Genomic DNA, 102,502 nt, shown 5'->3' with positions numbered 1-102,502 from the left:
AGCAAACTAGAGCATTGTGAACAGTGTTAAAATTCAGTACTGCCACATGGCTTGAGCATTAGAAGGTAGGTTTTCTGAAAAAAAGCAAAACCAGAATGGTCTCCCTTCATTATTTTAAAATAGGACAAAAAGCCAAAAATGCTTTAGAAAACATTGCGCTTTAATAATCTGGGCTCTCATACTCAAAGATGAGCATATTCTTTGCTTCCATCAGTTGGAATGAGGCATGTAAGTATCTAGACCTGGGTTTTTTAGTCCCAGTAAAAGACTTGAGACTTGTGGGAGGCATTGTTTCTTTTTCTTAATTCATTCTTAAAATTTCCACCACACACTCCAGAATTCTATTTACATGCCACTAGGGACTGAAGAAAGTATGCAGCAACTCTCTAGATCCAATCAAAAATCTGTTTGCCATCAAACTTAATGGAAAAATATCTTAGGTGTTTGGATCTGACCCTAGCAGAGACTTGGATAGAAATTCACCGTTATTGTTAATTGAGAATTGATGACTGTGGTATGTTAAGAATGTGCCTGCTGACATAGGAGTGCAGCTGTGCGCTGGATACTTACTCCAGCCCTAAAAGGTATTTACTATGTGGAACAGTTTGAGTGCAACGCATATGTCTTAAGAGCCACAGTTGTCAACAGGAGTGTATGTAGAACCAAGCTCTTCCATTTTTAACCTATATTTTCTATATATGTTTAAATGTTGCAGTTGCGAGTGTAAAGTTTAGTTGTTTGAGGGCAGAGGATATTCTTTAACTTTATATTTTTTAACTGCTAACAGGTAAGGTTCTTCCTGGCGTGGATGCCTTGAGCAATGTGTAGAGAACAGATTATCGCCCCGCTTCCCGGTCCTGTGCACAGCCCCTGAGATTCAACACTTCAATGCTTCTGTATTTCAACTCTGCGACAGGCAGATCACAGAATGTAAACCAAAACTGGACAGGGTTTGAGGAGAAGACAGCAGAGAGATTTTACGACTGCAGTTTACATGATGTGGATTTGTCCACCGATATCCCACTTGAATTAATGTAGTGAGTTTAAACTGTTGTTGTGAACTTAGAGTGTATATATTTATATTTTGCCTTTTCAAAGAGATTAATCCCTGTTAGACATGTCTGTTTCTCAGAAAGGAGTGCACTGTGTAGCTTCAATGTTCTTAGCAAGCGTTTTCATCACTTGACACGGTTCAGAAACAAGAGGGGACTCCAGTTTTTTGGAGGCTGATTGTAATAGCTGCTGAATAAACATATTTAAAGTGCTGCCAGTTTGCATATGGTCCTTCTTTCTGATGTTGGTAAATATCCTTTTATTTTTATCCAGTGGATTTATAAGCACCCAGTCATCATCAGAGTGAAATTTGTTGGTAAGGAAGTAAATTGTTACAGATATGCCTTTACATTAAAACTGCCATGCCATCAAGTATGAAATTTTGAATGTGCCAGTCTAGTAAAAAAAGTGCAAATTTAAAAGTGTTTCTCATCTAGAGAACTTGCTTTGTTGTAGGCAACTAACGTATCTAATCTGAATATAGGGGAAACTTTGAAGATGAGAGGCAGGTAAAAATCTGAGTAATGGGAAACAGAACCGCAGCGCGCCCCTGATCAGGTTTGGGGTCCTAAAAGCACTAAAATTAGCATACTAAAACCACACAGTTGGACAATCAGGCGTGTGTGTGTGGCTTAAGCAAGTTGCAGAACCGCAAGTATTGTCAGTGGAGGACCACCAACACGTTGCAAATGTATAAAGTTGGGATTTCCATTTTGAGTGTCACGCGTTGGCTCCTATGTTTGCTGCAGGACCTGAATGTGAGCACAGGGTGGCTCTAAACCAAACCCAGGACTATGCCAAACTCAGATTGGCTTCTGAGCATCCAAAAGCGTGTTCTGGATTATGTTAGCAGTCACGGCCCTGCTTGTAAGATCCATAAGAAGATGCAGTGCTCTAGCTGAACTGCTTGTGTATCTTCCTGCTGGATCAGAGAAAAGTAAGTGATGTAAAGCAGCGATTGCCTGTTTTTATTCCTTGTGAATTCACAGTGGTATTGTTAGGGTGCTTCCCAGGAGGTTTTGCATGGCCTGAATAGTATAAAGCAGCCAGGACAAACCATGGAGAGAATCGTTGAGGTAAGCAGTAAGCCACAACACAGACTATGCTTTTAAGTTAATTTGTATGTATGTACATAATATTACCAAAACGAAATGAAAGCATGTGTTATAAACAGACACAGCCTATTTGCCAAATTTTACTCAGTCACGGTGGGATGCGAATTAAAACCCAATAATGCTGAAGTGTGTATAAAGCTGTGTATAGAATACATATACTCCTTACATTTTAAAGCTAAAAGTGACTATTGCAAAGAAAAGAAACTAGAAGTAATGCAAATGACTGCAGCACTGTGGTTTTCTCCTGCTCCTCCCCTCCTTTGTAAATCTCCCAAGCATTGTCTGATTACGCATGAATGATGCAGATTTTTGCTAGGATTGCTTGCTCACTGTAGCTCATGTTTTCCAGGCAGGGGTGCAGACCTCCGACAGCTGCAGTAACGAGGCAAAGAAAGGAGCAAGCTTGTCAGCCACAAAAAGACTATGGATTTTGGAAATCCAGTACTACAAAAACAAACATTCCACCATGTTTTATAACAGATTGTTCTTGTCTGGCTCTGTCAAACAAGGCTCTGTGACAGCGTGGCCCATTTTAGTGTCACCCTTACACCCCTGTGTTGCTGGATTCCCATGGAGCAATAACAGGCTCTCCCTCCATAGCTCATTTCTTGGTGTTTACAGTGAAAGGTTGGTGTGTGGCCACTACTTCTGCTGGGGTTTTTCCCCTCTTCATTGAAAGCCACAAAACAATGCCATCTGTAATCAAATATGGCAAGGAATATTAATGCCCCATAGACACAGATGTCTGCACTTCCTAACATTTTCCCACCTGGCTTTAGATGCTTGCTATTCACATCTTTAAAATGTCCTTCTGTTTCCACAGGGCTTGTTTTAATTAATGTAATGTTCAGGTGTGTGTGCTCTCTACGCAGCAAACCTTGTACAGCAAGGCCAGAGAGATATTCAGCTTTACAGGTTGTGCAGAAAAATGGATGAAACATCTCAATGTGAGGTGGCAGGAGCTGGACACTTGATGACCAGCAGCTCATCACTTGAGTGACAGAGTTTCCAGATATTTTCTTAAGCTTTCCCTATTAATATTTTTTAGCACCTGGCTCTTAGAGTGATAAAATACTCTTAAGGCATCTAGAGGTTCCTTCTCTCACTAAATTTGACATCCTCTGGAGTCACACCCATCTTCATAGATTATTTTTCCATGTGTTCTGATGACTTTACTAGAAATGAATCTTGGATGGTTCTGCTTTTACAGTTTTATTGCTTTAGTTGAGAGGGTTTTTTGGGCGAGCAATGTTGCTTGTTAGAAACATTGTGTAAGACACTAGAAGACAAAGCTGTCGCAGAAAGCTCATGGTGTTATGAAGGTAATAGATTTAGCAGGTAAGTGGGCTGATAATAAGAGCCAGGTGAAATAAACAATGAAGAGCTTAAATCCTCATGGCTGAGATTATAAAAAATTTCAACATAAAAGACTTAAAATTGGTTGTCAAGAAAATAAGCTCTTTTTAGGCCAAAATACATGAGCTTTCATACTGGTGTCTCCTTGCATAATTTACAATCTACTATTAACTGTAGAAGGTAGAGAAAGCGTTTCCATGTTGTAAAATGTGGTACTCGAAATGGTACTTGAAAAAGTTAGTTGTAAAAATGGCAGTCACCCTGTAGCACTGGTGACTCAGCCATGTGCAGGGCCATCAGCCCTGATATGGCAGAGGGGGCCCAGGACAGCCTTAATATTCACATCCTTAATATTTGCGTTTCTGGCTGGCATTAAAACACCAAAACTTTTTGCTACAGCTCTGCCTTTCTGAGGAACAGGCCTCCTGTGGGCAGCGGCCATTTTGTGATGGTGGGGAAGGCACCCCCCTCTCTTGGAGGGAAGGATGAGTGTCTCCATCCCCTCTTTTTCTGTGCGTTCCCCTTGACGCCTGCCTCCTTGGTGTGCCTCACAGCCCAGCTGCTGCTTTACAGTGGACTTTTGCGCCTTTAGCCCTCTGCGTGTCCCAGGCCTGCTGGAGCGGAGCTGCCTTCATGGAGCACCTGCCTGGGCCACCACTCCCCCATCGGCCGAGACGTGGGGACCTAAAGGAGCCGACGGAGGCAGCTCCCTCCGGCCCCAGGGCCGCGCAGCGAGGGCTGTGCTCCCGCTCAGCGTCCAGGCGGTGAGGCCCGGCCCGGTGAGGCGGCGGCGGGGCGGGAGGACTACACTTCCCGGCCGCCTTTGCCGGCGCCGGCCCAGCGGGGGATGCCGGGTGCCGTAGTTGCAGCCGCCTGGTGAAAGTTAATAACTGAATCTGGGGTAGGCACTTCCCAGAGCTCCTCGGTGTCTCTCATTGCCATGCCGGCTTTGTCACCTCGGAGGGAAGAGGAGCAAGATGGATGAGCGGGCGGACGCTGGGGCAGGGGCCCGCGGGGTAAGGAGCGGGTGCGGAGGTGGGGAGAGGCTGGGGCCGCCGCTACGGGGCTGGCTGGCTGAGGGGAGCGCGGCTGGCTGCTGCCCCGCCGGCCCTCCGCGACGAGGAGGGGGCTGCGGCCGCCCCGCCCGGCCGGCCGGGATGCTGGGCTCCGGGGGCAGGTGCAGCGGAGAGCGGCGCGGGGCTTCACCCGCCGGAGGGGCTGCTGAGGCGGGGGCGCGCCGCGCCGGCTCTCTCCGAACGGCCGCCGTGGCCCCGGCCCTTCCCTCGGCTCCTGCCTGAGGGAAATGCCGGCCCACCCCCCGCGCTGCCCCCGCCTCGCACCTCCCGGGTGGCGGGGGTCTCCCCTCAGAGCCCGGGGAAGGGGCTCCCGTCTCTCTCCGCCGCCCTCACGGGGACCACCACCTTCCCCGGCGGAGGTGGGCGGGTGTGGGGCAGCTGTGGGGCTCAGCCCTCAAACGCCGGGACCGCGTCCCGTGTTTGGGGGTCGCCGCAGGCACCTTTGGTGGTCTCGGGGAAGCCCCCCATGGGTGAGCGGCGAGGTGAGGTGAAGGCTTCGAGGGCTTGCGATGGAGGCTGTTTGATGGGTGTTGTAGTGGGGACAGAGGGGTCTGTGTGAAGGGTAGAACAGAGCGGTCCCATCCCTTCCCAGGTCCATTTTCAAGTCTAGATAATGAAGGGGGTGTTTTGCTTCCTATAGCCCTGCAGAGGAGGTCCAGGGCCTCTGCCCCTGCTGCAAGAGATGGTGCCTGCTCTGACCTCCTCTTCCCACCATAGTCCTTTTCCCCGCCAGCCCCACAGGATCTCACCCGCCTCTGCCCAAACTCTGAATTAAGCAGAAGTGACTCCAAATCCTCCTGCTTTGATCTGTGTGAGAACAAAATGCCAATCTGTGGGTGATAAACCCCCAAAGGGTTAAAAGCTTTGCATTTTCATCCTTCCCTGGTGGATAGTGGGGATCCCACCAGCCCTTTGAGGCTCTGGGTTTAGCCATCCCTGCTACTGCTTCATGGTCTGCCCTCAGGTCAAAAGATTATGCCTTTCATTAGCAGAATGATTCAGGTAGGCCTGTAGATATTCACCGTGAGATTTACCACATGGTCGAAATAGAAGCACAAATCCCACCTGTCTCAATTCTGGGGTAGTACTTTTTGAAGAAGGTGAGTGCTGGAAGGCCGGATCTTTACTGTGGAGGAGCTGTGGCGGACACCGGAACTTGGGTGACCTTAAACATCCTCTGCTTTTGCTTGATACTGTAAATAGCCAAGAACTGACTGAATTGCCAGCATAAGGTAGGTGAGCTCGGCACTTCTATACTGCAGGCTCCTGGGTGCTGTTCTGACTTCTCACGACATGCTGGTCCTGCCTCTGGCCCTTGGCATCCCCACCTGGAGTCTCCCATTGTGAAATGCATAAAGAAGATCCCCATTCTGTTTTCAGGTTAAAATTTTCACAGTGTCACCTCTGATAAATGATCCTTAGTTCATCCCTAATGAAGTATAAAATAGCAAATTCAATTTTAGTTCACTTTTCGTTTTTATTCCACTTTTTAATGATAATTTTTCATTAAGCATCTAATCCTGTCCTGGCATTTCTCATCAGTAAGGCTCAAGGTGCTTTACAAAAGAGGTAAAAATACGATTATTCCAATTATCCTTATTAAGGCTTAGGTTTTGGGCAGCTTCTGTAGATAATATAGGCCATAAATAATTAAGAGTACAATCTAATTAAAAGAAATCCCCAGTAGTAAACCAAAGTGCCACACTGAAGAAGCTAGCCTTCAAAGGCACGGCCTTGTAACCTAATCTCCCTGATAGAACAGCATCCCATTAACCCGCAAATCTTGCCTCTCCTGACCTGTCTGCCCCAGCAACAGGTACTTCCATGTGCCTGTGCAGGACCCAAGGGAGGGAGAGGGTCAGGGAGTTCCAGTGACCAAAAGCAGTCTGGAGAGTGTTCTCCTATTAAAGTCCATTATCTTGTCATTTGAATAAAGATCTCATGTTCGGAGCCTTACCAAAGTGTACAGCCTGAACTGAGCAAGGTTAGGCATAGAACTAATTTAGCTTTTTAGCAGAAATAGTTATTGGAGTCCAGAAGATACAAAGAAGGTTGTGGCCTGGATCCAGTTTGTACATGACCTAAATAGAATTCTGACCCCGAAACTTGCTCTGAATACCTTGTCAAATTTCATCAAAGTTGGACATGAACTTTCATGTTTGGGAGTTTAGGCTCTAGGTTGCTAGTGCTAAACTCGGTCTGTGTATCCTGACACCTGCATGTCACTGCAGGAAGCTGACTGTCTCGGGACTGCTGTTTATCTACATAATTCAGCAGTAGGGCTACATGGGTGAAATCCTTGTTCTCATTCCAAATACTTACTGTCACATATTACTTATTCTGTGGGAATGTTTTTGCTCCGATTTGTGGTTACACAGTGTTCAGTGATGACCTAATTGCAACATTCTCATTAGGCAGAGAATTTCTGAGTTTGGCTTTATAGTTCACCTTCTCAGTAAGTAAATCGTTGCTCCGTAACACTGACTACCATCAGTACTGTCACTTTAGCCCAATGTTGTATGAGGGATCATAAGGCCCTTTGAAGCATGTATATCTACGACACCTTCTCAGACTTTACCATTGTAATGTCTAACTTAGCTCAGAGCAAGCATAGATCATCTTGTCAATGAAAATGCCCAAATCTGATGACCTATAGCAGCTTTCTTACCACTAAAGAAACTGCACCTGTGTTAGTCTGGTGTTGGGTAATATCCTTGAAAGTTGGCGATATATGAGCAGCTACAAATAAAGCTGAAAAAGGCCAAACTGCCTTTCTGACTGTCTCGTGATGAGGCTTCATCTTGGCCAGAGAATGCTGGTGTAATTTTCAAATGTAACTTAAAGGGATGTTGATTGCAAGTTACATTAATATGAGTCCTTAAGTCCCATAGGGTCTTGTAGAGACCTATATCTTGATGTATCTGTGCCGTAATGTCTTCATTTGTATTGTGTGAAACTGTAATTCAGTCTCATATGCTGGAAGCTTTGACTAGTAAGGCATGACTGGAGCCCTGAGTAATGCTGGTGATATACTGGAAATGTACTACAAACGATAGAGGAGAACCTACAGAAATAAGGAAGCAGGGAGCAGAGATGTTTTGAGCAGCAGAAAGAGGGAGGGTGAGAACAGAAGAAAGCGGGGAGGGACAAAGGAATGAAAAATATGAAAGAAAAAGCAGGAAGAAAACTAAAACACCACTGTTGTAGGTGATGATTGGTGTGGGTGAGGCTTTGCAATTGAACCAAGTTTCCCTAAGAACATTATCATATGCTACTTATGGCAGGGAGAAGAAGGGAAGAGGGTTCCTGGAGAATACCCACACAATGAAGGCTTTGGTTTCTTCCCTTGCACATTTGTAGAGCACTCACATCTTTCCCTTACCCCAGGAGACATTCCCATTTCCTTTCATTTACCAGTGTTTGGAAGGCGGAAGGAGATGAGGCACTGTTGGGTTCCCTTATTAACTTAATCTGTGGGAAGCCCTACATAAATCATTGAATTTCCTAGTCTTGATAGAACGAGATATTTGTACAGCGAAGTCAAACAGAAGATCGAGGTTCCTGCACAGGGAGGCTTTGACGCTGTTCCAGTCCTGTGCCTGTGACTCTTACGCGTGCATTTCTTTGAAGTCTGAAGCTTAGGAGTCTGCATTAATGATCAAGGGACAGAGCTGAATACGGAATTCATATGGTATGAAGGTAAAGGTGTGGGTATGTATGTGGGAAGGGAATATTTAAGAGCAGTCGGGCACATATAGCTAATATATTTAAAAAAAAAAAAGTAATCATGTTAATTTCCTATAGTTAACTCAAGTTCTCAAGGCTTTTAGCATCTTCTCATTCTTTGTAGATCAGTGATCTCTTGCTGAGTCCTGTCATGTCCAAAATACTAGCTTCCTTGAAAAGTAGAGAACTTCAAGTTTGAAACCTTTTGTCTTTTTCTACAGTGGGAAACTTGCTCTGATCCCTTGGGCAGGAATCCCTGTTCCTCATGCAGCATTTTAGAGCTCTGTGCTTGGTATTTGGCTGTCACTCTGTCCCACTCAGCCAAATGTTGGTGATTCCTGAATGCTTAAAAAGTTCATTGGGACTCTCTGCAGATGTGAACCTCTTCTGAAGCTGAGATTTGTCAGGAGCAGAATGCATTAGGACAATTATTTCTGATTTTGACGTATGACTGTTTTTTTTGCCACTGTGTTTGTTCCTTTTCTGGCTCTTAGCTGTTTCTCTAATTCAGGAGCTGTCCTTCCCATTTTTTACTTCATAAAGTGAAATAGTCAAAGTAAAATGCTGTGTATCTTGCTACACTTAATATGCAGATATCTACTGACTGAAACAGTGAAATAGACCCTGTGTGCCAATTTCTGACCCGCTATTTTAACTGTTTTTTCTGGAACTCCATCCTAATTGCTGCTTTTCTTGATTTAGCAGCAAAACAGTTCCCCTCCAAGCCCCCCAGGATTACCAAAATTCAGATTTTTCTGAAGAAGCAAATATCAAATTTTCCCTTATATTTAGGGACCTTATGAAGTAGATCCTGAGGTGGTATTTATGTCCTACCAGATATGGAGCTGCTTTCAAAGAACTGGCCCTAGGCACCAGGGGATTTGCAGTCTTTGCTCTGGATGTCTCCCACGTGGTGGAGGAGTATAGAGCTACCACGGGGCTTTGGGAGCACGTGGCACTTGCTGGTATCACTCACGCTCCCGCATCATTTAATTCAGCAATGGCTGCACACTCCACCCGATACGAAGGTTGACTGCGCTCCTCAAGTGGAAAAACTGGGGACCCCAGGTCTCTCCCTGTGAATGACAGGGAGCCCTTTTTCCAACCTAATGTTGCTGCTGTAAATTGAATCTCTTCAGCATCCCTAACGCTTTCAAGCCACCCTCATTAATAAGTTGCTGAGTGCCTTGTGGGCATTGAAAGGGAGGAATGGCAGGTCCAGCCCCAGCAACGCAGAGTTGAGCTGGGGCAGCAGCTTGGAGCTTGGCAGCCATTCTCCAGTCATGGCTTTACTCGGACTCAAATTGTCTGCATTATGAAGTCTCAGGTATTTTTTTTTTAAACATTGGATTTCTTGATGCATTTACTACATAGTGTAAATTAATATTTATGAAGGTGTCTGAGGTCTTTGGATCAGTTATGTCATATAAAGCTCTGATCCAAAGCCCACTGTAGCCCAGCTGAAAAAACGCATCTCTGACATTGTTCTCCCCTCTTGCCCCCAGGGAATTAAAAAGACAAATTATTTTAAGCAGTTCAACATGTACTGAGCTTTAGTTCATTAGCTAAGAAAGAGTATAATGTCTTTCCAGGACTATGTTCAAAACTAAAGAACAAAAAGCTACCTTGAAAAATGGCCATTGGGAAGCAGACCGGCAAAAGCCAAGAAACTTGAGCCCTTGCTAATGAATACTCTGTCCTTAACTCACATTGTCTCTTTTGTTTCCCACACTTTCACGAGCTGCACATGGATTCAATTTGCCAGTCTTTAACCCTTCTTACTGATGCCTGATCTGTGCATAGTTTAGAAACTGGGACAGCTGTCACTTAGGTACTTTATTTATTTGCTCCTGATCTGTTTGTCTCTGTGCAGTCTCAGTCTTGGATGCAGTAAAGTAATCCATGAGGCATGTGGACAAGGCTTGGGTGCAAGCTGGGGAGAAGGAGTCAAAGCTTTCCCAGCTTCCTGGCAGAGGGTGCAACAGAGGCAGGGCTGGGAGCAGGTTTGCTTTGATTAAAACATAGTAGCGTTTCCACTGTGACTACTGATGGGGAAGGTGTTGGTGTTATACCAGGACTTTTTTTAAGAAGAGCTGTTTTTCTTGGTGTAGCTCTAAAATTGATGGAAAGTCAGGGTGGAGCCAAGGAATTTGGCATCACGGGAATTCTCACACCAGCTTGTCTTTGTGCTACAGCACAGCAGAAGTGCTTTCTGCAGAGAGAAGCATTAAACATCAGATGTTTATTTGCAACAGTGAAATTTATTCCAGTAAATGATGGTTGCCCATAGTAAGCATTACTTCTTAGTAATGATTGTACTGTTTCAAAAAACATAACTAGCTCCTAGAGCTGCTGCTTGCTAAATTGATAAGGATCTAATTAATCATCCATTTAAAACAAAAATGGCATTCCATTTCAAAAACATAATGCGGCTTCATTCCTCGTTTTTCCCCTAGATAACTATTGAACAAAGATCACCAGCAGAGAGTGCTGGTGCTCTTCTAGAATGTGGCAGCAGCTTCTGAAGTGGATTGTAATTCTATTTTTAGTTTTTTATTCCTGTGAAAATGAAATGTTAATCAATTATCTGTAACTTGACATCTTGCTGTCTCTAATTATCAATCATTTTGTAGCTTACCACAGGAGAAAGGTCGTTTTTAGGAGCACAACTATGTGCTCAGAAAAATTATAATTGCCACTTTTTGAATCAATTATTTAACAGAACTTCATATATTTTGTTCTAATACATTTGACCTTTTTTGTACATGATATTATTTCTCTTCTAATTTTTCTTCTTTAATTTCATGTTCAAAATAATCTGTTTACTATTCAGTACATCTTCTATGTAGTGGGGGAAGATGGCCCTGCTCCTACCATTAGTAGAGCTCAAGCGTCTATATGGCACTCATTGTTTCTCCAAGACCATACTTTTAACCTTGCCAGGCAATGGAAGGTTACTTCCAGCCCAAGATTATTTTTAGTTGGGCCTCTTTCATTTCTCAGTTCTGAGTCTGATTCTGACATCAATATTAAAAATAAGTTGCAAAAGCTTTACATCAAAAAGCACCCCCTCTCCCCTGTCCCCATGTTGTTTATCAATACAGTTGTACCATTGTAAGTCATGGAGACTTTGAAGAGGTTAGGCTTTTTGATTTCTAATCAGCTGTGGTTTTCCCCTCTTAATCTTTATGGTCATTGAAATACCGGGATTATCAAATCTGCTTTTTGCGGCAGAACCTTGCTGTACATCTTGCTCTTGTGATTTCATACGTTCTTTAGTCATCGAGAGCAAACAAAGACTGTGTTGAAGTGCAGGGCCTCTGTGCCTTACTCTTACAGTTCACTCTCATCCAAATCCATTGAAAGTTGAGGGAATCTTTTAATTAATTTCAGCAGATTTTGAAGAGACATCTCTTTTTAAAGAGGCATGAGAAGCAAGAGTGCAGAGAAGCAAGGGAGATGGTCAACTTTCGTGTATCAAGGTTGTTACTACAACTTGATACAGTTAAAGGCTTACGGGTCCTTCTTTGGGAGAACAGTGTCTTGTAAGGAAATCCCTTTGTCCAGACTAACCCTGCTGTCCTTATTTTGCCAAAACTACATTTAAGTCTAAGGGACTGGGATGTGAATGTGTTTAGAGCAAAGCTGGAACATTTAATTTATTTTTCCATAGTTGGCAGTTGTTTGTCCCTCTTCTGGTTACACAGCTTTCTTCTGAAATTCTGCATAAAAAGGGGCCAAGGTTCAGCAGTTAGAATAATTCCCTTTACAGGTGGTACCTGATCAATCAATTCATGGGTGACACATCACTGCTGACCTCTAGGTTGCATTTCACTGTGGTAAGCTGTTCCTTTTCTCCCCCTCCCTCTGCAGGCCCTTTCTTCACCCAAGGAACCGTGCCGAACTTGAGTTACACTCCATGAGAGGTACCATCCAGACTGACACACTTTTAAAAAATCACATGCAGTAGCATACAAAACCGTAGATGAGCAGAAGCCATGTTACAGTGTAAATCGCAATATAGACAAGACATGAAGTTGGCTATGCAAAAGTCTCAGTAGCAGTTATTTCCCTCCCAGAAGTTATATGTTCATTTAAGTTTTATTATATAGAATTGGTAGCTTAATAAACTTGTGTAGAAACACAACAGCAGTTACTTAGTGAAGGACAGAGGAATACATACTGCATAATTATTCCTGCTCTTGTGTTTTGAAAAGTAGAATTTTTCAAGAAATTCTGAGCATGTCAAGTTTCATGGTGTTGGTCTATGAATACCTGTCATCACCATCTGTTGGTGAATGATAACTGGTTTTATGTATAATTCATACTTCAGTCTCATGTCCATCAGATTGATTTTGTTTCTCTTCAGAAAGCATAGCTGGTCTCCAGCTGTACCCAGTGGCAGGACCTGAGGGAGCCTTTGAGGGTGTATTATGTCTTGGGGCTGGATATAGCAGCAACATCAAACCCTCTAAATACAACTTAAAAATGGCCGTGACCACCCTGAAGGCCCTGAGTGCTGTCCACTCCGGTGGTAAGATGTCAGCAGAAGCTGCGATGCTGTGCGTCCAGGTTCGCCGTACGTGTGGGCAGCAAGGGAGGTTCTGTGGCTCTCAGAGACTTTACAAGCCTAGACTGAACTCCCAGCATGGCTTTGGACAAACCACTTAACCCTCCTGTGCCTCGTTGCCTTCTCCACAAATTTCTTGTGATTTCTTACGCAGTTTTGAAATCTGATCTTGTTTTGATCTGTATCCCCTAATATATTTGTTCATTTACTTCCTTTTCTGCAATATATGTATCTGTCAAACTATTTGGCTTCTATGGTAAGAAAGATAAAGTAATCTCCCTTGTCAGAATTACCTATTCCTTGCCTCTGCTCACCTAGTAAGCTTAGCGTCATTTCCTCCTCTTAGTCTTTTTGACTGTTGCTTACATTACTGTTTCTTTACTGTAGGGCCATTATTTCACCCAACAGCATATTTAGAGACTAGACAAAGAACCCCCCGCTTTGGTGGTGGGGGGTGTACTGTCTGGTCCCAAGAGCTAAATGGCACTTCTGAGCAGTATTAACAGTTTATTTTTATGTGCAAGAAGAAAAGCTGTGTTAAACTGGCCCGAGATCAGAGATCCACAGAAATTAATTTACACCCTTCTCAGCTGCACTGAATGAACGCAGAACTGAGTGGTGTTTTCTCTCTGTACATGAGGGATAATATCAGCAGCTTCCTGAGCTCCAGCTGCTGCAGACAAAGGACGGCAGAGTTACAAGGATTCCTGGAGGGAGGAACTTTAAGATGGAGGAATTTTAAAGAATGTGAAGGACAACCTCTTAAAAAATTGTAGGTGGAGCAATTCCAGGTCATCCAAACACTTCGTAAGCCCAAGATTTATTTTCCTACTTTGAACTAGTTGCCGTTGTGGCGTTTATCTTTTGTGCTTTTTAACACATCTACTGTGACCTTTGTATGATTGTATAAATTGGCCCAAGTACGCTAGAACAGTTATTAGGAACCCCTTTCTTGTGTTGTTTCCTGAATTCCCACATTGTGGCGTGATGTGTGTATGGAAACTGCTCGCTTCCTCCGCTGGCAGCCGTTCAGATGTGTGCTGGGCTGGGCGGGGAGCCGGGTGAAGGGAGGATACAGAGGGAGAATATTTTAAGGAAGAGAATGTGGATTTCGTACATCTTTGTTCTTTTTCAGTTCCGATAAAGCTGTTATCTCCGGTTGTGTGGGTTAAACATGAATGGTGCTAGTGCTCTGTAGAATAAACAGGGGCAGATGAGTTGAGGTTGTTATGCCTCAGGCAAGGCTAGCTGCTTTTCAGCATCTGCATTAAGCAATATTTTTACTTTCCTGGTGACCTTCTCTCTTTACTCCCTACTATTTTCTTTTAGCATGTGGGAGGGAGACAGGATGTGTGATTGAAGCATAGTTTATGACTCTTTAACGCACTGTACCTATATATTTCCCTTACAACTCCACCCCACAGCATCTAACAAATATGTGCTTCATTAGCTTGTTCCAGTGAATGAATGTCAGTGGGGGGGGGGGGGGGGGGATGTTTATATATGCTGCATTTGGGATTTCTGAAATTTGACTTCCTGAATTTTTTTCCAGATCTTTCTTTTCAATGTTAACAGTTGTGAATGTTGGAAAGGATTTGTTTGCTTAGAGCAATTAAAAGGTAAATGGCTGAATCATGTTATCTGTTCTCACACGAAGAGCCCTAATGAACTCTAGCAGGGCCAAGTTTCACAGTGCAAGGATTTGACATGTGGCCAGTTTTTGCACATTTAGTACTTTTGGAAACTGGTGTCATTTTACAGCCAAACCTTACCAAACTGGGATTATTTGCATGGCCAGGCCTTAGCATATTAAGTCAGCTGTGGACACACTGTAACAGCTTCTCTCATTTTTTGTTTTGCTCTTTGTTGAAATTACAAGTTAGTGTACAGGAGCTGGGAGACAAGCAGAAGCTGTCGCTCGGAGTTCATGGACAGGAGTGAGCTCAGAGCAGGAGGATTCAAGTGCATTGTATGCCAGAGGCAGAGGAGGAGGTAGATTGTGAGAAAGGCAAGGTACCATTGTTTGTACGCAAATAGGTCCCTATTGAAGGACCAGTTTGTTATCTCGGGCCTTGTTTAGGGGGGGGGATTTGCCCTGATTACAGACATCAGGCTAGGAGAAGTTAAAGTTGCTTACCCCATTTCAGAACTCTCTGACACAGAGGTTGGTGCCACTGCAGAAATGACTGCGTTATTGCCATTACTAAGTGCTGCTAGGTCTTCTAAAACAGGGAGCGTGGCTTCAGCCTTTCTTTTTATCAACATTTTGGCATCCTTTGACTGGCCTTCTTTGAAGGGGGAGGCATGCACAAAGGTGATATGTTCATGCTTTTCTTTAAAGGTTGTTACATGTTTAAAGCCCAACTATCTTTTAAGTTGAAGTTCAACAGCGTGATTCCAGGTGCTAAGGCCTTCAAACAAGCAACACCTCTGAATGGAGCTACCATCTTTTATCATGTGTTAAAATGATAAAACACAGCAAAATGGAGCCCCCAATATAAGAAGGATGTGGACCTGCTGGAGTGAGTCCAGAGGACGCCACAAAGATGATCCGAGGGCTGGAACAGCTCTGCTGTGAAGACTGGCTGAGAGAGTTGGGGTTGTTCGGCCTGGAGAAGAGAAGGATCCAGGGAGACCTTATAGTGGCCTTGCAGTACCTAAAGGGGCTACGGGAAAGATGAGGAGGGGCCTTTTACACAGGCATATAGCAATAGGATGAGGGGTAATGGTTTTAAACTGAAAGAGGGGAGATTTAGATTAGGTATCAGGAAGAAATTCTTTACTGTGAGGGTGGTGAGCCCCTGGCCCAGGTTGCCCAGAGAAGCTGTGGCTGCCCCATCCGTGGAGGTGTTCAAGGCCAGGCTGGATGGGGCTTGGAGCAACCTGGTCTAGTGGGAGGTGTCCCTGCCCAGGGCAGGGGGGCTGGATGATCTTTAAGGTCCCTTCCAACTGTCCTATGATTCTATGAAAATTGTGGTTGCATTTGGGGAAAGTACTGAAGTCTTTTCTGTCTCCGCTTTCCACACCAGCCACAAGATCCAGCTGTGTCGGGGCAGTAGAGGTCGGTGGATGTTCACTGTTATGACAGGCTGAGCCTCGGAAGACTCCGTGATGTATATGCTAATTTTAAGCACTACACTGTATACAGGGAACTCCTTTAATATCCTCCCTATATGCAGTGAGGCGCGATCCGTTCTTGCCACGCTTTCAATTATTTTCAGCATTTGGCCAGCAAAAGGCGGGCGAGTCAGATGCTCGGCCGGGGTGGGCTGGTGCGGACCCATTTAACTCCGCGGACTCAGTGGAACGCTCCGGACCCCTTGGGGCTGGCTCCCGCGAACGCTTGTGCTGCTGGCCAAGTGGCTGGCTGTAGGAGGCCCTGCTGGCCCTTCGGGGCGGGGCCGGGCCGGGGGGCGGTCCCCGGGCGGGGGCGGGGCGGGGCGGTGCTTCCTACCCGCCCCGGCGGAGCCCCGTCCCGCGGGGCGCCCGCGCCGCAGAGCCCGGCGGAAGGAGGCGGAGGAGGGAGCGGAGCTGCCCGGCCCGGCCCTGCCCTTCCCGCTGTGAGCCCGCTGCCGCGGGGAGCGTGTGCCCGGGGGACGCCGCTGCCGCCCGTCCGGCCCCGCGGGGCTGCTCCGGCCTCGCCTCGCCCCGCTGCGCACAGGTAACCGCGGAGAAGGAGGCGCGGAGCGGAGCAGCCTCTCCCGGCCGCGATGCTGAGGGCCGCCCTTCCCTGCCGGGGCCGCGGGAGCTGCCGCTGACAGCGGAAGCTGCGCCGGGCCACCTCCACCGGGACGCAGACTTTCCCTTCTTTTTGTTCATTCTGCCATTCTTGAGATACCGCTATCCTTCTTCCAAGGACTGCGGGCAGGTCCTGTCTGACTGTACCGGATTTTTACCCATCTATCCTGATTGCCTGTCTGAAAGTATATTTATTTTTTAATAAAAGAAAAAGTGGAGCCACAAATCCAGTTGATAGCACGTTCCCCTTTCTGTGGAGTCCAGTTTGTTTCTGCAGTTAAAAAAGTTTACCCCCCCGCCCTCCAGTTTTATTGACACTGAGGATGAAGAAGGATTTGCAAGTGAAAGCGCCTTGAAATACAACATCTTTTAGAGAGAGCTCTGCAGTTCGCTTGTTGAGTCTCGAATTCCACCCTTTGCCCCTGCCGAATCCACTGTTCTGCCCTTTACTCTCTGGGGTAAAAAACCAAACAACAACAACAAAAACCCGAGGGGAAAAAAATACCTTTGGCAGCAGGGAAGCTTTGTGTGACTGACCCAACGAGCTACAAGTGTCCAGTTTCTGAAAAGAAGAAAACCCTTTTGTCTTCAGCAGATCAGTAGGTAAGAGACGTGCTCATGGCGCAAGGGACTCGGCGTTCATTCTTGCAGCCTAAACCTGGGAGTTAGGCTGGGTCTCTTCTCTGTCAGCTTTTGCCCATCACTTTTCTCTCCTGTAAAGATTACTCTTCATTTTGCAGAATTCTTGCAAAAAAACACCAACCACTCGTCCACCCGTTTCACCACTGTCAGTAAATAGCTGAAATTAGTAGCAATGTACTTGTGTGTAATTGGATGAAGTAAAATTCCGTGGAAGGCGCTGAAGTGGGTTTGTGTCAGGCTGTGTTTGAAAGCAGCCACGTTTCTTGTGGTGCTCTTTTATTTTCAGAAAATAATCACAGTCATTGTGCTTGTAATCCACGTGTCAAGGTTGTCTTTGCTCATCATGCTTCACAGACAAGCATGTATGTGCGTTTACGTATGCACGTGTGCAAACAGGGCTTCCACAGTAAGTTGAGATTTCTTGTTTCACACTGGAATTTGTTTTACATTAAGTGCTTTACTACTGTGTCACAAGGTGTAAAAGTGCTGAACCCATAATTAACACGCCTTTACAGATTAATGAACATGGCTAGGAACATGCTTGGCACTGTACAGAGTGACTATGAGGTTGTGTTTTCTTTGTTTTGAGTTTTTTTTTTAAAGTAAGGCTGAAAACGCAGCAGGGACATGTGCACGTAATAACTGGATGGAGGCCCAGTCTCTGTGCGGGGAAACATATTTTGTAGCATACTCCTTTCTCTAGGGACGAGTGCTGAATGTGTGCTGTTTTACAAGCGATAATACCACTGGGAATTTCTGATTTTCCTTCTGCTCCAGCTCTCTACCCACATACCCACTTCCCATGGCCAGAGTTTCATTGCTACCAGTCTTTTGTGCAAGGGAAGGTCTTGTGGAAGTCTGTGTGGCTGGTAGTAGGAGTCTTCTTTGCAGGGAGGATTATATTGTTCCTTGTGTAAACACACAGCGTCCCCCAGCAGGAGGATCTGGCTGTTTCTGTGGTGAATCTGGCCTTGACATCATGCTCTTCCCCACTGCATGGGTTTTTCCTGTAGATGATGCAGGAAATGGTAAATATTGGTCTGTGGTGGTCTCTGATCTGCTTTCTCCCCACCCCCACCCACCCCCCCTCCCCGGGGGGGGATTTCTGTGGGGAAAAAAGGTGGAAAAGGTGTCCCATTCCTTCTTTAGAGGGGGGACTTGCATGCAGCAAGTCAGTGTGCTCTGAGCTGATGGACCCTCAGAGAACTGAGGGTGTCTCAGTCTCTGCTGAGGTGTAACAGCCAGTGGGGCAGCTTGCGAGGTGACTGGCCAGGATCCATCATAAGGGAGAGGACATGGCACAGGTTTTGGCTGTAATCTCATTTTTTTTCTGCTACCCTTGACTTTTTCTGGGGACTTGAGCCTTTCTGCCACATCAGGGTGGGAATACAAGAACCATCTTGAGCTTGTCCTACACCCTTATGCTGCTCCTGTGTGAGTGATGGGCAGCATCATGTAGTTTTTTCAGGGCTGATAAAAAAAACAAGGACCCTACCATCAAGACCATGACCCTGTTAAGTCTTTGGGTCAGGCTTTTGCCAGGGTTACCTCAGTGACTGCTCCTCGTAGGAGTAGGGTCATGAGCTGATCCTGGAAAGATTTGTCCCGTAGTTGAAGTTGCAGGTTCATGTGGGGCACTTGGTCTCCTCTTTTTCTCCAGGACGCTTACTTGCAACATAACCCCTGTCCTTAAAACATTCCTGAGAGCCACAAACAACATGGAATGATTTTTTTCTGCTCTAGCATTTTCTTGAGGAAAGAGTAGGACTTCTAGGAGGAGGCAAAGGGCCACCTGGTCTTCCCCCAAGCTCTTTGTCTTTATAATTCTGGAGAAGTTTTGCAGGCAGCACTGCCTGTCCTGGGGAGGAGGCTGGAGGCAGAAGGAAGCTGGGCAGTGTGGAGTAGGCAGAATGGGCCCTACAGTGGGACATGGAATTGCAGTGGTGCTGGCACCTCATAATTGTGGTATTGTTTGGCATGACATGTATTTAAATTGTGATGGCTGGTTAATGTACCGATAGCATGGTTCAGCATTCTACCTATTTGTGGTGATGCATGACATCAGATTGTGCTGTAAACGCGTGAGAATCGAAGTATTGCTCTTTCCTGAAGCATGCTCAAGCAACTTTGGACTAATGTATGCTTTGTAGCACAAATGCCATGGCTGGGCCAGAAGGTTTTTGTATGTCTGTAGTACAAGTGTATAAAAATTGTCTGTAGTCTGTAATACAGCTCAAAGGGTGGCTGATTTAGACGTGCTTGAGTGTTAAGGTCAGGAGATCACATTCCACAGGTTACTAGATGAAAGTGCTTGAAGAGGGTATAGCATAAATATTTGATTCATATAGAAGGGATTGGTGCAAATTCTTTTATCCCTTCCCCAAAGATGTTCTTTAGGTAAAGCACCCTTAGGAGAAAAAAAAACACCAAACAACAGAAAACTTGTAACTTCTTGTGTGCTAAAGGAAGTAGGACGGAAGCATAGTGTATTATTGTTGAATTCCACTAAAATTCTTCTCATGGGATACACCATCTTCAAGAATAGCTAAAAGAACTAATGTTTTTAGATGTAAAATGACTCATAATGCATGGGCTCTTGTAGTTGGGTTTAGTGTTGTATGCAAACATTGCCAGCTGGTGGGGATCTTTATGGATAAATAAGAACTATATTTGTACAAGAAGGCTTGAATGATGTATTTCAGATGCATCCTGATTAGCATAAGCCATTCACTTTGCAAAAGAATAGCAAGAATCCCAGAAGTGTAGATAATTTAATAGTTCTCTTGTTCTCTTTATCCTGTCTTTCGCCAGCAGACAGACCAATCTTTTTGTTTGTTTAGAAATAAGGTTGCATTGCTTCACTGCCATGTTTTCCTAACCGTGACAGTAAAATGGAGAATTTGCAACCCCCAAGTTCTCAAAAGAAACATAAATGCTTCTCGCTCTTCTATCCCTTCCTTTTGTCTCCAGTTGAGTGTAACGTGACTTTTTCTGGGGGGGTGTGGTGGTGGTGGTTTTTTTGATGGAACAACTTACACCATTGAACTCTACTTAGAGCCCAGCACAATCATGTCTTGGTCTGTGGCTAGGGCTCACTGTTACTACAGTAAATGAACAGCTGAAGTAATATTTCAGCTCGTTAAAGGCTTTATTTTCTTAACGTGGAGCAAAATCTGTTGTAGGTTCATGTTGTTGCTGTATTAATGTATATACAGAGATAAGTCTTCAATTTGAGAATTATCAACAGTCCAAGCGCATGTTAATGTATAAATACTTTTAGGTGTGAATGAGTTTAACTGTTCATACCTCTCTTGGGGCAGAACTCCGTTTTGCAGTTCTTGCTTCATTCTTACTGACAGCTTTTAAAGAGCTGCAGAACTGTAACCTGGCGGAAAGACAAAGCCCAGTATAAGAAAGTTCTTGCATGTCAAGAGTTTGTATTAAACTGAAACCTGGCTCCGAACACCTGTAACTTATGAGATTCTCTGTTCAGTGCAGAATGTGGTGTGTGTTAGGTTCAGTTCTGAATTAAAAAGAAAACTATGACCTTGTTCTTGGCAAAATGTTCCTGGACTATTAGGTGTTCCCACTTTGGGGTGAAGTGTAAATGCTTTCAGAATAAAGTAAGTTGCTTGTTTTCCCCCATCTTACTGTTGTTGCACATTCCGATATTTCAAGGTATTTTCAGACACTGACTTTTGAAGAAGTCTTCTCAAAGGTTTCCTAATTGAAACAGCCTTATGGATTATTTTTTTTTTCTCCTTGCTATTGTGGACAATATAGTGGGAGTGGAATGTCCTTGGTTGCCAATGTTTGCTGCTAGGTATCCCCCTTCCATGGATACCAAATGTTTATAATAGTGTGAGAACAGCCATTCTTCGTGATTGGCAATGAGGTTGAAGGCTCTTTTTCTCCTCTTCTATCCATTGAAATACAAGAGAGGACTTGGATCTCTTGGTTCTCCATAGAAGTGTTCCAAATTGCCTATCGCTGGGGTTATAAAGTTTCAGGAAGCACTAGAGGATTTGTCAAAATGATTTAGTCCATTGTGTTGAATCTGGGCCACAACCGATTCCTGTAAGCTCGTTTTCTGCTTTCAGAAATTCTTTGCTTGTCTGTCTTTCTGATGAAAAGTTACTTTTTAGATTAGACTTTCATCTACCTTTTATGCCCGATCTTCTCTGTGTATGTGCCCCATATATGGCATCATCATATTGTAGGCTTTAAATCATTGTCTATGTGAAAGAACAGGCACATAGCTGCCCTATGAGTCCAGTTTGGCTGCAGGAGCTTCTCAGTTGCTAAACCCTTTTAGACAGGAGAGAGTGTATTCCCAAACAGCTCTGGAATGTAGTGCCAGCCACAGGAAGAATTGCATACTGCAGCCTCCACGCCATGGCCATACCTTCAGCTTTTGCAAAAGTATTTGGTTCATGCTTTAAACAGTTCTGATGCTGCAGTTGTATCCATGTGAAAATACTGTACTGTATGGAGAACTCTAAAGTCAGCAAATAGCCAAATCTTGGCTCTCTGGAGTAGTCTTGAAACGTAATCTTCAAGACAGAAAAAAAAATCTCAACAACTTTGGGGAATATTAATGTAAAGGTGCTCCTAGGAGCAATTAATTTTTAAATATGCAATATAATATTTGTCTTACTTGCCTACTATGCCTGTAAGTGAAAGGAGTTTTTCAGGGTTCATGAAATTTGTGTTTACCTAGACGCTTGGATGTAATTTTTTGAATATTTGAAATATTGAAATATTTGAAACTTACCTGTGTATAAATGGCCATTCGGGGTAAACCAAACGTTTGATGTAAGCGGGAGATTGGTGAATGAGAAATGACTAGGTGAATGAATAGGAATGGAAAAAAAGAAGTCCTGAAAAAACAAAAAATCTGAGAACAAAATAAAAAGGCCTGTGGAAATAAGAGTTCTCAAAGCCTTAAAATCCTGTCTCATTAGAGTAGTGGTTATGTGAGGTGCGTAGCTTAAGTGAAGGAAGAACGTGTGTTGGAGTCTCCTGTAGCGCCTGGGGATCATGAGTTGTGGTCATCCTTCATATGATGGTTGTTCGATGTGTCATGCTTTGTTGTGAGCAGCTCCCGCATTGTGAGCTTAGCGCTGGGAAAGTGAGTGCTCTCTCCTGTTTCTAATAGCTGAATCGTCTCATATTTTACTGGCACGCCGTCTGCATTCTTCATCCTGCAGAAGGGGTTCAGAGATAAATACTGCCATTCATACTTGTTTCTTTTTTACTTTCTCATCCTCTCTCAGAATGACTGTTGTCTAATTCAGTTGTGTCTAAGCTTAAAATAACCTTTTTATTTTTAAATACTAAATATTTGAAAATCGTTGGGAGTTTGTAGAGGTCTGGTGATTTTCCTTGGTAACTACTGTTGGACTATATAAGGTTCATCACTATTGATAAGAATAGAGAACCAAGACTTTGTTTAAAGCATAAAAAAGTTTACTGATCTAATAAAATTGTTTTTTAAAGGCCTTGCTATTATTTGTATTAGCAAAGTGTTTACAGTGTCTAATTGTAGACAAGATGTTGTCAAGCAGTTCTTTTATATGCACATCTTTGAATTAAGCCAATTTAAGTTTTTGTTTAACGAAATAATTAGCATTTGTAAGACCTTGTCTAAGAGTTGTATCACAGTAATGTTTGTTTGCTTTAAAATGCTACACAACTTGTTTTTTAAAAGATTTACTTAATCTCTTAGGATTATTTACTGTAACCCTCAAGGAAAGTAATTCCACATTTCAGTGACTTTGTTCACTTCAGGGTTTGGTGGACTTTTCCTACTGTACTAATTTGGGTGGTTCTGTGTCCAGCTGAAACAAATTTTATTGCTTCATAGTAGGGCTAGCCCGTCTTGTTGTGGGGCTTGGGAAAAACAGGGTGGGAAAACATATCTTCCTAGTTTTCCCATTGTCTTTTTGAAAAGAAACAAAGCTGAAACCTCCTCCATATTTCCGGGGACACAAAACATAAAACCAGTGTAAGAGAGCCTGCGGATGTGCACAAGGAATTGGTAATCTGTAGTTTACTGAAATCATCACAACTGAATGCTGATATTTGTATTAGGTAAAAACAAATTTGAAAGATTTTTTACTGCAGAACGATAAAGGTTGAAGAGACTGAGAGCAATTATGTAGTCTAGAACCGTAGAGAGCAGGCAGAAAAGTTATGTGAAAAAAACCCCACCTTTTGCTGTTGCCGAGTTGGGATCAGTTGTGGAGCACTTGGATCTTGTTTAAAAAAAGAAAAAGTAATAAAAAATTCTTAGCACCCATGGGGGATTTACTACCTGGCGATAGACCAATGCACTTCTGATTTGGGGAAGTAGGGATAGCAAGAGCAAATGTGTATGGGAGGCCACTGGCCCCATCCCGAACTGCTCAGGTGGCATTTGGAGGGGACGTTTCTGCGGAGAGGTGTCAGAAGGCTGAAATGGAGATCTGGGCCCAAGATGGTGCCTGTGGGAGGCAAATGGCTTGGAGGGAGCACTTCAGCTGCGTGTTGCCCTGTGAGACACCAGACGGCAGGTTTTCCAGCCCCCGCGAGGCCCTTGCAGTCACGTTCCTCGGGCAGTGGAGAGCTCAATGCATTTTCTTCTGCAAGCACTGCTGGCATTGACTAGAGCTCTGAGTGACGGCTGGGGCACGGGTAGTTACTGTAGATTTGTGCTTAAGGAGCAATGTGTTACCTGTGGTTTCTGTGCAGTGAAGTTCCTTCTAGGACACATTGGTGCTTAAGTGGCATAAGATCGTGGTGTGTTGTTAGTTGCTGACATTGCACCATCGAAACACGAACATGCAGATTTCCTTCATTAGGGGGAATATTGTGTAGCTCTAACTCTTTTGGTTTTGCAGCTGCTAGGGATACCATGCAGAAGTGTCTTCTCCAGCTGTAGACAATACTCAGAAAGTTCCCCTGCCTTCTGCTTGAGCAAGTTCTGGGGTGCCTACATCCTCGATCAAAACGATTTTGGGCAGGATCTATGCTTAAAATTTTTGCTGCTCCAGTTATTATGGGAAATCTTTCTAGTAGTGATGAAGTTTATATTAGCAAGGGAGAAGTTTTTCTGGTATAGTTTACACAAGGTTTCTGAAGTAATATACCTAAAAACAATTATTTCCTAGTGTAACTGCATCTGCTTTAGAGTGGTTGCTGGAATAGTTACATTGGAAGAAATCAATTCCCTGCATGACATAGTTGTGGCAACAAAAACATACATGTTGGCTAGGACTTAGCCAATCAACGGTGCGCTGTAACGAACCTAGTAATATCTTCCTCCCAGTGTGGTGGTGAGGCTTAATTAATCATCTTACAAGTAATTAAAGGGTTTTACAAGGTGCACATGAAAAACCCAGGTGGTTATGATAAAAGTGGTTTTGGTGGTATTCCTTTATAACATCTTTGCTTTCTAAAAATTTGGTGGTCTGGATCTTCTGTTGGGTTTAACTTTTTTGGAAAAAAAAAAAAAAGGCAGATCCATCTTTTTAACCCATGCTATCTATTGAGATCACAAAATGGGCTTGCTTCGTGATATTGGGTTATCCCAGAACTGCATTAGGTTTGTTCCCTTCCTTGAGCCACAGCATCTCAGAATGAGCATTTAGGCTGACTGACAACCAATAAGTTATCAGTATTTTAACTGTTTCTTTCTATAAAGAAAAAAAACCAAACACAGCCCTTTGAAAAAAGGAAGGCCCATGCCTGCTTGCTTTCTGTAGTCTGTGACAGGTCCCATTAAATTCTGTAAAACTGCTTTGTGAAATACGAAGAGCTCCTCCATATGGGTGCTTAAAATAGTTTAAATTGTGGCAATGCTAGAAAAAGCCAGAAAATGCCATACTAAAGTTAGGCCACAGTGATCGTTTTCTTCTCTATGCCCTTCTCCACCTGCGGTTTTTATTTATGTCAATTTATGATACAAATATTCAGGATGTCACAACTGACATACGAGGAAAAGCTACCTTACGGTAGCATAAAACAGATTATCTTTTTGGGGAGTGGGTTTCCATTGTTTTCAGGATTTAAGCTTTTAGGTTCAAATTTTTACTTTATTTTTAATGTAGATGGTGATTCTAATCTTTTTTTATCTCACCAGCAATTAAAACAGCCTGATCCTATCTGTAGGGACAAATGATGCACTGTCAACGTTTTGCTCCCTTCTGATAATGCACATGAAACTGGTTTGCGTGTTTGAAGATTACATTTTACTCTCACATGGTTTTCATTATCTGAGAGCCTGGAGGAGAGGCCTGGACTAAATCAGTGAAGGAATGGAGAAACCACACAATGCAATGAAAATGGTGCTGAGGCATACTTGGGATAGTTGTGGGACCGGGGCTGCTGACGACAGAAGCAGGGCGCTGCCTGAGTGCTAGCAGCAGCAGCAAGAAGCGGAGCATTCGTAAAAGACAAAACAAAACTCGATGTCGAATTAAAATTGCGGCTTGAGTTTACAACAGTTCCCCGATTCTACAAGGATAATTACTGGAAATCTGTGAAGTTTGAAGCAGATGAATCTTGCTCGGTATGCGCTGGGAGGCAGCGCATGAGACCTGGTGTGACAAAACCTGTATAAGCTTGATTTGGTTTTATCAAGAAGACATCTAAAAGGTGAGATCTTGGGCTTTATGAAGTTAGTAGCGGACCTTATGTCGTCTGTGCTGGAATTAGTCTTTCATTAAATATGCAGAAATTGCAGTGCATGCCATTAAAGGTTTGTCTCTGCAGATGTGTGCGTAATGCTTGGTAGTGCTGCATAACAGTTTAAGGAACTGAATGGTGTGATGTGTTCACTTAGAAATATTCCAAATAAAAACAGCTGGATGAATATACCTAGACTGCTTTTACCATTAGACCAGTATATTCAGAATAAATGATCTTGCCCCTCTGACTTTTGAAATTTTATGGAGGAACTTGAAATTCCATAGCAGTCTTATCAAAATGCTTAAAAGCCATGAAGCATTCCTGTTTATAACAGGCTTTGTAAGTGTTTATTCTTCTCTCGTGTTTTTTTTTTTCCTTTGTAATATAAAACCAAAATTATGTTGGTGAAGATTATAGGTACTTCCCTCTGAAGAAATTGATACTTTAAACTGAGGGAGCGGTAATTCAAAGGTCAAGTAAGGTCTTTTCATTTTTTTCCTTAGACATGTTATTTAGAGGGGGTCTTCCTATGTTGATGTCTTGATTTATTTATCTCAAGCCAGACCAAGCGATTTGCTGATTTTTCTTCAGGCCTGACAGGCTTTCTTGTGCTGTTCTGTGCCTAAATCCCAATACCACGAGCATTTCAGGAGAATGGTTAGTGGCTCTCGGTGAGACAGTCTAGTCCTTGCTGAAGGTGGACTCGATTTGGCCCAGAAAGGAGTTAGAACCATGATCAGTCTTCAGGTGTTCTGGTGGCCTCTTGCTATAATTGCCGGGTGATCTAATGTAATGGGTATGTGTATTATTTGCACCCCTCCGGGTAACATTGTTCTTGTTTTTAGTTAAAAGAAGGAAGTTTTTCTTGTTTGCCCAGTGACTCTGTCCCTCTGGTATGAAGATGAGTAATGTTGGCGCTGCTCCATGCACCTGCTCAGTGCCACCCTCCAAGATCACCTGAGCTACAGTCAGCAGATCTAGGCAAGCAGGGACGGGACGGTTGAATGAAAGCTGGGGAAGTGTTTATGGTTGGAGTCTGAAACCCACTTTTGGTTAGGAGCAGGTGCTAAAACACTATCACAGCTCTGGGATTTGTTGTGTGCTGCCTTGCAGGTTTGGGTGTTGGCGCCAGGCGTTGGGAACTTTTATTCTCAAGGACTGGCTTAGTGTGTATTCTCTCCCTTCCTCCTCCTTGGGTAGGGCTGAAATGAAGAGCATTCGGTGATAACCTGCACTATTCATTAAATAATTTTGGACCTCACCCTTGTGAGTCTGGTGTTCCTAGCCACTTCAAAGTGAATGTGTGTGCAGAATAACCATGTTTCCAGTGGTCTTGCAGACACTCATGTTAAGCGACTTTTGCAGGATCAGGCAATCAACCTGCTGGGTTTTGCGTAGGCCATGTAGCAAAGGCATATTTCTATTAAACACTGGGTGACTCAGCATGTGAGCTGGTCTCTGCGATTGCCCGGGGACTTCACAGCCAGTCCTTTCTATGTTATCTCTGTTTTGTGTTGCCCTCTTCTATTACAGTGTGCAGGTACTTCTGAAGATAACTCTGCACCTAACAAAACAACCTAAGACTTCGTCTAACTGATAGCATCCCATCACCTGTTGCCAGCCAGGATAAGCATTATCACATGCACATCTTTTAAGAAAAACATAGAATTACTTAGCAAAACTTACTGCTTGGGTTTGAAGCCTGACACTGTCACTGGATTGTTTTGTGTGTGTGTGACACAAAATCTAGTAGAAAACTGAAAGCGCTTAACTGTACTCCAGCCCTTTTGGGATGGTGAACCTGTTCCCATCCCACCTGATGTGTAAGCTAATTAGCTTCTTGGCTAAGCAGTAATTCTGGGCAAGTATGTACAGGCTGTCCTCACAGGGACTCTTGCATTCCTCTTAGTTTCACAAGCTGAAGAAAGATGCTTCTCTTTGCTTGTGAGGTTATTATTGCTCCATGCAGGTTAATTGAGCTATAGCATTATAGCCACTCATCAAACAGTGGTGAGTAGCTCACTTGTCTAAGCTTGTTTATTTTTATAATGCTGAAAAATATTTGCATGCTGTACAGAAATGTGCTGCTTTGGTTCCTTACAGCCTGGCAGTATTATCATTTTAAATTCTTCATTAATCTTTCTTCCTCACGAGGGACTGGCAAGGTTCCTGTGCATAATTACATGATGTTTAAGACAGAAGCCTCAGCTACTGAGTTTTCACACAGTGCCCTGCAAACATAGGTCTTTTCTTCCTTAAATAGTACCTATGCTACCTCCCCTTTTATGCCTATTCTTGATCTCAGCATGGTTACGTGCAACGCTGTTTGCTATTCCTGCGTTAGTTCTACCAGTTTTGGACTCTGATGTTTCGCTCAAGAGCATACAGCTATAAAGCGACCATGAATAATTTCAGACTAGAAGTTAGAATAAGGTAGTAAGATAACAGAACTACAATGCTCAGAAGCAAACAGGAAAATCGGTTCAGCCTGGGAAATCTACCTCACAGTGATTCCTTGGAACAGAATTGGCCTAAAACAGAATTTTCCACTTGAAAAGCAAGGTGGTCCTAGGCCTTGTGGTTATGAAGAGTGCGCCATCCAATCCATAAGCCCAGTACAGTTTTGCAGAGTTTTTGGTAGTCTGAATTCAGCCATATCCATTGTAATATATTTGGGCTAAATCCCCAAATATGCCTGTTTAAAAAGTCTACAGAACCTATTCTAATTTCCTTCCAGCTCTATCATAATAACTTTTGCAGTGCACCTCCCTAATTTCTATCTTTGGCACACTGAAAACTGAAATTTCTGGAAGAGCCTAACACAGATACAGTTTGGTGTCCAAATAAATAGCACATGGGCTTCAGTACTGATTGTGCTGTTCATTTTTGTGTTTCATTACATAAAAAAGTTAACTCACTGGTTCTGCCATGAGTTTCCAGCTTGCTCAGAAAGCAGATTCCAGGAATGCTGCCACCCATGTTAGTTGCACAAGATTTTCTTTGTTAATTAAAAATAATGGGATAAAACTGGAAAAAAAAAAGGCTTAATGCTAACAGTTGGTATTTGAAGAAAGTGGATTTGTTGGCCAGAATGTCTTCATTTGTATCTCAGTCCACCTTTTGTTTTGGATTTCCAGGCTAATTCCTAGTTTACATCCACACTAAAATTAGTAGTATTCAGTTCCAGCAAATACTTTCCCTGTGAACTGTGCCCTCCCTTCATCAGATCAGCAGAATAAGCTTGTGTTGCTGTGAAGTGAAACTGTGTGTGTGAAATGGTTGCATACAGAATTACTTCCTTGAACGTTTGAAGGAGTTAAACATGCACAGATTGAATTTGTCTGTTGAGAAAATCTTTAAGGCAGAGAGGCAGAATCTCAAGCTGGGTTGTATCTTTGTATTAAAAAAATAAACAACACCCCCCACCCCCCCCTTAGATTTTTCCAGTTGAGACAAAAGAAATCTTTGGGTGGAAAGGCAGCATCGTATTGCATAATAAAAGCCTTTTAATGCTCTACTAAAAAGGGTTGCTTAGGGCAACTTTTTTTTTTAAAAAAAGAAGAGTCAGTGATGATACTGGTATGAGGGGGACAAGGAATCCTCAACTTGTGTTGTGCAACACTGGGAAAAGAGGCTAGAAATTGCTCTGGTTATCTGCTATCTTAATGCCTGGTTTAAAGGTTCTTTACTGCATATTTGCTGGCAGCTGTTTTCAATATATCCCTCTTGAGCTAAGTCACCAGTTAAGAATTTGACATTAGATGTTTTTTTCAACCACCATCTTGAAGTACCATACCACACAACACAGCCTTGTTCCCTAGTTAGATATTGTTCATGTGCCTTGAAATTGCTGTTGACACCTCAAGTATTTAACTTGCAGATCTGAGATAATTTTTGTTGGGTGTGGATGTGTGCCATAATAAGACAGAGACAGAAGTATCCACGTCTGCATTCCTTCGCTACATCTGTTCACATTATTTTTTTGCAACATTCCAGGAAATTAAGTTAAACTGTACATCTCGATGAATATTTTTAATTTCACTAGTTCTGTTTTAATTGCCTGCCCTTTAAGTACAAGCACACCGAGTGCACAAGTAAGTTTCACTTCTTTTGTGTCGTTTGCCTTTTTCGTTAGGACACCTTCAGTGGTAGTTTTAGCTGCTTCTTGAATAACACGCCTAAATACACATTTTTCTGCGTTCTCCTGATTCTCCCCTCAATGGTTAACGTTTCTTTAGTGCTTTATATTCTGAAAGGGAAAAGTAACGTAATTAAAGAATGTTTTGGGAATTGGAGCGGTGCTCTGCAATATGTTTTTGGCATATACTTTGTCAGTATCCTTTTCTTCCCCTCACTTTTCCCAGTCTGTGAAATAAAGCTAATATTCGTACACTGATCATTCTCATAGTCATTTCTGAGGCATAATTTGTTGAAGTTTATAAAGCATTTGACTATATCACCTTTCATCAAAGGATTTCTGCTGATACAGTTTGAAATATACAGTACGACTGGAAAAGGAGCCATAAGCACAGGGTATTGTCATCTGTGCCGCAGCTTTCATTCTTAGCAAAAAATAAAACAATGGAGTTAAAGAATTAGCGGGTTTTAATCACTGTTTCACTTGGAGGCACAGATGGGACAGAGCATTACTTGGCAACATTTAATCTTGGAGCAGAAATTGTCATGATTAAAGCAGCAGCTGGAGTAGATTGCTAGGGACAGGGGGGTTCATTCATCCTAAAGGGATCAAAATTGTTGGGCTCTGGGAGAAAACAAGAAGCTACAAAAGAAAAAATCTGAAATATGGGCCAAGGTTTATTATTTCTAGGGTCTCATCTGCTGATTAAAATGATGTTTTCAATGCTTTCCTCAGAATTATTTTGGAAGCGAGGAGAGTATCAAGTGATCTGGCCTACTGAAGAGGAGACTGAAGCCATCTCTGAGTCGAGATTTTGGACTTGCGGGAGGAAGGCTGTGTGTGTCCCCCACATGTGGCAGAACTGCTCCTCCTTACCAAGGAACTCAAAGTGAAGGAAATAGGTATGTGCCACTTCAAATAGGCTTTCAGAAGATTAATGTTCCAGGCTGTTTAACAGGGCCTGAATTCCTAGTTTGGTGAGGCAGCCTGGAATGAACTGGATTTTAACTTTCTCTTTATTAAGGTTTGCAGAAGGGTTCTGTCTGCCTGGTACCTCAAGGCCTTGTGTTACAGGGGTAGATTCCTGTGGTAGGCTGCCCTGAGGGAGGAAACTGGGTGCTTGTGGAGACACAGAACAAAGCAGATGCTTCAGGTATCCTGACTTCTGCAGTCCATCCCTGGTTCTGCCATGGAACAAACTGTTGGGAGCTAGTTACCTTTTGCTAAGGGATGATGTTACACAGAAAAAAAAGTGTCAAAATAAAGTGCTAGAATACCAACGTGCATTCTGCTGTCAGGGCAGAGCCACAGTTTAGCCAACGAGTAAAGCCTACTCTCTGTTCTGAACTGTTCTATCTCAAAGTAGCTCTGCTTTTAGTTAAGTGTCTCAAAGGTATCATTAGTTTTGGATATTTCAACTCCTGCAAGGCCAATGGGCTTGAGTTTCCATGACAAATTCCTGAGTCCACTGGGAGACTGAGTGAAGTGTAATCACTGTTGGTCACTGACTTAATCTGTACTTAGGATGTGCTTGACATTGGCTCTTTGTGTTTCTCTCATTGGTACACAGTGTTTTTTCCTGCCACTCAGAGGTCTTTTTCTGTTCCTTAGATCAGACAACTCTCTTTCCTTCTCCTGCATTTGCATGCATTCAGCTGATGATATTTAGATGTGTAAGGATTTGGTTGCCTTTGTATAGCAGGAAGTTAGAGAGTCCTCACTTGCACCAGTATGTAGTGTTTTCTGCAGCAGAGAGACTAGGTGCTGATCTCACTCTGGGTATTTCTTAACTTAAAAGCCTGCCGGCTAAGGAGGTATTCATTAATTGCTTTAAGCAATCTAAGCTAAGAGATTTCTTTACTTCCTTTGAACCATATACTATCTTAATAGGCCTCTTTCCCTTCCCCCCCCCCTTAAACCTGACAAATTGCTGATTTCACCCTTTAATCCTTGTCTGCCTGCAAATATGGGAAATGTATTTCACTGTTGGTAGCCCTAAGTGTAAAGCAAACAGGTCTTAGGCATTTTTACCATCATTCTGTGAATTATGGGTCTCCTTTCCGCCTGAAAGCAGCCTTGCTGTCTGAGGTATTCGGCATGCATCCCTACAGCTTGCAGTCGATTGATATTCCTATAAATTTGCAAGTCACCTTTCATCACCTTTCGAGGCTTTGCCCCCTGGCATGCAAGTCCTTCTTAGGTCAAGGGCCTTAATGACCCCCATTGTTATGGGAACCTTTGGTAACCTAACCTGCTTTCTTTCTGTATTTCAAGCCATTGCTCTTAAATGTCTCTTGCTTGATCCACTCAGGCGCTAATAACCGCGTCTCCTTTCCTTAGGTCAAGGGCAGCTTTTACATTCCACCCAAAAGGCACCACAGTTTGAGATGAGGAATTCAGAAGAGCAAGCAGCTACGACAGTTTTACAGCGCCTGCTGCAGGAGCAGCTCCGATACGGAAACCCAAATGACAACCGTAACCTTCTTGCCTTACACCAGCAAGCCACAGGAAATGCCCCCCCTTTCAACAGCACTGGGAGTCCAGCATCTCAGAACGAAGGGCTGAGCTCCCAGGACCACCAGCTTGTGACTCATGCTGCCCGACAGGAGCCCCAGGGCCAGGAGATACAGGTGGACAACAGCATCATGGAGAAGCAGCTCTCCCCGCGACTTCAGAACAGCGAGGATCTCCCAACCTATGAGGAAGCCAAAGTTCAGTCACAGTATTTCAGGGGCCAGCCGCATGCCAGCGTTGGGGCAGCGTTCTATGTAACAGGCGTCACCAACCAAAAGATGAGGACTGAAGGGCGGCCCACAGTTCAGCGAGTGAGCCCAGGGAAGGTCCACCAGGATGAAGGACTTAAGGACCTCAAGCAAGGGCATGTCCGCTCCTTGAGCGAGAGGCTGATGCAGCTGTCTTTGGCCACCAGCGGTGTCAAGGCCCATGCGCCTGTCACGAGCGCGCCACTCTCCCCCCTCTCTCCACTTTCTCCTCAGCAGTCCAGCGACCCTTATAAAAATTCTGGCTCCAATGAGTTCTACAAGAACTCAGTGCAGCCTCCTTCCCAGCCCAACATGAAAGGAATGGAGCAGCGGGGTCCTCCTCCAGAGTATCCTTACAAAAATGTGTCCACCCCGTCTATGAACTGCAAACCTCAGGACTCGGGACATTTCTATAGTGATCATCGCATGAGCCAGCAGGGAAGATCTGATGGGCCTATGATGAGGTATCAACATCCCCCTGAGTATGGGTCAGTCAGGTAAGCAAGATCTTGAAACAACCTCCATGACAGCCACATAGGGAAAGACAGTATAAAACTCAGTCCATTGCCCTTGCTTCTGAGGCAGGTTTTCTTTCAGGAGAGATTCCATCTTTATTATGTGAGACAACATACTGTGTTCAGCTACCGACTGTGTCTGGAAGGACTGTAACCTGTTTCAGTAGCTTTCCTAGAGAGGCCAGAATCTTTTTTTTAAAAAAAAACAAACAAAAAAAAAAAAAACAAAAGGGAAAAAAAAACCCAAAACAACAAAACAAGCCAGCTCGATTTTATGGCATGGGGAAGTTTAATGCTGAGGCTCCAGAGCCTTACAAAAGGTTTGCTACAAAAGACAAAGTTATGGTGTGATTTGTTGGAGAAACTTGCAGTTACTTATTGCAAGACTTAAGCTGTTCTTTAATTACATCTGCCCAGACAAAAGATTTTTTTAGATTTAAACTGTATCTAAATGCTACGTAGGAAAGGAGGAAATGAATGAAAGCAACAATGGTGCGGGTAACAGAAATCACCTGAGCTTCCTTTAGAGTTTTTCAGATTTTATTTTCAGCAGACCAAAGTGTAGCAGTGGAAAATGGAGCGCGCTTCATGCCTCATCCCAGACTTGCTTGTTTAGCTTTCACTAATTTTTCTTGCATCATTTGAAATCTCAGCCTGTTCTGGTTTCCTCTAGATAAGGAGCTAGATTTGGGTTAAGCCAAATACTGATGTCCCTGTGGGTGAAGATGAAGTTTTATTCAGGTGGGCTAAAAATACAGCTTTACTTTACTTGTTTCCTTACCATCTCATCTCTGTCCAAGACCAGGTGGGATTTGGTGTAATGATTTTGGCCCCATTTGAAGCTAAAAGGGTAATGCAGAGGAGCAACATGAGGGTGTTGCTACATAAGTAAATGATGAGGGCTCTGTGCATTTGTGTTTGCGCATATTGTGTTGTGTTTTGAGGGGAGCATGGAGAAGAAACCAGTCTGTATTTGGGAACAGAGTCTGAGCTTTGGGGAATTTGAATCTGCTTAGAACCTTCCTAGTCCTATGGGGAGCTATTTTCAGAGTTTGTCCACCATTGTTTGTGATCTGAAATGACTTCAGCAGCATACAAGCCTGATGAAAAGGCCCTTTGATCTGGCTAAATAAATAATAAAGAGGCCAGGAAAAGGGGAAGTAAAGGGTTTAGGGGGGGTAATGATTGTAGAAGCTCGTTGCAAATGTTTTTGAAAATTCAAAGGCCTCAAATCTCTGTGCACACAGGAAAGGGAAACAGATCCTTGGTGGTTATGCTGCATCAGAAATACTCATAATATTATATATAGTGAATCTGAGATGTAGCCTGCTTGCTGTTTAAGGCAGAGGTATTTGAAAACACGCCAACAGTCAGCTCCTCTAGACAGGGTGATTTTTGTCTGTATTGGATGGATCCTGGCTGCTTTGAAAGAACATGGCGGGGGGAAGGGGGGGGAGGAGAAAGGTTCAGCTGGCAAGGTTTCCAGTAGGGGAAGCAACTGAAATTTGTCTTCAAAGCATTGGGAATCTAATGAGGTTACTTTTTAACCTAAATAGCTGCACAGAGGAGAGGTTTCCTTTGCAAGCAAATGCTGAAGCAGTAGAACAATTGCAAGACTAATCCATAAATTACAGAGCAGCGTAGCAAAGGAAGGGAGCGAGTCCTCTATTCCCCTCCCTCTCCCACACACTTTAAGAGAAACTGTCATTTAGACAAGAAACCTTCTGTGTTACTAAAGGTGCAGCTGGGTAATGGTGTGAGGATTTTAAAGGCATACAACTTTCGGGACCATGTTTGCCTCGCACCAGGCAGTGCTAACGAGTGTCTTTGCAGCCTAGCTGGAGTGATAAAGTATTTTCAGAGATTCCAGTTTTTCTGCGCTGCAGCTCTGTGTTTATCGGGATTAATTTGGATTGGTAAATGTGTGCATTTTTTGAACCGTGCGTCAAGGAAACAAAGCCCCTTCTTTCTGCTTGTGAAGCCACACCCTTTTCTGCGGGTTTTTCCCCTCATTGTTCGGGGGAATTTGAGGGTGACCTAACGATGCGGTTAAATAAAACTCGTTGAGCAAGATAAACATTGGGGAATTCACAGCATTCTCATGCTTCACCCTCCCCAGTCTGGGAAAGGAATGGGCTGTGTGGTAAGTTTAAACCAGTCTGCAAACAGTTTGCCTCACCTGCTCTTGGGCGGTGGTGTAAGTTTGGGAACACGTATATGTTCGTAATGATGTTGGTTTAATATAAATACCGGGCATGCCGGAGGCATCTGTGCTGTTATTTGGAAATTTTTTAAGAAAGTTCAGAAGAGGGCTGGCTGCATATGAAGCTCCAAAATCCTATTCTCTCCCTAATATCTCAACTGCACTTTAGCATTGGTAATGAAAACAAACCTTCAGGTCTAGAAGGAGAAGACGGGTGCCTTGAGCTCAGTGTCCTGCGGGGTGCAAGGTCTCCTGTGCCAGCACAGCGGGACACGAGGGAGAAGGGGCTCGTGTTGGTAGAGTTTTGGGTGCAGAGGAAGCTCGCTGTCTCTCTGATTCAAGCGCCATCCTCTGTTCGGAGCCCAAATGACTGAGCTCCTGCTGTGGTGATTAATCCCTTTGACTTCACAGAAACTTTTTGAGGAGGAGGCCTGCAGAATTTGTCCCATAATTAGTAAATCACTTCTGTGCACTGTGTTCCCCTGGGCAGCATCAAAGTGGGGGATAATCAGGTATGACTAGGAAGCAGAACAAAATGCATCGGTTTGACTTCAGCTGTCTAATCAAGCGGAGTCTGTTCCCTCCTGCAGTCAGCGTTTCCCGGTTTGTGCAGGAGGGCTGTGGAGGAGAGGGGAACTGTAGCCTCTTGAACACGAAACAGGCAGGAGAAACTGTGAAAGCAGAAAAAATGTTAACGAGCCAGAGACCTTTCCTGATCTCTTCATTCTTCTGCCCTCCCCACTTTGTTGCTCTACCCGCAGATCTTCTGCGTGACTTGATGTTTGCAATCCTGGCAGCCTCAGGACTCCTGATGGCTGGGTTTGCTTGCAGAGCTGCCCTTACTCCATATCTCTGTCTTCATGACTTAAAAGCTAATGTGACCCTTGTGGTTGCAGAAGCATAAATCCAGGTTTGTACTTGGCCCACGTGGTACATTTCTCCAATACGCGCCAGGGACTGTAAGGGAAGCAGATTCGTGCGTGATACAGTCTTCAAAATGAAGTGGCCCTTAAAGTTATGCTTTCAAACTTGAACACTTGTGGAAATTATTGCTCTGATTTATTTTTTTCCTGCGTTTGGGGTTTTCAGGTCTTTATGACACTGAGGCAAATGGAAGGAGATTGCGTAATTTTGTTTTCCATTTATTTTGAGAGTCTTTTTCTGCATTTTTGCATGAAGTGGTTAGTTCAGATATAATTTTGATTACTACTGCAGGGCTACCCAAGGACTGATTCTCTCATGGAAGGAAGTTTCTACTACTATTCTATAAGCAATTCTGTTAGGTGACCCCAATAGTGAATTGTACAGTCTGGCTTAAAAATCTTGAAAAGTCCAGTTGTGTTGATTTACCTTTCTGAATTTCTCAGTCCAAAACTGGTTTACCAGAGAAATAAATTCTGCAGTTCTCACTTTAATCTAAGGGATCTCAGAGCTGGGTATTTTGAACCCACAAAATATGTATATTTTATAAGACAAAATTGAAAGTAGTGGGGGTGCTAAAAGGTTCTTTGAACACATATGTAAAAGTTTGGATACAAGATCTTAAAGCTCTAGTTGTCACTATGAGGTTATTAGGATTTTTTAATTTTTTTTAAAAGATAGGATCTATTACCTCCGTTGCATTATCTCATTTTGCTGGGAATATAAACACATTTGTGACATTTTGGAAGCTCTAATGTTGTTGGTAATGCAACAGAACTAGAGGCTCCCAGCTCTCATGTTTTAGCTTGAGCCCCTAAGATTGGTATAATTTCAAGATTATGAGAGGCTTCAGCTGTGAGTGCTAAGATGCTGGAAATCTTGGAAATGTATCTTGTTTAGAAATACTCAGCCATGATTTCCTAGAGTTGTTCTGTACAATAGGTTTAAAAGAACACGTCATTACCACGCATGTCAGTACAAAGACTGTCCCTTCAGAATTTAGCTGCTGCTATTGTTTTTCTTCGTCTATCTTTGTGTTCCTTTCGTTACTGATCAGGTCCTGCAGAAATGGCAAGATTCTGTCCGTGCGTCCCCGATGGCAGAATAACGAGATGCTTTTAGTCAAATAGCTCAAATTGTTAACATTGGGATCTAAATAGGCCTCATTAGGCTTATAATATTAACACACTGAGATCAACCGATTCAGTCTTTCTGAGTAACTGCTTCGGGTTGTTTTCAGACTGGAAGAGAGTATTCTGTAGGTTTAAAATTGGAAAGGTGTTTTTTTCCATCTATGAGGCAGACTGGCAACATATCTCTTGATCTAACCTCTGTAGGTCATCATAGATTAAATGTCACAGCAAGATTATTCCCTAATTGATTATAACATCGAAACAGAGGTTCATGCCGTTAGGTAAAGAATAAGCTCAAGGAGATGAGTGGTTTCTGAAGATGCAAAGTTTTAACTCTGCACATAATGGGGTGAGCTAAGAAAGGAGCTGGAAACCACCTGAGACAAACCAGACGACCTTGAGCATGGCATGTGATGGTTTTGCTTCATTCTTCATTATGAGAACTGGCAAATAAAGGTAACGAAATAAATGCAACAATAAGTAGAGCTGACATCCCAGGAGGGAAAGAACCAAATTGCTGCCACTAAACTGAACATTCCTGAGGAAATTAATTGCACATCTTTCTTCTGCATGACCTCTGAGATCCTTATGCTATGTATGATCATTTCTGGCGAAATACAGCTCCTGAAATGATGTTGCTGGCAGGGACCACAGTCACCTGAGTGTGAGAAAGAGAGAAACAGTAACTAGAGCAGTCATTATTTGCTTTTTCCTAAGTGCCAAAGGCTAGATTTATTTCCCTCTTAAGGAATTTGAGCATCAGCTTGGAGATTTCTATGCAACTTCTCTGCTGGAAAGCAGGGAAAATGAGACATAAGATATATGATATTGAAATAGCGAACCTTGCGCTGGGCTGAGAACGTACGAGCTCCTACATGTGCTGCCAGCCAGATGTGAGTAATGCAGACGTTTCCTCTTTGGACGGGTATGAAGAGTTGATGAGTTCTTTCTGCAGAGAACAGGAAGGATGATGCTGAGTGTTTGCACATCGGCTGAGAAGCCCATTGTGTAACCCCTTAGTTCCCAGTTCAGCTTCATGCTTGCTGTTGTCTGTTCACATACCACTAATGCCCCTGGTGTGGTGGAAGAGCTATGCTGCGGGCTGTCTTGTACAGCCCTACTGCACTCAGCAGAGCAGGCACGTAGGGTCAGAGTCCTTCCTCTGAACGCAGGCAACCATGGGGGTATTCTGTAGCAGCTGTGGCCAGGTGGAACAACAGCATGTGCTTTTCCAGCTGCAGGACTGAACTGCATCCCAAAAGGTGGGAAATTTTATCAGGAGAACAGGAGTGTTTAAGAACACGTTGAACTGCCAGACTGGGTCTGCAATGGGCTGTGGTCTGTGTTTAAGAGGAGACTGGCTGCAGCATGCAGAGGGAATGATTTCAACTGTTAGAATAAAGAACATCCAGAGAAGTTAAAGGCTGAATGTCTTTGGAGGAGGAAGCAAAACCTGCCTCCTGAGGTCATCCAAGCACGATAAATCCACACAATCTTCTAAGAGAGATTTCTTACTTGGCTAATGTAGCGGAAGTTGAGCTCGGGATCCCCGGCTCCTGGGAAATGTGAGGTGGTGTATCTTGGAGTTAGTTTTATGATAGACTCAAGCATGTTATAGATTGATATACTATAGGGGTTATTGTTAGGAGCAGTAAACGTAGCTACTGCATAGGACTGAGGGTAGCTCTGAATCCAAGGCTGCTTCTGACCCTTAGGTTTTCAGATCCTTTAACACTCTCATTTGACCAAGCTGCAACTTGATGGTTGATATTTCAGAAAGCTTGAATCAGTGGTGCTGGCGTACTAGCATAGAGTTTAGCCAATCCCTTTGACTCTGTATCCTGAATTGCAGGAGAAAATTAATTGTTTTCTCCATAAGAGATGGCACATTTCAGGACAGAACAAATGAGCCCATTCCTAACAGTCCTCAGTTTAGCCGTTTTATCCACAGTGTGGAGAAAAGTTATAAAAATAATTTTGGTCAGTATTTGTTGATGGAGTTTTTCTTAGTGTTTCTGTAAAAAATAGACTCAAGAGGAAAGACTTCCATAAACTTAGAATACATTTTCTGATAATGGTTTGATTTTGAAGCATTTTTTTAGAAACAGACATCTAAAAACGAGGAAGACCTCACATGACACTTTTATGTGGGAAGACCTGTGCTTACAACTTACACACGTCATCCCATGCCTTGTCACTGGGTTTGTGCACCATCTTCTGCATGACTTTGATGGGGCTTCTGCTCTCTGTTTTCCAGGCAGAACCCAGATGTGCAGCTGCAGTTACAACAGAGACCACCTCACCACCACAGCCCAACTTCTTCCTTGACATCCCTGGGATCTTTGACTTTGCTTCAGTCTCCGCCACCATCCAGGCTGTCCCCTTCCCAGCATCAGCAACCTCTGACTCCAAGCCAGGGAGACCCTGGCATCCTGCCACGGACCCAGCAGCCATTCTTATCAAACCAAGTCCATCAGGGAGATTTGTACCGACTATGCCAGCCCTTCTTAGGCCCGCAGCAGCAGCAAGGCGATTCCTATTCAGTAATGTCCCGAGCTCAGCAGATACCTTCCCCATATCAGCAGATGCAAGTAGATCCTTTTGCCATAGTTTCCAGGGCCCAGCAGATGGTGGAAATCCTGTCAGAAGAGAACCGGTCTCTACGACAGGAGCTGGATGGGTGTTACGAGAAAGTAGCCCGGCTGCAGAAGGTGGGTGTTTCTGGATATCGGGTACTCTCCTGTGTCTATTATCGTCCATAATCTGCAACTCTTACATTACTTGCTTAAGGGACTGATTATCTGCTTTTAGAGTCTTTTATATGCAGATTGATTAGTCTGTATCCTGTCCCTTTGGGCAGCAGCTTAACTTTGTCAGAAGGTAGAATCAAAGACTTCAGTGTTATTCTAACAGTTTATTGACCATGCTCAAAAGAGCATCCTCATCAGCTGTCTTGAAGAGGCTGACTGCTTGGCTTGCTTGGTTAAATTAAAGTTAGTGGTTTTATAGCAGCAGGCTTAATTTTCCCATCAGTCTAAAAGACTTTAGAGACTGCAGGAAGGGCCTTTTTGGAGTGACATGAGACCATAGTCCCTTTAAGTAGGGGACATTGCTACAAAACTGTCTGGCAGGACAGTAGGCAAGGCAAGTACTGCTGCTATGGTTACATTAAAGACATTTGGACTGCAGGACTGAAACCAACACTCCTTTTGTCACTCTCTCAATACCACATAACTTCCATGAAAACTTAATATCTTGTTTTGGATTCAGCTATTTTCCACCTTTGGCTTTATTTGAAACGAGTAAGTGATGCTAAAGCATTTTAAAAATATATCCTAGTGAGACCCATCATTAATGTGAGTGTGTAAAGGTATTTTCACAGCAGCCTCATAGAAATAACTTCTTGATGACCAGTGGCTTAAAGCTGTGCAGCAGGTCAGCTTTCCTTTTGCCTTGCAGGTGTGAAAAGGCTGATGCTACTTGCAGTTTAGAACTTTGTGGGCCTTGCTGTGCTCTTTGCACTGAGCAGTCTCCAGGGTCATAAAAATGTGCGGCTGCTTAAAACACCTGTTTGAGTTCAGGTGACCAGCGTGGCTTTCTACACTCATTTATTCCCTGTGTTATCTCTTTTCAGGGGCATATGTTCGTTTTGTTGTATTTTTTTTGGAAGGTTCCTGGCCAGGAAATGCTTTAGAGAAACGTTTGGCAGCTTCCTGATACTGAAAGAAGGATAAAAATGCACTTCCCTCCACCCCCCTGTTGATCACTTGCTGTAGACAGTGCTGGTGGGGTTTGCTATTACGTGGATCCATACTTCCATAGCAATGCAAACCATGCCTAGTGAGGAGAGCTGGAAGTGAATCTCCTCTGGGTGATCAGAGAAGCTTTACACTCAAGGCTAGAAGACAGGATAAAACATATTTTACTGCAAACGTTTCCCTCTCCCCATTTAATAAATTGAATATTTAAAAGCACAACTAAGTTGAGAAGTGTCAACATAGAACATCAGGAGGTTTTACTGTGAATTTTGGACGATAACAATTACGGATCTGTGGAGTTCATCAGTAATCCAAGATCTGCCGCTAGCATTTTTTTAGCATAGTTTTGTCTGCCTTTCTTGTTTTATTTTACTTACTCAACTTGATATCGCATTAGCTATTTATATAAATGCTTTTTGCCCAAACTAGCAGCAGTGCCAAACTGCCTCAGTCTTAGAAAAAAAATAGATTACATTTGCACTTCAGTTTGCTGTATCTAAGGCTCCGATCGTCTTGGGGAAACAGAGTTAGAGTCTGGAAGGTGACTCCAGATCTTCGTTTCAGCCATTGGTATTCTTTATACAGAAGGATCCGTCACAAACCTGAAACTCTGTCAGTTTACTTAATATATAGGTGTAGGTTTCTTTCAATAAAGGAAACTTGAGAGAAAGTGATCTCCTTTCTGAGACTGAATGAAAAGAATTGTTAGTGATAAAATAGTAAGTGCTCATTTTCACTTCCACTGCAGCTGGAAACAGAAATTCAGCAGGTTTCAGAGGCGTACAAAAACCTGGAGAAATCGTCCTCTAAGCGAGATGCCCTGGAAAAGGCCATGAGAAACAAGCTGGAAGGAGAAATTCGTAGGCTTCATGATTTCAACAGGGATCTAAGAGGTGAATGAAGTAAAAGTTCTGTTCTTCTGTGTTGTTTGTTTTTTTTTTTAATTGTTGCACTTACTTGGCAGGACAGTGTTTTGCTGCAGAATTCACTGTCTGACACAACTAGAATATGACAGGATACTCAGGTACATTCAGTAGTCTGAGATCTTAAGCGCTTGCTGGAAGTGCAGAAAAGACAGGTTTAGGAGAGTGCTGTAGTCTCTCATTTCCAGCCTGTTTCTCATTGAGAAGAAACATGTGATAAGCCAAATACCATAAACCAGATGCAAGCCTGGAATTTTGTCTTGTCTTATATCCTAGAGACAATTTGTACAATTTGTTCAGTTTATACAAATGGAAAGACGTTTTGCTGACTGCCTAATCCCACACCAGGCATGTTCACTTTATTTCCTGTCCAGTGACCCTTTTGCACTGACATACAAACTGCAGACTGTCTGCTCTTCCTGAAGGTCTTGTCACTCCTTATCGCTGTAGGCATCTGGTTTTTTGGCTCTCCCTTCCTTTTCCAGAGATGTTATTAGTGTCTGGTTCTTGCAAAGCGGCTGAGGCAGTACGATGGCTGGCAGTGGAGAGCGATGTCAAATGGTATTTGACCTTAACATGGGTCAAAGTTTAAGCATTAGTTTGAAAGGTGAAGAACATCTGCAGTTTGAGATGTTTAAAGGTGCACAATCAGTCTTTTAAACCGTAAGTTTAATTTTTTTATGAAAGCCTTCTCTTTGTCCTACATGTCATCTGCTCTCACTGCCCCATGTCTCTTACTAAGACTGTTTCCAGAAATTGTTTTGCGTCGAAGAAGTAAGGCCATACTGTGCCCAGTGCTATCAAGAAGGACAGTACACAAAGGCCTGCATTAAATAATCTTATTCATAATAAAGCACAGCATAAACATTTCATTCTTATTTTCATAGGCTGACATAAATTTCTAACAGCCTGCAGCAGCAGAACTGTTAAGCTGGCCTTAGGGTTTTACACTTTTCCTTAAAGTCCGGTAATTGGACAACAGTGATTTAATCTTCTGACTATTGAGATTTAGTTCAGATTTATAAGGGAATCTTTTAATTGCATGGTGAAATTTATTTGGGTGTACATAATAAGCATCCTTAACATTTGTAAAACTTGAAAAAATAAACTTCTTATGTGTTATAATTATTTAAAGTCTTTTCTTTGGAACTTTATTTAACCTGTTATGTCTCATTGAGAACATTTTCTCAATATTCTCAAGGACATAATTAGAAATATTTCAAAAGGGAGTGCCAGCTTCTGATAGGCTTTTTACTTTTGGCTGTGTAGAAGTAGGAGAGCCATTCCCCTAGCTTGCATTAGAAATGTCCTGAGCAGACGTGACTTAATGCTTGAAAGTTTTTAATTATTTAGTGTTCCTTTTGTTGAAAAATTTTGCAGAACGTATGGAGACAGCCAACAAGCAGCTTGCGGAGAAGGAATTTGAGGGGTCTGAAGACAATCGGAAAACCATCTCTCAACTCTTTGCACAAAGTGAGTTAACGCACTCATTGTGGGTCAGTAGAAATGCTCCAGTCATCCTGGGAAGGATAACAATGCAGTAAGTTAGTGTTGTTCAGATCTGTCAGTTTTCTACGGGGACAGAAATCAGGGCAGTGACAGTTCAAAACTGGCAGTGGAGAAAGGAGGAGGGATTCAAGAATTCCTTTTCTGCCAGTTTTTGAAGTCCATCTGATGGCATTTTTTACAGATTTTAGAGCAAATGTAGTTTGCAGTTAAACTGTATAATTAGTGTTTACCCCATAATGTACAGGATATTTTGTCTACTTATTTTGTCCCCTGAAAGCTTTGGAACCTTAAACCTTTCCAGGCTGACAAGAGTCCTGGCATGAGTTAAGGCCAGTGGAACTGGAACCTAGTAGGTCTCCTATCTTCTTCCTCTTTAATTTGTCACTGCCCTATCCAGTTCAGCAAAAATAGAGGGGATGAACACTGCCTGTAGTATGCTGGGCTGGGTAAGGGTCATGAATTCTGTCCACAGCAGTGGATTTATCACAAGGCAAACCAAAATGACGAATGTGAAATGCTGCTTTTCCTTTGTACTGAAATGTCTTGAGGCCGACGGCAGCAAGCCAACTTTTCTGTCATCCCGTAGTGTACTCCACCCTTCTGACAATGCTCGCTTTTCTCCAATTGTTATATAAAAAGGTAGTGCAATAAAATTGCAAAATAAAGATTTTCTGGGGTGTAACACACGCCACTTCTACTCTGACAAATGCTGGTATCCCTCTTTCCTGTTGTCTTTACCTTATTCCTTGTGGCTCACATTACAAGCAGATGGCTGTCAGGATGTGAATTCAAAACTCCTAGTGGTAGTGGAAAGTCTGTGAATTTAGTCTTGCATTCAAACTGGTTGGGTGGACTTTGAGGTTTATAGGTTCACCCAGAGAGGTGGGAAGGTCAGAGCTGTGAGGCCTCACATTCAGTTTCTCCTTTTGGATGAACCATAGTGCTATATTTCATCAGTCCCAGCATTTCAAGGGGTGCTGTAGGCATTTGTCAAGTGAAGCAGTACTCATTTGGGGAAAAGTCTGGAACAAAACCTCCAAAAGCCTTGCTGCAAGCACTTACAGATTAACCAACAGACTGCTGGCACTGATTGATACCTGCTGGCATAATGCCACCCTGTCTCATCTCTGCCCATTTTCTGCAACACATTTTAACATGCTGATGCTTTCAGCAACTTATTTCCTGGGTGGAGGAGAAATACTGAGATGGGAGAGATGGGGAAAAGAACAGGTAGGTGGTGACATTAGCCTTGGTCATTGTGTCTTATGTCACAGACTAGCTCTGAGTTGCAGTCAGGGTTTGCTCTGCAGAGTTCTGGGTGCTGTTGGTGGACAGGTTTGTTTCGCAACCTGTGTGTGGGCTGTGTTGATTCCCTAGCAGAAGGGAATCTTTAGCTACTCTGTGTTGCTAAAGCTTTGCTCCTGGCTCTCTGCTGGCAGAAGAAAGGGAATAATTGTGGTCCTATAAATATAGTTATGCACATGCTTGCACAAACGGGCCTGTGCACTACTCCATATGCAGTCTGTACTAACACCCAGGATCTAGTTCCTGTTTTTCAAGCCTTCCACTCCTTGTCCTCATTCCTTTGTCGTGGGATATTGGTTTCTGGAATGCAGTTTCTCTGGTGTCATCAGTGCTGGGTGTAGATCACTCCAGGGAGTATTCTGTGGTTATGTATCCAGCAAGTGTGCTAATGTTATCATTGTAGCTGGTTGGTTTGAGCTGGGAACATATACAGAGGACATCAGCTCTGTGTTGTGGCTTTGCTTTACACCCCTGTGTGATAATTTCTCCAGTCCCCGACTATTTTATCCCGTTTATGTTTTTACGAAGGCAGTTGCCCTGTTCCTGTGAAACACTCTGTGAAACAGAGAGTGAGCTGCTCTCGCCAGGTCCAGCTCTTTCTGGAGAGCAGCAAAAAAGGACCGTCTGCTGTGCTTGGGGTGGCTTTAGAGCATCAGACTTGGACTTTCAGTGCTGGGGAAAAGGCTTTCTCGAACTGCAGATCTGCTTTGAGCAGTGACAGAACAGTTATATATATGCCTCAGTTCTGGCTCATGTCTGTTTTTAAGGACAGTAGAGGAAGACTGAGGAGTTCTCATTGCTCACTTGTTCTCTGATTCCTCCGATGTCAGCAAAGTGGGACAACTGGGTGTTACTTTGAGAAGGAGGACAGCTGGCCCAGGCAGAACAGCCTTCCTTCCTATCTGTGGGGTCAGTGTGAAAAAAAGTAGCACAAGTTTTTCAGGCACAGAAGTCTGCCATCTCCTCTCCCCAGACTGGGATATTAAAATTACCAAGTTTGTTTTCCACTGCTGAAAGCTCAGAGGTGAAGAGGTGCCAAGTTTCACTAACCATCTGCATAATCAGAGCAAATTACCTAACTGCACTGAGTGATGCATCTTCTGTTCCTCCTCACTAGCATTGTGGTGCATTGTTACTTGAAGGTACCATGCTTATTTTTCAGGGTTACAAGTTGTCCTCTTCCTTGAAAGCCATGTGCTCCCCCCACCCAGCCCTTAGCACTAGATTTGCATTCTCTCTCTTGTGAGAAATTCCAGTACAATCTTTCCTTCGCCTCTGGAGTGAAAGCCTCCGAAAGCTGGGTAGAGATGATTACTGTCCATTGATAACTCTCTCTTTGTTTTGATAGACAAGGAAACACAGCGGGAAAAAGAGAAACTGGAAATAGAACTGGCTGCTGCACGCTCCACCAATGAGGACCAACGAAGACACATCGAGATCCGAGACCAGGCCTTGAACAACGCTCAGGCCAAGGTGGTGAAACTGGAGGAGGAGGTAAGGATGCTGGAAGAGAGAAATTAGGGTAGCTTGGGTTCCAGTAAAAGTGACTGTGGTAATGAGCTTGCCTTGTGCAAATTATAAGAAAATCTGCTCGCTTCAAAGCTGTTTATATCGTCTTAGCTTTGTGTTGGTTAGCTAAACCACTGAACTGTGCACAGATAAGCCACAAATCTGTATTTCCTTGGAAGTGCTTTCATCTGAGCAGCCATGTTTCGTTTTCTTTTTGTTTCAACTGATAAAAGTGGGCTGGAACTGAAATCCCAGCCCTGGCAACCTCTTGAGCTTGGCAGAAATTCAGATCTGGATGGACTTTTAACTAATATGAAATGAATGCAGCTTGTCCCCTTGCCAGGTGTTCCACTTACAACAGGTTATCGTGGTGCACAGTGCAGATCACCATATGTGCTCAGCGTTTGTAATAAGCTGGGCATGACCTTGGTTGTTTTCTCTCCCTTTCCTCCCAAGAGGGGATAATGCATTTGAGCTGCTTAACTGGGCAGCTTTCACAGCAGTTTCTTTTGTAGCCTTGTCCCTGCCACTCACGCGTGGCTCTCACCTCTCTGCCCTTCTGCATCATAGTGCTGTCCTCTTTCCTCCCGCCTACTCTTTTCCTCTCATAGGCTCCATTTCCCACTCCCAGCCTCTGCTTCCTTTACTCCCACTCTTCCTCCATAGAGAGCCTCTGGAGGAAATCTCATGACCAAGTGCACTTCCTCCACAGCAGATTTGTTCCCTCCTCCTTCAGTTCTGCCGTATTCCTGCCCTCTAGCACTCACTGTCACCCTCAGTTGAGCACTGTGCCTACATCCACCTGAGTTAGTGATCTTGCTGTCTTCAGAGACATTCCTCAAACCCTCCCCTGTCTGCTTCTACTTCTCTCTCTGTTCAGGATCCCATTGTATCAAGAGAGGAGGAATGATCAAATACAAAGTGAACATCCTCCTGTATTGTCTTGCGTGCCTTCCTCCTCTCCCAGGTACAGATGTAACTGCCTTAATTTTAGCCTGCTCTTCTCTAAGCTCTACATTTGCCTCAGTAGCCCTTCCCCTGAACCCTTCTGTGTTTCTTTCCCTGGTGTCCTTAATTTTTGCCCCTTGTAGTACCCTTCTTTTAGTAGTACCCTTCTTTTAGTAGTACCCTTCTTTTAGTAGTACCCTTCTTTTAGTAGTACCCTTCTTTTAGTAGTACCCTTCTTTTAGTAGTACCCTTCTTTTAGTAGTACCCTTCTTTTAGTAGTACCCTTCTTTTAGTAGTACCCTTCTTTTAGTAGTACCCTTCTGTGCCTTCTCCCAGACTGTCCTCACTTCACTGCAAACACCGACAAGGTCGCTTTGAAATTGTCCTTTGCTGTGATGCTCATGACATGGTTGGCAGAGGCTAGGCCATGGTTCACGCTAACCCAGAGACTGTCTACTTGGCCTGCCCTACGTGTGTGTTTCCTCCTGTTGTCTCCAGTCCAGCTCAGGCTGTGAGCTTTGAGGGCAGGGAGCTTTCATTTGTACAGCACTTAGCATCGCCAGGCTGGGATCCATCACTGTGGAACCAGGTTCTGTGCAGTACAAATTATGATAACAAAAAAAGAACAGTCAGAGGAAAGCTTAAATATCACTGGCCACGTTCAGCCTTGTGCACAGTTGACAAGTTCATTGATTTCACTAAAATTGCAGCAAGGCCAGCTTGCACCTTTGTTGCTCAGAGGGACAGGGAGCTTTAGGTCATAGGGTAATTTAAACGTGGCATGATTCTCTTTGGTTCTAAAACTGTTCTGTCATTTGGTCCTGTAATGTCTTGGAGCTCTTAGACTTTCATTCTGATTTCAGCACCTTATTACCCTAGAAGTAAGGTGTTCTAATTCTAAGGCTGATGAGTGACTAAGTACACAGGACATCCTTGTGGCTTCCCTGGAACTATTCACACTATTCAATGTGTATAGAGGTGCTGCGATCAGCCAGGGACAGCACACACAGCACTTGCTGAGGCTGAATGTCTGTAGGCGCTAATATTGTCTCCCTCACAGTAAAGTTGAAGCCTTTATTGATAATAATAATTGTATGTTTTCTTTTCAAAAGACCTCTCTTGTTTTGCTAGAAGAATTGGGTTCAGTGCTGTTGCAAAGTATTTCTGCCTAGGTAGAATAGTAAAATAGGTAAGTAGCTGTGGGCTATATTGCATGATAGCTTAAAAAACACATATATCCTGATATAGAGTGAAATGCCCTGCATGAGGGCTTGTGGTCATTTCCATCCAACCTTTGCTCGAATCCCAGGGTGTGCAGGAAGTGCCACCCTTCCTGTTGTAGATAAATATGGAAGCGTCTCAGTGAGGGAGCAGGAGTTAACTCTGCTTTTTCCTAGGGGTGAGGGGGAATAAGAGGAAATAGCAGGGGTAAAGAGTCACTTTTGCAGGTTTCCCAAATCGCTTTTTAATGAAATAGTTAGGATTATAAAGCATTTGTTGCCTCATTAGTATTAAATTGTGGGAACTTCTCAAATCCCTGAGCTGTTTGGTAACTTTCCGAAAGACAGCCAAGTAAGCTGTTCAGTGCTCAGGGCACCATTTAGAAGGGACTGTAAATGTCAGCCTGAGTTAGTGACATTCAATGGCCAAGATACATGAACAATTTGTCAATTATTTCTTATATTCTTGCCATCTTAATCTGAGTTACTAGTCCCCGTAATTGCCAGGAATTTCCAAACTAGTCCTGCAGAAGAGGGTGGAGTTTCTTATGCTAAGGTTTGGCAGCCAGTCTGGCTCAGGGCCTGAGGGGGGTGTGCATATTTCAGTTGTTGCATCCTGTAATGTAAGTTTTCAGCTTTTTTTTTTTTTTTTCCCCTTCCGTTTTGACTTCCTATTAAGCAGAGTTACCCTGCCTTGTATGCACCAGATCCTTTATAAAAAGAATGTTTCCGTTCTAATTAGAGCTATAAGCCATATATCACTATAGCTGAATTTAAATGTTGCATTGGAATTGGAACTTCCAGTTTCTTTTTAAAATCCCTTGCCTGAATTGCCAGTTTGGACAAAACCTCCCATCTGTAAAATGTAGATACTTGTCTACTCCTGTGGAGCTTTGAGAGCTTCTATATATACTAGATTTTAGCATCCAAGTTAAGAGGGAAGGAAGAGATAGAGGGATGCTAAATGTGATGGAGAAAGGAATGATCGTGGAGATACCGAAGGACAGTGTGAAGCAGTTGGAAGCAAAAGTAGAGAGTTACAGAATACTTTCCCTGGTCTGTTAGCAGGGGAGAAATGACTCTTCAAATTTAGAACAAGCGGCTGCTAAAGTTTTCGGTACTGTGGAATTTATTTCTGCAAAGTGCTAAAAAGCTTAAAACAAACTTAAGTATGTCTATGAATGGTAGTATGTATGTTTTATATATAATATTTAAACTTTACTACTTCCCTACTGTACATAAAGGTACACAGTTATTCACCCCTATTTTCACTTCTCCATTTTCATTCTTCCCTTTGGTAGATGTTCCACAGTTAGGCATGTTGGCAGCTTATTAAAATTGTTTCTAGTGAAGTATTAGTCTGTGTTTTTAAAAATCAAAACTTCAGACTATTTCAGAACATGCAATGAATTTGAGATAAATTGAATATATTTGAGGTAAAATGGAGTTGGCTTAAAACCATGTATCACGGTCAGAAATGGTTAGTGATAATAATATTTGCAGCTAAAGCAATGAAGAATTCTCATTTTGGAGTGTGGATTACCATGATCAATTTTGATATAAACACTTGAATGACTGCAGCATGTGGCAGGTTTGTAGCTGGTAGATGGTCACAGATGGCCCATATGTGTGAGCTTTTGCTGTAGTCACATTGCCATGATTTAACCAACATCTTCTAGCGTACACCTTGGGAGCCTTCAGCAAACAGAGCAGATGGTTAAACTTTGCTTTGCTCTGGGCTAAAGGAGGAGTTGCTGGGTTTACAGAAAGGACCATCCTGACCAGCCTGAGATTCTGGGTAAAGGCTGGCTTATTGGGAGTCCTTACCAGGCTTCTAGTATTCCAGGAGGGAGTTTGATGCCAAATACTTTATCTAACCACAACTGCTGGATGTAGAGCGTACAACTGCTACTGTTTTTACACACTTTTTTTTTTTTTTAAAAAGGAATTTCCAGAACTTCTATTGAACTTGGTCATTTCTGCTTACCCTGGTTAATTCATACCATGGAAGACCACACTTCAACTTTTTTAAAGTTTGTGGGTTTTTTATAGTAGTGTAACTTGTACTCCTTTGCTCCGCCACTTTACAAGCCACTGTTTTAATGAGTGCCTTAAGGAAACAGCTTTGAAGAACAGTGACTACCGCTAAGCAGATATAAATATCTACTCTTTGCCATCCTCATGCACACACCTTGCAATGGAAAAAGAAGCCAGACATCCTCTCTAATGGGTGCAAATTAGGGACGGGGGGAAGGGAAGAAGTTTGAATAAAGTATCTTTTCTAAAAGTGGCTTGTATTTAGAAGCTATAAGGTCTTTCAGCCATCAGAATTCAACACAAACCAGATATCAGAGCTAAGATATTATATGCATTTCCCACTCAGCTATTGTGGAGAGAAATAGTGCACTATTTCTGATAACACTGAGGGTTCTGTCTGTGGGGAAATGTAGAAACGTTCATTTCCAAATGACATCTATTGTACTTTATATGCTGCGTCTGAGATACTTTCAGAACAGAGCTCTGGCTTGTAGGGAAGAGACCCAAAGGAGAGTTTGTGTGCTTGAAGGCTTGTCTGTATTTTTTCCAGTCCCTTCTGTGGGTCTATAAAAAGATATTCCTAGTCTCCACAGCTTTGTCTCACTTGAATTCTTAGACTCTTGGAGCTACAAAACTACTCCCTTCAAGACAGAGTTGCTTTTAAAGGGGTACTCTTTGGATGGCTTATCGTTCATGGATGGCTAGGGTAGAGAGGAGAAAAAACTCCCCCTCTTCCCTGTAACTAGTATGTGTGTGTGTCTTTAACGACCTGCATTCTCGTAACAACGCAGAACTGGCTTTTTACTGGCGTGTCGCTACCTCTCATATTCTGCCGGTTAGTAATTTTCCAGAGGTGGCTTATTTTAACACAAACAAATGGAGAGACGACATTACGAGTTTCCCATGCAACAAGCTCTATTCCCTAGCAAGAGGATAGTGTTACCAAATTGCTTCAGCATGAGTTCTTCCTGAGGCCAGTGGCGCCTTATTGGGCCTGAATTCAAACAAACTGAGGGTTCAAAGGCATCCTAGAGGAATATATTCCAACTGCAGGAGGGAGAGGTGGTTTAAACGTGCTTACTGTCTTTTTTTTTTTTTTTCCCAGCTACATTTCTGCCATAGCAGGCAAATTCTTGTGGGGAAGCACATTTTCAGCTGCATCTGAATGGATTCAGCTTTAGGATAAACCCAGAATGTAATGAAAACACCCTGAATATATTAAACAAAGGACTTTGAAGACATCAGGAATAGTGGGTGGGAGACAAGCAGATGCTGACGAGTGTTACCAATTTGCTGAAATAGGAGCTGTCCAAGATGAAGAGGGTAATGGCTGGGTTTGTCAAAATGCCTGGGAGAGTTTCTGAATCATTGCTAGCTATGCAGGAAGTCTTCTCTACTTCCCCAGAAAAACTCTTTGCTGAGTAATGCATCTGGAAGCAATGAATCTCTTTACAAAAGAAGATCATTCCTTCCCCCTCACCTGATATGTCCAGGACTGCATTTGTCCTGCAGAGGCAGCTCCAGTCCAGAGGATGTTGCAGCTTCTACCTCCTTTGCTTCTAGCGACTGGACGGTGAACATTCCTCATCCCTGTGTGCCCCGGCTCGCTGTGGTGTGCATGAAACCTCCATGCCCTCTTCAGAGCCTTTCTGAAGACTTGGGGTCTGTGAAAGAGATTGCATGGTTTGTCGAAGCCTAAATCAAGTGAAGGAATAGAATTCATATTCCCTGCATCAACTCACCCTTTGTGTATTAGATTTCTGCAGAGTCCGAAGCCAGCTCTTGCCGCCTTTATTTTTCTTGTCCTCAGTCCTGTTGCAGAATTCACATAAACGTTGTAGTGAATGTGAACTGGAGGGTGATTGCTCTTGCTTACAATGCTTAATTAGAAAATCTTGTTGATAGAGTTAAAGCCTGACCTCTGATACTTGGTTAGGACATTTTCCAAAGCAGTCGGGGATTGACCTGGAGAAGATATGCACATGATTAAAGTTGTGCCATGTGCTGTAGGAAATGTTAGGAAGGGATACAGTCATGCTGAAGCACTCTGCAGTGCTCCCAGACGTGCACTGAGATTATTTGAGATCTTACCGTCTTAAAGAGGTGTTATAATAAAGATATTATTATGAGTAAAATGCTCTGCATTTTCAGAGCACCCTTCAAGGCAAACAGTTACAATACACTTATGTGAGCATGAGCTTGCTGCTTAGTTAAATGCAGTGCCATCAAAAGGAAAATTACTATCTTGTCAAATTTGTTTAAAATTGTATACCAAAGGGCGTGACTGCATCCGTGTAAAGCTTCAGGAATGAACTCTTATCTAGAGCACGTGTTCACTGCAAGGCCTGTTGCAGAGGAGAGAACTCCAGCGTCCTTTGATGCCATCTCCCCCGTGGTAGATGTTACTGTGGCCCTTGGCACTGAGCAGCCAGTTTTGGTTCTTTGCTGGAAGAGAGAGGGTGGGGAATCCATGGCAAATGACCAAGAACAAGCCTCAGCACGCTGCCTTTTTTGTTCCTCCCATCTCACTTATGTCTGCAGCACCCTGGCAATACTCAGGAACCTGTTTCCAATTCCTGTTTTAGAAAAACATGATCATACTCTCAATGTATGGTAATGAAATCCCTCTGTGCTTGGAAGAATTATTCTTGATCCTCTTTACATAGAGAGGACAGATCAAGTCAGAAAGTTTTAAAACAAAAAAAGAAAAAAAAATTAGATTTCAGTGCTACCACTCTTGGAGACTCCTAGTTCACAGGAAGGTAAATTGTTCCTCACAAATACTTGCGGAAGCAGAGATAGCAGAGCTGGAAATGAATGACACTTCCAGAATATGCAGTGAGTTGACTGAGTGCGGTGAGTACATGAAATGAAGCAATCTCATATATAAAGGACAATTGTGTCAAAAGACACATTAGGAGAGCTGAGTTGTCTGGACCACATACATACCTTTAAAACTTACTGAATATCTGTGTTCCCAAAAACTATAAATGATTTGAGAGATTCCTGCAGTAATTCTGTTTTTAAGCCGTTAAAAAAATTGCACACACAAACCCCAAATTTTCTAACATTCCTAATTTTTTCTGATGCTGGAAGATGAAGTGTATTTTGTGAAGGGGAAAAAAAAAGTTGTCTTTATGAAAAGCCACTGAACAAGCCGTGCCTGTACTTTAGGTCTGGTGCATGGGTTAGGCATGTGCAGGCAGTGCTGGTAAATTGGGCAACACCTCGTGTTGCAACGTTTCACCTGCAGGTTCGGCTGATGGGAGCACTTTCAAAGTGAACGTTTCAGTGGAATTTCTGTGTCCTAATTCTTTTTTGGCTGGGCTCTTGGTATTCTTTGAATGCAGGCCAAAACGCTAATCCGCACATACGCACACTCAGGTTTATTAATTATGAAACTAGTAAAATGTTGTCAGTGGCTGCTTTTGGAAGGAGAATTTTACCTGTGTGTTAAAAAACTTTTCAGAAATGTAAATGCTTTGTGGTAGGTAATAAGAGATCTAGTGTCCATCCTTCTTAATTTTTTATACAGAAGAGTGAGGGAGGAGAGCTGATTTTGAAGAGATGATTATTCAGCCGGATGCATGGTATTTTGCTGCTCTTGAGTTTATTAGGTTGTTCCTTACTCTTGCCCAGGTCAGTAAGCTCTTATGCAAAACCAAGATACGGGGTGCTCTCCATTTCTAGGTTCTGCTGCTGACTCATAGTTTATCATTTTTGGCTACTTACATAACTACTATGAGTTGCTGTTAATCTAAATATAAAACTAGTGCATTAATCTACACTTTATTGGAGTCTGAGAAAGCTTAAATCAGTGTTATTAAGCACTATAATCTGGAATAAAAAGATCTATTAAGTATAACCTTTTTATTGATTTTCTGCAGAGCAGCAGTGGAATATTAAGTTGTATTAAAATGTTCTTATCCCTCCCATTCCAAACAAGCTTGAAATCTTGAGCAATCAAAGAATAAAAATACCTTTCTACTGTACATGCACTGGTGGGAGGGCCTTTGGCTGGATTACTCACTACTTATTGTAACTTTTATTATAACATACTTGTTTAGGGAAAATCCTCTCGGGCAGCAACATTCACGCTGCGAGATTAGATGCCTGCTGACTTTGTGAGGAGAAGAAAAGGATACCATATCTGGGATAAATAGTGTTTGGAGATTTTTCTTTCTGCCATTCATATTGCAGTCTCTGGATTGCCTCAAAGAACCGGAGTGTGAAAAGGGAAAATTTTGAAGAAACACATGATAAGACGTTTTCAGAAGGAAGATGCGATGTAAGAACAGCTCATGTTGTTCAGATCAAAGCCCAGCAAGCCTAGTATCCTGTCTCCGCTGAAACCTACAGCAGATTCCTAGGGAACATGATCAGAACGGGGCCAACAAACAGCAATACTTTCCCAGAATACTTTCCGCTTCCAAGAAGGACTTCCTGAGCCAAAAGTGGTGTCTTTTGTCTTTGATATCCCTCAGTGTACTTTTCTTCCATGAAGCTGTAGAGTAGCTCTTTGAACTCGCACAAGGGAGTCTGTGTTTTGCGTTGTGGTGCTTCTCTAGACTTTGGCTCCGACTGTTGGGAAAAGTTGCCTCCTTCCTGCTATTTTTGTATTTCAGGGTCTGTGACAATCATGGCTAAAAAACCCATGCCCCAGATTTGCCGCAGAAGGCCGGCTAGTTGTCATTGTTACCCTTTTCCTTAACAGGAAATTATGTCCATAGGTGTGCAGTATTCTATGTATTAGAATAGAGCTGGGCTATGGGTGTATTTTATTCTGTTTTTTTATTTGTATTTTAGTTGGGTTTTTTTCTGCCTGAACTGTGGATTAACCTTGCTAAGACAGTTTCTGGGGGTCTCAGCGTGGTAGTTTTCATTGCTTATCGTGAGGCAGGATAGCAGCTGGGTTTGCAGGAGGAACGATGGAGGAGGATGGAAGGACTGGGGCAAGGAATGGAGCTGGACCTCTCAGGTCGCACTGGGCCAAGAGATGAGTGGCCAGACTGCTAGAATAAACCTGGCTGCAGTGTGGAGAGAGCACAGGCCATGTAGAGTGTCCGCTTTGATCCTATTTATTATTTTATTGTTACGGGACTGGAATAGGATCCTGCAGTTTTTGATTCACTTTCTGCTTAATCTCATAAAAACACCACCAGCAATTTTCAATACTGTACTGAAAAGCGTTTCCACCTTGTGGACCAGCTGTAATCTGTGTCTTTGCTACAGTTACCTTGGTAACATATGTCAGGTCACTTAAATGCTCTCTATTATGAACCCAGATGCCCTTTCTAGCCCATCACTGCTCTCAGCCATTTGCAACAGATAATTACCTCAGTTTCCCCATCATTACCATGGGGTTGCTGAGGACAAAAAGAACAAATATACCTCGCAGGAAAGCAGAGATGGGAAAGATCTGCAACACCCCAAGTGTGAGTCCAGAGTTGAAGTCTGAGGCACGCTGGCAGCAGTCATCTGGACATGTTATCCCTGCTGGTGTTTCTGTGCTCTGCAATGTGTACAAAGCCAGAAGTTCACTCACTTGTTCTCATTATTGAACTTAGGTTGCATTTTCTTCCTTTGTTTCAGCTCAAAAAGAAGCAGGTCTATGTTGAGAAGGTGGAGAAGATGCAGCAGGCCTTGGTGCAGCTGCAGGCAGCGTGTGAGAAACGGGAACAGCTGGAACACAGGCTGCGGACCCGGCTGGAGAGAGAACTGGAATCTCTTCGGATGCAGCAGGTACCCACCATTTCCCTGTGTCATACTAGGTTTCTTGTAGAATTGTACACTATACCCTACACCATACATAAAAGAAGGGCAGTGTTTTTTTCTATCTTGTAAAATTAGCAAATTTTTCTTTTTGTGGCTAGAGTAATGGATTTGCTGACCATTGTATTGTTTTTACTTGATTTAGTTCTTCCATTCCAAACAGAAAATTTAGATAAGAGAGCACTAGGGGATCCATCACGTGACAAGATTGAGGCATAGCCACATAGCTAGATGGTATTCTATCTTTAAGTAACCCGGTTATATTTACTTTTATATTATTTTTAAAAATATTGTTCACGGTTTGAGATTTTATGTAAAATTCATTAACAACTGGCCTAAATAGGTGCCCTTCAAAAAACCTTTGCATTTAAGAAAAAGCAAAACCAAACCAGCAAAATCAATTCTATAAATGCAGTTGATGGAAATGAATGGGAGCTTCACGTAGAATACGTTCTTACAATCGTAGCGTGAGTCTTTTTCAGTGAAAAGAATGAATGAGAAGTAGTGTTGTGCAGATGTGTTATGAATTGGGTGCGAAGTTTTAGTTTTATTTCAACCTATGTCAAACACAGGTGAGCTGTCAAGTTTGTAAATTTTACTGGAAATAGGATGCAGGCCTGTGTTCTAAATCATGTTTAGTTTCAGGTTATGTTTATCCCCCAGCTTCCACCTCTGCATAGGAACTGATATTTATATCTTCCTTGTATTTTTGTATTGGGTTTAGTAGGAGTTGCAGTAATTTGATAAACTTTTCTGTGTTACCTTTGGAAGACTAGCTGCTCTGAACCCCACATTTTTTGACATTGAGTCTGAGTCAACACAAAAAAATTGCTTTCTTGTTATGGTTAAGAATTCTGAGCTGAACATAAAATAGCTTGTCTGCCCCATTTATTTTCTTTTAAACTATTTTTTTTTTTATTTTTAAATCAAATATCCTGCCAACTATGTATGGTAAGATGTCCATATAAAACTGTATTTTACCTGTTGAACTATTAGCTCAGCAAATCTCCACTCTTTCTTGGTTTGGAAGGCAACACTGCCCATCTTCCAAATCTTGTTTTAGAACTGAATTATTTTTGATCCCCAGCTACTTAATCTGCAGGTATACACTGATTTAATAACCAAATCCTTTAAAAATATTTTGGATGTATTTTTTTAAAAGGTGTGATAACTCTTGTATACTTGTTACTGTTTTGCTGGAACGGTGTTGGAAGTAAGTCTGTGTTACTCTAGGTATTACGGATGGGCTGTAGGCATCAGACCTGAGTAGCTTGATCCAAGCTCTCAGACACACATGTGGGGCTTTGCCCATGGAAAAAGGCCTTAGGGAGGAGTATTTTCCATCTTGGGTATTTGCTTGTTAGTATTGACCAGCTCTGGAGTGGCACCAGGAAGCACTCTAGCATGGGTGCTGTGAGTTAAGCTGTCTTTCTTAGGAGCAGTGCTTGGCGTTTTACGACTTTTGGGCTTCAACACTTGGAAAATAGAAGGAGGCTTTCTTGCATTATATGAGCTTGCTTCCTGGTTTTGACAGAGGGAAGCTGAAGTGCCCCCGCAGATGTTTCAGATTAAGCTCTAAAGGAGACCATTACCATCACGTAGTCTGCCCAACATGGCATAGGCTGTTGCATTTCACCTGGGGGAGGTGTCTTGTGTCCAGCCAGCCTCTGTCCTTCAGATAAAAAGCAAAGAAGCCAACCCTGAGTCTTACAATTTTTATTTTTTTTTTTTTCTTTTGGAAATCAGCGTCAGGGTACATCTCAGACTGCCAATGTCTCGGAGTACAATGCCACGGCGCTTATGGAACTCCTGCGAGAGAAGGAAGAAAGGATTCTTGCTCTGGAAGCTGACATGACCAAATGGGAACAGAAATACCTGGAGGAGAGTGTGATGAGACAGTTTGCTTTGGATGCAGCTGCAACTGTGGCTGCTCAGAGGTAAATGAGACTTTTCATAGTACAGGGATTATTTTCTTTTTCCAGTTGAATGTCGTATTTCCCACCAAGGAATGTTGTCATACCACCCTCCCATGATACCTCTCCTTGTGGTCTGAACGGTTTCTCAGACTTCTGCATGCAAGTGGAGCTTGGCTGCTTTTCCTGGGAGCTGTGCAATTGCCAACAAGTAGAAACTTTTTTCCAGGGGAAGATTCCCCCACATACAGGGGCCATTTTCCATGGTAGAATTGTTCTGAGCCATTCCTAGAAGCTGTTGATTCAAAACTGGGTGTATGAGGAGTGTGGCGGGTTTTTTATTATTTTTTTAAACAGGAATCAGTACTTGCTGAACTCATGTGAGGTGGGCTAAGCTTGGTGATTCACATCTTTCACCCTGAATGGCTTATTTGTTCTCCAGAATGTTTTTGCAAATTACTTTGTGGTATTGTCCTCAACATTGTTACTAACCAGAAACATCTACTAGGAAATTCTGCTAAAAACATTCTGCTGTGTATGGAGAGCACTGCTTGTGGGGGTGGGAAGGGAAGGGTGTCTGAAATTTGGTAACAAGCTCACATACCAAGACAACTGTACAGAAACACTTATTATGGCTGTAAATTGGCCCAAGTGCCTCAGCTAGTTGGTAAACAAAAGCTGTTATTGGAGTGCAGCTCTTCAGTGTTAGGTATTGCTTACATATAATTTCATTGCTCACTAGTTTCTGGTTCTCGATGGCAGATTTTATTTTAGATTGTTTCATGAACCAGATTCAAATAGGGATGTTATCGCAGCTGGCTTCCTAGCTTGTAAGGGCATACTAGAATTACAGGGGTAAAGTTGCAGATCTGCTGTGTTAGCGTTTAAAGACTTATCTTATCTCACTGCAGAAGCAGGCTGTTATTTTAGGGCATTGATGCTTCTTGTGCACTGTTTTCCGCCTCCCCAGAGGTTCTCTAAAGGCTCTTGCTACTGCTTGTCCTTAGAGGCCGTGGTATATTTTCAGCATGCGCTGATAAGTAGGGGTCTGGTCTATTGTTTATCATGGAATGAGAGGGGATGTGTTAGGCCTGTTCAGGTTTTATTAAATGAACAAGAATGTCTTCCACTCAGGAAAGAGCCAACCCCTGTTTTTCCATTTTCTTCTATTTCTACCCTAAAAGAGGGTATTCCATTAGTGTCAATACTTCTGCAAGTTTATATGCAGTTGGCACCTATAATATCGCCTTCAAAAATAGAGGCTGTGAGGGATTTCACTAATTTTAGTGACCACCTCATCTACACTGTGCACATTTTTTTTTCCCTTTTCTTTGATAGTGGAAAATATCATCCCTTAGGAAGTTGAGGTTGCAGGAAGGATACTTGACAGCACAGGCAGGAATCTGGGTCAGGTTAAGTTTCTTTGATAAATGACCTTCTTACGCCCTTCATGTTGGTGATTTGCTGTTCCTGATCTGAACTTTTGCAGAGCTAAAGGTACATTTACGAGACAGTTCTTAGACTTGCTGGGTCTGAGAGAACAGATTTCTTACTACAAAAAATTGGAGCTCTTGGTAACTCCTAATTTTTGGTGTGTTTGTTTTTTTCTAATTATGTTAATGCATAGCTAAGTCAGTAACATGCTCCTAATGAGTCACAACAGTGATATGGAGTGTAGCACAGCAACTTTGTTCTGACTGAACAGCAACAAGTAGAACGAAATACTTACTGTGTTCTACTTAGTGGACTGAACAGCTATCACGGTGTTAACATCAGGCACTATATGGAGTCAGTCTAAAACTGTTTTCAGCCCATTCCCAAGTTTTTTGGACAAAGCTACCTAGGATTGTTTAAGAAACTTCTATGCCTCGTTCCCTTTGATACTGTTCCTTCTATGATACTGTTGGAAGGGGAAAAAGCTTTACGTCTGATGCGAAGTTTGCGCTGTTTTAATTGAAGAAGGGTGCATAGTGTTCTATACCATCCTTCCCTCTCCTCATGTTTTTGGATTTTACCTCATTGATCAGTTCACAATAGTGCAGTGAATTGACTGGCCTGCGATGGACAGTAGATTGACTACTGTTGTAATTACTTGCCTATTTTTGTAATCCTTCTTTCATTAGGACTGGGAGTTGGATTTTTGGAAGATACAGAGCCACTCTAAACTCAAAAAAAGTGGATATTCTTGTTTGTTACTTTTGAGCAAAAATTCTGTTCTGCTAGGAGGAAAGCAGCAAACTTAGCTTGTCCTTCATCTGCTCTCCTGCTTGTTCTCAGGGACACAACAGTGATCAGCCACTCGCCTAACCCTAGCTATGACACCTCGCTGGAAGCTCGCATTCAGAAGGAGGAGGAAGAGATCCTGCTTGCCAACAGGAGGTGTCTCGACATGGAGGGAAGGTAAAATGCAATTTGGTCCTCTCTGGCTTCTTTAGGACAAGGACTTTAAATTAGTTGTCTGGGTAGATGCCTCAGAACCAGAAATTCTTGTGTCTTCACCAATAGCAGCGATGTAGTATGCCAGACACTCATTTGGCCAAGGAGGTATCTACATAGCAATCCAAAACCTGTCTTGATACTGAGGGCTAATGCAAAAAAAGTCATCTTAGATTTTTTTGCATCTAGCTTGTTCCTCTTCTCTCTTCAGGGCATTTTCATCAGACCCCAGGCTCCAGCCACCACTTAACAGTCTTACAGAACTGTTTTGCCTGGGGTTAGGTCCAGTGCAGACTGCCCGAAGTTAATCCTCCTCTTCCTGTTGGTTTCATGTCCTGTCCATAACTCTCAACTTTGTGTCAAAGCCCCTTCCATGGCTGTTTAGAGCAGCTTCCAGTAGCCAAAGGTGGGTGCGTATCTCAGTACTGCGCTCTCATGCAGGTGTACAGGAAGTCTCATGCATTATCGGCTCTGGTGGGCTAGTGATCAGCCAGTGTTCAGGGCAATAAGTTCACTGGCGTCCTCTCTCTGCCTCCGCAAATGCCTAAGGGAGTCCTAGTCACAGCTGTGGGGGCACTGAGGCCTCAGTCCAAGGAGACAGGCGTACAAGTAAAATATTCTTCTTTGTGCTTTTCAAAAAGGATCAAGACTCTGCACGCTCAGATCATTGAGAAGGATGCCATGATCAAAGTCCTGCAGCAGCGCTCCCGGAAGGAGCCTGGTAAGACAGACCAGCTCTCCTCAATGAGACCTGCCAAGTCGCTGATGTCAATATCGAACGCTGGCTCGGGCTTGCTGTCCCACTCGTCAACACTGAGCAGCACTCCCATCCTGGAGGAGAAGAGAGAGGACAAGAGCTGGAAAGGCAGCTTAGGTAACTTTTAAATAACAGTGGCAGTTCAGATACGTGAGTCACTGCTTAGAGGGGAGGCAGGAGTAGCAGAAGGAAGGTGGTGTGTTGGACAGAGAGATCAGTTGGCCTGGCATGCAGTAAAGCTGACTGCAGGCAAGATGGAACACATTTGGAACAATTGTGTGTTTTAATCACTTTTGGGAAATAGTGACTTCTGATGTCCAGGCTTTGTCATTAAAATATGTAAGCCCTTATTCCCAATTTGGTACCTGATTTTAGGGATGTTTGAAATCTAGCTTTTTCTTTCAGCTGAGTTGTTAAAGCTGTCTGAAGGGGTACAGTCTCCTCGAATAGGAGCAGAGATACTGATCAGGATTGTTATCCTGTAGTGTTGTGCCTGCACTAACATGACTTTTGTCTAGAATGGCTCAACACCATTGTTCGGAGAAAATGAGCTGTAACAGAGCAAATCTTAGGTGATTTATTTTTTCTGGGGGTAGTTAAGCCTAAAGGCCCTCCCTGTGAGACTAGACCTGAAATGTAAATGAGAATCTGTGGCAGCTGATTTCAGGGTGTGCAGATTTACCCTGCCATAGATGGGCCACTGCTTAGAGACAGGGAAGTAAGGTGTTAGTGCCCACTTGCGTATCTTTGCATGCAGCAACATGAGGATACTGCCATTCTTCATGTACTTCAGCATCCAGTGGTGAAGGGTGCAATAGAAAGGTAAATTAGTGCTGGCTGCTGAAGCACGGAGCACTTTCCCGATCCTAGAGCAAGTACCAGAGAGGAGTGCAGAACTATACTAGTTAGTTTTCTTGGATTGTGAAATTTCCTTCCCTTTTTCCACAAAGGTGTTCTGCTGGGAACAGAATATCGCTCCGAATCCATTCCCTCCACCCCCTCTCCTGTCCTTCCTTCCACACCGCTGCTGTCAGCCCACTCAAAAACAGGCAGCAGAGACTGCAGCACCCAGACTGACCGGGGGAACGAGCAGAGCAAAACTGCACCTTCCACTGCAGCTCCCACACCAGGACGACTCCCCGGTACCAGCCTGGCCTACAGCGCGGACAAAACAGGTAACAAAGCTCAGGTGCTCTCCCAGAGGGGTCCCTGCCACTGACTCGCCGTCAGTTCTGCTCTGTGGGACAGGCCCTGCCATCCCTTTTTCCATTCAGGAAAACTGGGTTTACTTTTTGTGAGGACAGATGGGTTTCAGAGGCAAGCTTGACAATGTTCTGAGGGGTCTCAAATGCTCCAAAGGGAAAAAAAGCCGTAAGAGTGGTAGCATAAGCATGGACACACTGGGTAGAGAGGTATAACGAGATTTAAGAATTGGAGTAGGTATATACAAAATCCAGGATAGTCTCTGAGTCAGTGTCTACCCTGAATTGCGAGTAGCACACAGGGTTTAAACAGCATATGAAAATGGGCTGCAGAAACGGGCCATTGCGTTTTAGTAGGTATTCAGAGCAAAGTGGACCTCAGACAAGAGGGAGGGAGAAGAAGGAAAGTTAACTATCGTGATAAAGCTGTCTTGTTATTGTAGTGTCTCAGTCGCAGGACCGACTTCAGTGTTGGCACAAGTAGATCCAGTTGACAGTGACTGTCACAGAAGCTGAATTTACTTCCCACAGAGCTCTGAGCTGGCAAGAGCTGCTCATTTTCCAGACCACTCTGCCAAATCAATGCAGATTACACAACCTTGCCTCTTCTACTTACAGACACATTACAATTATGTTGTTCTTTATGGAAGAGTGAATTTGGCTGGTCTGCTGTGCATCTTGCCCGTGCTATGCTATTTAATGGGTATCGAGGGAGACAGGGGAACAGGTTTTGTGGTGGAAGTCTACACTGACTACGTTGGTTTAAATGCAGTCGCTCCAGTTTTATATGCCCTTGCGTATCAGTGGGAGATACCCAAAGGGAATTTGATAAAATATCTTTATTTGTCTGGCTACATACCTGAAGAATTGAATTTTTTAAAATGAAATAAGGAGTCGTTAGCTCTCTTTTGGCCAATGACGGAAGATGACTTTTAAAATGTTAATGTAATTTTTCTAACCCCATTGAAGTTACAGCTTTGATTGTCTGTCTCTTCTTTTTCCTCATCACGTAGATGGGCCACTCTTCCACTCCAGCACTCTTGAAAGAAAAGCCCCTGTTCAGACCATGGGGCAGGACCTCCCAGATGGAGAGATGGTAGAATACCTCATCTGAAAGGCTGTACCAGGATCTGAGCTGGGATACAGTAGCAAGAAATTTTTAAAAGACATTTTTATTGGGAAAAAATTGTAGTACCTGAGTAATAAAAGAACACTCAGCTGTTTGCTCTTGTATATTATGTCTCAGAAGTATGGACAGGTTAATTTATAATTTGTTCTAAATTATAAAAACCCGTAACACTTGTTCTTTGAAAGTTTCCCCCTTTATTTTTAAATACTGGATCTGGTAACATCTGGAGAAAAAACAAGAACTTAGGTGCACTATGTCTGGTATGTCATTTCAGTATTTTTGCAGTCTCTTAAACAGAAGTACCTACTCTCACAGCTGTTGGTTTAATGTCTAGCTTGAATGCAGTAAGATGGGCATAATGGGCTTATAACGATCAGCACCAGGGACTTAGTTGTGAGCATCACTTAATGGTTTTAGAATACAGGTGTCCTGAGAAGCTATAAATTTGAGCTGGGATCAAGGGAAATTTCTCTTTACACTTTCTCTTTACACTCAATGTAAGAACTCAGAATAGGTATTTCACATTCATAGGCTGTAAAGATTCCCATGTTCAGCGTGGTAACATTTATTTTTTTTTTTAACTTCTCAAATTGTCTTATTTCTTTATTAAAAAAAAAATTACTCCGGTGATTAATGTTGCATTTCACATTTTTAGTTTCATTGAAAGATTTGCCACACTTTTATACTTAAGTACTTTTTCAATAATTTATACAGTGGATAGTAAATAATATATTGTGTTCATGTTTTACGTAAATTAAAAAAGGAGAGTTTACAGGCTCAGTCTTGATCTGTTAGATCAGATTTCTGCCATTGTAATTCCATTGGATTTAGTGGAACTACTCCAAATTTACCATAGTGCAAGTGGCAAGCCCTGTTGCTTTTCAGTGTTAGCAACTTAATCTACTGCATCTGTGGAGATCTTTCTCCATAGCAGATTTTTCTATATTTCAGATGCCTGTCTACTTTGTATGTCCCTCCCTCTTGGAGATACTAGATTCTTTTTGATACGGCAAAGCCTCAGAAATAGAGCTTTAAAGAGGAGCTTTGTGTAAATTTTCAGATGGCAAATTCTCTCCTTCCAAAATATTCTTTTTCTTCATCGAACTGGGGAGAGCAGCTTAAAGACAGTTCCAGAGGCATTACAGAAGAAAGTTACACATTTAAGGCATCAGGTTCGCTTTTGGGAACTAGCACAGATGCAGCGATGCTTTGGCTGCAGATGCTATAGGGAGATATTAAGACCAATAGAAGTAAATGAGTGGGGGTTTTTTTTGTTACTGTTTTTGCATTTTATTAAAACACTTTAATATTCATTTCTGCTAAAAACTACTTTTTTTTTTTTTTACTTGAATGTTAAAACACTTAATTAGGCAATGGTCACACATTGGGAACCTGGCTAGTCTCAACTTTCTTTGCAGCATTAGAGTAGCCAGTTTTTCATTTCAGTTCATTTCACCCCAGAAATAAGGAAAATCAGCAATTAATCATTGAACAATTAGCGAATATCCTCAGTTCCTACTTAGTTGACACTACTAATACGGTGTCCAATTGAAATGGCCTTACCAGATCAACAGATAGAACATGAATCTCCCAATGGAGGGTTGGGAGGTGAAAGGACGTGCCTTCTGTCTGCTGCACGGGTGAGTTAGCGGTGCCTAATGATCAGCAGTGAGTTGGATGCTGCTTGTCTTCTAGTGATCATCACTTAAAAAACAAGGAAAACACTTCCCATCATTTCTAACAGATTTGCTGCTTGTTAGTGTTCTTCAGGCTGTACTCCTAGACCCACAGAAGTTAGAGATAGCAAAATGCATTTGGTAAGATATGAACTAAGTCTAAATAGCCTGGCTTTACCAGTGACTGCTCTAACAGGCAGCACAAACTCCCTTCTATCACCACTACTTTAGACACTTCACAGCCAGCTCTTTAAGGCTTTGACTGTCTCTGCCGTATGGGACAATGTCTTTCGGGACAGTGCGATAGACCTTGCCTAAGTGTATTCTAATAATCTGTCTGAATTAGTTCTCCACCCTTTTCTGGACTTAACTGTTCACAGCCTCTTCGTTCTCATCTCTGAGAATGTCTTACATTTATTTCTGTTGGCTTAATTCCAGCCCGTTATATGAAGTAATGCCCACTCTGGGTGATTTGAAGTGATTTCTCCTCCTCCTCCACAGTTGAAAATGCAGGAGAAGCTTTTCTCATTAGCTCAAGGTGTCAATCTTTCTGCCATTTCAACATAATTTTCTGGATTATATTTTGTGGTTTGAGCTTAGATTGCACAATAAGGGAGATCAAATGCCACTGAGTGTCTGTATGAGAGAGGGGGAGAGATTTTTTGAGTGCTTTTCTGTTCTTCTAAAGTCAGGAAAAATTATATTCCACCTTTACAAGTACTTCTCAGCAGTACAAAAGAAGTTTTGCAACTGTAGGGCTCTAGGTAAACAGTTCCGACTCACTTGATTCACATTAATTCTAAGATGTCTAGGAAAATTTGCATCCTTTGCAGATAAAAGCTGTTTTAGAAAACTGATTTTCCCCAATTGATATTGGGGGATTGGTATCCTCCTTGCAGCTTATTGTTTTCAAACTGAATGCCTCTGTAATCTATTTTTACAAAGAAAAAAGGACATAATAGCTCTCTATGAATAAAATACAGATTATGGACAGCAAATGCCTTCTCCAAAAATGGAAGCCAGGCAGTCTCTGACAGTCCGAGGCATCAGGATTGCAGGAGCCTTAGCAGTTCTGTGCCCATGGAAGTAAATTTGGAAGAAGATGGCGCAGTTTAAGGTCAGATTCTTTGCCCTATTTTGTAGTTTTGTTTTTTTCCAAAAGCAAAACCCCCAAAACTTTTGACATGGAAGTTTGAGGTCATCTTCCCATGCTGACAAACTAGGAGCCATCAGGAATGTATTCTTTTCCTTGAGCTTCCTCAGAGCCATCCTGATGTGAATGTAAAAGAGCTGCTTGCTTTGAGGAAGATGTGTACTATAGTCTTCAGTCTCTCTGTACAGATTTTTATTTTGTTTTTAAACAAACTGCTTTAAGAAGACAAACTGCACACCTAGTTCCTTTTCCTTCTGTAGAGCTTATTTCTAGTAGAACGTGATTTTTTAACACAATGATCGCAATGACCTTCTTTGCAAACCAAAATTTTAGACTAAGAGTTTTTCTTAAACTCGGGTATTAGAAGCAGAATTGTAGCTTTTATAAAGAAAGCCACATATTCTTCTTTGTAGAGCGAAACCAGAAAATGAAGTTTAGTTATTTTTCCTCTTTCCTTTCACTGCTTACAGAATGGCCAAACTCACAAGTCCTTCCCTTGAGCAGTTCCTTTGGGATTTGATGGCTCAGGGAACTGCCTGAGATCTAGAGGCCTTTGTTCCCGTCTGGCCTGATGTCATTCTGAACTTCAAATAGCTCCTACCTGGCAGCTCTCGTGGGGTCTAGAGCAGCAGTTTTCTGTGGTCTGAGGACTCATGGGGATCTGTGAGCTGCTCCTCAGGAGTCTGCAAAGGGTGGCCAAGGTCAGCAAGTAGTGTCCGGGGCTGAAATTCTTTATCTGTGGTCCCTGCCTCTGTTGTCAAGTTTGTGGAGTGAGAGGCTGAAAACTGGCATTAGCTTTGCTTCGTTTTTGAGGCTGCCTGAGCGAGGGGACTTGCAGAGTTTGAGGCCAGAACCATTTCCAAGGACACCTCCTGCTCCAGGAGCCCACACCGATGACCAGCGGTGCATGAGACGTGTAACAACCGCATCCCATGAGCCGTGACGCCCGTACAGTGAATCCCGACAACCGCATCCAGACAATGCGCTTTTTTCCGTTGCTTATAAAATGGTGGCAACATAATCTCCATGCAGTCAGGACAAGCAAAACAAAACCCCAGGGGTAATTCGGCTTTCCCTCCCTCCCCACGAGGGCTGGCACAGGTTAGCCCGGGATTCACTGTGCTGCTTCACGCCGCGGCCGATGGTTTTGCTCCGTGATAGGGGTGGGGGGCTGTGGGGTGGGGGGGTGTCTCTTTTCATGTATTTGTATAGGAACTCTTTTTTAAAAGCTAGCATTTTTATGTCTAGAAAGTAAAAAAGACATTGTAAAATGTAATTGTACTGTATTTATGAAGAAAATACATTTCTTTTCAAAAAGATCTTCCTCTAAGTTGGTTTTAGAGTCTGACTTCCAACAACATCATCTCATAGAATAGAATCTTCATGGTTGGAAAGGACCTTTGAGATCATCGAGTCCAACCATACATACAACAACAACCATCTCATAGGCTTTCAGAAGTGGAAACCCCTCTGGTTTGCATTGTGCTGTGCAGCCATACCATGCTGTGCTCAACTATTCAGATTTAAGAAAAAGCCGACTCTCTGCCCTCCTAAATCGAGCAGAACCTCTGTGGCTCCGAGTTCTGAAGTATTTGAATACTTGATTTTGTTCAGCTCGGGCTCCGCTCAGGATGAGAAGTGGAGATGCTGGAATAACTGGAGAGCAGTCTGGAGCGATGTCAGTTCCAAGGCTTGCCTGTGTGCAGCGCTGGGAAATAGCTGCCCTTCAGCTGTGGCTGTGGAGCAGGGCTCGCCCTGACAGAGGCGTCGCTCAGGCCTCCCGTCCTGTCATTTCGGTCTTTTCCACTTGTGGAGGAGGAGCTGTCTACAGGAGGAGCTCTCTAGAGGAGGCGGCAAATGGCTTCAACCCGGTTTCCCTTTCAGCAGGGTTGTGGTCTGAAAAGCGAGAAAGAAGTCACCAGTTAGCTGCTTCCTCTTTAGGATCCAAAATATCAAAGCATAAATTAAAATACTAAAATTTTGCCATTTCACAACCTTAGAAAATGTGTCAAGAGAATGATCTTTTCTATATAAATCTACATTGAAGTGAATCACGTGGATTATTTTTTCCTCCTTATTTAAGCCGTCAAGTTTATTTTGTAATTTGTGACCGAGCTGTTTTGTAATTCAGCTGTTGAAACAGCCCTAAAGTCTTTGAAAATTATGGCAGCTTTAATTCCAGGAAAGAAAACAAAAAAGTAAGTGTAAATATGCATTAAGAGATCTTGTAAATGTCTATCGTTATGTCTGTAGTTAGCTATAAAAGTATTTTGTGTGTTTTTAAAGAATTGACCCTGTGTTTTCAATTTTTTCCACTGATTTGCTTGCTTTTCAGTAAATTTTCTTAGTATGAAAACCTTATTGATTATAAAACAAAACCAGTCTTCACCTCATCTAGTCCTCACTGCTGCTTGGCCTCTGTCTTTAGGTTTTCAGCTCCTAATTGGAGATTTTTCAGGATAAAATAGTCATTCGAGTCTCCTCCCTTAAGCATCACTTGTTATTTTTTCCTCTGGCCGGCGCTGCAGCTGCACACAACTCCGCATGCTTTCACGCCTTTTTAATAATCAGATGGACGACACTTGCTTACCGTCACTTTGAGCTGTGGTGACTGTGCCAGTCGTCTTTGACAGCTGGACTGTTTTTCAGGTGTTTAAGGGTAACAGCACGTGAGTAACCTGCAGTCATGTGAGTACTTTCTACATCGCCGTCTTCAATAGACCAATGTGCTCTTTGTTCATATATTTTTGGTGCTTTTCATTGCTTCCAGTTTATCTCTCCTCCCTTGTCATTCTGGCAGAGGGAGGGAGCGGGGATTACTGGGAAGCTGGTAGAAAGGGGTCGGCCTTGATGCATTTTTCACTGTTGACTTTTGAATTTGATCTTAACATAGTTGTCGCCTCCCCTGGTTGCCAGCACTGTAATAAATACCAGCTTGACAAATCTGGGGGCCAGTGGTCAGTTTAGCACATACATCCCCTACGCCTTCAGGCCTTTTGATGTTGTTTCTATAAATCTCTCTGGCATGCCAGAGTAGAAACAAGACGACCAAAAAAAAAACTCCAGCCAGACAAAAAAAAAGCTACAGAAGCTTGCTAATAGCTGGCTTTATTTAACAAAACAACTGTGGCCCATCTGCAAACGGGTGTGAGGGGAGGGTTTGGACATTTCACAACCCCCCTGTTAGCACGAGGGCCGGGCAGGATGGCTGAAGGAGGACACCAATGGAAGACAGCCTGCGAAGATCCGACTGTGACTCCACGAGGAGCAGCGAGAAGCCACGCAGGGATAGTTTGGGTCTTCATGTCCCCTTACCTTTCCTGGAAACGTGTTGACCAACCCGCTCGGACATACCCGTCTCCCAGAGGCTGTCCCTTCCAGGTAGCCACTCTGCTGGATGCATGTGTCAGACATGTGCGTGGTAAAGACACCTCCTTCAGTCCCGTCTCCTGCTCCTCAGCCTGACAAGATTTGGGGCTTGAAAGTGGGGAAAAAGATTAAAAGGTTGTTTGGTTTAGGGTTTGGGTTTTTTTCCTCAATTGGCTCAGCCTTTAAATGGAAGAGCCCCTTTGCTCCAAAGCCTTGCTGAGTAAAACTGCGGTAGTGCTCAGCTGTTTCCCTGGCAGTCCCACTGCTCCCAGGGCTGCTGGAAGGGACTTAGAAGCTAAAACAGGTCCCAAATATTGTACTACTGCTAGGTGTGTTATTTTATTTATTGCAAAACATTGCCTATCATTGCTTTTAAATGGCTATGAAGAAAAGCAAAATTCCATAACGCAGGACCTTTCTGGAGACAGCTTTCTGCCTCCCCTTCCCGCTCCCCAAGGCAACCAAAATTTGAGGATTTTATATATTTTGGAACATTTCTCTTGAGTTTTGTAAGAAAGAGTAATCTAAAATGGCAGCAGAAGACTGGCCTCGTAAAGGTGCCTTTAAAGTGATATTTACATAGTGACATGTTTGAATGAGATAATCTTCACTTTGCATTTTGGAGGTAAACTTGGGAGGGAAATTTTCATTGATCCCTTGCCAAGAGGAGTACTAACCTTTTAAATATAAAGCCTTTATATATATATATGTACACATACATATAAACACATACAATATATGAAAGCTGATGATTCTGAGAGCCTCATTGCACAAGATGAAATTCTCTTTTCATCCCTTGTCATTTTTTAAACATAAATGGTCAGTTTTGGAACTTTGTTATTTCTCTACTCTTCTGTTTTCTGATGCTACGTTTTGGAACTGAAAAATGATAAGAAAGAAACCCTCCCATCTGCAGCATTTCAGTTCTTTATTTCAGTCTTTTATTTCAGTATTTCAGCAATGGGCCGAAGCACGAGAGGGCAGGCTAGGGCTTTGCCTCCTGCCAAAGCAGCACGTGGAGACAGGGCTATTGTGGCTATTCTTGCAGTGAGCACAACCTGACTTCGTGCTGGCTGAGCTGTAGTGCCCCAAGCAAGGCACTGAGCAGCATGCAGCCTCTTGCCTCATTAGGTTTCAGAGTTAACAGGCCTCACCTAGGCTGCATTTGAGCTCTGCATCAGGCCTCCTGCAGCATTACTGCAAGCATCCAGCACAGACTGGGGCTGGACTGCTTCCATTTGTTTCTCATTTTGAAAGGCATCACATTCAGATCATGAGAGCTAGCATCAATTTTTATTAAATTACCCATTTTTGGAGGTTGGCAGGAGGAAGCCGCGTGCTGGGGCTGCCTGGGGCTGAGTCAGAGCCCTGCCAGCTGGCAATGACGCTGCACGGCAGCAACCCCAAAGGCACCCAGCCCTTTCTTCACCTCCAAACACACGGGCTTTTTTTATTTCCTTTATTTGAAAGGTTTGGGGTTTTCTGTGACCATCTCGCAGGGAGAGGCTGTTCCCGATTTGGGGAGAGGAACGCTTCTGCCTATTTCCCTGCTTGCAAAAGCTCCCGGCGTGACTCCCAGCAGCTCCTGAGCTGTGTTTCTGCTCATTGCCTGTCCATCCCAGCCCAGACCCCAGCCCCAGCGCTGTCTGCAGCAGAAGGAAGAGGAAACCACAAGAATTTTCTTCCCGGAGCCAACCAGCATCAAAGGGGCAACCTCCGGCGAGGGCTGTGTGACCGCTGCGTCTGGCATCTTGTGTGCTCCGGGAATGCATCCCTTCAGCCCGTCCTGCTCAGGGAAAGCCTCTGGAAATGTGGTAGGTCAGTTGATGGGTTTTTTCCCAGATAAACTTTCATCTTCATTCAACTCATTCCCATCCCCTTGCCTTCCCCACACAAAGCTGAGAGCAGTTGGGACCCTTTTATTGTCCTCAAGAGCTTCCCTAGAGGGAAGTATTTATCCTTTCGATTCATCTCTGTGATTAAATCCTGAATCGATGGAAAGACCGCAGCGCTGAGCAAGTGCGAGGGAGCTGGTGTTCGAGCATCTCTGCTGCTTTCCAACCTGTGGCAACACATTCGGGGGCCGGTGGAGGCTGACGAGTCTCCTTCAGGAGGCTTAATCAGGCAGCAAAACAAAGACTTCCCAGCAGAAGTCATTTACAGAGCGCAGGATTATGGTTTACACAGGCTTTGGTTTCTTTAAATGCTGAAGAGATCCAGGAATGTCACTTCTTGGGGCGGGGGGAAGAGCAGTTTCTGCCCCACTGCACGTCCCGTCTCCCCAGCCAGGCGAGCCCCATGCCGGGACAGCCAAGAGGGCACCAGAGGCTCAGAAAAAGAGAAAACAGAAGGATTGGGAATTACTTAATTAGAAACAGTTTTCTCCTTTAATGCTCCACAATTACTTTGAGGTCAGTAGAATTATTAGTATTATTAATCATTGAATTTCCAGAGAACTAAAGTTAATAGTAGCATAATTGGGGCATACCGTACAGCAGTAATTGCTAAGTGCCAGCAGGCAGCTAATTAAGTCTTCCAGCCCTTCTCTCTAGGCAGATCTTACTGCTTCTGAGTCTGCATCATGGATAACTCGGGTGCAGAGGGTTAAAAGTTGGGATAAACTCACTGGCAGCTGCAAAGGCTGAGGCTTTCAAAGACTCTGCCCACATTTCCACCCCGCCGATCACACCTCAGGCCACTTGCCTTCAGGTAGCCTCGGCGTGTGTCCCAAGGCGCGCAAGGAAAAGTGCTTTCCTGTGTGAGGTCCTCCAGCTGGAGCTGGGACAAGGTGCTGATGTTTTGGTCCTGGACAGGCTGGAGAAAGCCTTTCTGTCCAGGTTTGCTGCTTCATGAGGTTGTTATCGCTCTATCTGCAGGGAGTGAAAGGGGATTTAGATAGTAAAGTATTGCCATGCTCTGTAGCGAGGAAGGTAAAAGGCACCTTCCAGTGATAAGGAGTGAAGCATGGGGGGTTGCAAGGTGCTGAAGTAAGGGATTTCCCAGTCCTTCATTTGAGGAGGGAGTTCCTTCTGGATTTGTTAACCCTCAGCAAGTCTCTTAGCAGCAGAGGAGAACCTCAGCCTCTTGAGGACCATCACCAGACCATCACCCAACCACAGCTGCTGCAGCCCAGCCCACCATGGCCCTGGGATGGAGGGTCTCCTGGGCTGCTTCGGAGCCAAGAACTAAAAGAAAAGACAAAGAAGAATAGAAGAAAAGGTATATTCGCCAGTCCTGCCCTCCGACTGTGGCAAACCGGTGAGCTCAGGGTTAAGGTGTAGGGTGAGCACTCAGAGCCTGGGGCTTATGGAACAGACACTAAGGGCTTGGGAAGACACACCATGATTTCAACATCCTCCAGAGCAGCTTGTCCAGCTCTGGTCTACTCAATCACATGGAGACACCCTCTTCCTCCCACAGCCTGCTTTGCAAGCCCCCAAAGACTTGACCCCTTGCACTGTGCCTGTCCCCAAGCACCCCTGCTCCTGCTGTGGCCCCAGGCCCCAGGCTGGCTCCAGGGCTGGTTTATAAACCCACGGTGCCACCCTCTTGTCAGCTGCAGGGCACTGTCCTTCCTGGCAGGTCCATCCCCTCGCTGCCCTTGCAGGTGGGACACTGTCCCCATCAAGCCCCCAGCCCTGGCTGTCCCGGCAGCCTTTGCCCTGCCCTGGGCTCTCCCCGGGTGCCGCGGGCTTTTGCTGGCCATGGCGAGCAGCATCTGCCTTCGCTCCATGGTAGAAACTTCCACATATTGATGCCGGAGTGTTTCCAGAAATTTGCAAGCACGTGAAAATGTTTGCATCCTAACTCTAGAAAGCAATAATAATTGCAACATAATTGCACTAGTGCCAACTGCAAATTACCTGCGAGTGGAAAATGAGGAGGTTAAAGCTGACTAAGTAAACAATACAAATTAAAGATGCAACAGCCGGCGTAGCTGTGCGTTACCAATAAAACTCAGGTTTAACCTGGAGAGTCAGGACAGCTTTAGGTCGGCTGTGCAGACGCAGTGGGTAGCGTCTGCGCTCCCCCACATCCAGCCCCAAATGAACGCTGCTGAGGGACACCCCACGGTTACAAACCTGAAATCTGAATTTAGCCCATCCCACAGCCTGTTAAGATAACGAAACCTAAATTTCTGTTGTATTTCAAACGCTCGGTGTAGTGAAGATAAGCAGCCGTGCCATGCCAGCTCCCCTCGTGCGCGGCTGTTTGGTGGTTTCACCCTCAAATGCTGCTGCCGCATCTTCAAAAAAGGCACCCCGGGCCTGGAGGGGGAAACAAGCGCTTTATGGAGGGACTGAGCAAACCAGGCTTGAACCGACCGCGCTTCACACGCGTAGGGAAAGGCTTCGATGCTGATGCATGTATTTACTCTTTAAGGTTATACATCAGGGGTTCGGGGCGCTGGGGCGTCGCCAACAAGGTGATGCTCTGCTGAGCTCCTCCTTGCAACGGCACAAAGCACTTTCAGGCATCAGACCAACAAAAAGGCATATTTTCCAGTGTCCAGCCTGTCAGGGAGACCGGACCAAGCCAGGACAGGTCACCCCAAGGGTCCCCTGGCCACGGTGGCTGTGCCGGAGGCACCACTGGAGACACCCCCTGCGCCTGCTGTGCCTTTGTCTCTTCTTTTTTTTTAATGCAAAGGAAAGGAGGAATGAAACCATATGTTTGGGGAGGTCAGGGATGGATTCCAGGAAAGTTGTGTTCTGGGTTAACGTTAAACATTTCACTGGTGTTTTTTCTCTGTGTGTGCGCGTTGTTGGTCTTTGTTTTAAGCTGGCCATCGCAGTTATCCCACAGCGCTGAAAGTAAATAAACCCCCAGCAAAGCATTTGAGCAGCTTCCACGGCTAAATTTCTCCTCTCATCCCTTTTTTTTTTTTTTTTTTTGCCTCTGCATAGGGGCTGTTGGGGAAAGAAAGCAATGTTGAACTTTGAGCCACAGAGCTGTGCTGAAATCATCTTTATTTTTTTAATTACCGTGGGTTTTAAGCCCAATCCCAAACTTTGCTGGATGACGACTTAAGTTCCTCCTGTAAAGTTCCCTAAAGCCTCTAAGGCGGGGCCCCTCCAGGAGCGGAGATTTCCCTGGAAAGGTGCCTTGTGTGAGGCTGGAAAGCTGGGCTGTGGCTCCTGGGGTTGGTGTGTTGGAACCAGCCCGGGCGGGAGCGGAGGGCGGCACAGACTGGGGGGAACCCGCCCACAGCATTTTGCAAAAAAAATCCCTTCTTTGTTCCCCTCCTGATTTTCACAGGAAAGCATCATTTAGAAGGAAATCTCCAGCCTGGTGAGAGATGATATAAAAAGTGGCTGCGCTTCCCAAACAAGGGGTTTCTGACTAATTCAGAGCATCGTTAGCGGGGGCCATCTGATCTCCTGTTATTATTTATCTCGTACTTAGCTATTCCTCTGGCTCATTTCTGCTCCTCCACTGAACCTCACCCCCCTCTTTCCTCCAACTTTGCTGTACTTCTAAAAAATGCCAAAATTTACAGTTTTTCAGGTTTCCGCTTTGGGTTTCTTCTGCAAGCCTTGGGCTCTTCTCCCGCTCCCCGCTTTCTCCTGGCACCTCGGCTTCATCCACCGCGGGATGGGTCCCCATGTCCCTCCGGACAGAGGTGACAGCGACACCAACCTCACCTTGACTTGCAGCTATTTGTGCTTCGCTGGGTAAGCACCTTTGAAGGCAGTGCGTTGCAGGCAGAGCACCTGCTGGAGCCGGCGTCTGGGGCTTTGGAAAACAGCATTTATTCCAGGGAGGTTCAAGCAAAACACCAAAGTTTAGCAGCAGCGTTTGGGTTTGCCAAGGGCATTTCCATTTCCACCTGCAGCTCAGCACAACCTACAGCAAGAAACTTAAAGGAACTGACTGCTGACTTTCCTAGACACTGGTGATTTAAAAAAAAAACAAGGTATTTCATGCTTCATAAACATGCTGAATGAGAGGCACTTCTCATTTGTCACCTAAATAGTGCTATCAGTGTCCGCTCCGTGCTGCGGGCTGGATTCTGGCGCCAGTGATGGGCAGTGCTCTCAGCAGTGGCTGTAAACAGATTGATAAGAAAATGCAACCCGGGGGGCTGGAGGTGCGACAAGGCAGCCGTGGTTTCAAAAACGTTGCTGGGACCCTTATTAAATTCATTTGTGCTTCTGAAAACAATTGGTGCCTTGTTGGGTCTGAAGGAGGCATGAAACGTGTCGCTGCCCTGGGAGAGCAGCCTGGGGCTCTGTCAGAAGACCAAGAAGCAGGGAAATCTAAAATGCAATTAACTTAATAAAAAAAAAGTAAAAATCAAAACAACCTCCCGTCCTTTTCTCACTGAGCACATCAAAACCTGAGAGCGGGAGGAAAGACAGGCTGCAGGAGCACGGGTGCAGGTTTGCCCTGGTGTCACAAAGGAAACTTTAAAAGTGATGCAATACTGAAATGATGCATTTTTGGAGATTGCATCTTTGCAACCTAATCTTTTTTTTTGGACCATCTTTGCACTTTGCCCTCTCATGAAGCAGAGCCCACAAGCCACCCCCGGGCAGAGACGTTAAGGTACACCGGCTTGGGAACAAGCGCAAGGGTATCCCTGCTGGAGGGCACGCGGGCTGCGACAAACCCGGGTTTGCCTCTCCTCCCTGTAGCCCTTTGGGGCCCATCCCAGGGAATGGGCCAAATACAGCTGGAATCGGTCTTTTCTTTCACCGTTGGACCTGGCACAGCCTGAAGTCAGCACCTTCACTGCCACCGCAGCCTCTTCTCCCAGTCCCAGCCGCCACAGTGCTCAGGGACGGAGTGTGCCGGCTGCCGTGGCTTTCATGGGCCACCACGGCCACCTCCAGCCTTGGGGGAAGCCACTCTGTGTGACCCTGCCCGGGTGCTGCCTGTCTCGGGCTGTGTCTGTGGGCTTGAGGCCACTCGTTTCTCAGAAGCCTCTAGATGGCAATCGCTCGCAGCTCTGCCGAGGCGCCTCTTCCCCGGCTCTCAGCTCGCTGGGAAAACTGTGGCTTGTGGAGCCACCGGCTTTATTGCCAGTGACCCTCGGTGTCGCATCCTGCCTGGGAAGAAATAATGCTTTGAGCCTGATGTTATTTCTCAGCACCCTTTTTATGTTGCTACCTGCTGGTTGGCCTTGCGGGGGGTGTGCGGTGTCCCCCTGCTGCTGCAGCACCTCTCCGGGGGACCTGGCGCTGTGCTTGGGGAGCACGGAGCAGGAGGGCAAGCTGGTGAGCACGTCTCAGGGCTGCCATCGGCCCCAACACCAGCGGCAGTGTCCTGCAGGGGCCGTGCATACCTGGAAAAAAATCATAATTAAGTCACCCATTTTATTCCTAGCTGGCTAGAAAAGGCTTTTCCCATCACTTCTGAACTTAAAAGTATCTTTTTACGGGCAGAGCGACCGCTCGTGCAGGGAAGGCTTTGCAGGGCGTCTCACTGCAGTGGGTGCTGGGGTGGGCTCAGCTCGGGACACTCCGCCTTTGGCCACCCCCAGCCAGGAGCCGCTGGCCGGGTGCCCTGTGCGGGGCTGCGGCGGGCAGGAGCCAGCCGGGTCCTGCTGCAAATGGGTGAGACTGGAGCAGCTTCAAGCCAGGAAAGAGCAAATATTGCCTCCCTCGGGGCTGGGCAGAGCATTGATCATGGCACAACATTGTCAAGAGCAGTCCCCACGACCGGAGCGCTGCCACGCGCAGCACCGCAGCCGTCCCGGGCAGTCCCCAGCGATGGACGCAGTAAATTGCATTTGTTGTGTTAAGAAAGGAGAGCGGTTCCAGCCCAGGGGGCTGCTCACAGCAGCTGCCAGGCAGATAATATGGCAAATATTGCCAGTTTTCTCTGATAAAATATAAGCACAGCTTTTTTCAGCCTCTGTGATGGGAGATGGGGAAAAGCCAGAGTCACCTTCCAGCTTTGTTTCTGCGTGCTCACACATACACAGGAACTTTTCCTCTCTAATTTCCATCTCTGCTTTCTGCAGGTTACTGAGCTGCTGCAGGAGCCAGCAGCAAGTTTTCACATTAAAACCTCTGATTTACTGGAGCTGCTGCATCCTCCCTCCAGCTGAGGAGGCTCCGTTGGTCCTGCTGCCCGCCCTCCGCCTTCAGTTTCACAGGTAACAACTTTTCTGCAAATACGGGCTCAGATTTTTCAAGGAAAGTGCCTGGGCTCTTCCTGCCCCTCAGGTGCATCCTTCTTTTTCACCCCCAAGGACCATTAGCAGGTGAAGGTGTAGGACATGAGTCAGGGTGGGAAGCAGCGAGAGCCCCAGCAGCGCAGCCCAGTGTGCGCCGCCCAGCACAGCTGGGCACAATCACCCCCCCAAAAAAGGGGCTGCTCATTCATTCTGGGTCAGAAACAGGATGACCTGCTGGCATGCTGGGCACCAAAGAGCTTTCCCATCATCTTTGGAGGACTAGTTTTCACCGGTGAGACATTTGCCCAGGGCTGGAAGTTCACCAGGCACCAAGGACGAAGGGCCGCAGAAGGGAGCAGATAGAAAATTATGAACCGTTATAGAAAATGACAAATCATTAGAATAATAAATAATGCAGTAAGTGGTAATTAATTATCTCTATTTGTGCTGTGCTGCCTGGTTATTGATTTAGATGTGTTTTCAGCCTAGGCAGCCCTTCAGATGAATCCTTCAGGATTCACTCAGATGGATCCTTCAGGATTTCATCTGTGTTTTTCCATCTTCCCTTTGCTAAAGCCCACTGTGTTGCAGGTCTGTGCAGGACTCACAGTCTCCCAGGCCAGGAATTAATCCCGTAGTTCCCTGGCGCAGACCATCCTTCGGCAGCACTGGGCACTTCTGCGTCTTTCGTCACAGACGTGGCCACGCGTGTTAAGATCAGACCATAGGGACAGAAAAATAACCCACCACTGAACCCTGGGAATAAGAGCGCGGACGTGGTCGCATCCCATCCCTTGCTGGTGCAGTGATGTCAGAGACACCAGATGTCTCCGTTACTGCCCAATTTAACAGTGGCTAATGAGGTCACTTCCATAAAAGAGGCAATTATTTCCTGGGAGCCATTTGCTAACATAATTAAGTCTGCTTTTATGCCTGGCTTTAGCGATTGGTGGAGAGCGGGGCGCCTGTGAAAAGCAAAACAAGGAGGGACCAATTCAGCAGTCACCACCGCCATGTGTCAGTCCATCAAAACAGGGGCTTTTTGGGTACTCTTTCCCAGGAACGAGTCATGTTTGCTCTGGATGGATCTGACCAGCAGCCTCTGCCTCAGGAGGTGAGTCTCCCCAGTAGCTGCTGGTTTGTGCTGGAGCGGTGAGGTCGGGGGTCCCTGATGGCTGGGGCTTCATAGAATCATAGAATTGTTTAGGTTGGAAAGGAACTTTAAGATCATCAAGTCCAACCATTAACCTAACCTTTGGCATAACGCTGCCAAGTCCACCACTAAACCGTGTCCCTCAGCACCACATCTCCCTGTGTTTTAAATACCTCCAGGGATGGTGACTCCACCACTTACCTGGGCAGCCTGTTCCAACGCTTGATAACCCTTTCAGTGAAGAAATTTTTCATAAAATCCAATCTAAACCTCCCCTGGTCCACACTATTGCTGACACAAGCCAGGATGCTGTTGGCCTTCTTGGCTACCTGGGCACATTGCCAGCTCACATTCAGACCACTGTAGACCAACACCCCCAGGTCCCTTTCCACCAGGCAGCTCTCCAGCCCCTCTCCCCCAGGCCTGGAGCGCTGCATGGGGTTGTTGTGACCCAAGTGCAGGAGCCGGCACCTGGCCGTGTTGAACCTCATACTGTTGGCCTCGGCCCATCGACCCAGTCTGTCCTGATCCCTCTGCAGCCTTCCTACCCTCAAGCAGGTCAACACTGCCAGCCAGTTTGGGTCCTCTCTAAACTTACTGAGGGTACACTCGATCCCCTCCTCCAGGTTGTTGATAAAGATACTAAACAGAACCAGCCCTAATACAGAGCCCTGGGGAACAGCACTTGTGACTGGTCACCAGCTGGATTGAACTCCATTCCCAAACCTGATGGGTGAAACATGACCACAAGCATCTGCCAGGGCAGAGCAGCCTTAGAAACAACAGCTACAGCCCTTCCTGCTCAAGCGCAGCTTTAATTAAAAAATAAACTGTCAGACACCATAAAAAATTAAAACTTAAACACCTTTAACATCCATCTGCAAGTCTTGTGTGCAAGCCTGATGAGTCAGAGTGGCTGCCACTCCCTGCCTGTCCTCGAAAGGCTCCATGTCCCCATGCAGGAGCCTGCGTCCTGCTGCTGCACCTGATGTTGTCCTCCCGCGGGGTGGCCTGCAAGGAGCGTGCCCCGCTCCTGATGTGGCTGTCAGCAACAAACAGGGGAGCCTGAGTCCCTCCTGCAAGCTCCCAGGAATGCTTTAAGTGCTTTAGTTTGATTTTATAAGGATCTTTCAGCTCCCTCGTGAACAAGGCAGATGTCACCCAGGTGGGGAGGAGCTTTGTGCCAGAGCAGGAGGAGCTGTCGCCACTCCGGGGAGCACATGGGACAACAGGTAACGGGTGCCAGGACTGGCCCCACTCTGTTTCAGGGGTCACCGTGATGGGTACAGCCAGCAATCCCACAGGGGAACTTTTCATCTACCTTATCTTGCTCTTAGTGCCTTTATCATCTACCTTATCTTGCTCTTAGTGCCTTTATCCTTTCCCCACACCAATAAATGGGGCAGTTTATCACTGCTCTGCAAGGGGAAAGATTTAGAAAATTACAGTGCTGCCAGGCCACTAAATTATTTAATCTCCTCTGAAAAATCAGCCCGGTGTCTGTTGTGGACGGAAACTCCCCAAGCTCTGCCTGGAGCCTTGGTCTCTCCTTTTACAGGGATTTTTTGCATTCGTCTGCTTTTTGCTATTACTGCTCCCAGTGAAGGCAGACGTAGCACGCTGAGGTTGATAAAACTTGCTCAACTCCCAAGCGTGCTGCTGCTCTTGTGTGATTATTCCTGTTAATTACTTCCTTCATAGCAGAAGCCAGATGCAAAGCCACCAGCTCTGAGTGTTGCTTAGCTTTTGCCCTTGCATCTGCTGGCTTTGGAGACTCCTCTTAGAGCAGCAGCTCTCGGTGCCGTTGTCCGGGAGGACAAACGGCAGCACTGCGAGGCACTTTGCTGCCAGGGCTCTGAATCCACCCAACGATGCCCTGAATCCTCCCCTGCAGCCACTTCCAAAATGATATTCCAAAATATTTCTCTTCCCGGTGTTTTTCTAAATGTTTGAGTGTTGGACGCACAGGGATGTGATGGTCAGAGCAGAGGATGCAGAAGCAGAGGCCGTGGCTGGGTACCAAACCCCATCGCATCCTCCCCGTGCGGGGGTGCTCTGTCCCCGGGCGCCCCAGGACACGTGCCCTACCCGATCCACACGTGCTGCCCACACCAGGGCGAGGAATGGGCTTTGCAGCAGGCGCGGGTGGTTCTGGGCAGCATTGGCAGAGGGGCTGTGGGGGGAGCAATGACTCTGGGGTCAGAGCAATATCAGCACGGCTGAGAAAATAGGGCCATTAAATCCCAGACCTAACAGAGTTTCCTCTCCCTACGGATCCATTCACCGCGTGTTTATTGACTAGCAGGAGCGACAGGCGGTCCCAGGCACATTGGCTGTTTCTGCTTCTTCCTTCACCCCAGGCTCGCTGGCTTCTTGCTGATCGCTTTGCCCCCGTTCCCGCATGGGAAAAACCCAGCTCGTGATGAAGGACAGGGAAGGTGATGCTCAGTAGGAGCATCGCCGAGTCATTTACTCCCTACTCACTCGCAAGAGCACACATGCCGCAGCTCACAGGCTGTACCACGGATCAAATCCAGGAGAAATCAGACTAATAAGCTTCCCGGCAGGGCTGGGAATAGAAAGAGGATTTTACGCCGCAGGTTTCAGCTCACCCTGCGCTGAGCTCCCGCTGCAAAGCAGCAGAGCCCACTGCAGGTTTGCTCTTGGGAGGCCGAATGGTCCTTGGAGGGGCCAAAGCCAGCAGTGCCCCCCCGGCCCACAGGCAGGGACCCCGGCTGCAAACACCATGGGGACAACGCGTGTGCAAAGTGCTCCCATGAAATGGTGGAGCACGGGCTGGGGTTTATTCGCAGGTGCTTTTGAGCAATGATGAAATTTGGGGAAATCTGCAGTCCCTGGTGAGACGAGGAGCCCTGCCGGGTGGTGGGGACACCTCTGCCACCTGCACATCATCCCCCAGCCTCCATGGCCAGGAGCCATCACTCGTCTCAGAGGACAAGAGGCATTTAAGGAAACTTTGCAGCTTTAAATGCCCAAGACTGACAACAGACCCAGTGTGAGAGTTGCCACCCAGTTGACATCTTGAATGGGCTGGAAGACCATGGGTTTATCCTTGTCCCCAGCTGGATGCGTTGCTATTCTCTGTTCAGAGCAGGGTGCCTGCGGCTGTCAGCGGCCACAGTGGAAAGCAGAGCGAGAGGCAGGACTCGCATAAAGCCTCCCCCCCGTACAGCTCCCTGCGCTGATACGGTGTAAGAGCAAACTGAACCCCAACCTGAACCCACAAACAAAGCAAAAGGCAGGGATCTGGGAAGCTAAACCAGAGGCAATACATACCTGCACAGATTTTCCTCCTTGCTGACGCCTTCCCACAGGGAGTGGGCGCTTGCAGGCGTCTCTGCTGTGGTGGCTCTTGCCTGCTGGGCACAGGTCCCAGCCACGTGCCCGGCTCTTCCTGACATCCTTAAGCACCACGTCTACATGTCTTAAATACCTCCAGGGATGGTGACTCCACCACTTCCCGGGGCAGCCTGTTCCAATGCTTAATAACCCTTTTGGTGAAGAAATTTTTCCTAACATCCAATCTAAACCTCGCCTGGCACAACTTGAGGCTGTTTCCTCCTGTCCCATCACCTGTTATGTGGGAGAAGAGACCGACCCCCACCTGGCTACAGCCTCCTCTCAGGTAGTTGTAGAGAGCGAGGTCTCCCCTCAGCCCCCTTCTCTCCAGGCTGAACACCCCCAGCTCCCTCAGCTGCTCACAAGACTCGTGCTCCAGACCCCTCACCAGCTTCGTGGCTCTTCTCTGGACCCGCTCCAGCACCTCGATGTCTTTCTTGTCGTGAGGATGAAAACAGGGGCAGAGAAAGGGCCACCCACTGCCGTCACCACTGCTGCAGCACTCTTCATTAGCATGAGGTTAATTATACACTGAGCAATGGTCTAATCAGCGGTGACGTGGTGGGCTGTCAGGAGCGAGCGCGGCCGGCGCCTTGTTTCCTCGCAAGCCAGCCACTGGCGAACACAGCTGCTGCTAAATCCCCTTAACCCCAGCTGCTGGTGAGCTTCAGCTTTTTGGTGGAAAAAAACCCCACCCAATGAAAATTACCTCCCCAAAACTAAAATTTTAGCCTTTGCAGGGGAAGGTGGAGATCCTGCCCTGGGACCAGGGAGCTGCCTGCGGGATGTCCCCAGTCCCCCAGGGGAGCCTGGCACTGGCTGATGCTCAGGCCAGGGATGCTACAGAAATAGCTCGCAATTGACCTTTTCGGCTATTTTAGCAGATTTTTTGTTTAATTTCTTTTCTGGATCAAAATCCAGGTGTTTTTTGGAAAAAAACTCCCAGTCTGAGATGGCAAGGGCAGGCATGAGGTGCTGCACATCACCAGCCTCTGGGCACCTGGGGCTTTTTCTGGTGCTCCAAAACCTGCTCATGAAAAACATGGTCTTTGAAAAAGCTGTCGAGTTTTTGTTTTGGCCTTTTCCAAGAGAAACAGGAAATTGTGGCCCTTCCACAGCAGGGCTGGCCGGAGGACAGGAGGGGAGACTCTGTGGGGTGTCCGGGTGGGATCCATCCAAACCTCGAGACGGCCGGGAGGCATCACTGGGGCTGGCTGGATGCTGGGGCACATCCCAGGAGTAATCCTGGGGAATCCTCCAGCGCCAGGGAAGAAACCTGTTCTGGGATCTGAACTCTCTCTTCTCGAGCCTGGCTGAACACAGGAACTGGAGATTTACAGAAAAAATAGTGATGGTGAGTAGGTAGGTGAAGGCAGAAGAAAACGGAGTCCAGCAGCACAGCTTCCCTGACACAAGGTGGGATAAAAGCCATCTCTGATGGAAATGGCTCAAGAAAGGTGGGACTTGGGGAACCTTCTCTCTTTTCTGCCTGCAAGGGATGCAAGACCCAAGTGTGGCAGCAAGTCTCGCCGGGTGTGTGGCCAGGGCTGGCATCTGGGGACAGAAAGGGAAATCCCACACCCAAAAGCCCCTTCCTAGGGTAAGGGGAGGAGGAGATGCTTTTCCTTTCCCCCATCATTAGAGGATGCACCCAAACGGCCACAATGGGGCTCTCTTGCTTTCCATCCTTACTTGGCTTCATGTAACCCTTTTACAATGGTTTCCGGGGGAATATTTGTGATTATGGAGTGAAAAACGTGAATACTGTACAGTATTTTCTGAAAAGTTGCCATCTCTGCGCACAGCCCTGCCAAAACCCTCACTCGCAGAAGCGCTCGTGGGAAGTGAGGGTGCGGTGGGAGCAGATCCATCTCCCGACGCAGGGAGAAGGTGCTTTGTCACCGACGGGGAGGGTGGCACCGGGGCTGCTCACCCCAGCAGGCAGAGGAGCGAGGGACACTCTGGTTTGGGCAGGGGGCCGGGATGCCCTTGATGGCCGGGTTCTCGCCTGGTGTGCTCAGCTGGGGCAGGGTACCCAGCGCTGCACCGGTACCAGGGATGCTCCACCGGCTGGATCAGCATATCAAAGCCACCATCACCATCCAGCTCCAAGTGTTTCTGGACTGGCTTCTGCCAGTAACAGGGTTGAGCACCACACAGCAACAGCTCCTGGGGGCTCACCAACCTCCAGCAGAGACAGCATCGCTGAGCTCCAGCAGCACAAATCAGCAGCCACAAGGTCCCCTCCATCAGGGACCTCGGCTGGTGGTGATTTATGTTGCTCCGTGATGGAGCAGGCTTTTGCTGGCAGATCAGCGTTTGGAGGGCTCTCTTTGCTCTTTTTTCATTACAGCGCTTTGCACTACATTTCATAACGCAGTTTCTGGAAGCAGTAGTGAGGAGCATCTGCTGACAAACACCTCCCATGGCCACCAGCACTGTCGAGCAGCACTCAAGCCCAGGGCAGCAGCTGAGCAGAGACACTACAAGGAGCTGGACGGCTTTCAATGTCTCATCCTTCCTGACTAAGTCCTCGCTGTGCAGGAGAAGGGAAGGAGGAGAGGGGGGAGCTGTGTCTCTGCAAATCCTGCTCCATCACGGAGCAACATAAATCACCACCAGCCGAGGTCCCTGATGGCCTGCTGCCGAATTCCCCATCTTTACAGCGCCAGAAAGAATTTAAAATATTAATTTCACTGCTAGTGTTTGGCATATCCTTCTTGTGCTGCTTAATGCTCATCTCTCCCTGTAGAATGAGCTTTATGCATTTCACGAGGCGTCGCAAGTTTTCATGTTGCCTGAAGGGAGAAATAATCCCCCCAATTCATTGCTGTGACCTTTAGGAGGAGCACAAGGACCCCAGATGAGATGTATGTATGCATGAGGTCCTGCTGCCATGGGGTAAGGCAAAAACTGAGTGCCGCCGTGGTATCGATGACCTCTGAGAGCCACGATGGAGCAGGAGGAGGAGCAAGTGCTGTTCAAACAGGTGAGGATGCTCCTGCTTACGCTCATCCATCCAATGCCGCATCCTGGGGACAGTTATGCCGCGGCAGACTCACGGCCAGATGGGCACCACTGAGCTGCACCGACATCAGCAGCCACACCGGAGTGTTTACAGCACTGTCAAAGGGCAATAATCCTTTGCACCCGTAAAAAATCCAATTTTTCTTGGAGGGTGAATGACCCTCAAAGGGTTCTTGGCAATTGCTCTGGATACAGGCTGTGCCAGAAAAAAAAAGGAAAGCCTGGCTGTTGCACAGCCGTCTGCCCCAAGCCCCAGAGACCGTCTGTCAGCGTGGCCCCAGCTCCCTCTGCAGAAGGGCTGGCCTGTGGGCTCCTTCTGCACACACTCAGTCCTACCGTATGGCTGCAGGCCACCCTAATGCCCCGTGCAGACCTCCAGCAGGATCCGCAGCTCCTGTGCCACGGTAAAGTGGTGAGTATACATACAGAAAGGTTTATGACAGGGACCAGGCACTAGGGTGCCTCTGGTAAACGACTTATTTTTTTGTTTTCTCACACCCATTTTTGCTCCAGGGATGAAATGCTCAGCTCAAATCTGGCAGCAGAAACCAGGACTTGGGCTCCCTGGTGCACCCCACTGCGTCCGTTCCACCCTGGGAAAACTCCGGCAGCTGCAGCCCATGGCCGGGGAGGCTGCTGCACAGCTGGGGCACGGGAGGACCTGCCACCTGCATGGGGACCATGACCTCCCCTGGGTCACCCTCTCAGCCTGCACACTGCCAGCTGCCTCCGCACAGACACCTTTTTCTCCCACTTTTCTTTCTCCCCGGCAGGATCTTGCCCCCAGGGCTGGCAAAACCCCCATGCCAGAGGTGGTCAAGATGGTTGAAAGCAGCAGGAGCTGCTGGAAAGCAGGCATGGGCACACAGCAAGCGACTCGCAAACCCCTGCTCCATCCCAAATTGGGCAAAAACCTGAGCTTGGAACGGCTATTTATGTAAGCGTATTTTGGGTGGAAGCGCAAGCTCTGTTCTCACGGCAGCAGCACTGCTGGGTAGAGTGGTGTAAAATACGGCTTTTGCAGTTGAGGTTTGTTTTCCTGATACAGCTTTATTTTGTGTGACAGACCCTGGAATACCTCTCTAGCTTCCCATCTTTGAGGGGGCCGTTGCAAACACCCTGGCCTTTTACACTTGCCCCCAACATGGCTCAGCTGAAGGTCTCTTGTGCCAAGTCTGGCCATCAAACCTCCTGCAGAGGCTTTTTTTTCTTAGCTTAAGTAGACTCGAACCTGTTTGCAGGACCTGCAGACGTCCTTCTTGCAGGTCTCTTCCCTGACCTGCTCTGGAGGGTTCTGCACAAGGCCACAACCCCAAGGAGACTTTGTGTTCATCCTCGGCTGCGTTACGGCTGCTCCACACAGACCTGGCTCTCTGAGCATCCAGGTTTTGCCTTGGATAGACATGGATAGTGACAGTGGTGACCCCCTCAGCTGTTCTGGCACCTGAACTCCCATCCTCACGCTCCCGCCCAGCCGGTCTGTCCATGCCAGAGGCTGGCAGCAGTGATCGGTCCTTGCTCTTCCCAGGTACGTCCCATGTGGATGCTCCCACCGCAGTGGTGTGAATTGCCATGGAAACAGAGAGCCAAGGCAAACAAAATCTGCCTTTGAGCAGACACCGAGGGGGTATTGGCAGGGGACAGGCTGCGTTCATCCCTGCTGCCTTCAGCCTCAGCCCCAGGGACTTACAGCTCCAGAAACAGCAGGGACAGGGCAAGGAAACTCCGTCCCGGGGCGTCCTGGACATGCTGCAACCTTCCCTGGGGTGCTGAGGGTTAATAATTCCCTATTTCTGTGAGCCAGTAGGAGTTTGCAGTGATTTTGGTGTGCATGTCAGCCTGATGCTGTGTCTCACTGCTGTGCTGGTGGGGACCAGCGGCAGGACAGAGCCGAGGAACGAAAACTCATCACACCACGGGGTCTCGACTGCCTGCACACCCTCGGCCAAAAAATTAGTCCCTGCTAATTTCCACAAACTGTTGCATGGGCATAGGCATGACCATATTTAGAGCTGAAATCTGGTCTCATTTTTCTTTCCAAGTGGCGCTGGTGGCTGGCTGAAGTCCCCTGTCCCAGCTGCCCTACCCCACCTTACTGATGGCTGCTGCAAGCCCGCTGATGCCCTGCTTGCTCGTGGCCAGGAGACAAGGAAATGTGGCTGCTGGGTGGGAAACAAGGTCTCCAAATAATTCTTTAATAAATCTCAATGTGCTATTGCCCAAAGCCTCAGCAGGGCTGAGGGACGCATCCCACAGGGCACGGGCAGCCCCTGCCCGATGCGGAGCCACAGCAGGAGCAAAGCCCTGCAGGGGCAGAGCAGGGACCAGCCGGCCACCTCCCCGCTGCTCTCCAGCAGGACTTTTCCTCCACTTTAAGGTGCCCAGAAGAAGAGGAGGCTTTCCAAAACGTCGGTTTCTGGTCAGTCAGGAATTCCTCTGAAATTCGCCCCTCCTTGTCCGCTCTGGGTTTCCAGCCCCCGGCCTCTTTTGGGCGCAGTGGTTCAGACGGGTTTCGTCGCTGCTGCAGAGCTGACTTTGCCTTCTAGGCACTTAGGTATAAATAATCTTTTACTATATTAATTACTTTGCACAGAAGGATAAGACATAAATTATAACCCAATGGGTTATAATTGCATGTTCTTAACACGTGTGCCTCATTACTAATTATCCCCATTCTCCCAAGCAGCTTAAAAAGCAGAAGCATTGAATCATAGCTTGCAGGGAATAAAGCTGCTGAGGCAGGAGAGCGAGCCCCTTCTTGCCACCAAAGGGGGGTAAAATACTGCCGCAAATACAAAAACAGCCCCTCTTCCCCCCAAATTAAATTTATTGGAGGCTGGAGCCTGCAGCTCTCATGCGGGACAGTGATGCCCGCAGCAGCCCCGAGACCTTCCTCCTGTCCCACGGGGCTTCGCTCCTGCCTCTTTCCACTGGCAAAGCAGCTTCTCTTGGGTTTATACCCCCCAAAAAACCCTATATTGAAAGCTTTTTGACTTACATCTTCTAGGAGGACTGTGGCTTTCCAGCAAGTACCCTTTGGGGCAGGGTGGGTGATCACTGGCTCTGTAGAGCCTGCAGTAATGAAAGAGGCAAAAAAGTCATTGTTGGGGCTATGAAGATAAGACGACCTGCCATCTACGCTTGGTTCACTGCAGGAATTAGCTAATAAAATACTGTGCTTCATATCCACAGCCTGGGCAATAGCAGCAGACGTCACCCTAGGTTTTGAGCTCACCATAGCCCAGGTAACACCAGCAGGCTTCTGCTACCAGCAGCGATGTCCTCGGGATGCCAAAGGTATATTCAACCCCAGACTTCAAAGCTCAGGAGCTTTCAAGTCCAGACTGTTGTTTCTGCTTATAGAAAGTGTCTTGTATCTCAGACCACGCAGAGATGGACACGTCACAAGAGGAGAAATTTGTATCTGCAGTGGGCAGTGTGTCCTGGGCTGCCGGGACCCAGGGTAATGCTGTGAAGCTCAACAAAGCCACGTTGCATTTACTGAGCCACAAAATAAATCAGGATCTTGTCCTTAGGGTAGCTTTTCACAGCCTTTCTCAGCTGTCTTACACACAGCCTCCCTCTGCTCCCAAAAGCGTTGGTTCTCTGCTAGGAGAGCCCATAGCCAGCGCAACCCACAGCCTTTCCCCCTCAGCTCTCTGCACAGCCCTTTGGCTCCAGCCCACCCTTTGTAGGCTGGCTCCCTCGCAGCACAAATAACACCTGGAAGCTTTTTTGGACAAATTTCCAACCTCAAGACACTGGAAGTCACAGACCGCTCTATTCTGGTGGTGACATTCAGAGGGCAGAAGCAGACTTGGCCATGCTGAGGATTTAAAAACGCCGTGTAAGGACCATGCTGAGCCTTGGTGCCAAGCGGGGCAGTGCCTAAGGGCTGGGCTGAGACCAAAGATTTGCAGAGAAAGGTGTAGCTGAGCCCCGGTTCCCTTTTCCCCACGCACTGATCCACGCGGCTCTGGAGCTCTGCGGGGCTCAGCGAGCATCGGGGGGACGAAGGGTGGGGAGAAGCCTGTGGAGTCGGGGCGATGGGCTTCCTGAAGCCGCACTCGCCGCAGCGCACGTCTGAGCATCTATCCAGGGACTTTCAACCACCCAGCCCGGATCCCGCTATAAAAATAGTTGCAAGTGTTAATTGCAGGCAGCGACAGTTCAGCAAGCTCCTACCGAAACCTCGGCTGAACCTGGGAACGAGCAGATAAAATATGGTCCTTGCGCAGCTTGTGGGAAACCTTGGATTTTGCTGAAAGGGACAGATAGGTGGGAGAACAGGGAGCATGTTGTTTCTGTTCTTTTCATGGCAGGAATACAGCGTATTTGCAAGGTTATCTTTCTCTGAATGGCAAATTTCCCCTCCCCTCATAACTCCTTTATTGCTAACAGCTTTGTCGTACAGCTTTCCTTGACAGTGTTTATTTTTAAGGCCATGTTCCATCATTTATGCGACATATCATGGAGATAATTGGACTTTCTGTATGTGGTGCGAGAGGCATTGCCAGCCCCGCTGAGAAGCCACCCCTGCCCAGGGCAGGCGCTCAGCCCCCCCTCGCTGCAGCCCCTGCCCCTGTTAGCAGCACAGCTCTAATGAGTCTGGAGAAATTAGCTTTTATTACTAGTCAATTGGAGAAAACATTTCAGCAGCTTGTAAGATCACCTCCCCTCGTTAACGGCATATCCCTGTTTTTGCCGAGCCTTGTTGTAGGAAACTGAGGGATTTTTTTTTCCCCCCTTTTATCTGAATTTCTGCAGGGGCGGGGAGAAGGGGCAGCATCCCTGGCCCCAGCTCTCTGCCCTACATGCTGACAAATCTTGCTACAAGCTGGCTTAAAAACGACAATATTTTACGCTGCAGATTTTAAGACATGAGTAAAACTTGCCTAAGTTCATAAAGACTTTTTTAAGGTACCACAGTGATTTCATGGGTGAAATGCTGCAGTCTGCACTGAGGAACAGAAGGAGGTTCCTCTGTCCCTGGTGCAGCTTCCCAGGGGAAGAAGCCCTGGCCTCAAAAAGGGCAAAACCCCACAGACATCGGGGCAGACAATGAGCTGCATCTCCCAGGAGCCTCCCCTTCAGAGGGGACTTTGGAGACGCCTGTGTCTGCGTCTCGCCAAACACATAATTGCCATTTCAAATAATTACGCTTTGAATTAAAATAGCTCCCGAGCAGCCTGCAAAGCATTTCGGCTTTAGTGCCTGGGTACCGCAGCAGGGGTAAGCCGTGCAGGCCGGAGCTGGCATGGGGCCGGGAGGTGACTGTCCCATCATCTCCCAGCCTGAGAGCTTGCGGTGCCATCGCTAGAGCGGATATAAACGGGGGCTGCGGGCAGTTTGGGGGATTTCTGAGTTTTCTGTGGATTTCTGAGATCTTTGTTGTATTTTGGTTCTGGTGACCCCATCCATGCTCAGCATGTGCCCATGGAGCGGCCGTGACCCTCCCTCCATTCCTCCCTCCCTCCCTCCCTCACATCCTTGGCCCCTGCTCGCCACTGGAGGCGGTACCCAGCGTGCTGTCCCCTCCGTGTGGCAAATGGAAAAGCATCAGCAGATGCCTAATTTGCTGCTTTGAATGTGCATCAAAAAATCATTTGCCATGATGGATAAAATTCTCTTTTCATTCTGTGATCATTTTTTATTTACTGATATTTGAGGAGAAAGCAAGGCAAACAGCCAGTGATGTCCTGTACTGATGGCAAACAGCTCCCAGGCAGTAAAGCCACTGTGCTGCTTCACTCTTATACAAAAAAAAGAAAAAAAAAAGACATTAGCATGCTTGCATTCATTACTAGTTTAGTAAAAACCCTCAGGATGAGGGGAAGCTTTGTCATTTAACTTGCAGAATTCCCCAAAAAGAGAAGTTGACTAACCTACAAGTGATTTACACTCGCTGAAGGTATCTTGTCAAAATGAGCCCAACTTTTATGTGGCTCTCTCCCCTTGAGAGGAACACGGTATTAATTTTTCACAGGCTGGCAATTCAATAAAGCAACTTTTTCTTTCGGAAAGTGCAGACAAGGTAATTTCTGCTGGCCTTCAGGCTGACAGAGTTGCCACTGATACTGGCCGCAGCTGGAGGCTGTGATCTATCGCCCCAGGGACAACCCAAGCAGCCACGGGGGCTGTTAAATGCGTCTCAGCTGGCCTTGGGCTACCCCAGAGCAGGGACAGGCGCTGGGGAGAGCTCCGTGCCCGCGGTGGCTCAGGGGCTCTGTGTGTCCTGAATATTTTGGCTCCATTCCCCACCGCTGCCCCGGCTCCATCGCTCCAGCCACGTCCTTCCTCCCTTCTGCTGCTGGCACCGGCTCTTGTGATTGCACTGTGTCACCTGGCCCCAGTGGCTGCTTCTCCTTCACGGCTCCTAGTCCTTGGTCCCGCACCGGTGCCATAGGTGGGGGACACAGCCGGTGGCTGGGGGGGCAACCCTGCCCAGGGCTGGCAGGGAGCTGGGCTGGCAGCCCCTGCTCCCGCCTGCAGCAAAGCCCTTCCTCTTCTGTTTGCTTTCGGGCTTTGAAGGGTAGCAAATAATTGTTCCCCACTGCTCCGGCTTAACGCATGTCTTCATTTGCTATAATGAACATGACCATTCTGATTTATTTTTTTAAATTGCAACAGCAGCAAGCGAGGGGTGACCGGCTCCTTGTCACCCCTCGTTGTGCTCCCATTGGAGCCGTAGGCATGCGAGGTGGCGTCGCACATCATTTTTCTGATCACCTCGTACCGCCGAAGCGCTTTGCTACAACTACAAGCATCAGGTGCCAGGGGGCCCTGCCAGCAGCGCTGCTGCCGGCAGCCTCAGCCTCCTGCCGCGGCCCCGCCGTGCAGCTATGGCCATTGCCAGGTCAAATGCTGCCAGCACAGACGTCCCGGCTGGGATGGCACGGGGCAGTCGCCGAGCCTGGACAAAAGGCACGCTTTACTGCAGGGAGAAAGGTTTGTGTTTAGTGACTGTCTCACCGCTCATCCCCAAATTTCCCACCTCCTGCCCGTCCTGCTCATGCCGCCCGGCAGCTCCATCCCTTCACCCGCCCAAGGTGGGGATTTATCATTTATTCTTCCCCGCACAGCAAGTGCCTGCCAGGCTGCCACGGCTGTCCCTGGTTTCTGCGCACCTTTGGCTTTATTTGGGGCCCGGTTGTTAGAAGGGCACAGACTGAGCATCGCTTGAATGGACACTGCGTTCGGGGACATTGTCCAGGCAAAACCTGGGCTCCAGGGAGCTTTGGAGACCGGTGCTGGAGATGTGAGGTGGTTGCTCCCGAGAAGGTGCAGGGAAAATGGCTGTGATGGCACCAAAGCTACTCTCCAAATTGTATACTATCATTAAGACATTCAGCAGGCAGAAACATTTCCCTTGAAAGCAGACAGAAAAAAAGCCCAGTTCCCCCCAAACAGCGGTGCCCAGGGTGATGCCTGGGCTTGGTGGAGGCACAGGGAGGACAAACCTGGCCACTGCCAGCGTGGGGACAGGACCCTGCGATCACCAGCACCCGAGGCAGAAAATCAGCACCTCCATTCCCCCGGCTGCCGCTTCTCATTTACCCCAGGGAATTGCCCCCGTTCAAAAAAAATCTGAGGGCTAATAATTTTTTACCCCTTTTTTAAAAGATTGTTATTAATTCCTCCCTTTTTCTGAGCATCGAAGAACCAGGGAGAGCACACCGAAGGGGGGAGCTCAGCCAACCTGCAACCCTCCAGCAAACACCAGCAATGACAAATTTTATGGAAAGGAGGAATTTTTGCCCCCTGAAGCTGGTGATGGGAAGTGCCGGGGGCAGGCAGCGGCCAGAGCTGCCCGGGGCTTTCTTCAGCAGCAGCACATCCGAACAAGAGCAGACCCCTGAGAACCACAGCTTTCCCCCCGCCGGGCTTCCACCCTCCCAGGTATTGGACGGGCCGGCCTCTGTTCAGCTCTTGCATGTTTGTTTTGTGTTAGCCAGAGATCCGGGGAGCATCGGGCCATGGTTTTTGGGAGCGATGGGGCGAGGGTGCAGCCGGGAGCCGCCCCCCCTCGCCTGCAGCCTCTCCGCTCCCCCTTCCCTCCTGGCAGGCTTTTGCCCCGATGCCTGCTCAGATAACTCCCCGACACACCATCAGGACACCAGCATCTTTCAAACCCCTTTTAGCAGCTCTGTGGTTAGATCTGGTTCACCGAGAAGCACCGACATTACTCCAGCGGCTGCTGCAGCGGCAGCTTGGGGTATGAAGGCAGCGGCTTTCCAAGGGCACCATTACTCACCACTCTCGCAGAGACCCTTATAATTCATCTATTGTGCAGGCAGGATTTCTCGGGAGTGAGTTCCATTAAGCTGCGTGTGCGGGTTAATTAATTTTTAATGTTAACAACCTTTTCTTTGTATCACATGGCGGTTCATCAAGTTCTGGAGGGGAGAAAAAGCCCACCTTCCCGCAGCAGCGGCTCGGCTCTTTGCTGAGAACGTCTTTCAGCAATTATATATGTGAACATAATTTTCTCTGCTTTATAGCTCTACCCTGTAATCTAGAGAAAGTGACATTTTCCACTGCACAATATGGGTTAGGCTTTCGTTCTGACGATGTTGCCTTTGCCAATAGATTTTTTCCCAGTGGCATATGGCACACAACGTTACATCTGCTCCCATTTCCAAGAGATCCTCTACCCTTTGTTGAATTTTTACAAACGCTATCAGTCTAAATAATCCAGAAGGCTGCTATGGCAACAAAACGAGAACTCCGTTTCTTTCTCTTCCTTTTTTTTTTTTTTCCTTTTTTTAAACCCTGGAATACAAGGGAGAAGGACGCTGGCTGTGTCTTCCAGCAGCCGGCAATGATGGTGTTGATGCCTTGGGATGGGGTTTGGGTCCCGATCAAACCCCCCGCCCTCCCGTGTCTCTTGGCGCTGTCATACACGCAGGAAAGAGCAGAGCAAAACACTCAAGTGATCTCTTTATATGGGCCGTGTCGCTCTGGTTCTGAAGCTGGATGTGACCTTTTTAGCACTGGACGCGCCTGAGTGGGTAAATGAAAACCTGCCCATCGCTGGCTGCAGGAAAATCCCTTCATCCCGCCTGAGCGTCCCGCGCCGTCCCACTGCAGCGGGACACTGGGAACACCTGGGCCAGTGGAGGAGCAGCATTCACCAATTTGGGTAAAATTTGAATTTCCGCAGCCATAAGAACTTCTCTAAAAGAGTCCACCAGGAATCCCTGAGACTGAAACCGCTTCGGACAGCTTTCCCTCTCCTGCTCCCCCGGGTACTCTAATTGCCTTGTTAACCAAACCGCGCTCTTTTCATAGCATTGCCCTTGCAGCCTCGCTGTCTATTTTGATCATTTTTACCCCCATTTCTGTGCTGCTTCTGTGGGAAGCCGACTAGGTGGCTTTTTCTATCAACAGCAATGGGAGCGTGGCCTTCATCTAATCCTCCAGCACTGAAGCCATGTGAGTCGTGCAAAAACTTGTCCCAGTACTTTGAATGTGGGGCTGTTCTGTCTCATCATCTGGAGATAAAAATTAGAGAATGAAATAATGCCACAATTCTGGCTTGAATTAGCCAGCAGCTAGTGTAGGAAATAAAAATCAATGAGGCGCAGCGCAGATAAGGTCTGCAAGGGACTTTTCAAGACTGTCTCCATTCATTAAAAGCTACTTCCAGGTCATGGCCTCCTAAGATCTCAGACACACAAATTCTCTTAATTTCTGCTAAGAAAAGCAGCCAGAGCTACAGTCCCCCATTAGCCAGGCCCTGGTTTTGAGTGGTTGGCATGAGAGCAGGTTTTTAGGGAGACTCTTTGTGCTGTGTCCCAAACACAGAGAGTTTGCCCTTACCCATGGGACTTAAACGTTTCAAAAACTGTAAAAGAAAAAAACAGCACATGTCACTGGGAAAGGTTTCGTGTTTCACTCACGCAATGAAACAACTGAAGCAGGGCATAAATAAATCAGATATAAATATGGTTTAATAAAGCAACTAAAATGATCCATCAAGCCCTGCATTAATCTGTGCTTTCTCCTGTCTGCTCACCTTCACTGCGCACGCACCCAGGGAAACAGCGGGAGGAGAAAGTACAAGGTTTCCGGGTTAAATATTTACCACTGATGCTTTTAATGTGTATTTTTAAATCCATATTTGCATTTCTCATGAACACAGACAGATGAGCCTGGGACGATGAGTTAGGGATAAGACTCGCCTTTGCTGGGGGCAGTTTGCAGGCACTGCGCACCTGAAGCTGCCCTGCTTCATCCCTCACTCCTTTCTTTTCGTCAGTGAAACCCCAGCTACAATCCTTTAGCTAAACCCCGTGGGGATGAAGGCTTTCCGGGAAAAACAACACAAAGCCCATGGCCCTTCCTGGCAGGAGAGCTCCCCGAGGCCGTTTCCCCCCATCCCACGGCCATGGCCACGTGGATCTCATACAAGAGTGTCCTGCAGCTTCTGAACCAGCACCGCAGAAATTCATCCACTGAAGCAACGAATCTAACAAGCAAGGCAAAAATAGGTAGCAGTTCGCTCACAAAGAGTTGTGCTGAGTCCAAGAGAAGATGCAAATCCTTTGGATAATCAGTAGTGGATAAACACATCTCTGCACAACGTGTGACTTGGACGGCTGCTGCATTGCAGGCTGTTCCTCGCACCTGGACTTTGTTTCCGTGGAGGGAGAGATGGGGATGGACAGTGGAGGCACAGCCGCTGCCGGGGGTGTCCCGAGGGGTTCCCCGCCACAGCGTGGCAGGGGGCTGCCCTGATCTTGTCCCCGCACACACTCCAGGTGGGAAATCCCTCTCTGTCACAGCTACAAACTATAGCCCAAGACATGTTTCCGTATTTTTTAGTAATATTCTTTGACGTGAGGCGGTCAGCATGGGGCAGAGGGCTGCTTGGGGTGGGTACTCGGTTACTGCTGATCACGGCTTGAAAGGAAATTTGTTAGCAAACCGTTTCTAATTACCATTGCGTTCAGGCACCAGCTGTCCCGCACGTGTGATGCCAGGCTCTGTTGGCGGCCGGACGGCAGCCAGGGATGGCAGCAGTGCTTCCCCGGCATGTCCCTTCTCCTTGCAGCTCCATGCCGGCCCTGGCCCGCGGGAAGAGGACGGGTTTGCCAGGGGTCTGCGATCTCCCGCTGCCGGGCGATAAATGTTTCTGATCCTCTTTGAAACACACACGCTTGCTCAGGAGAACCCTCAGCCATAAGAAACCTGTCAGACCTTTCTGGTACAAAGGTACTGAGCTAATAAAAATTGGCTATAAAATCAGACACAAGGCATTGCAGTTTTATTAAGATCTAAACTGTGCAGTCTGTTTTATTACCATCCTTTATAAATCATCCACCCAAACCTCTTTGTTAGGTCTATAACTTAAAGACTGCCCATATCCAAATGTGTTGTGTTTCAAAGGCGGTGAACTACGTGCTCTGCTGAAGGGGATGGCTCAGAGTTAAAACCTTGATCGAACACGGCACCTCCCAGGGGAGCAGTGACATTGCCCAGCAGCTGGCTTGGGGGACATGGTACAAAATAGGTTCCAGGGGTGTCTGACACAGCTCATCTGCCAAGAGAAAAGTGCATCAGCTTACAGAAAGGACCATGGGGACAGTGCTCTTGGGGTGACATCAGGTGGACCATGAGGGATGCCTGGAGGCCACCGCCGTGCCAGTGACATGAGGGTGATGGAGCTTCCGGGGCCCTGTGTCCCTGCAGTGTCTCCTGCTGCGGCGGGGGGGAACGTACCAGTGGCATCGGGCTGTATCCCACTCTCTGTGCCGGCTCCGGGGTCCGGTGTCGCCCTCAGCAAAGACAGGTCATCACTGGGCACCCGGGGCTGTCCCCTCCCAATGGAGACGGGCTTTTGTGCATGGGCAGACCACAGTTTCCCACCTCAGTAATCTGGGAGTATAAGACAATTGATATGGACTGCATATGTACAATTCATTTCTTACAGACCCAGGGTATTCTAAATAGCAAGGGAAACGGCTCTTTGGCCACAGGTGGGAGAAAAAGTGCTGGAAATGGGGCAGGAGCTGGGGGTTCAGGGAGCCTGCCCTTGCACTGGCTGTGGGGCATGTCTTGTGGCAGTGCCTGGAGAAATGGGACTGCCTCCTGATGTGCCGGAGGCAGGCAAAGTCAGCCAGGATGCTTTTGAGATACCATCAGAAGAGCAGTAATTTCTAGTGTATTTTGTACACATGCACATACACAGATAGAGATCATAGAATCATAGAATGGTTTGGGTTGGAAGGGACTTTTAAAGGCCATCTAGTTCAGCCCCCCTGCCATGAGCAGGGATGTCTTCAACTAGATCAGGTTACTCAGAGCCCCATCCAACCTGGCCTTGAGTGTTTCCAGGGATGGGGCATCTACCACCTCTCTGGGCAACCTGGGCCAGTGTCTCAACACCCTCAGTGTAAAAAATTTCTTCCTTATATCTAGTCTGAATCTACCCTCTTTACGTTTAAAACCATTACTCCTTGTCCTATTGCAGCAGGCCTGCTAAAAAATTTGTCCCGATAATATACGTGTATATACATACGCAGGTCCTGGGTAAGCGCAAGGCTGCTGTGAGCCACCCTGTGAAAGCCAACCTGGGCTTGGTGGGAGAGAACAGAAAACCCCGGCACACAGACCAGCCCCTTTCAGGGCTTTGCAGAGAGAGAGAAAGAGAGATGGTTTTGGGTACAACAGCAAAGACCATGCGGGTGCCTGCCGCCGTGCTTCGCCACTGCACGCCATAGCCCCCGTCACCCCCACGCGGGACGCGGAGCCAAGCCGTCATCGCAAGCGCCAAAGAAATCACCGTGAAAATCTCACGCGTGCAAACTGTTGCGCTGCACATTTCTGAATGTGCTGGCGAATGAATTATTCAGCACAAAATCATCAGTGTGTGAGAACTAGTGCTTATTAGTCCCATATAAATAAAAATTGCATTAGCTAGGGGAAAATGATTAATATTAACAGCTTTGTGGCGTGGCCGGCATTTGCATATGGCGTGCGAGCGGGGCTGGTGTATTGTGCAAAACCAGTGTCCGTGTTGACGCTGAAAGCGGCACCTTCACCTCGCGGGGCTCAGCCCTGCTGCCCTCCATCACCGTACCCAGTGTTTACCCGTTCAAGTGGGTCCTGTGCCTTCCCGGAGGACTCGGGGCGGGGGGTTTGACGGGATTATTCAGGTAACAGCGTATCTCTACAAGCGTGGGCTGCAGCATGCCCTTAGCCCACCGCCATGGGCTGCTGTGCCTCCGGGAGATGCTCCTGGTGGCTTCTGTCTGAGGAATCAATGACATCGCTTAAAAACAAACCACCGCCTCCAGACAATACTTAAGGCCATTATAAAGGCGCAGAGAAGACCTCAGGTTTGGTGGTGCTTGCCTGATAGCCCATCACCCTGACAGCCAACCTTAGCAGGCTCTGCAGTTTTTAAATGCTGATTTCTTCCTCTAATTGGGAAAAAGAAATGCCTGTGTCATGACAGATCCTGATCTTGCATGGCTTGCTGATGCTACAAATATTTTACATCCTCTTGTAGTGCTGCTGGAGGAGCTTTTGCACATCCCAACCCCTTCCCACGCGACGACCTGCCCAGGCAGCAAAGAGACTACACGGCCAGAGCCGCTCTCAGAGCAGTCGTACAAATGCCACCATAAATGAGGAGCGGCACTAAAACCTGCTGAGGCTTTAGCAGATGTTACTGCAACACCTTCTCTTCCCAGTCCAAACCTCTCTGCAGGGGAGCCGCTACATGGGGCTGAGGAGGAGGAGGAACGAGCTCCTGCATCCCACCCAGCCTGCTCAGAGCAGTTTTCACCTGGTGGCTTCAGAATAAGAGTCAGCTTGGAAATTGCAACGGGAGTTGGGTTTATGTTTAAAAGCACATGCTTTTTAATAGATTGGCACTTGCTTCTTGGTGAGGTTCTTGACCACAGCACTGACTGGAGAAAGGATTCTGTGTTTTATACCTGCTTTCACCCAGCTGCAGTCTGAGGAAAATCTGTCACCGAGCTGCCACAGACAAACTGTTTATTAATGAAACCTCATTATCCGTGGCTTCATTAACTTCCTATGTCATCCAGATAGCGTCCTGTCCTGCAGACACCAAATGCAAACGAAGGCACGAACAGGAATATGCGAGATGTCAGGGTATTTTGCAGAGTCGTTGAATAGAAAACAGGTGCTCTTTGGGCTGCAGAAAACAGGTTTCAAGCTCAAGATACCTATATATGTATGTATACATATATATATGTGAAAAAGAGAGATTTTTCCTCCCTTGGATGACTACCAGGCTTTCCTCTACTGATTGATCCCCCCCAGCTGCAGAGCACAGAACCGCTCCGACTGCCGGCTGCTGCTGCAGACGGATGTGATCTACCCAGAAAGGATGGCAATTAATCATTTTTGTCATCAAAAAGCAGTTTTTCTTGAAGCTTTCAGTGCAATCTAATCACAGGCCTTTTCGCTTCCAACAAGGTGCATCTGATGGATTTAGATGTGGTGGCAGAGCTCCTGGTTGTCCCAAGGTTTTGCAATCGTCTCCCCACAGGGGTATTTTTTGGATGGGATGTGGGGTGGTCTCGCACCCAGCGTGAGCTGGGAGGGATGGGGTGGGGGGGTCCTCCTTCCCCAGTGACACCCAGAGGGGTGTTATAGGGGTTTCAGGAAGAAATGTGGCTCTCCCAAAGGCCTCCTACACACTGTTTTTATTGATGCCTGCTTTGGGACTTCAGTCACAAAGCTCCACTGTGTCCAAAGAAAAAAGGCGTCAATGCTCGAATCCAAAAATCCCACAAGCTGGAGAGACATGAGGTGGAGCCCTGTCTGATTTCCTCCATCCAAATTCTGCCTCCCTCTGCCAAATTTTCACTCACTGCGAGATCCAAAAATACAACTGTCCTACTGTGAACTTTTGCATAAAATGTTCGAAAAACTGCCTGTCATGTGCAAAAGCCAGGCTGATAACACCGATTCCCTACAAGGACAAAATCAATTGCGTTCTCACAGCCCGGTGCAAACACTGAGTCATCCGCCAGCCTCTGGAGCTGCTCGGCATCCCACTTAATCGCTTGCTTGTTCCCACAGCAGCAGCAAGGCAGGAATTCCCGAGTAGCACCTCCGATACTCACATCAACAGGGATTTGAGATGCCACATCATCTCAGTGGCAGGGGGTCTCCTCCTCCGCCATTGCCGATAACAGATGTGGGAGCGGGAGATGGAGCAGGAGAAAGGTCCGTGCCGAGCAGGTAGGAACCCTCTTCATGTGAAGCACCAGCCTCATCTCGCACCGCAACGCCCAAATCATCATGTTGCAACAAACTGACTTCCCTCCAGCCTGCCTCTGCCCAACTCTCCACGCTGCTCCTCCGCCCCTGGAGAAATCCGTGGTTTTGCCTTACAAGGACCTGTTGCATCTACCGGCAGGCAGAGCTCATCCTCCGCCCTCCCGTACGGGGCAAAAGCTGGATTTGCCGCAGTCTGGCTGTGGGATGCTGTCTTTGGGGCTCTGGCCGATGCATGTGTTAACGGTAGTCTCTTATCTTGATGGACTCCCCATTTTTAAGGATTAATACTTCAAAAAAACCCTAAACAAACCTTGAAAACAGAAGGCAAGAAGAGCCATTGTGAGCTCGGGGATGGATGCCAGTGCAAAGGGAGTTTATTCTCTGCCTGTGATGCTGAAGCACAGAGGAGAAAGCGGCGACTGCTGCCTTGGCTCAGCTACGCACCAGCTGTGCGCAGGCACCAGGGCCGCAAACGGGGCTCTGCAGCTGCGGGGACAGCCGGATAGATGCTCTATGCAAGAGAACGTGGCAAAAGAAAGCATTTAAAATTGAGAAGTAATCACATATCGAGTGCCTATCTGGTATCTAAGCGCAAGAGCAAGCATTGCGTTGGTGTGGTTGGGGAGTGCTGGGTCTGTCCCAGCACCGGGGCTGACCCCCTGCGCCGTGGTCCCTCTTGCAGCACCCAGCATCTCACTGATACTTTGCGTTGTATGAAAATGGCCCATCATATGATATCTGGAGGATTTATAGAAAATAAGGATGTGTCAGGTCTCTGTCCGCAGAGCATGCCCATGTCACACCAAGTTATAATTTACTTTGCTTGAGTTGTGTTTGAGTACCCAGTGCTTTGTGTGCAGGCTTGCTTTTTAGCGTCGCTTCCGAAATGCCCGAGACACTTTCTGTTCTGCACTCCCTGAAGAGGCAGGATTTCTGCCCGACGCTGATCTTGAACGCTCCCTCATGATAAAAATAGAGAGAAAGGAAAAAAAGCCCCATGCTGGCCCTAGCACCTTCTGCCCCAAGGGCTCCCAGCTGTGGCCTTCAGGAGCAGCAGGCAGAGGTGGTTCACAACTGTTGCTTGTGAGGAGGCAACTTCTACAGTATTAGAGAATTATCAATGATCTTGAGAAAAAAAAAAACCAAACAAATCCTTAATTGTGCAGTGTTTACTCGGAACGACTCCTTCGACGTTTGGCTGCCGGTCCCTGCCGTGCCCTTTGGTCGCTGCCCGAGCGCAGGTGTCCCTCGGAGGAGCCCAGCCTGCCCTCCCTGCCAGCGCCCGCAGCAGCTCCTCTGTCTGAGACACTGCGCTACCTTTCCCTCTTGAATCACATCC

General features: G+C 45.9%; 2 protein-coding genes across 3 annotated transcripts in view; both read left to right on the top strand.

The window, feature by feature from the left end:
* Window positions 1-1,266, top strand: part of PGK1 (phosphoglycerate kinase 1) — a 12,950-nt gene extending 11,684 nt beyond the window's left edge. The window contains exon 11 of the mRNA XM_063346483.1: window positions 788-1,266. Coding sequence (XP_063202553.1) covers window positions 788-828 — 41 coding nt within the window. The 3' untranslated portion in view covers window positions 829-1,266. The remainder of the gene's footprint in view (window positions 1-787) is intronic.
* Window positions 1,267-4,372: 3,106 nt separating this feature from the next.
* On the top strand, window positions 4,373-69,575 carry AMOT (angiomotin). Of its 2 annotated transcripts, none has more exons than XM_063346340.1 (13): window positions 4,373-4,540; window positions 30,820-30,986; window positions 32,425-33,343; window positions 39,876-40,329; window positions 42,125-42,269; window positions 43,680-43,772; window positions 46,462-46,607; window positions 56,420-56,569; window positions 58,346-58,536; window positions 60,790-60,912; window positions 61,590-61,822; window positions 62,656-62,880; window positions 63,921-69,575. In XM_063346340.1, exons 3-13 carry the CDS (start codon window positions 32,472-32,474, stop codon window positions 64,019-64,021), a joined length of 2,733 nt encoding a protein of 910 aa, XP_063202410.1. In that variant the 5' UTR covers window positions 4,373-4,540; window positions 30,820-30,986; window positions 32,425-32,471; the 3' UTR covers window positions 64,022-69,575. The 2 variants fall into 2 exon arrangements, with proteins under 2 accessions (XP_063202410.1, XP_063202411.1); XM_063346341.1 differs by lacking the exon at window positions 4,373-4,540 and adding an exon at window positions 16,382-17,237.
* Window positions 69,576-102,502: the final 32,927 nt, after the last annotated feature.

This window comes from Chroicocephalus ridibundus, chromosome 9, assembly GCF_963924245.1.
Source record: "Chroicocephalus ridibundus chromosome 9, bChrRid1.1, whole genome shotgun sequence".
NCBI lineage: Eukaryota > Metazoa > Chordata > Aves > Charadriiformes > Laridae > Chroicocephalus > Chroicocephalus ridibundus.
This window is presented reverse-complemented; position numbering and strand designations above follow the sequence as displayed.

What these genes read in the sequence shown, in the direction of transcription:
- AMOT (XM_063346340.1), top strand. Translation starts at nt 32,472, where the DNA reads ATGAGGAATTCAGAAGAGCAAGCAGCTACGACAGTTTTACAGCGCCTG. An exon ending in CCTGAGTATGGGTCAGTCAG is followed by an intron (nt 33,344 to 39,875) that starts GTAAGCAAGATC and finishes TCTGTTTTCCAG; the next exon opens with GCAGAACCCAGATGTGCAGC. An exon ending in AATCTCTTCGGATGCAGCAG is followed by an intron (nt 56,570 to 58,345) that starts GTACCCACCATT and finishes TTTGGAAATCAG; the next exon opens with CGTCAGGGTACATCTCAGAC.